Raw genomic sequence first — 144,179 nt, 5'->3', positions numbered from 1 at the left:
CTCACATGCATATATACACATGCATGGTCTCTACTAGCCCTCTATACGCACATATATGTGCCTACGTGTCTCCCGCACACACATTATCTTTAGGCCTCTCTCGCACACATTGCCCCCCGACACACCTCTCTCTTAGTAGTTGGCAGATATGATTTCATCATATCATTCGGTAGGATATCCCTGGCTGTTAGGCTGGATGGTAATATGAGGCAAAGTTTTACCCTAGTTCGGATCGGACCCTTGCAGTTGAAGAAAGAGCCTACTCCCGGTACTGTATATTAGTGATAGGGGTGTGTACAAAGTACACGTGAATACCAGGCATTGTGCGTGTGTGTATACTATCGACGAACTAGCCCCCAAGCTTGTATAACATACTAAGGGCCTAGGGTTACAAATCATATATAGTCGGCTTATCACCAGTGGGGATAGAGTCCTCCGCGACTCTGGTAGCTTCGTGTTGTACGCCGAGTCCTCCACATGGGTCTTCGTATAACACGTCCCGGTCCAACCTATATGTGGCGCAGGATGGAACCGACCCATGAGTCTTCATGTTGACCCACCACAACTAGAAATGATGTGCCCACCACACCACACACGCAATCGGCCACTAAGAAAATAAGCATATACAATAGTACAACGATATCTAGCTCACGATACGTCTCCATATTTTGTTGATGACACTGATGGACTTTGTATTTGATGCGTGCTCCGTATTTTGTTGACGACACTTACGGTCATTGTATTTGAAGCGAAAGCACGATATGGTTACTGGACTTCAGAATAAGCTCATCACGGTCACCACATACATTTTGTCGTGCTAACCAACATGTGGTTGGATGGGTAGAGGACAGTGGTTTCTCGAGCCCACCAAGGTTAAAGTCCCGATGCTCGCATTTATCTAGTGTTAATTTTAGTATTTTCCGGCGATGTACGTTAAGTGGGAGGAGACGTTCCACTCGACTACGAGGCACCTATGGTGACTTTGTAAAATCTCAAGATCATATATGCTAGCCCACTCTCTCGAAGGTGCTCATAGGGGTAGGGTTCGCGTGTGTGCGCTTATAGCGGTGAGTGCTTGTGCGTATATATGAGCCCTTGCATCTATACCGTGTTAAAAAACTACATATCATGATTATACGGTCACTGGCTCACCCGTACAACTCCGTATTTTGTTGATGACACAATCAATTGACTAGTGAAACGTTCCACGCGGCACAACTAGTGTTGCACCATCAGGGCGCGTAACCGTGGGGCCCACCTGCCAGCCCGTATATGAAAGAAAGAAATGGTAGTTTGAGTATGTATTGTGTTAATAAAATAGGAGTACATTTTAGGGTGATCATACGGTCACTGGCTCACCATACAGCTCTGTAATTTGTTGATAACAGGATCAATTGACCAGTCAAATGGTCCACATTCAGCAGCGCACATTACCATAGGGCCCACCCGTCAGCGCATATATGAAGGACAGAAATGGTAATAAATTAGTGGTCGGTGGGTATTCGGAGTCGTGAGACCTGTGGTTGGCAGTCAGCGGCGGTTGGGGGGCGTTCATTGGGCGGTGGGGTGGGGATCCTCGGAGAAAAAGCTCGGCGGGGGGGGGGGGCTAGAGGGATGGCCGGTGCGGCGGCGGACCGGCGGTGGGGAGTGGTTTCAGGGAGGGCGGGCCAGCCGCGGGCGACGGGGGCTGGCGGTTCGGCCGGTGGTGGCTGGCGGCTCAGGGGGGTGGAGTTTGATGATAAACTGGAGGCCCTTGATTTCATATCCAACAGCTGGAAAATCTAATGACCAGAGATGAAAAAGTCAGTCGACTGACGTGTAGCCTCACCTCACACGTACACATGCACGCACGCAAGACACGCACGCATGTAGGCGTGCAACACTGACACATACACATGCATGCATGCTGGCGTGCAACACTAACACGTACACATGCACTCACGAACACACGCACGTACGCACTCATGCATGCAACACTGAAACGTACCCTTGCACGCATGCAACACTCGCACACCTGCATGCACACAGCACACGACGCAAGACACACGCTCAACCTATATGTGCATGCACCCTTTGTTAAGGACATGGATTGTTATGGGTATTAATCAATCTTATCTGTGATAAGCAGAACATTGATGTTTGCAGCGGTCTTTATGAATCACAACCTAACGAACGGGCTATCAACATAGTAGGCTTATCTACATGAAAAAGATGACATCACACTCAATGAACAATCATCGGTTTATGAAATGTCCGCTTCTGACCGCCCTGGCCCACCAAAGGTTCCTCTACTATGCGTTGCCTGCGTTGGGTCACTGACATGCAGGCCATGCACCCAAAGAGCCCACACGCCAGTGGAAGAACGGCGCGGTGTCTTAGGTAAGAGTCGAGGGCGCCACTCGCGGCACGCCGGCTGAACACGCCTCTGTGTCGCATTCAAACGCCTCCATGAAACCCGCCCGTGTGGAAGCCGAGAAACCCACTCTGGACACACGTCCGTTCATGACCGGGCCGGCGTTAAACGCAACGCCGGCCGAGATCCTCCCGTCCGACATCTACTTAATCTCCTATTTAAACGAGGCCAAACGCCGGCCAAGAATCGCACACCTCCGCCGCTTCCTTACCTCCTCCACCATTTTGTCCACTCTTACAATCGCTTATGAAGAGTAGTTATTCTGCATCCAAGCCGGCTGGGTAGCCCGCCGGATACGAGCTATGCAGCTCGCTGATCCACCCCCCTCCCCTCGCCCGACAGAGCCAGTTGCCGCCCCAAGCCGGCGTGCGGTTCAGCAACTCGCCGCTCCAGGCCAGCTCGACGAGGAGCGGCGCACGGGCGTCGTTGCTGCCGTCCACGCCGCCGCCTCGTACCGCGTCTCCCGTTTCTATGGCCGAGACTCCCATGCCGACAACCGCGCCATGCAAGCAGCGACAGAAGTCGGGTGCGCGGAGAGCGACGAGTCGGTGGCCAGCGCCTTAGCGTCCGCCGCCATCATCGAGGAGAAGTAGAACACGGGAGGCCGCCGCCGCTTGGGTCCCATGAAGGCCACCGCAGAGGCGACGCCGGCGTACACAGCAGGTGTCTTGCCGGATCCTTTTGTTGCGAGGACCTTCGTCGACCCAGCATGGGCTCCACAGAAGAGGGGGATGTTAGGATGAACTCGAGCCGGTGCCGGCCATGGCGAAGTAGTGGCCGGTGATGAACTCGAACCGGTGCCGTCCACCATCATCTTCGGCACCAGCCAATGATATCAGTTGGGCAGTGGGTAAGCGAGCCGTCCTTTGCGCTGAAGCAGATACCTCCGGGGCTCCCGGCAGTCTAGTGATTGTGTTGCCGGACATGAGGAACACAAATCGATCGACGGGCGACCATTTAGGCCAGGTATTATATACCTGTGCTGTCCAGAACTAGCACCGCGTAGTTCATTTGAATGCAATGAAATCCGTCATGTTTGCATGAAAATCCGGTATTTTATATGATTTCCGTCGTTGTTTATATGAAATATCAGTTTGTCTACGTGTTTGCGTGAATTTCGTCCGGTTGGTTGAGTTGTTGTCATAATGTGTGCGGCTACGGTTGGATGGCGTAATTTGCGGGTCGCCGATCGGTCTGCGGCAGCTCGGGCGGCGTTATGGGACAAAAAAACACAGCTCGTGCGAGCTTGTCTCCAACGTGCGCGCTTGAGGATGCATGACAGCATGAGCGCCTAAGGCATTCCTCGTTCATCGGTGGCAAAGGCACCGGTGGACAAAAGGGTCGCCAATATTTTGGCTACCCCAGGCAAGATCCAAACAGCCCCTCCCAACAGATTCAAATCCCTTGTTCGCCGTGGAATTTTGCCCTATGTTGTTTTCATGGACTAGCAAGATGCCCGTGCATTGCACGGAACATCAAGATGCATTTTTTTACAAACTCCCGCATGCATGCAAGTGATAATTAATGTCCTCCTTTGCTAGTACCATGAGGCAAACACCATTAATATTGCATCGATTAGTGTTAGTGGCCTTGTATATCTGCAAATTGTAATTTTGATAGTGGCCCCTTGTATATAAAAATGGAGGGAGAAAGATGAGAGATAAGGTGAGGAGGAGTGGGGCGTGGTGGTGACTGGTGGTCGTACTGGGCGGAGGCATGGGGATGGACGGCGCATTATGTCTCGGTTTGTATCTCTCTCTCACACACACACGTAGGTGGGGGACGTGCACGAAGAGAAGAGGTGCACGCACGGCGCACGTACTCCCGTCTCTTTCCCAACCACACCCGCGCGGGTACACGGTGGAGCTCATTTCTATACGACAAAAGGCAGCCCACGTGGTAATTTGGCACGTGTATTGGTTGTCCACTTGGTGGAGAGAGGATCGTCTACCACGGGTGAACAAACAAATTGCGACTTGATGCGTTATGTTAAATTAAAAAAAAGAGGCAAACCATGTGGGGCCTACCTTAGAGGCAAGGCTCTATACACTGGAGTACTTTTGATGTGTCCCGTCAACTCGCAGAATGAGGAGAAGCTTGCTTAGTACGCCGTCTCCCCCGCCCACGGGCGTGGTGGCTCGCAGGATGAGGTGAAGCTTGCTTACGAGTAGTAGTACTACTACTACTACTTTACGCCTTTACGCCCGCTCCCTCGCCCACGCGCGCGGTGGCTCGCAGCACGAGGAGAAATTTTTACTACTCCCTCCGTTTACTCCTCGTCCCTACTACGTACTTTGGTTAGTACTCCCTCCATTTACTTATACAAGGCCACTATAAAAAAATATTTTGCATCTATACAAGGCCACAAATAGTAATCGGGACAAAAGTTACTACTCCCTCCTTTCCAGTTTATGGCTCAATTTCAAAATCTCTCCAACCAAGGTAGACGGTGAGTGGTCGAATTAATTTCGTAGTTTGCACAAGTAATTAGTACGCTCGTTTTTCTCAAGAAGTTATGTTTACCGAGGCATTAATTAGAACAAATGCATGAATGACCACTAAATTTCCATGAACTTGTACATGCATTGGTTAGTTCCCTCTTGACACTGCTTGCGTCGGGTGATCTAACGCACCTCGAAATCCAACATGTAATGGTACTACTACTAGTATAGTAGAATTGAGACTTATCAAACGGAAAAACAAATGTTTTTTAGATGAGCCCTATAAACCCTAGTGGGTACGTACTCCGTAAAAACAGATTTTTCCAAAACTAAGTCGCTCCCTTTCATGAATTCTGTAGTATACTCCTCTGTCGACGCTCCTTTTCATGAATTCTGTATTTCCTGTCGCCGACATGTGCGACATATAGCAATCGGGTCGACGTGTCAAGCACCAAATAATAGTGCAGAACAGCAGGGGGGACGCACCCCACTTGTACCGGCCCAGTAGTAGTAATGAGCAATGAGACGTCAAATCACAATGCCGCACCTTCCCAGATGGACGAAGCAACCATTATTTCACACTTCGGTTCGCCATCATCTCAAACCACGTAGTATTGCTTCTGCCTCAAGAGGGACACGTGCATCGCCTTGGTACATCATGACACGTGGGACCGCATGACAGGCCATGCTCCCCCGCCGATCGCTCAGTAAAATCACCTCATTTTTACTATACTTCCTCCGTATCGGTTTACTACATGGCATGCACATCGTTCTAGGTCAAGAATTTAATGGGCTATATATGTGATGAACAGTACTCTAGCCTTTTAAAAATGTATACTTTTGTACAGTAGTACTATCGATGGATTGCGCCATGGAGCAAAAATTGAAATTAAAAAAAGGTGGTACATATAGAGAGCGCTCGTCGCCAAATTATGCATATAGTACTATTAAAAAAGCTAGTACGTGCTTAATTGGGGTGCTAAATTCTATTAAAGAAATACTAGTAGTATGTACATACTAAAGAGTTAAAGTAACAAGAAGAAACATAACATAGTTCTGCTGGGGGCTCAGCACAACACACCCCTCAAATTAAACTAAGCACACCTGAAATTAAACTATGCAACTAATACGGTAGGCACTGCATTAGAAGTTTAGAACCACCATGAGCAATGACACTGCCACCTTACTCGGAGTCCTCGTCCACGTCCTCGACTTCGTCCTTGTCCCTCTCCCTCTTGGCCGATACTTCTTTGCTTGAACCGCACACTTGGTTGTTGCTCTTCATCCAACCCTTGTAGATATTGAAACAAAGGTAGCCATCCATTGTAGCATAGTGAATGTGGTCTATATCAAGTACATTCCACTGCCATGCATGACGATGAAACGTGTAATGAGGTTTCTCCAGTTTACGGTACGAAGGATGAACCATGGCTCCTGCCAGGGTCAGCATTGAAGGTTGAGAGGAGGACACCAGGCTTGCCTTCTGGAGATCGAAGGGCTGGCCTACAACGAGACCTATCCGACGCAGGACATCCCTGTCGTTCCTAAAGCCTATAGTAACGAATTTCACTCTTTTGTCCTTGAGGAAGTTCTTAAAATCATGGCACTCAATGTCGGCATGGCATATGTGGTAGACCAAGCAAACGTTATGTACGCAAACCTGGATCACGGCGGGCTTCTTCCTCTCTTCGTCCTTTAGATCCTTCTCTCGTCCCAGGACTGTCGTGTACTCAACATCTAGCCCAGCGACCGACTCATCATCTGAGTTTTCGAACATGCGTCTGAAGCAAGAAAGGCATCCTTTCACCGTCGCGGAAGAACGGGTGTAGATGACATCGAACTCATCGCCGGTGATGGTTCTAACCTTGTACTCACCACCGATCGTGGAGATTTGGGATGCCATGGATTTGGGAGGAGGGTTAGGATTAGTGGAACTGCCGTAATGTGAAACGGGACGACTAGGAGCGAACCGCCGTAGTATTGAAGGACGTGCGGGGACGAGTATGAGCGAACTGCCAGCGTGCAAACGGCAGGGTAGTGGCTTTCCATTCTCCCATGATACGGGCTTCCGAGAGCCCTTGGATCTGAGATCAAACGGTTGCATGGCATGATTCTAGACCTATGGGTGAATATCCTATCCTGGAGGGTTATTATGCAAATTTTCAGCAACTTAGCATGCGACTGTTTGATCTTAGATCCAAGGGCTGCCAGCAGCCCGTATCATGGTCGCGCCTACCACGACCGTCGCGTCGCTCCCGCGGTCGCGCCCTTGGAGATTTAACACGGTGCGTTAGGCTATCTGATGTTGGCATGTCATACATAGTCATCACTTAGTCGCTCATACTACAACAAGGTTGGCTATAAGGTTGGCTATAAGTGTATTTTTTACTCCTCTCTATCTCTTTCTTCGTACTCCCTCCATCCCATAATATAAGAACGTTTTTGGCACTACACTAGTGCCAAAAACGTTCTTATATTATGGGACACAGGGAGTACTAGTATTTATTGCATTTGCCAAGGAGTGACCTTTTCCAATGAAATGGTGTTGCTAAGTTTGCTTCATTTAATTAGCTATAGACTCAAAATTGTCTTTTAACCTAGGTACATGCGCTTAGCACCATTTCTTCCTTGGGTCACCAAACTAGTCTCTCCCTTCTTGATTAACTTGCAACATCAGACTTTATGCCTATGTGGCAAGCTTAAGCACCTGTAGGAGCAAGTAAAAGTAAGTACAATAGTGCGCTTTACATGGCATTTTGGCATATGTGGAGGAAAGGGAGGCAAGGAAAAAGTGGAGAAGTGGGCTCTCATGCAAGAGCCAACCTCTACTACATGGTGGAGCATTGGGAGAGGCACCTGTATGGAGGTGGTTAGGAATCGGGAGACTCATGTCGGTCGTAGCGCCGCAGTTAAAATGATAATGGCAAGTCAAATCACGGGGCCCCACCTATCCAGCAGTAACTCGCTGTCAAATCACACAGCCCTACGTTTGCAGCAGCCTACTCCCTCGTCTTCTCGCGTCTTTGTCGAACCGACTAGGCGGAACTGCCCCACCTACCGCGCAGGAAAAGCCCCGCCCTCGACTTTTAAATACAACTACATCCGCTTAAGAATCCAATGATATACTTTTTGTGACATAGTAACTCATATTTAGTTAGTCAAATGGATGACCTAGAACTACGTGAAGGCCCTATAAACCGAGACGCCTAAAAATAAAAAAACCAAGATGGAGAGGGTAGTTCAGCATGTATCTTTTTAGATCAATATAGTCGGGATTCACCAAGGAGCAAAACCAAGTGGTAGGCTGCTCCTGTCGTGTTGGCGTGGCAACTCAAGCAGGGTCAGTCTGCACACGAAATGGCGACACACTTAACAGGACCCCTTTGGCCGACATGTGGCTCATCCACCGTCTTGTTCCACGTGCGATGCACCAAATTACAGTTTGGAACAGCAGTTGGAATTGGAGGCACCCCGGTCGTAGCGCCGTAGTAGTAGAAAATGAGCGATGAGGGGTCAAATCACAAAGCCCCACCTTTCCTGCATTAAGCTGGACGGACGAAGAAACCATCAGTTCACTCTAGGGCGCAAGAGAATAAAGAAAAGAGAAAACAATGATGCGTGTGGCAGCTACCTAGGACACCCTCGGGTAGGGGCCTCCACTACAGATCCTTTTTTTAAGCGCCTCCACTACAAATCGGCTTCTCCCTCGTCCTCTTGAAGGAAACTGATGATGAGTGTGGCTGTAGGGTTTGTAGGAGTACTATGGCGTGCGGGGCCACGTCGTAGTAAACGGGTTCGAGTTGACGCCTTAAATATATGTGGGCCGCTTGGTTTTACGGGAACGAGGCAGCATTTTGGGTTCGGGGACCAGTGGAGATATAGTACGTACAAAAAATTGTGGACGTAGGTTCGACCGAAAGGCAATGATGCATGGGCCCTGCATTTTGATATACCTGGGGCCGTGTGAAATTTGCTACTCTACTCAAAACTAGTAAGGTACACATGTATTGAACGCATGAGATTTTGAAACCAAATTATGAATAAATACACACTATAGCATGTAAAGCTTTGAGTCATATATGCATGATGTAGATGTTCGTTTAGTTCTTATAGTTCATCTCATTCAAAATCAATTAGTTTTATAAAAATGTTAAGATTCATGGGGCTGTGCATTGTAAATCATAAAGTAAAAAACAAATAATGGCAATTCATTTAGAAAAAAAATCAATTATGATACATAAGATTCTAGAACAAAGGAGAAGTGCTTGTGTTTTGAGGTTTGTGCATTATGCTTAAGTTCAACCATGGAGTCTTCTAAATTGTACATGTGGCAGATCTGGTGGAATGTTGATGATATCCAACGGCCAGTAGTGCTCGGTTTTGCCTATCTCTGCACTGTCGGGTTAGCTTCATCCAGCGACCATCTTTCAAAGTTATTGGCACACTATATAGTTCTTGTGCCATAGTTGCATGTTTTGGAAAAAAGCTACTAGTGCGTTGTACTATCTATTTAGGAACAGAAGATGTATACATGGAAGTTGTAGGGAAAGAGATGACATGGAGCATCTCAATTCCTATGAGTAGGGATTGGAAAAGAGATGTCATTTGGTTCACATCATAGGAACTTTTCTATTGAATCTAGAGATGACATGTATCTCAATTCCTATGAGGAGGGATTAGAGAAGAGATGTAATTTGGTTCATATCATAGGAACTTTTCTATTGAATATACGCTAATGTTTATTTTCCTTTGAAATTAAGGGAGTATAGGAATCCATTCATATGAACCAAGTGGCTCTAAAGCTATAGAAATGATATCATGTTTATTTCCTTTGAAATGTGGAGTATATGAATCTATTCCTATGAACCAATTGGCTCTAAAGGAAAAAATCCTATAAAAATCATATCATATAGAGTTCCTATGATATTCCTAGACACTAAAGGATGCTTGAAATTGCTGCGGGTGATATGATGGTCTTTCTTTGTAGACTCCTCACCCATCTTTATAGTTACCTCTCGAAGATGAATGAAATGATATATACATGGTATTCTACATGTGCAATTTGGTACACGAAAACTCGGTAAAAGTTTGGGAGGTTCGAATTTTCAATAAAGCTATATGCACTGCATTTCGGAACGGAGGGAGCATACGACAGTTGCTAACACTCACGTGGAAGATTTGTGTGTAGGAGGAGTGGCTGTTCTGTTAAATGACATGGCAAAACTGACACTGTCAGATGCCGCTCTAACGGTTCTTACGGCGTTCGTCAGGAAAAGGCTTGTGGTGAACATTTGTCGGATAATGATTTATGGACACATGCATTGCATTGATATGTGCCCCCCTCTCTCTCATGCACACGCACCCTCACGAGTCACGACTCTCCCGAGTCCTCTCGCAGACTCGCACGTCGCACCCACCATCTATCTGCAGGTAGACGTCATGCACATATGTGCTCTTCACACCCTACTCTCAGAACTTCTAAAAACAAAAGACGGCGCGCACATTTTATTTTAGCTCACACGTCACACACTTATACCATTAGTCTTGCGGCGAACGTTCTTTGGGCATAGTATATTGTACTCTCACGGAGAGAAGCGGTGCACGCACGCACTAGTTCTCTCACACCCACTCGCGGGTACACGTAGGAGCGCATTTTTTTGAAGCTGGTACAACAAAATCACTCCACTATATATAAAAGCAGGAGCCTTAGCACTTTCTTTACTAGGGTTCCCCTCGTTCACTCTCTCATGCTCTCCAGATATAAGCAACACATAGGTGGCCACACTCTCTCTCAGCTCACGGCAGGTCACAAATCCGGCCGGACAACCTCGACCGGGGCAGGGGTGTAGGTGCATCGTTCACGCTGTCGTCGGCGGTGAGGGAGGAGACCAACGGCTGCCTGCGCGTCCTGATCGGCGGCCGTGCCGTTCTCTCTGAGAGAGCGCCGGCTCGGGAGGGCCTCCGACCCCTTCTTCCTCCCTGTGGTATTGTGGCCAAGATGCGGCCTCCCGACGCCATCTTTGCCACATGCCGACGACCCTCAGGTATATATTCCTTCGAAACCTGCCTTGCTCTACTACCCCAGCTCCCTTCGTGTGGATCCTTTTCTACTTCCGTCTGCTGTTCCAAAGCCACCTAGACTTCTACTATTATTAGAAGTAAAGCTAGTTCATACAGTCGACTCAAAGCATTGGTTCAAACAGGGAAGAAAGTGGGAAAGCTATAGCATGAATCTAGGACTTGGTTCTAAGAGGAAACGGGGGAAAGTAGTAATATCTATCACTGTTTAAATAACCGTATTTCGTATTTGTCTCCATATTGTTTTGGGATGTCTGTCTCCATATCATTTCTATCCGCGCAATCAAAAGCACACACCTCGGCTTTAGTACAACTGCGCAAAATGAGATGGCTATCCCTCGTTGCCGTTGTCTAACCTCCCGTCTTCAAGGTATCCCTACATTGGTAGTAACTAAGGTAGAATGACCAACACAATTAAAAGAAGCTGATTCGTACGTTTTACTTCCTAATTGCAGTGCAGGTACGAGCGAAAACAACTGCATCCTAGTCCGGAATGCACTTTCTACCAGTTCATCCATGGACCGAGGACTAGCTGGCACGGCTGCACGGCGGTTTTTTGGACAGGTGCGCGGACAAGAGGCATTGTGGTCTGCTTATTTCTGCAAATAGCGGTGCTTAAATTTAGTGGAATGCACAAGCATTTCAGCTGGTCAGTACACTGCATGGTTCAGTTCAGCATTCCAGCTGAGACTACAATTATAATTGGTTATTCTGGAATGAGAGAACCTAACCCTGGATGGTGGCAACAAGAAAAAACAAGAGTGAACTCCAGGAAATTTAAGCCTGCCGGGAGGCCCTTTGCTCAAAGAAGCCTTGCTTGTTTTTTCCTGATTTGTAAACCTTCTCACAACTTTGTCTTTTGGTGTGAACTAGTATATGTTTGTTATGTTCTATGAATCATTGAGATGTATAAAATTGCTTAACTTATGCTTTTCAAGATTTTTATGAAGACGAGTTTAATGTGAGTGTTCCACATGAGCGCTGGACTAGCGTGTGAATATTTGGAATTTATTACATTGTGGCCTCAATTAACTGCATGAACCACTGTAACAAGATACATAGTTGCTTATATGTCAGACAGCAGATTGTTGATTGTTAGCTGGTCGATAGCCTAGTGTTGAAGCGAGCTGAGCCAATGTGCCGTGTTTTGCACAACTGCTTACAAGTGGGGTAGCACCAATAGTGTTTACAAGTACTTATGTATTCGTCGGCGCACGGTTCTCGAACGAGTGCTCTATTTCATCAAAACACACACTGCTCGTATGATAAACCGTGACAACTTATGTCTTACCATGCCATATTCATGAAAAAACTAGTGAGGACGCATCTGTTTCGGCAACAATTACGATGGTTCTCACATGATTCACGGGCACACAAAAGTAGCAGCAGTTCCCATAGACGGATTCAAACAGAGTACTAGCCCCAGAGGGGTCGATAACAGGAAAGGTTCGGATAATTAGACACAATACAAACTACTATTAAACACTAGCTGGGGCAACTATTTCATGCCTCGGTCTAATTTGGGCTGGAGACAAGACGAACCTTGCCATGAACATCATCGAGGACGTCCCGCAGCAGCTCAATCCTGTGAACCTTCATGAAGACAACCTTGTGGCCTTGCCACTGATAAACTTGTTTGTGGAGGCATGCCATGTCATCTTCCTGCGTAAGCTTGACAAGAACAGTATGCCTCACAAACGAAGGAGTAGCTTTGAACTTCTTGTGCTTCAGTACACCCTGGACGACACGCCTGACAACAGTGAGGCTAGAATACAACTCTTCATTGGTATAACCACAAATGGCTTCCAGGATCCAACAGCCTAAGCACTCTGTTTTCCTAGTGTGTATATTCAGGTCGTCCGCCTCATAGCGAGTGACATGTACAACCACACAATCAGGGCTCTAATTGAAACAGAAACAAATTCTGAATTACTTTTCATTATAAGAAACACAAGTTATTTAAACCACTATGTATAGCATGGCATCGAAGCTAATAAAATTTTGTATTATTAATCACCACATACTTCCTTTTCTAAAAAAATCACCACATACTTAGATGAAAAACCACAATCGAGATCGGCAAAGAAGGAAATCACCTTGGGCAGCTCAGCGGGGGGGACACATCCTCGATGGGGGGAAACTGCTCCTACAGTGCCACGGGGGTTGTAACCTCAAACAGGGCGTTGACCATCTCAGTAGTGGCCGTGAGCGTATCTGGGGTCGGCTCGGTGGTTACCTCCATCTTCTTGGAGCTCTCTGTCTCGTGGGGATCAGCCTCCCGCGTCTGCTCCAATATCGGCAGATCTTTGCCTGGTTCTCCTTGGTCCATCATGAAACTGCTGAATACTAGGAGACCACTGAAAGGAAAACACAATCGCAATGACAATGAAACAAAAAAGAGAGTGAGGATCGGTTACTGCTTTGCAAAAGTTCTTTTTTTTCTCTGAACGAAAATATACCAACATCACGGATCCGCTTACCTTCCCTTCGTTCAGAGAGAAGAACAGTGGCAGATGCGAGTGTTGCCTTTCTTGAAGACGGTGAGGGAGAAGGGGATTCAGCTAAGAGTGAAATGATCGTTGCTTCGTCCGTCAAACTTAGACTGCGGGGAGGTGGGGTTTTGTGATACGATGGCTCGTTACTGCCGCGCTACGACCGGGGTGACTCTTCGCCTGCATACTGCCTTCTAATTTGGTGGATGGCATTTGGGCCCGCGCGCTGCATGGCCCGCATGTTGGTGAACAAAAGTATAACGGCATTCAGTAGAGGGAGATGTTTCAATGACCTAGGAGGAGCCAGAAGCGGTAGAGTGTCTCCACTGTACTAGTAGTAATTGTTTTTCTGGGTAGCTGTAGAGTGTCTCCGCTGTACTAGTAGTAATTGTTTCTCTGGGCCCAAGACAAAACAGCCCATCCACACTAGTAAATACTAAAATCAATTCAAAAGCCCATATATTTACCGAATTGACGGATGGGTATGTCGAAGAGCAAAAAAAAGGAGTTTCAAGTGGGCAAAAGAGCTTCTAAACGTGACGGGCTTCTATTTACAACATATTGTGGTCATAATCCAGTAAATTTTACGACCCAGGATGTTCATTCTATGGACCTGACCGATCCATTTGACTGTGACTGCCGAAAACAGTGTTGGAGTTAGATGTTGTTGCCCTTTTCAATCTGGTTTTTTTGTAAACCTGATGAACAATTAACCCTCGTGCTTTTGTACAGTTTGTAAGCTAGAGTTAGATGTTCCTGCCCTTTTCAACTCGGCTGTGGCTGTCATATTTTCTTTGAAACAAGGCAAATGGCTTGCCATTCATTTAATTTAGAGTGAAATATTGCAACAATTCCCAACCAAGGGAAATAACATCACTCTCGCCGGCTGCTTGAGCTCACTGTGCATTGCAGAAGCCAAGTGATTAGCCCCCACCAGCACCCACAAACTTATTTCGAATTAGCACATCAAATGGGCTATAAATTTTCATAGGAAAGGCTACATGACCGTGACAGATTTGGATTCTGACATTTGGGACCCGCGAGGAAATAGCCTATCCAAGGTGGTGTCAACTTACTAGCTCTCCGAACCAGTCAACCCTTGTACTCCTCTCCGCCTACGACTAGACCGGCGCATCTTCAATGGCTCCTGTTCGTTTCGTCTGAGGCCTCGCCGCCGTCCTCCGCCTTGCGGCCTTGGTTCGCTCGCCGTGCGAGGTGCGCCGCCCTCTTGTGTTGTCAACGTCGTCAACAACCGAGAGGAACAATGAGATGACTATACGTGGAGAGGATGACAGTAGGGACCCACCAGCGTCATGGCAGTACGCAAGCAAGTGCCTCTATAGTACAAGCCCAAAAATATGGTTCCTCCTAATGGTTGGACATCTGGGGCTCACGCCATTGTCAACATAGTCAATAAACGAGAGAATTACACTACGAGCGGCTGACACCAGGGACCCAGCAAGTCGCACAGTTTTTTTTTGAGGAACAAGCAGTTGTTATTTATACTAGTTTTAGCGATCGATTAGGGTAAGAACGGGGATGTGCGGGGGCTGTGGCCCGTCTAGCCAGGGTTTTATTTATGTTTACCACATCATGAGCCCAGTTGTGTTTTTTTCTTCCTGAAAATGGCTAGCCCAGTTCTATTTTTTAAAAGAAATACCCAAACAAGGCCTACTTGCTTTATCGGCCCTGCTGGGCTGCAAATCTTTCAAGACGAGGAGAGTTTCATTCGGTTTGCCCAGAAATGGGCTGTACATTTTTAAAACACATCAAACCGGGAATTATTTTCAATTTTTTTCATTACAAGATCTTAAATTCCATTGATTTTTATGCGTGGACAATTATTTGGATTTTATATTTATATAAATTATTTTTCAAAATAGTTTGAATGTGAATCGATATTTCTGGATTAAAAATAGTTGACGGCACCGAAATATGCAAAATTCTGTATACTTTTTAACCGTGGCCACAATACGGGGTGTAATGCTAACAAAAAGAAGATGGGATCCAAAAAAATTCTTAAGAATTAGCAAATGGGTTGTACATTATTAGAAATAATGGCAGATGGGATGTATGTTGTTTTCCACAGATTTGAGGCTGACTTGTGCGCCTACTACTGGTTGACGCGTATGCTTTCATAAAAAAAGGTTGACGCACACGCAACGCCCTGTCAACTTAGTCAACACACGAGAGAAGTGACTGTTGGATGTCCATCCAATGGTTGTCGTGCTTCTACAATCTCTGATCTTCATGCTTCAGCCGCTCAAACAAGCGTCGGCGAGACTGCCTGCTCCCTCCTCCCGCGGCCGGCTATGCTGCTGCACAGGCCTCACAGCCCCACTGTACTCCCATCGCTGGCCCAGCCATCCCTCTACTCACCCACACATGTTGTTATTCTCCGGCGACGGCAGACGAACCGGTAAACCCTCGTACTCCTCCGCGTGGGAAACAACTGTCGAGTATTCCCTGGCTCCGTGTCGTTCCCTTCCTAGGCCTCGCCGTCGTCCACCGCTCTGGTGCTCTCGGGGCGGCCTGGTCAACGTGGTCAATGAACGACATCCATCAGAAGTGGACTGTACGTGGAGAGGCTGACAGCTGGGTCCACAGCCGCACGTAAGGAAATGCCTCCTTATTACGCGCAAAATAATGATTCCTCCACCTGATAGCTAGGACCCATAGGAAGGGCCTCTGTATTTCGTGAAAAAAACGTTCCCCCCGCTGACAGGTCGGACCCACCAGCTATATCTTCACACGCAAGGAAGTGCCTCCTTATTACGCCCAAAAAATGAATACCCCCTGCTAGCTGGGACCCACCATATTGTTGGGCTGACTTGTGGGCCTACTAAGTTGAGGGGACGGAGGGCTTTGTCAACTTAGTCAATACTCCAGTGACCGTATGATGTCCATCCAACGGCCATAGTGCATCTTCAACCTCTGGTCTTCTTGCTCCAGCCGCCCAAAGAAGCACCGGTCGTGCCGCCTGCTCCTGCCTCCCGTGGTCGGCTATGCTACCGCGGAGGCCTCACCGCCCCCATACTACTCCCACCACTGGCCAGGCCATCCCTCCACTCACCCACACCCCCTGTTATTATGCGGCGACGGCAGCCTCACACCGCAGCCGGACCAGTGAACGCTCGTACTCCTCTCCGTGTGGGCATCCACTGCCACGTCTTGCCCGGCTCCGCGTCGTCCCCTTCCTAGGCCTCGCCGTCGTCCACCGCCGTGGTGCTCTCGGCACGGCGTGGTCAATGTGGTCAACGACCGACTTCCATCGGAAGAGTACTGTACATGGAGAGGCTGACGGCTGGGTCCACGGCAGCCGCAAGGAAGTGCCACCTTATTACACGGAAAATAATTATTCCTCCACCTAACAGCGGGGACCCACCGGATGGGCCACCAGTATTTTGCGAAAAAAATTGTTTCCCCCTGACTGCTGGGACCCACCGGACGGGCCACCGTATTTCGCGAAAAAAACGTTCCCCCCGCTATCAGCTCGGACCCACCGGAAGTGCCTCCTTATTACACATAAAAAAATGAATACTCCCCCGGCTAGCTAGGACCCACCTTGGTGGGATGCTGACTTGTGGGCCCACTAAGTTGACGGGGACGAAGGGCTTTGTCAACTTAGTCAATATGAACGATTCTAGCTCCAGTGACCGTACGATGTCCATCCGACGGCCGTAGTGCTTCTTCAACCTCAGGTCTTCTTGCTCCAGCCGCCCAAAGCAGCACCGGTCGTGCCGCATGCTCCTGCCTCCCGTGGTCGGCTGTGCTTCCGCGGAGGCCTCACCGCCCCCCACCGCTGGCCAGGCCCTGCAGTGACGGCAGCCTCACACCGTAGCCGAACCAGTGAACCCTCGTACTCCTCTCCGCATGGGCTTCCACCGCCGTAGTGCTCTCCGTGCGGCGTGGTCAAGGAACGACTTCCATCGGAAGAGTACTGTACGTGGAGAGGCTGACAGCTGGGTCCACGGCCACAGCCCAGTTTTTTTGTGATTTGCCAAGTAAGTCGCTTTGTCAGGCCTGTTGGGCTGCAAATCTTTCAAGACGAGGAGAGCTTTCATTCGGCTGGCCGAGAAAATGGCCCATCAGTAATGAGAAATGGGATGTACATTTTTAAAACACATCAAACCGGCATTTAGTTCCAAATATCTTTTTTTTCATTTCAAGATTTTAAATTACATTAATTTTTATGCGTGGAGAATTTGTTGTATTTTATATTGATATACATTTATTTTTAAAATCGGTTTGAATGTGAGTCGAAATTTCGGGATTAAAAACAGTTCGGACCGCACCGAAATATGCAAAATTTCGTATAATTTTTTAACCGTGGCCACAATATGGGCTGTAATGCTAACAAAAAGAATATGGGCTCCAAAAAAACCTTAAGAATTAGCAAATGGGCTATAAATTATTAGAAATAATGGCAGATGGGATGTATGCTGTTTTTCCACAGATTTGAGGCTTTCCTAAAAAAGGTTGACGCACAAGCATTGACTGTTGGATGTCCATCCAACGGCCATCGTGCTTCTTCAATCTCTGCTCTTCCTGCTCCAGCCGCTCAAACATGCGCCGGCAGTGTCGTGGTTCTAAGACTGACAGTAGAATAGGGGGGTAGGAATGTAGAGGCAAGATCCTAGCTATGGAGGAGTTGTACACACGAGTTTTACGAGTTCAGGCCCTTCTCGGAGGAAGTAACAGTCCTATGTCTCGGAGCCCGGAGGCGGTCGACTGAATATATGTGTGTGAATTACAGAAAGTGCGAACCCCTATCCCAGAGGAGGGGGTGGCTTATATAGAGTACGCCAGGACCCCAGCTCCCATCCGTTACACAAGGTTCAATGTTCATAAAGGAGGGGCGTTACTAGTAACCTCTACAGTAAAGTGTTGTAAATGCCCATAAAGTTATGGTTTAAATCCTGACCGTTGCAGAGTGGAGGGTTTCTCATCTTCTGGTGGTCGAGTGTCTTCAAGGTGGTCGAGTGAGCACATCTTCATGGTCGAGTGGATGATGGTTTCTCTTCGACTACTTCTGATTCTTTGTAGAGATGTCCTTGGGGAGGGTATGTTGGACAGATCCATGACCCTACCCTAGGTACATAGCTTCATCATTAGCCCCCGAATGGATCAGGATTTGAGTGAGGAAGGAGTTGGGAACACTTCTGAAAGTGCGTTATATCGACTAGAGGGGCGGTGAATAGGCGATTTTTATGAAAGTCTTCAAAACTTGGGAGTTATGAAGACAAACAGTGAAGATTATGCCTATTACTATGCAGCGGAAGTTAGATTACACTAGGCCAGCCATGGTCATGTATTCAATAGAGTGAAAGCACAGTGAAAAACAGCTTCAGTGTAATAAGGATCAAGTAGGAAGAAGTTATGAAGCCAAACAGATCATGCATTCACGTTGTGAAGACAAATGATAAAGCAAGCACGCAATGACTTCACAATGAGTAACGGCAAGAGAAGGAAGTGAAGATGAAACCAGTGAATCATTGAAGACAATGATATGTTGGACCAGTTCCAGTTGCTGTGACAACTGTACGTCTGGTTGGAGCGGCTAGGTATTTAAACCTTAGGACACACAGTCCCGGACACCCAGTCCTGAACACACAGTTCAGGACACCAAGTCCTCACCGTAATCTCCTTGAGCTAAGGTCACTTAGTCCTCGCCCAATCACTCTGGTAAGTCTTCAAGGTAGACTCCCAAACCTTCACAGACTTCGTTCACTGGCAATCCACAATGTCTCTTGGATGCTCTGAACGCGACGCCTAACCGTCTGGAGGATTCACAGTCCTCAAGTGTAATAAGTCTTCAGATCACACAGACAAGAAGACTTAAGTGATGCCCAATTTACTCTGGCTCTGGGTGGTTAGGGCTTTTCTCCTCGCTAGGAATTTTCTCTCAAAGGCTTCGAGGTGGGTTGCTCTCAAACGACAAAAGCCGTGCACTGAAATCTGAGCAGCCCCCGTTTATGGTTGTGGGGGTGGGCTATTTATAGCCACTTGGCAACCCGACCTGATTTGTCCGAAATGACCCTGGGTCACTAAGGAACTGACACGTGTCTCAACGGTCAGATTTCGAACTCTCATGGCAACTTTACTTGGGCTACAAGCAAAGCTGACTTGTCCGGCTCTGGACAAGATTTGCTCTCATTGTCTTCACTCGAAGACATAGGTTTTTGATTTAGGCATCACTTAAGTCATTCTGACTTGTTCTCCTGGACCCCACTTAACAGTACGGTGGTTCCTATGACTCAACAAAAATAAAAAGAACTACGAAAGATCTAAGTCTTCGAGTTCCATAGGCTTCATAACGTGTTTTCTGTTGTCATAGTCTTCAATGTGAATATCTTCATATACCACCTTTGACTTCAATGTCTTCATTCATTTTTAGGGGTCATCTCTGGTAGTAAACCGAATCTATGAGGGACTTCTACCTGTGTTTTCCTGCAATTCTCATAAACACATTAGTCCCTCAACTAGGTTTGTCGTCAATACTCCAAAACCAACTAGGGGTGGCACTAGATGCACTTACAACTTCTGACCAATTCTTTGCGCTATGAGTATATCTTGTTCTGGAACAATGAGTTGAGGTGACAACGTCGACTCCTTTCTCAGTCGCCTTGGTCTATTCTTGGTTTTTGTCGAGTGAATTTTCATGGTAGAATTCCAAATGATAATGTAGAGGATGTTTGTCTTCAGTCTGACAGATTGCTCTGCTCTCCGCGGATTTCATGGGATTCGAATTTTGGGAAGTGCGCCAGATGGGCGGAACCGAGGTTATCGGGACAGATTAGGAAGTCTCCTTGATCCCCGCGCCACCTTTTTTGCCACGTACTGCGCACGCGACTGTTGCGGGATTTGTTTAGATCGTCTGGGTCCGCCAGTCAGTCACTCGGGGGACGGCCTTATAAAAGGCCCCGGACCAGGCCTCTGCCCCGTGCGCTCCCATTCTCTCTTCTTCTTCTCCCGATCTCTCCGCCACGCTCGCTTCCGCTCTCGTCGCCGGACCTTCGCTCGAACTCGACCCGTCGCCATGGGGAAAGAGAAGACGATGGCGCTGGAGCGCGCGAAGAAGGCGATAGCGAAGGCGAAGGGCAAGCGGACCAGCCGGGGTGGATCCTCATCGAGATCCGGCCTACCGCCGGGCTGGATCCAGGGCGACTAGATCCGCTCGAAAATCACCCAGGACGACCTCGACGACCTGGTGGAGGGGGGACTGATCCCCCACAAGTCGACACGGCTCCCGGGGAACGAGACCGAGCCGCAGCCAAGGGAGGGTGAGTGTGTTCTCCTCGCCACCCACATAGATCGCGGATTCTCACTGCCTCCCCATCCTTTCTTCTGGGTTTTTTTGAACTTCTTTGGGGCTCAGCTTCACCATTTCACTCCAAACACCATAGTCTATCTGGCTGCTTTCGTGTCGATGTGTGAAAATTTCTTGGGTTGTCGACCGCACTGGGGTCTTTTCAAACACATCTTCACCTACCACTCCCAGTCGGTCAAAAAGGCCAATCCGAGTGACGAGAGGACACAAGTGATCCAGATGTGCGGGGGTCTGGGGATCCATATGAGGAGCAAGAGTACTTTCCCAGCCATGATCCTTCCCGACTCGGTCCGGGGCTGGCAGACGACTTGGTTCTACTGCAAGGATCAGCCAACCCCGGGTCAGTCGACTAGACTTCCTCCCTTTTCCTTGGCTCGAGTGGAGAAGCCCGGCCCCCCTAAAGGTAGTTCCAGAGGAGAAGGCGCAGGTCAAGGTGTTGGTCGAGCGGGTCGTCCAACTCGTCCGCGACGGGGTGACCGGGATGGACCTACTGGAGGTCTTTCTCGGTCGACGCATCCAACCGCTTCAAGCGCGCGATCATCCGATGTGGATGTACTCTGGGCTCGAGGATTCCACTCGGATCCACCCGGAGGATGTCAGCGAGGATACCTTGGAGAAGTGGCTGATGGGGATCACCAGCAACAAAGACAACCCTCGAGGGTCTAGTAGGGTGATTCCATTCGACCACTCGCACCAGCCGGAGCAGGTATAATTCTGTTTTATCAAGTATCTTTCCAATTCACAGTGTGACATCTTCTTTATGGTCGACTGAATTTCCTTTGATCGTTGTCTTTTTAGGCCCTCATTGACATGTACTCAATGCCCAACGGGGTGCAGGAGCAGGACGTCAAGGAAGGAGCAAGCGGGGGCGAAAGTGGCGAAGGGAACTCGGATGCCGAGGAGGACGAGGAGAGCGACGAATCGACTGATGATGAAGAAGTCGACTTGCCTCCTCGCAGGGAGAGGAGATCCAAACACGCTCACGACCCGGCGAGCGCTCCGGACCTGGTGACCGCGCCGATTGGACAGTCTTCGAAGCGTCCCAGGACGTCTTCCCCAACACCGACTGAGAAGGCTCCCAAGCAGTCCAAAGTCGTGCCGCCTCCAACGCCAAAAGCACCAAAAGCCACCTCCTCCAAACTGCCGAAGGCTCTGCCCAGGATCAAAGTGACCATCCCTACTATCTCCGGGTAATCATCTGACTTGTCCTTTTCGTCGACTCGATTAATAGGATGTAACCGACTGAATGCGGATCTTTGCAGTGCTGCTACGTCAGGAACCTCTTCTCTCCAATACCAGGACGAGGAGATGGAAGATGCAGTTACCTCTAACCCAGGTAGAAACTCTTATGATTTTGTTCTTAATTCCTCGGTCGATTGCATTCTAGTGGTTCACTTGGGGTCGGATGACCTATCTTGCAGCTCCACCCAACGTCATCGATATTCCAGATGACGATGAAGATGTGGCTCTTAAGCCTAGGAAGAGCAAGAAGGTAGCAGCTGGCAGGATGTCTCAGCAAGAACCAACAACAACACCAACCGTCCGTCAACCTGAAGACGCGGGTAGGGCCTCTATGACCTTCGCTGCACCCTTGTCGAGTAAGCACTCCGCACCGCCGACTGCACCTGTGATTCCTTCAGTCGTCCAACTCCACGCCACGGAGCTCCAAGCTGCCGCACCTGGGTCGTCTGCTCACTTCTTCACCAGCTACCCCGTCCTAGACAACCAGTCGGAAGCGGCTGCGAAAGCCATCCGACAGGCTGACATGATGATGGAGCGGGTGAAGATGGTGCATGAGAACAGCCAGGCTGCCTACGACGCTAGCGCTGCTCTTCGGGCCAATGTCCAGGTGAGTAGACTTTCCGACTGCTCTTGCTTTATGAGGATATGCTACCCAAAAAATCTTCTTCTACACAATCTCCTGTTGTTTGCATCGAATTAGAGCACCCACTAGGTGTTTTGTTGTCTTTGTTAGTTGCATTCTTCCACTCGATCTGGGCGAGTGGGATCTGAACCGGTGGGGGCACGCTAAGTGCACCCACTGGGTGTAGTCCCCGAGACCGCGGTCGACTGCTAGTAGTCGACTGGGGTCTGAGTTCTGCTTTCCTTTCTTTTTCTTTTCTTACACTCAACTTGGGCAAACCGGTCGAGTAGGATCTGAACCGGTGGGGGCACGCCAAGTGCACCCACTGGGTGTAGTCCCCGAGACCGCAGTCGACTGCTGGCAGTCGACTATAGTCTGAACAGCTCTCTTTTTTGACTTGGTCCGGGCGGACCGGTCGAGTTGGGTCTTAATCAGCGGGGGCACGCCAAGTGCGCCCGCTGGGTGTAGCCCCTGAGACCGCAATCAAGTGTGTGCAGTCGGCTGGGGTCTAAGCAAACTTCTTTATGTTTTATTCACTCAGAAGTAAACAACCTTTGATCTTATCGACTGACCCGTCTTTTGCCTTCTGCAGAAGTCTTTTACTCTTATTTCCAAGTTTGCTAAACTTGAGGAGAAGCAGAGGCAACTCAGCCTCGAGTTGGAATTGGCCCAGCAGAATCTGAAGAAAGCTCAAGGCGAAGCCGCTGGTATGGAAGGTAACTAGCTGTCGACTGACTTTCAATATATTTCTTTGATCTCTTGTTTAATTCGATTGCTTCTTTGGCAGAGAAAATGAAGTTGGCTCTGGAGAAGAAGGACTCGGACCTCGCCGCCGTGCAAAAAGCAGCCCAAGATAAAACTGCTCTCGCAGACCAGAAGCTTGCTTCAATCGGAACGCTGGAAGGGGAGGTGAACAAACTGAAATCTTGCCTCAATGAAGCTAACCGTGAAGTTACTAGTCTGAAGAAGGATAAGGTTGCCCTGAATGAAAAGCTGGAGTCTGCGATCCGCAAGAGGAATGACACCGAAGCTTATCTGAGGACTCTTGCCAAGAAGCTCTATCTCACGCTGGAAGGTATTTCTTTTAAACCGACTGTGTTGATACTTGCGATCAGACCTTGCTTGGTCGATTCACTAATTTTTGGCTGCAGAATTCTGCCAAGACTTCGACGAGGAAACTGGAAGGGTCGAGACGGGTCTGGACCCTATCGCTTCTCCAGTCTGCGATGAAACTGCAATGAACGTGCTCCGATTGGAGTCCCGTATCGCCAGCGCCACAAGCTACCTCGTGCGCCTGAAGGAGGTAGTCTCCCAAATCGACTCATCACTTTGGCCGAGGGCGACGCTTCAAAATGACCTAGAATCCCTGATGGCTCGACTGAACGAGATCCCTGACCGAGTGTAAGAATGGAAGAAATCCTCCGCCCGGTGTGGTGCTGACATGGCGCTGTCTTTGGTGCGAGTCCATTGCAAGGAGGCTCGTGGAGACAAGCTGGCCGCAATCAAAGTCGCCAACACCAAAAAGCATGACTTCCAGTCCTTCATGGAGACTTTCATTACTGCCGCCACTCGGATCGCTGATGGGATCGACCTGGACTCATTCGTGGAGCCTGCCAGCCCTCCTCCGGCCGAGTGAACAAACATATGAAACTTGAATCTACTTTAAATTTGCCTCAGAATGCCGAGTGATTGTTGTAACCATTGAACTCCTTCGGGCTTGATGCTCGAATACTTTTGATTTGCTGCTTGGAACTTTAGGATATATTCTAATTTGGTTTATCTCCGAGTGTGCTTGTGTTTGCCTTCGAATGGACATTGCTCACTGCTCGGAATAGCCTTCGTGCTGGAGATGCAGCTCTGAAGTGGTGTCTCCAGTCGACCTGCGCTTCCTCGTCTTTGCGGATAGGTATGGAGCGCACGTTGTACTTGTGCCGTAACTCCGAAGAAGAAGGTTGCAGTCGACCTGCACCTCGTCGTCCTTGCGGATAGGGATGGAGCGTACATTGTACTTGTGACGTAGCTCTTAAGGGGAGGGTTGCAGTCGACCTGCACCTCGTCGTCCCTACGGATAGGGATGTAGTGTACGTTGTACCTGTGCCGTAGCTCCTAAGGAGAAGGTTGCAGTCGACCTGCACCTCGTCGTCCTTGCGGATAGGGATGGAGCGTACGTTGTACTTGTGCTGTAGCTCCGAAGGAGAAGGTTGCAGTCGACCTGCACCTCGTCGTCCTTGTGGATAAGAATATGTTTCGAACTTAGGTGAGTCCTGGACTACAGCTAAGCCTCTTAGTGAGAGAACTTAGGCGAGTACTAGACTGCAGCTAAGCCCCGGAGTGGGAGGGTTGCTCTCCACTCAGTAGGATTTTTTCAAACTTAGGCGAGTTTTGGACTGCAGCTAAGCCTCTTAGTGAGAGAACTTAGGCGAGTACTGGACTGCAACTAAGCCCCCGAGTGGGAGGGTTGCTCTCCACTCGGTAGGATTTTTTTCAAACTTAGGCGAGTATTGGACTGCAGCTAAGCCTCTTAGTGAGAGAACATAGGCGAGTACTGGACTGCAGCTAAGCCCCCGAGTGGGAGGATTGCTCTCCGCTCGGTAGGATTTTTTCAATCTTAGGCGAGTGCTGGACTGTAGCTAAGCCTCCTGGTCAGAGAACTTAGGCGAGTACTAGACTGCAGCTAAGCCCCCGAGTGGGAGGATTGCTCTCCACTCGATAGGATTTCTTCAGACTTAGGCGAGTGCTGGACTGCAGCTAAGCCTCGCTCCGAAGGAGAATGTTGCAGTCGACCTGCACCTCTTCGTCCCTGCGGATAGGAGTATGTTTTGAACTTAGGCGAGTACTGGACTGCAGCTAAGCCCCCGAGTGGGAGGGTTGCTCTCCACTCGATAGGATTTTTTTAAACTTAGGCGAGTACTGGACTGCAGCTAAGCCTCCTAGTGAGAGAACTTAGGCGAGTACTGGACTGCAGCTAAGCCCCCGAGTGGGAGGGTTGCTCTCCACTCGGTAGGATTTTTTCAAACTTAGGCGAGTGCTGGACTGCAGCTAAGCCTCCTAGTGAGAGAACTTAGGCGAGTACTGGACTGCAGCTAAGCCCCCGAGTGGGGAGATTGCTCTCCACTCGGTAGGATTTTTTCAAACTTAGGCGAGTATTGTACTGCAGCTAAGCCTCCTAGTGAGAGAACTTAGGCGAGTAGTGGACTGCAGCTAAGCCCCTGAGTGGGAAGATTTCTCTCCACTCGGTAGGATTTTCTTTCGAACTTAGGCGAAATGGATTCGCGACTAAGCCCACCCACTGGGGGATTTCAGAAGTAAATAAGAACAACAACAATCGAATGAGAGGACCGTAAGCTCTTGTCTTTGATAAACAAATTACAAAGGTGTTTCTTATTACATTTTATTCGAACGAGTGTTTAAGTATAAAAGGGGCGGAGCAGCTCCGCGTTCCAAGCCCGTGGCTCGTCTTTCTGATGCTCAATACTGTAAAGAAGGTATGCTCCGTTGTGGAGAACTTTGGTGATGATGAAGGGGCCTTCCCAAGTCGGGGCAAGCTTGTGTGGTTTCTGTTGATCCACTCGAAGAACCAGGTCTCCTTCTTGAAAAGCTCGACCCCTCAAATTTCTGGCGTGGAATCAACGCAAGTCTTGCTGATAAATGGTCGACCGGATCAAGGCCATCTCGCTTTCCTCCTCTAAGAGATCGACTGAATCTTGTCGGTCCTGCTCTGCTTCCTCTTCGGAGAAGAGCTCGACTCGGGGTGCGTTGTGGAGCAGGTCACTTGGCATAACAGCTTCGGCTCCATAGACTAAGAAGAAAGGAGTACGTCCGGTCGACCGATTAGGAGTTGTCCTTAAACCCCACAGAACTGACGGAAGTTCATCAACCCAAGCGCCTGCTGCGTGTTTGAGATCACGCATCAGTCAGGGTTTCAGTCCTTTGAGAATTAGGCCATTGGCTCTTTCTGCTTGTCCGTTCGACTGCGGGTGAGCGACTGAAGCATAGTCGACTTGAGTGCCCTGAGAAGCGTAGAAAGCTCTGAACTCATCAGAATCGAAGTTCGACTCATTGTCCGTGATGATGTTGTGTGGAACTCCATATCTAAATGTCAATTCTCTGATAAAACTGACAGTGGTGCTGGCATCAAGGTTTTTGATAGGTTTAGCTTCGATCCATTTGGTAAACTTGTCGACTGCAACGAGCACATGAGTGAAGCCGCTCTTGCCAGTTCTCAGTGGTCCAACCATATCCAGTCCCCAAACAGCAAAGGACCAAATGAGGGGGGTGGTCTTCAGGGCTGACGCTGGCTTGTGAGACATGTCGGAGTAAAACTGGCAACCTTCACATCTATCGACTATATCTTTCGCCATTTCATTTGCTCATGGCCAATAGAATCCAGCTCGGTATGCTTTAGCCACGATGGCCTGAGAGGACGCATGGTGACCACAGGTCCCCGAGTGGATGTCATTGAGGATCATTCGACCTTCTTCTGGTGTTATGCATTTCTGACCGACTCCAGTCACGCTTTCCCTGAACAGTTGTCCTCTTATCACAGTAAAGGCCTTGGATCGACGGACGATCTGTCGAGCCTCTTCATCATCCTCTGGGAGTTCTTTCCTGAGGATGTAGGCAATGTAGGGCACCGTCCAATCGGGAGTAATGGCCAGGACCTCCATGATCAGGTCGACCACGGCTGGGACGACCTCGACTTCAGTCGGGTCTGTGGCGCTCTTAGGTTGTGGGGGCTCTTCAGTAAAAGGGTCTTCCTGAACGGTCGGCGTGTGAATATGCTCCAAGAACACATTGCTGGGAATGGCTTCTCTCTTGGAACCTATCTTTGCCAAGTCATCGGCTGCTTGATTTTTCAGTCGGGGTATGTGGTGGACCTCTAACCCCTCAAACTTCTTCTCAAGCTTCCTCACCGCGTTGCAGTAACCAATCATGGCTAGGCTTCTGACGTCCCACTCCTTCATCACTTGATTAACTACCAAATCTGAGTCGCCATAGACCATGAGGCGACGAACACCGAGTGAGATGGCCATGCGCAACCCATACAGGAGTGCTTCATATTCTGCTTCATTGTTGGAGGAATCAAAGTGAATCTGGAGGACATATCTGAGCTTGTCTCCTCGGGGGGATACCAGAACTACCCCAGCACGAGAACCATTCAGCATTTTGGATCCTTCAAAGAACATGGTCCAGTGCTCCGAGTGAACTTGGGTCGGTAGTTGCTGTTCGATCCACTCGGCGAGGAAATGTGCTATTGCTTGGGACTTGATAGCTTTCTCTGCCTCAAACTTGATATCCAAGGGAAGGAGTTCAATCGCCCATTTTGCCACTCAATCATTTGCATCTCTGTTGTGCAGAATCTCTGACAATGGAGCGTCACTGATGACTGTAATAGAGTGATTAGAGAAATAGTGTGCAACCTTCTTCATGGTCATGTAAATCCCATAGACAAGCTTCTGATAGTCCGGATATCTCTGCTTTGACAGGGTCAGGACTTCAGAAATATAATAAACTGGGCGTTGAACTTTATAAGCTTTTCCTTCTTCTTCCCGCTCGACCGTAAGTACTGTACTGATGACTTGTCCAATGGCTGCTATATACAGCAGTAGAGGCTCTTTGCCGATTGGAGCAGCAAGCACCAGCTAGGTGGAAAGCAGGGCTTTTAGCTCTGCAAATGCTGCATCAGCTTCTGGGGTCCACTCGAACTTATCTGATTTCTTCATCAGTCGGTAAAGAGGCAGCGCCTTTTCACCGAGGTGAGAAATGAATCGACTTAGGGCGGCCAAGCAACCAGTAAGCTTCTGGACATCATGCACACGTACAGGGCATTTCATTCGGAGTATAGCACCCACTTTCTCTGGGTTAGCATCGATTCCTCGTTCGGAAACAAGGAAACCGAGTAATTTTCCACCCGTAACTCCAAACGTGCACTTCAATGGATTGAGCTTGATATCATACCTTCTGAGGTTGGCAAAGGTTTCAGCAAGGTCAGTCAGTAGGTCAGAACCTTTACGTGACTTGACCATAATGTCATCCATGTATTCTTCCACATTCCGACTGATCTGAGTGAGCAGGCACTTCTGAATCATCCGCATGAATGTGGCTCCGGCGTTCTTCAAACCGAATGGCATCGTGACATAACAGAAGCACCCAAACGGGGTGATAAAAGCTGTCTTTATCTCGTCGGGTCCGTATAGACGGATCTGGTGGTACCCGGAGTAGGCGTCCAAAAAGGACAAACGTTCGCACCTTGCAGTCGAGTTGGCTATCTGGTCGATGCGAGGGATAGGAAAGTGATCTTTCGGGCAGGCCCGATTGATATGTTTGAAATCAATGCACATGTGAAGTGAGTCGTCCTTCTTTGGGACCATGACGACATTGGCTAACCACTCGGGGTGGTAAATCTCTCGGATAACTCAGCTGCCAAAAGCCGAGCCACCTCTTCACCGATTGCCTTTCTTTTCTATACGGCAGACCGTCGAAGATGCTCTTTGACTGGCTTCACCTTTGGGTCGACTCGCAAACGATGCTCAGCCAGTCCCCTGGGAACACCCGGCATGTCAGAAGGCTTCCATGCAAAGATGTCCCAGTTCTCACGGAGGAACTGGATGAGCGCTTCTTCCTATTTGGAGTCGAGTGTGGTTGAAATGTGAGTCGGAGCAGCATTGGGATCTGTCAGGTGAATGTGAGCCGACTTCGTTTCACCGGACGACTGGAATGCTGAATCTGTGGCTGGCTTCTTGGCTCGCAACAAATCACTCAGATCTGCATTTTTCTGGTATTCTTGCAATTCTACCACGGCCATCTGGGCATCGGCGATCTTTGAGCCCTTCTGGAAGCACTCTTCTGCCTTCTTCCGATTACCAGAGATAGTGATCACTCCTCTGGGACCAGGCATCTTCAGTTTGAGATACACGTAACATGGTCGAGCCATAAATCGTGCATAAGTTGGCCTGCCCAGAATTGCATGATAAGCACTCTGGAAATCCACAACTTCAAATGTCAACTTTTCTTTGTGGTAATTTTTGGAATCACCGAAAACCACGTCGAGCATAATCTGACCGAGGGATGCGGCCTTCTTGCCTGGAATGACCTCGTGGAAACTCATATTGCTTTCACTGAGTCTGGACATCGGAATGCCCATTCCCTTCAATGTCTTTGCATACAGTATGTTCAGGCCACTGCCACCATCCATCAGGACCTTTGTCCGTCGAGTGCCTTCGACCACTGAGTCAACCACCGGTGCTTGTCTCCCTGGGGTGGCTATGTGCGCCGGATGGTCAGACTGGTCAAATGTAATGGCAGTCTGTGACCACTTCAAGTAACTGCGTGTCACCGGAGCGACCATGTTCACTTCCCTGTTGATGACTTTCAATCGACTTTTGCTCTCAACGTCAGCAAAAATCATCAGAGTGGAATTCACGTGGGGATAACCATCATCATCCTCTTCCTCATCCTCGGCCTTTTCTGCTTCCTTCTCCTTTTCCTTGGGTTGTTTCTCTCAGAAGTGCTGGATTAGGGGCCGACACTGCCGAGTGGTGTGCTTCGGGTAAATGAAATTACCTGCTTCATCTTTTTTGCTGTGGATATGGCATGACAGATCCAACACGTCATTTCCATCTTGATCTTTTACTTTCTTGGGGTTGCACGGCCCTTTGGGCTTCCCCTTGAACTTTCCTTGAACCATAGCCAAGGCTTCACCCGGAGCAACTGGCTCGGCCTTGCGCTTCTGTTTCCGACCGGAGTTTCCTCCTCCGGCTTCGTGGGCGACTGCTTTGTGCTTGCCACTCCGTAGTCGCTCTTCTTCTTCACCATTGGCGTACTTGGTGGAAATCTCCATCATCCGAGTCAGAGTTATATTCCTTGTCCGACCGAATTTCAGATTCAACTCCGATACTTGACACCTTCCTTGAAGGCACAAATTGCCTGATGATCAGACGCATCCTCTACCGTGTGGTGTAGGGTGATCCATCTCTGGATATAATCCCTCAAAGTTTCATTCAGTTTCTAAACACAACACTATAATTCTATCAAACCTGCCGGCCATTTGCAAGTGCCCTCGAATGTTCTGACAAACACTCGGGCGAGATCTTCCCAAGTATAGATACTGCCAGGCGCCAACTGATTCGGCCATGCTCTAGCCGAGCCCTCCAACATCAGAGGAAGGTGTTTCATGGCCACTTCGTCATTGCCGCCACCAATTTGGACAGCCACTCGGTAGTCTTCAAGCCAAGTGTCAGGCTTGGACTCTCCAGTGAACTTACTGACTCCAGTCGCCAACCTGAAGTTGGGGGGAATCACCGCAGCTCTGATAGATCTGCTGAAGCACTCTGGACCTGAGACATGTACCATGTTGCTGGTTTGCGGATCCCTGTCATGGCCCCCTCGGTGAGCTCTGTTTCTGTCGACCAAGCCCTGAACGAGAATAGATCTCGCATCAAAGCCTGGCTCCCTGGGGTCGACAGGAATACCTCGCCCGACATTGTGAGGGCGTCTGTCTTCATGTTGCCGAGGCACGTATGACCCACTCCTTGGAGGAGGCGTGGGCACTCGACGGCGATCATCGCGATCGACTCGGTGATCATACTGCTCTCGGTTTCTGTACTGATCTCGTCGATCTCCATGTCCCTCACGCCTCGGGGGCGATCTCGGGCTATGGGCCAACTGAACTATGTCTGCAACCACGGATCTGCTATGGATCCTATTCTGCGACTGAGATACGACCGTATTATGCTCTCCCGCCGCCCGGAGCAAGGCTCTGATCTGCACCAAACCTCGGCCAGCTTCTGATTGGGAAGGTTGGATCGACTCCTCTATCCGGGCAGCAGCTGCAAGATTCTGGATCGGGGTTCGATATACCTGAGTCAGAGGTGGAAAAAGTTGGTGTCGACTGGACTCGGGAGCACGCTGCCGAGCGCGATCGTCGAGTGCGCGCTGGAGGTTCTCCAGTCGAGTGCGCTCAGCCAAGTTGGCCAAGCGCGCCTGCTCCAAGGCCTGGGCCTCAGGGGTTTCTCCAACTATAGGAGTATGCAGTGCATCCATGTTCCGATGGTGAAGTTCCTCCCTCTGCTGCAAGGAGAGGGGTTCGGGGCGGTACTCCTCGTGAACGCGCGACGGATCGCCGTTCCCGTCGCCTCCGTCTTCACGGTTGAAGCCAGGAGGGCTGCGTGGTCCATTGACCATCAGGACTTCCGCCGTTGGGTCGCTGCTGTCGCACTCGGATGCGGTCTCTATGGAGCCAGTCGACAGATCGAACAAGCCGTAGAAGGTTTCGTCGGGCTCGATCGCCGCGACTTGAGGGGTGGCCGACTGGTGGGCCACCGCATGCTTCACCCACCGCTGAAGCCTCAACCGACCGAAGCATTTGCTCCGGCGGGCCGCAGGGAGGGGGAAAGCTGCTGGAGTCGACTGATACGGGGTCGACGGCTGCCGCAGGAGGACACCGCGGACGCACGCGCGGAAGTGTGTCGCCCCGCGGGCGGGTAGCGCGTCGGCGTCGAGTGGAGCCTCCTGAAGCCAAGCGGAGTCGTCGACGACAAACACGAACGCGCCGAGACGGATCTCGCGGCCCTCGGTCAAACCTCCGCCTGTAACCATGATGAAGGGGATCGGAAAAATTGCAACTTCTCCAACAAATCGCTAAGACACCTGCCCCAAGGTGGGCGCAAACTGTCGTGGTTCTAAGACTGGTAGTAGAATAGGGGGTAGGAATGTAGAGGCAATATCCTAGCTATGGAGGAGTTGTACACACGAGTTTTACGAGTTCAGGCCCTTCTCAGAGGAAGTAACGCCCTACGTCTCGGAGCCCGGAGGCGGTCGACTAAATATATGTGTGTGAATTACAGAAAGTGCGAACCCCTGTCCCAGAGGAGGGGGTGGCTTATATAGAGTATGACAAGACCCCAGCTCCCCTCCATTACACAAGGTTCAATGTTCATAAAGGAGGGGCGTTACTGGTAACGTCTACAGTGAAGTGTTCTAAATGCCCATAAAGCTATGGTTTAAATCCTGACCGTTGCAGAGTGGAGGGTTTCTCATCTTCTGGTGGTCGAGTGTCTTCAAGGTGGTCGAGTGAGCACATCTTCATGGTCGAGTGGATGATGGTTTCTCTTCGACTGCTTCTGATTCTTTGTAGAGATGTCCTTGGGGAGGGTATGTTGGACAGATCCATGACCCTACCCTAGGTACATAGCTTCATCAGGCGGGACTGCCTGCTCCCTCCTCCCCGCTGCCGGCTGTGCTGCCGCGTAGGCCTCACCGCCGCACCGTACTCCCATCATTGGCCTAGCCATCCCTCTACTCACCTACACATGCTGTTATTCTCCAGCGATGGCAGACGAACCAATAAATCCTCATACAGTCGTACTCCCCTCCGTGTGGGAAACAACTGTCGGGTCTTCCCTGCCTCTGTGTCGTCCCCTTCCTAGGCCTCGTCGTCGTCCACCGCCGTGGTGCTCTCGGCGCGGCGTGGTCAATGTGGTCAATGACTGACTTACATCGGAAGAGTACTGTGCGTGGAGACGCTGACAGCTGGGTCCACGGCCGCAGCAAGGAAGTGCCTCCTTATTACACGCAAAATAATTATTCCTCCACCTGACAGCGGGGACCCACCAGACAGGCCACTGTATTTCGCGAAAAAAACATTTCTTCGCACGCAAGGAAGTGCGTCCGGGAAAAAAACGATTCGCCCCCTGACTGCTAGGACCCACCAGCTACATCTTCGCACGCAAGGAAGTGCATGACAGTCGGGACCCACCTGTCGAAGCGTACGTAGTGTTGTCATTCTGATCGCGAACGTGTACGTACATATATACTGGTGGATGTATAGGCGCGCACATGTCGTAGTAGAGGCGCGCACGTAGCATGTACACGTACGTACAGCGGCCAGGGTGCAAGAAAGAAAATACGGCCACGTATGTGTACATACGGGCGGGGTCTGGAACGCCTACTTGCGCATACGTACGACGAGGGCTCGTTGACATGGCTGGGTCGGAACGGAGAAACAGCGTCGTCGTCGTGTTCATGGGGAGGCAACGGAATGCGTCGTGTTCATCGGGAGACAACGGAACGCGTGGGAGCCAACCGGCTGGGTCGGAATGGAATGCGTGGTCATGTTCATCGGGAGGGCTTGGACGGAACAGCCGATGGAAACGAGGCATGGCGTACCGCAGAACGGAGGAAACGACCTTGTGTTCGACCGGCCATGTTCGAAAATGGGATCCTGTTCATCGGGAGGGGTCTGGCGTACCGCAAAACGGACGAAACGGACCTCCTGCAGTCGAAACGGGGGTCCTATTGATCGGGAGGGGTGTGGCGTACCGCAAAACGGAGGAAATGGACCTCCTACGGTCGAAACGGGGGTCCTGTTGATCGGGAGGGGTGTGGCGTACCACAAAACGGACGAAACGGACCTCCTACGATCGAAACGGGGTCCTGTTCATCGGGAGGGGTGTGGCGTACCGCAAAACGGGACTCCACGGGATACTGTTCATCTCTACCGTCGACCTCCTCCAGCTTCCACGGGCTACCGTCGACCTCCTCCAGCCTCAACGGGCTCTTGTTCATCCAGCCTCCACCGCGCGCTACTCCACCGGCTACTGTTCAACCACCCCTCCACGGGCACCCCTACACGGTCTATTGTTCATCCAGCCCTCCACACCACAGGGTCCTATTCAACCACCCCTCCACGGGAACCCCTCCATCGTCTACTGTTCATCCAGCCATCCACACCACGGGGTCATGTTCATCCAGAGGCAATGCCACCGCTCACTGTTCATCCAACCCCCCCCCCCCCGCAACGCTCACTGTTCATCCAATCGATCGGCTTCAGTTAGCAGCAGTAGCGAAGGAATCGCTCGATCGGGTTTAGTTAACAGCCATCGATTGACCGCTCGAGTTCAGTAACGCGTAGCCTGCAGTGCAATCGCTCGGGTTCAGTTAGAGCCCAACGCCTCGCTCGGGTTCAGTTAGAGCCAACGCCTCGCACACACGCGCGTACGTGTACGAGATAAACGTGCATCGCTCGGCCCCCGACCTCCCACCGTAACCGGGAACTCCCCGAAATTTTCCTCACCCTCGCTTCTACCACAGTTTTTTCCGTCATGGACGGCCCAAAGACTGTCATGCAGCTACGTCTCTGGCCCGCCCAGGACGAAAAGCCCATTTTCTGTCATGATTTTTTGTCATAGAAGTAGGAGCCCACCACATCTATGATGATACCGGGTTTTGTCACAATTATTGTCATAAAAGTGTCATATGTATGACAGAAAAAAATTTCGTTCAGCCCAAAATGTCATGGATGTGTCTTTTTTTGTAGTGTGGAGTGGATGTACAACCCAGCCACCCAGGTTCAAGTACTCACGGGCGAATTGTTGTTCTTATTATTTAAAAAAATACTCGCTATGGATTTCAAAAAAACCGTACATCAGATGTGTACAAAATGGATGCCAAGGGAAAATATGTTACAAAGTGATGGTACATGAACAACTAGCTAACTGTATAAGTACAGTGATAAAGGACAAAAGATACTTACAAGAACTATGTAGAGCTAAACTTCTTCATAAGCATTGGGTTTATTCTACATTAATGTAAGCATTAATATATATCTGATAATTAGGAGAGAATAGTGCATATGCAGGTTATCATGCACACTGATGTCACATAATCAACCAGGTATGAATGTAAGCATTAATATATAACTGATAATTAGGAGAGAATAGTGGATATGTAGATTATCAGGCACACTGATGTCACATAATCAACCAGGTATGAATGTAAGTACAACAATACAAGACAACAGGTACTAACAAGAGCAAAGCAGCGAGTAGCATAGTTGCGATATCCTAGGTTTGGTGGCGTTGGTTCTATCACAAATATAAGTGGGGTGTTGTCTGATTTCTATGGTACCACCTTTTTCAAGGACTTTGCTACTACTCCTTCAGGTTCTGCAATCACTCTCTTCCTTTTGGATGTCTGATACACAACAACAACATATGAATGAAAAAACATGGTATAATGACAAATGGAATGCATATTGATAATGGGTGGGCATGGCAACTTCACGTATATGATGAGTAAACTAAGCACATGCGGTGCAAAGAAGCAGAAGAAACGCAAGACAGCTTATGCAAGTTACGTGCAACCAACAAAACCTTGCCAAATTAGAACAGCCACCTTGTAGGGTGAACAGGATAGGCCATCTGCCTTTGACTCCTTGAGCTCAAAATATTCATTAGGATCATATTCTTAACACGAATCTGTAGGTGCGGAGTGTGTGGGCTTCATTCCATCTAGAATGGAACTCAATGCCTCGATGCCATGTTTATTAGTCATTGCACTATTCTGCGATACTCTTTTGATGTGCTCATTCTCATATTCATTGTAATTTTGTTCAATATCTGAGAAGCATGACAACATAAATAGTAGTGAAATTATCTTTGTAATGTAGAGGATATTCTAATATAATAGGGGGTCCTTGTAAACCCTTGTGTGCTATTACTGGATTTTGATGAGAGAGCCCTTGTGTGCTGTAATTTGGTGCATACAATAATATACGCTGGCACAACTACACACAAAAATAGGCTACCTGTTGGAAGATCTAGAAGTAAGGATAGTTGGCAGATGATAGATTCATAATATGTTGTACTGAAAGTTTATTGCGAAACCATGACAACGAGAGTGCACAGAGAAATAGTGTTCCAACATGTCTCTATAGGTGGCGCACATGCATTTCAAAACACACATAGTAGCATTAGCTGACCAATTAAATGTAAGCTTTGGAAATATGAGTCACTATTGCAGGATGCTGCTAATGCAACACTACGATCAAAGACCCTTCGACAAAACTGTGTGCGATGCAATAATCACAAACAGTGGTGTAAAAGAACCGTCAAAAGGGTGCAAAACATTTGCGATGGCGGAGCCATCAAACACGGTTCATATTTTAGTTGCGTGTGCGATGCAGGGCATACGGTTCAGTTCAATGAACTGTTTGCGATGAGGTGGAACAAAAGAAATGGGCAGCCAAATGAAGGCATGTGCGATATACAGGATATAGTTCAGTCGGATGAATTGTTTGTGATGAGGAGGAACAATAGAAATGGGCAGCAGATAAAGGTGTGTGCGATTGAGTGCATACGCTTCAGAAGGATTAACTGTTTGTGATTAGGCAACAGAACAGAAACGGGTCAGCTAGATCAAAGTGTCTGCGATTGATGGCATACACTTCACACAGATGAACTGTTTGCGATTAGCCACAACAAACTGAAACAGTTAGATAGATCAACGTGTGTGCGCTAGACGGGCACACACATTCTAATTAAAAGAAGCGTGCGCGATGGTAATAACGAGCGTGCACGGTTGTTGGAACAAGACGTGTGCTGACATTGCCTATTGCGGTGCACCCTATGGTGCAAATGCCACGTACGCGGCCGAGAAGGCGTACGTGCCCACGTTACGCCTTCCGGGAATAGTGCCGAACTTATAACCGTCAGTAAATTTTGAGCATATGTGCCGGCACATTCCAAATTGCAAACCTATTCACACCGATCAAAACCTAAATGGTTTCCCACTCAGGAGTGTATTAGTACTCGGTTATAAATACTACTACTCCAAGATGACTGCACATTCCTCCTCAACTCCTCATCCGCAAAAACAAACAAGTCATTCATCATCGTTCCCTTGCGTCAGCCATGGCCAACATGAGTTCTGGGTCGAGAGATTGCCACCAGGGAGATGCGAGCATGGAAGCGGAAGCACGAGAGATGTCCCGCCTCGCCGCGAACATAGACGGCATGTCCCGTCGCATGGCTGTAGCAGCACAGAGGTCCCTCCGCGCCGCCGAAGCAGCACGGAGGTCCCGTCACGCCGTCGATGCAGCAGACTGGTCCGGCTGCACCGTGAAAGCAAAAGAGATGTCCTGCCGCGCCGTGAATGCAGCAGAGCTATCCTCCCGCACCGCGGCAGCCTGGGAAAATGTCTCGTGAACAGGCGAGGACTCTTACAGGCGCATGCATGTGATCGTCCGTACCCAGATGGATCCGATCTCCGGCTAGGCGAGGTTGTAGGACGACATGAAAGCCTCTTTCGAACAGGCTACCAGTGTCATCCGGCAACTAAATGAGAGTAATGCGAAGCTCCGGGCCAAGCGCGGCCTGCTGAGGGCGAAGATCGTCGGAAGTGCTGAGCAGCAGGAGGAGACCACTGCCTTGTCGAAGAGGACAGGCGTCATCGTCGAGAAACTTATGGATGAGAATGCCATGCTGCGAATCGAGTGCAGAAGGCTGGTGGAGGAATCCGTGGATGCTCTCAAGCAGCATCTTGAGGTCAAGAAAGAGCTCATCGCCGCTCGCCACGGAGACTAGTTCCCGCAGCCTGCAGCAACGCATCAAGAAAGTAGAGATCAGCGAGCCAGATCGTTGTCTTCCTTCTTCTTTTGCCCTTGTAGGTCTGTCTAATCTTACATCAAGATCCGTGAAAAACTTTCTATTCATATTTTCATTTCTCTCTCTTAAATCTCAATCCAGTGAGACATATAGCCATGCCGTAGAACAGGGGCTCGGGCGCCATTAATGGAGACGTTAGGAGGGGTTGCGCGGTGGGTAGAGTTCAAAGGGCTCTCCTCCCGATGAGCACGCACAGGGGTCTGATCGCATGCCTCCCGTACTCAAATAGCTACCCCGCACGGTACCTCCTAGCCAATAAAGAAGGGGATGTGTGGCGGCACATAATTGGAAAGTAGAACACCCATGGTTTCAATAATACTTGTGTATCCCATTTGTAACGTGACAACACTTGTTCCAAAATGACTTTGTTGTTTGTTAATGTGTGCGCCTTCGCAAATCGAACAGAAAAATTACCACAACATGTTGGTGCCATGTCATGACACCATGCCAAGTTTCATTATTTTCAGGCGTATTTTGGATTTCCAAGAATTAAAAAACCAAGTTTCTCAATCTTTCCGGCTGAGCCACGACGCCTAGATGTTTGAATTTCATTCCCATTTCTTGCATGGGGCCTAGAAATTCACCCAAGGACACACATGTGATTTTTCAGCCAACTTTGGTGCACTGGAGCATGTGTTTGTAGTTCAAATTTGAATTATGCACATTAAATGCCCAAAAATCCAATTGATGTATAAAAAAGGCCAAACGAACCCGGAATAATTCCAAAATTTAGCACGATACTTCTATTTGGTCTACTCTGCCCGTGTAAAAAAATTAAGGCGGAAGAAGGTAGTGTACGTATGTCGTTTCGCACACGGAGGTGACATGTTCCCTCTCGGAACCACGAGCCTTCTTGAGGGAAGCTCCGGTTTGCAAGAAGCTTACACCAAAGCTTGTCTCAATTCAGGCAAAAAAATTACCACAACATGTTGGTGCCATGTCATGGCACCATGCCAAGTTTCATGATTTTCAGGCGTGTTTTGGATTTACGGGAATTAAAAAACCGAGTTTCTCAATCTTTCCGGCCAAGCCACGACACCCAGATGTTTGTAATTCATTCTCATTTCTTGCATGGGACCTAGAAATTCACCCAAGGACATGTGATTTTTCAACCAACTTTGGTGCACTGGAGCATGTGCTTGTAGTTCAAATTTGAATTATGCACAATAATGCCCAGAAACTCAATTAATGTATAAAAAGAGCCAAATGAACCTGGAATAATTCCAAAATTTAGCGTGATACTTCTACTTGGTCTAATCTGCATGTGTAAAAAAATTAAGGCGGGAGAAGGCAGTGTACGTATGTCGTTTCGCACACGGAGGTGACAGTTCCCTCTCAGAACCACGAGCCTTCTTGAGGGGAACTCCGATTCGGCCAAAAAAATTACTGTGGCATGTAGGTGCCATGTCATGACACCATGCTAAGTTTCATGATTTTCTGGCGTGTTTTGGATTTACGGGAATTAAAAAACCAAGTTTCTCAATCTTTCCGGCCGAGCCACGATGCCCAGATGTTTGAATTTCATTCTCATTTCTTGCATGGGACCTAGAAATTCACCTAAGGGCATACATGTGATTTTTCAACCAACTTTGGTGCATTGGAGCATGTGCTTGTAGTTCAAATTTGAACTATGCACATTAAATGCCCAGAAACTCAATTATTGTATAAAAAGGACAAACGAACCCGGAATAATTCCAAAATTTAGCATGATACTTCTATTTGGTCTAATCTGCCCGTGTAAAAAAATTAAGGCACGAGAAGGCAGTGTACGTATGTCGTTCCGCACACGGAGGTGACACGTTCCCTCTCGGAACCACGAGCCTTCTTCAGGGAAGCTCCGGTTGCAAGAATCTTAGACCAAAGCTTGTCCCAATTCGGCCAAAAAATTTACCGCAGCATGTTGGTGCCATGTCATGACACCATGCCAAGTTTCATGATTTTCAGGCGTGTTTTGGATTTATAGGAATTAAAAACCAAGTTTCTCAATCTTTCCGGCCAAGCCACGATGCCCACATGTTTGAATTCCATTCCCATTTCTTGCATGGGACCTATAAATTCACCCAAAGACACACATGTGATTTTTCAACCAACTTTGGTGCACTGGAGCATGTGCTTGTAGTACAAATTTCAATTATGCACATTAAATGCCCAGGAACTCAATTGATGTATAAAAAGACCAAACGAACCCGGAATAATTCCAAAATTTAGCATGATACTTCTATTTGGTCTAATCTACCTGTGTAAAATACTTAAGGCAGGAGAAGGCAGTGTACGTATGTCGTTTCACACACGGAGGTGACGCGCTCCCTCTCGGAACCACGAGTCTTCTTGAGGGAAGCTCTGGTTTGCAAAAAGCTTACACCAAAGCTTGTCCCAATTCGGCTAGAAAAATTACCGCAGCATGTTGGTGCCATGTCATGACACCATGCCAAATTTTATGATTTTCAGGCATGTTTTGGATTTACAAGAATTAAAAAAACAAGTTTCTCAATCTTTCCGGTCGAGCCACGACACCCACATGTTTGAATTTCATTCCCATTTCTTGCATGGGACCTATAAATTCACCCAAATACACACATGTGATTTTTCAACCAACTTAGGTGCACTGGAGCATGTGCTTGTAGTTCAAAATTGAATTATGCACATTAAATGCACAGAAACTCAATTAATGCATAAAAATGCCATACGAACCCGGAATAATTCCAAAATTTAGCATGATACTTCTATTTGGTCTAATCTACCTGTGTAAAAAAATTAAGGCAGGAGAAGGCAGTGTGCGTATGTTGTTTTGCACATGGAGGTGACACGTTCCCTCTCAGAACCACGAGCCTTCTTGAGGGAAGATCCGGTTTGAAAGAAGCTTACACCAAAACTTGTCCCAATTCGATCAAAAAAATACCGCAGCATGTTGGTGCCATGTCATGACACCATGCCAAGTTTCATGATTTTCAGGCTTCTTTTGGATTTACAGGAATTAAAAAACCAAGTTTCTCAATCTTTCCGGCCGAGCCACGGCGCCCACATGTTTGAATTTCATTCCCATTTCTTACATGGGACCTATAAATTCTTTCAAAGAGACACATGTGATTTTTCAACAAACTTTGGTGCACTGGAACATGTGCTTGTAGTTTAAATTTGAATTATGCACGTTAAATGCCCAGAAACTCAATTAATGCATAAAAATGCCAAACGAACTTGGAATAATTCCAAATTTAAACACGACACTCAGGTACTAGTTGCATGTTCACTGTACGTAAATGTTCTAGCAATTCAAACACCATCCTTTCCCTCCGTAACACCATTTTGTCTTTCAAAACATAATGAAAAAATCAGGTATACCACAAACAGTTTACTAGAAAGAATCATGTGGGATGCGATATAAAATATCTTGGTGCACTGCGGTTTACCATTGAGGTTTGTCCAAGCATGGTCCTTTGCTAATAGCACATTATTGTGCAGTTGTAGGAATCATTCTAATATTCAGATTTCTTACAATTTTGTGTTGCACATGTAGGTCCTGCTGTTAGAGGCTTAGACCCACTGTTCGATCCATTTTGCATATGGGGAAATGAGATGTCCATGAATATCAGTCAAGTCAAGAAACTCAGAAAGATTGTTAGGATGAAGAAACTTGCAATGAATAATAGAAAGTTCTTTGTTTGCACAATTAAGAAGACATCAGTCAACTCTAGGATGGTACTACCTCTTTTACCTTGTTTTTACCCCTTGCGCCATTTCAAAATTTATAACAGCGATTTATGCATATCTTTGTTTTCAGTACTTTTCAAAACAGTTCACTGATGATTACCTCTCAAACCACCTACACGGTCAAGAGGCGAGGAAGGTAGTCATTCAATACCCACGGTACAATATTGAAGTCTTGCTGAAGAGGACGAAGGTTGGGCGGGCAATTATCCATAGCCACTGGCCTAAAGTTGCAAGGACATTCAACATCACTGAAGGCTCAATATTTGCCTTCCGCTGCTGCAGTTTCCCAGATGAGATTCATCTATCTATTTACCGTGTATGATGCTACTTTCCAAAGGTTTTTGATGCTGCATGTGAAACTTGGTGTTGTTGTGTAATGGCGTAACTGAGTGCCGAAGCTATCTGATGTAATTCGATTATGAATCTTGGTTGCTGTTATACGGATATGAAATATCTGATGTGTTTTATAAGAAATATCAATTTGATTAGTACATGGATTATCAATAATAGGCTAATTACCCTGCTTATTAGGGGTTCTTTATTGCAAACGGTTACTCATACAGCACCCCGTGGGCGATGAACTCAAACTACCCGCACAGTTTCTAGAAAGTAGGCGTGTTCGATCAACTAACAATCACATACGGCTTCCATCAGCGAACTGTTTGCGTTAGGCCACCTTGCACAAACGTTTCCACACAAAGAACTGTGTGTGATATACATACGAACGGAAATGATTTTCTGGGATTCACCATGTGGGATGTACATACGAATGGAAATGATTGGGTTTCATTGCCTTGCCCGATCGCACATGAGCTCATTTGGCCCCAGCCTGTGTCCTATCCCCGACGGTTTCTGGGTCGTGTGGGAAGGACCCCCCTATCACCCAGACTCACTTGGCGACACTTCCAAATGTCATCGCGGAAAGGGGTTAAAAACTGTTTTTGTAGCACATCGTTGTACTAGTGAGTGGCATGTAGTTTCGCTTAAAGGGTGGAGTGCTGCTAATACGACACAAAGCCACTATGTAGATTGTATTGTCGATAAAAGGGGGACACCATAAGAATCATAAATAAATCAGGGAAGTGGAACTAGTTGGAAAATATGGGGTTGTATTGCCGCTACTAATTGAAAGCCTATCGATCACCTACAGGCCAGCTCTATTCACCTGAAGGCGCGCTACTATTACTACCAGTCTAGTCTCTCAAAGGCCGCACAACTCCCAACATTTCCTGGATATTATGGTAGACCAACTTGAATTGCTAGAAGCAACTTGTAGAAGCGGCCAAATAGACCTGTCGACTATAGATGTCCCTGCTTGCCTTCTTGACGAGGAACGTACTTTACTTATAAATAAGAACAGGAGAGGAACATTTTAAAGAATAGAAGAGGGAGAATATTATGGAGATTCCATTTCTTTTTATACAATGTTGGTTGCCCACACATGTTGAATCAGAGCATCCAAAGAAATGCAATTCCATACTGTCTCTCTCTATGTGGCCACAGGCATTTGGAAACTCAAGTGGGAGCATTACCTGACCAACTAAATGTATGTATGTTAACTAATATGAATATCATGTCACATTCGTATTGGAACAACTAAGCTTTGCAATTATGATTGGTGTATTGTTTAGCTTTAAAGGGTGGATTGGTGCTAGTAGGACACAAAGCACCTTCGCACATCATAGTGTAGATATAATGGGAAAACCCTAAGTGTCGTGGTGGAACATGATCACCTATGGGCCTAACAGCCCCCTGTGGTTCGGCAAGGGGGAAGGGCACATTGCGCAAAGAGCAGAAGTCATGGGACAGCACGACAAGGGTGACACTGGTGGTTTTTACCCAGGTTCGGGCTGCTGCGAAGCGTAAAACCTACTCCTGCTTTGGTGGATTGAAGTAAGGACCGCGATGGACACGCAGTGCTCAAGCCTAGCAAGGTTGCCTCGGGGAGAGCAGCTACGCGTGTGAATGTACAAGGGTCTGAATCCTCTTTTAGGTTGACATGGTCCTCCTTTTATAGGCTAAGGGGCTACCACAGTGGCAAATCAGTCATTATCTACTGATTAGATAGCCAACAGTGCTATCATACCTAACTCTGGCAGTTAGGACAAAGTGCATTAAATGCACTGCTATGTGGCATGCTGTGGGCGCGGCCTGGCAAGCCTGCTGTCGGGTGGTAGGTGCGACATATGCCAACGGGTGGCTTATGATTGTGGGAGCCAGTAAAACATCGCCGGTGCCTGGAAACGGGATGAGGCGAAGACATGCACGCCGGCGAATCTTACCCAGCTTCGGGGCTCTCCGTGGAGATAACACCCCTACTGCTACTCTGCGGGGTCTCCGCATGATCACTAGATGAACAAGTAGCTACACGGTGCTCCTTGAGCTGTTGGCGAGAGGAGGAAGAAGGGCACGGCTTGCTCTCTTCTCCTCCCTATGTGGTGTCTGAGACTAGCAGGGATTGATCTCTCTTTGCATGGATGCCCCGGGGGGTTTATATAGGCCTACCCCCCGCGGGTACAATGGTAATCCGGCTGGGCGCGGGGCCCAGCCGTATGTATCTACGCTCTCCGGCTTCTGCGCCAGCTGCTGGGGCCCGCCGGCTGCTGGGTCCCGTCGGCTACCGGCTCCTTGGTCGACAGGCAGGCCCCACTGCCCAGGGCCTTGTCGGTGGCTGGTTACTGTTGCTCAATCTTGGTGACGAGGGCTTCGCCGAGGTAAGCGTGGCTACAGTGCTGCCGTCCGGCAGGTGACCACTGTAGCCTCACCGCGTCTTGTCTCCTTAATGGGGCGTCTCCTTCGAGGGGGTGGCAAGCCGGCTGGAGAGAGCCGGCTCCGTCTTGGGCCGACTGGGGGAGGCCAGGCCGCCTTCGGGTGTCTCTCTGCCCGAAGGGGCCCACCACCCGTGGGCCGTACTGGTAGCCCGTCGTGGATGACATCAGGGTCAACGTGGCAACAGTGCTGCGCCGGACGGGTCATGGCCACCCGTACGGCGCACTGTGCCAGGCGCGCTCCGGGATTCGGGGGTGGCAGGCTTCACTGTAGCCACGCCCCGTCACATCGCCGTTATGTGGATGCAGACTTCGACGGTACGGTCTTGACCGCTTTATGGGAGCCGGCTCCTTGGAGTCGGCCTTCTCGCAGCCAGCTCCTCGGAGCCGACCCTCCCGCGGCTTTCTTCATGAGGGCTGAAGTCGGGCCGCCTTCCAATAGCCGGCCTGGGAGACAGCCGGCCAGGGGAAGGCGGCCCCTTGTCTTGGATTCTTGAGAGCCAGATCGGCTCGTAATTTTTTCAGAAAGGCCAGGGGGAGCCGGCTAGGCTACCCGTGGTCACTTACTCCGACAGTAGTCCCCGAAGCTGAGCGAGCTTCGAGGCTGATAAAGGGATGAGAAGCTTGGTCAGCTTCCTATCCTGAGGGGCCGGCTTTGCTTGTGCGCGCCGTCTTCAGAAAAGCTCTGTTTCTCGTAGGCAGGAATGCGGGCCACGTGGCGAGGAAATCCTGCCAACGCACGCGCGCGACGGGACGCCGCCGCAGGCCCGGGCCCACCACTCGCAGGCCTCGGTCTGAGCGCGGATCTTCCGTGGCCCACATGGACCGCTCGCCTTCCCGCGGCGGTTTTATTCTGCCATCAAGGCACAATAATCATGGGACATGGGGGAGTGGGCGCAGTTGATCCCCACGTTCCCCCACGCCGCGCCGCCTCGGCTCCGCCGCGCGGTCTATAAGTAGGAGGAGGGGGGAGCGGCAGAGGCTCGCGCGCTCTCCCTCACTCTGCCCCTTCTCGCCCTCCTTCTTCTTCTCTTCCCCGCAGCAGCTCTTTGCCGCGCCGTTCCGCCGTCGCTTCGTTCTGCCGCCGCATCGTCTTGCTTCTCGCCGCGCTGCCCCATGGCGCTGTCAAGCTCGTGGGATGGCTCCAACGTCCACGAGGACCACGTCAAGTTCCTCCGCCAGACGCGACGCCTGCCCGGCGAGAACTTCGTTCGGGTTCGTCTAGCGCCGGAGAAGGAGATTTCGCCGGCACCGGAGGAGGGCGAGCGGGTGATCTTCCGCTCGCACTGCCTGCGCGGCTTCGGCCTTCCGGCGAGCGGGTTCCTCCGAGCCTTCCTCGAATTCTACAACCTCCAGCCGCATCACCTCACGCCCAACGCGGTGATGCTGCTGTCGGCCTTCGTCACGCTGTGCGAAGGCTTCCTTGGGGTCCTCCCCACGCTCGAGCTCTGGGCGGAATTCTTCCAGAGCAAACTCGGCACCGTCGTCGCAGGCGTGCCTGCCCCCTGCGGAGCCTATATTGCCATGAGGCGGTCGGGCAAGAACAACCCGTTCCCGCCCATCCCGCTGATCCAGTCGGTGAAGCTCTGGAAGAAGTCATACTTTTACGTGAAGAATGTCGCGCAGCAAGGCGACTACGTTAACCTGCCGGCTTATGAAGCCGGCCCGCCGGCTGGGAGGCGACCTTCGTGGAGCTACCGGGCCAGGTCGTTGTCTCAGGCCGGGAACGCAGCCGTCTCCCGGCTTTGGGTGATGATCCAGTCGGAGGGCCTGACCGGAGCCGACTTGGTGGCAGCCTTCGTGGAGCGCCGGGTTCTTCCCCTCCAAAGCCGGCCTCACATGGTTTGTCAGATGAGCGGCCGCTTCGACCCAAGCCGGCTGAGCACCAGGGAGATGCCTCATGCGGAGGTCTCCTAGATGGTGAACTATATCTCCAACTGCAAGCTCGCTGAGGATTGGCGGTACGGCAAGGGGCCGTACTCTCGCGCCAACCCTCCGCCCATCGTAAGTTTTTTTTGGTAGCCGGCCTCATGATAGCCGGCCTCTGATCAGTCGGTTTGCCCCTAGCAGAACCCTCTCCTTCCACCGACGACCGGGGCCGCAGGGGTAGAGCGCCAGCTCGTCCCTGACCGCGCGGTGGACGACGCCGACGACCCGGACTTGGGAGCGGCCGCCATGGAAGACGCCATCGTGGGGGAAAGCGACAAGGTCGGAGGCGCGGGGCTCACAGCCAGCTTCGAGGACTGGCCGGATGATGCCGAGGTCGAAGTCGCCCCGCGCCGCCAGCCGGCGCCTGATCATCAAGGCGCGAGCTCGTCCACCGCGCCGGCTGCTGGCGGCGGCGCCCAGAAGCGCCGGGCCATGTCGATCCTCTTCGGCAGCCGGCCGAAGAAGTCCAAGGCTTCCACAGCGGCGACCAAGCGAGATGAGGCGGCCGCGAAGGCGGCCCGCTTCCGCAAGGCGGTGAAGCAGCCGCAGGCGATCTCAGCGTAAGTCGTCGAATGCTTGGATACATATTTTTTGTTGTTCTTCTTTTTGATTGAAAACTCTTCTAAACCTTTCTTTGCTCGCCGGACAGGGCGCCGCTTTCCCTTGAGCGGGGTCCGGGCGGCTCCGTAGTCGGGCCGACTGGAGGGTCTTCAGGCTCCCGCCGCGTGGATCCCCGCGCTGACCTCAGGGAGGCCACGGAGCGGAATGCGCGGGAGGCGCGGGAGGCGGCGGAGCGAAGGACCGCCCAGGCGACGAAGGAGCAGGCCGACGCAGCGGCCAAGGCCCGGGCGAAGGCGGCAGCCGCGGAGACGGAGGCGGAGGCTTCGCACAACCGTCCTCCGCTGATCGTTGTTCCCCTCCGCGCCGTGGCCCCCGACGTTCCCGTGCCCCCGTCGGAGGAGGTCGACCAAGGCCCGCCGGTGATGGAGAGGCGGGAGGATCCCGTGATCTTCGTGGAGGGGGCATCGCAGACGGCGCCGACTGGAGCGGGCCAAAGCGGCCAATCAGCTGCGGTGCCAGAGCAGCCGTCCAGGGGCGAGCCAGCGGCAGGGGCCGGCCTCGAGGTGTAGCCGGCATTGCGCCGGCGCGCAGGGGGTGGCGCCTCCACGCCGGAACCGCACCGAGCAGCGGGCACCAGCCAGACGGCGGAGGCCCTGGAGACGGCCAGCGTCAGCACGTCCGAGTGGACTCCCAGCGGGGGGACGGGCGAGCTGAACGCGGCGGCCCAGGAGGTCCGGAACCGGCTTCAAGCTCAGGCCGCCTCGCTGCAGCGATACACTCAAGAGTTTCTCTCGACGCAGGCCGTCATCCGGGTGAGTCTTCTGTCCTTGGTTATTTTTCTCTTTCGATTTCTTCCATGGGGGCGCGTCAGCGCACCCACTGGGTGTAGTCCCCGAGTTCCAAGCCGGCTGCTACGCAGGCAGTTTGGAACTTACTAGGTCCTGACAACTTAACTTATCCTTGCCTCCTGTATAATCTTCCAGGAGTATCATAACCTTCGCGCAGCCGCCTTCAACTCCCAGGCTCAGGAGCTGGGCCAAAGAACTGAGGACCTAACCAGCAGCCGGAGTGCGTGTTTGTCTCGTTCATCTCCTGTGGGGGCGCGTCAGCGCACCCACTGGGTGTAGTCCCCGAGATTCGGGCCGACTGCTGAGCAGCCGTGTCGGATCTTCCTTGACGACTTCCCCTTATTAATTTTTCCTTTGTCTTCATGCTCGCAGGAGCCAATGCCGACTTGAGGGGGCAGCTCAGCGAGGCGCAGGCCGCCCTTCGCGCCAAGGAGACTGAGTACGACGCCTTGGTCCTGGAGCGCGACCGCCTGGCCAAGAAGCTGGCTGACCAGGAGGAGAGCCATAAGGCGGCCCTGAAGAAGGCGCAGGATAACGAAGCCGCCCTGAAGGCCGAGTTCGAGACCGAAGCGGCGGGCTGGGCTGAGACCAGGCAAGCGCTGAATGAAGGCTTCGGCCGTATTGAGGATTTGATCGACGGTAAGCCGCCTTCCTCGCTCCTTGCATGCCCCTTGCCGCCTGATTTGTGTTCTGACTTGTGCTGCTTTTTATTCTCTATGCAGACTACTTTCCCGGCTACTCCGTCTTTGCTACCCAAACCATCGAGGCCCATCGCGAAGCGTGCCGTCGGGCGGGGGCCGACATCGCGCCAGACGCGAGTCGGACGCTTGAGGAGTAACTCTTGGCGGTCCAAGCGCGGCTGTAGCCGGCTCATCGTATGCTCCGCCGCCTCCAGCGCGCCGGGGCGCAGGTGTTGGCCGCCCTCTGGCCAAGCGAGATGATTCCCCGCACCCCGAGTCGGACTGCCGACTGGCTGGAAGTTGCGGTTGGCCGCTTCGAGGCTTGGAAAGCATCAGCAGCCCAGCTTGGAGCTGGGCGGACATTGGAGTTCGTCCGAGCTTGGTATCCGGGGCTGAACCTGGACCAGCTGCGCACCTGGCGGCTGGAGGCCGACGAAGAGCTGGAGGAGGTGCGGCCGGCTATCGCTCAGCGCGCTTCGACGATCGCCGAGTGTACTGACATCAGCGTCTTCACTCCTGAAATTAATGATGACAGCGCTGCCCAGCCGGAGGAGTGGTTCGGGCTGGACCCGGCAGCGGGTGAAGACTCGGCAGAGGAGATCGCCTCCAGCGATGAAGGCGAAGACGACGAAGGAGAGGAGGGCGAAGACGTTGAGCTGGCGTGAAGCGGCCAGCCAGCCTCAGCCTGATCGTGCCTCCAGCAACGAGGCGCCTACTAGCGCGCCCTCTGCGGGAGGCGGTGATCATGCCGAGGTTCGCCAGCCGGCCACTCCTCCAGCCGGCACTGCCGTCTCCACCGACCTGCCCGACTCGCCAGTCGCTCCCTTGGCTTAGTCTGTCGTCTTTGTTTTTTCCTGCTTGTTGTCTTTTGAACGATTTTATCAAACTTGAGCAGTTCCACCCACTGGGGGTGTATTCAAACTATGTTGAATGCTGGCCTTTTGAAGGTCTTTTATGTAAATATTATTGCGTGCTTGGTTTGCATTCATGTATGCTTTTTATCCTTAGGCTATTTCCTTTGCCGCCTTCCCCTTCTGGGAAGGCAAGTACTCAAGCTTTCTTAGATTGGAGCAAGGTGAATGGAAGCCGGCCGGCCGGCTACTCTGGTAGCCGGTCGGTGGTGGGAGAAAACCCGGCTTTTGTTATATTAGTCCGTTAGTCCCTAGCCGTTTTTCGTGTGGGCACCCGTTCCTGCCCTTAACTCTTGCCAACCGGACAGCCGGTTCTTCGAACTGCAACTTTTGGCAAGAGAGAGCTTGGGAGCCGACACACTACTTGTCTGACTGCGGGTAGGACTTCTAATATAACTCCAGGCGGCCAGTCCCCGGGCCGACTAGTCGAACCCGGTGCCAGACGGAAAAAAGTGAATGCAATGACAAGGCCATAAGCATGATACTTTTCATTTCATAGACAAAAGATGGCAGACCCCGAGCTCTCCTCGGGGGGCCTATTGTCTCGAACTTAGTACAAAAGTTAGTGTGATACATACTACATTTCAACTGTAAAACCTTCGGAGGAGGTTGGCGTTCCATGGTCGTTCTGACTCCTTGCCGGAGTCGTCTCTCTTTCGTGCCTTCGGCTTCTGCGCGTCGATCAGGTAGTAGGAGTCGTTGCCTAAGGCTCTGCTGATGACGAAGGGGCCCTCCCAAGGGGCCGAGAGCTTGTGCTGGCCGGCTGTTCGCTGGATCAGCCGGAGCACAAGATCGCCCTCTTGGAAGGATCTTGGCTTGACCTTCCGGCTGTGGTAGCGGCACAGGCCCTGCTGATAGATGGCAGACCGGCTGAGGGCTAACAGCCGGCCTTCTTCCAGCAGGTCGACGCCGTCTTCTCATGCTTCCTTGGCCTCGGCTTCCATGTACATGGTTACCCGAGGCGAGTCGAACTCGGTGTCAGTTGGGATGACCGCCTCGGCACCATATACGAGGAAGAAAGGAGTGAAGTCGGTTGACTTGTTTGGTGTAGTGCGCAGACTCCAGAGGACAGCCGGCAGCTCATCGAGCCAACAGCCGGTTGAACGCTCCAGTGGTACGATCAGTCGGGGCTTGATGCCGGAAAGGATGAGGCCGTTGGCTCGCTCGACCTGGCCGTTTGACTGCGGGTGGGCGACAGACGCTAGGTCCAACCGGATGCCTTGCATCGCGCAGAAACGTGCCAAGGCTCCCTTGGCGAAATTCGTGCCATTGTCGGTGATGATGTTGTGTGGTACGCCGTACCGAGTTGTTATATTTGTGATAAATGTCACGGCAGTCGGCCCATTCAGCTTCTTGATCGGCTTTGCCTCAATCCATTTGGTGAATTTATCCACGGCGACAAGCAGATGTGTCATGCCGCCGCGCGCCGTCTTGAATGGGCCCACCATGTCCAGTCCCCAAACGGCGAAGGGCCAAGTGAGGGGAATGGTCTTGAGTGCTGAAGCCGGCATGTGTTGCTTGGAGCTGAAGAGTTGGCACCCTTTCCAATGTTTAACTAACTTCTTGGCATCATCCAAAGCAGTCGGCCAAAAGAAGCCATGGCGGAAGGCTTTGGCGACGAGTGATCTTGAGGCCGCATGGTGGCCGCATTCTCCTTGGTGGATGTCCCTGAGGATTGCAATGCCCTTCTCTTGCTCAACGCATCGCTGGAGGACTCTAGTGACACTGCGCTTGACGAGTTCTCTGTTGACGATTGTGTATGCTCTGGCTCGGCGTTGGACTTGTCTTGCCTCTACTTCGTCAGCCGGCAGATCTTGGTTTATTAGGAAGTTGAGGATGGATTGAGCCCATGATGGAGCTGCGACTTCTTCTATTGCCAGAACGGCTACTACGACTAGGGCGGGCGGGCTGGGCGGTGAAATGCTGGAGTCGGCCGCCGCCTGTTGTGTTGGTGTATTCTCCAGGCCGACTACCGCAGTCCCCGAGCCGGGTGAGGCAGTCCCCGGGTCGGGCGTAACTACAGAAGTCCCCGAGCCGCCTGCTGATACCCCCTGGCCGACTATCGAAGTCCCCAGGTCACCTGCTTGGTTCTTCGAGCCGGCTGCGTCGGGGTCAGGCGGCACGAAGATGGAATCGGACTCTGGAGACGGCTTGATAGACGGCTTGAGGAGGCGTTGTAGAGAGACACCAGTTGGTATTGCTTGCCGAGTGGAGCCTATTCGAGCCAGGGCATCAGCTGGCTCGTTGTCGGCTCGTGGTACGTGGAGGAACTCGCATCCCTCAAAATACCCACTGATCTGCTGAACGAGGAAGCGGTAGCTTGCCATATTTGCATCCTTGGCATCCCAGTCGCCGGATGATTGCTGGACCACCAAGTCCGAGTCGCCATAACATAGGATCCGGCGAATGCCGAGTTCTTTGGCAAGCCGGAGCCCGTGTATGAGCGCCTCATACTCGGCCATGTTGTTGGAGGCAGCAAAGTGAATTTGCAGCGTGTATCTGAGCTTGTCGCCTTTGGGAGAGGTGAGGATGATGCCGGCTCCCAAGCCGGTGCGCATCTTGGACCCATCGAAGTGCATGCGCCAATGAGTGGAGTCGGGAGCCGGCGGTAGGTACTGGGTCTCAGCCCAGTCGACGAGGAAGTCGGCCAAAGCTTGGGACTTGATGGCGGTGCGAGGCTAGTAGAAGATTGTATAGGGGGGCAGCTCGATGGCCCATTTCGCCACCCGGCCGGATGCATCCCGGCTGCCTATGATCTCGGCCAGCGGGGCGGTGCATACAACCATGATGGGATGCTCTTGGAAGTAGGGCTTCAGCTTCTTGGCGGCGAAGTACACGCCGTAGCACATCTTCTAGTAGTGCGGGTAGTTCTGCTTCGAGGTAGACAGCACCTCGCTCAAATAGTACACCGGCCTCTGGACCGGCTGGGCTCGGCCTTCTTCTGGGCGTTGGACTACGATGACGGTGCTGACCACCCGACTGGTTGCGGCAATGTAGAGGAGCATGGGCTCTTTCTCAGTCGGCGCCGCCAGGACAGGCGGCATGGCCAGCATCTTCTTCAGCTCATGAAAAGCTTGATCGGCTTGGTCATTCCACTCGAAGTGGTTGGTCTTCTTCATGAGGCGGTAGAGGGGAAGAGATTTCCCTCCGAGCCGGCTGATGAAGCGGTTCAGGGAGGCCAAGCATCCGGTAAACTTCTGGACGTCTCGAAGTTTGGTGGGAATCGCCATTCTCTCAATGGCCTTGATCTTTACTGGGTTGCATTCGATGCCGCGTTCGGAGACCAGGAAGCCTAGGAGCTGGCCGGCTGGCACTCAGAACACGCATTTCTCGGGGTTAAGCTTGATTTGGAACTGGCGTAGGTTCTCAGATGTTTCCTTGAGGTCTTCCAGCAAGGTGCCACGCTTCTCCGTCTTCACTACAATGTCGTCTACGTAGACGTGGGCATTTCTGCCGAGTTGCTTGAGGAGGCACTTCTGCATGCAACGCTGAAAAGTGGCACCGGCATTTCTCAAGCCGAATGTCATAGTCAGGTAGCAGAAGGCTCCGAATGGCGTGATGAAGGCGGTCTTCAGGCGGTCTGCCGGATTTAACTTTATCTGGTGATACCCTGAGTAAGCATCCAAGAAACTCAACAGCTCGCATCCGGCCGTGGAGTCTATCACTTGGTCAATCCTTGGCAGGGCAAAGGGATCTTTGGGGCAGGCCTTGTTAAGGCTCGTGTAGTCTACACACATGCGCCACTTGTTGTTTTTCTTTAGCACGAGGACCGGGTTGGCGAGCCACTCTGGAAAGAAAACTTCCATAACAAGCCGGCTGCCAGAAGCCGGGCTATCTCCTCTCCCACAATCCTGTGTTTCTCCTCCGACAGTCGGCGGAGGGGTTGTTTGACCGGCTTTGCGTCTTCTCGGACGTGTAGTTTGTGCTCGGCGAATTCCTTCGGGACGCCCGGCATGTCCTTGGGGTACCATGCAAAGATGTCCCGATTCTCACAGAGGAAATCGGCGAGCTCGCCTTCCTATTTGCTGTTTAGGTTTGCCCCGATGACGGCAAACCTCTCTGGGTGCTCGGGGTCAAGAGGTATCTTCTTCGTCTCCTTGGCCGGCTGGAAAGATCCTTGAGCATCATGCTCCTTGGGATTGGGGGACAAGGCCGACTGTTTGCCGGCCATGGCCACGACTCGGTCCAACATCTTCTTTTCTTCAGCAATCACAAGGGACTCGGCCAGCCGACTGCTGGCTGTTGCGCACTCAGAGGACTTCTTGTAATCGCCGGCTATGGTGATGACGCCTTTGGTGCTCGGTATCTTCATCTTGAGGTATGCGTAGTGGGGAACTGCCATGAACTTGGCCAAGGCAGGTCGGCCAAGCAATACATGGTAAGGGCTCTCCAGGTCCACCACTTCAAACCAGATCGCTTCCCGGCGGAAATGCTCCTTGTCCCCAAAAAGTACATCAATCTTGATCTTGCCAATGGGGGTGCAGGACAGGCCGAGTACGATGCCATGGAACACTGTCCGAGTAGGCATGAGTTGCTTTGTCTTGACGTTCAGCTTCTCCAGGGTGTCGCGGTACAAGATGTTGATGCTGCTCCCGCCGTCTATCAACACACGGGAGAAGCGGGCGGCGCGTCTGTCCGTTGCAAGGGTGGCATCCAGAACCAACGCATAAGAGCCGGGAGATGGCATCACCTCTGGGTGGTCGGCCCGACTCCAGCTGATAGGTTTTTCTGACCAGTGCATGTGCTCGGCGGGGTTGGCAGCAACCATGCTGACTTCCTGGCTCTCTCGGCGTTTGCTGCGCCGGTCTTCGGGCTGGCTTGTAAAGACGATATAGGCAGCATGCTCGTCGGGGAACTCATCATGCATGGCTCCGACTGCGGGCCGAGCGGCCGGCGGCGGCGGAACCGGAGGCGGCGGGCCGGCAGGCAGAGGCGGCGCGAGCCCTTCGCCTTTGGAGATTCGGGTGAGCCAATGGCACTTCCGGGTTGTGTGGTTGGACGGCTTCGCGCCGCTGTGGAACTTGCACGGGGCGTCAAGAGTTTGCTCGTAGGAGAAGGCCGGCTGCCAAGCCGGCCTGCCGTCCTTGGGTTTCTTGGGCGCGGGCCGCCCTTCGGGCGGCACGTCTTCGACTGTGGCCACCTGCCGACTGGCGGGAGGCGGCGCGGGGCCCTTGCGCTTGTGGTCGTTCGAGTGTGGGCGTCGGCCGGAATCCCCAGCCGGCGTCTTGGGCGCCGGGTTGAGTACTTTTCCGGATGCGTCTACCCGGAGCTCGGTCTTCATTGAGGAGTCGGCGGTGGCGTACTTGTCCGCTATGTCCAGAAGCTCGTCGAGGGTAGTCGGCTCGTCGTAGAGAAGCTTGTGCTTGAGGAGGGTGCCTTCTCGGCACCCGGCTATGAAGTATTCTATGGCTTGCACCTCGTGCACCCCTTCGCAAGAGTTGCGGAGCTCGGCCCAACGCGTGAGGTAGTCGTGAGTTGACTCGGCGGGGCCTTGTACGCACAAGGAGAGCTGTCTGGGCTTGGGAGCCCGCTTGTAGGTTCTGGTGAAGTTGCGGACGAAAGATTCTATGAAATCTACCCAGCTGTTGATGCTGTGTGGTTTGAGGCTGTTGAGCCAGGTCCGCGCCGTGCCTTGCAGCATGAGGGGCACGTACTTCACGGCAACACGCCGGTTGCCGTTGGCTATGCTAACCGTCATGGAGTAGTCGATCAACCAATCTTCCGGCTTCACGGAGCCGTTGTACTTGGGTGTGTCTCTTGGGAGCGAGAACCCTTTGGGGAAGGGCTCGTCGCGGATGCGGGGGCCGAAGCAAGGCGGACCGACATCGTCTTCCTCTTCCAGCGCCAGGGATCGCGCCAGGCGGTCGATCCGATGGCGGGCGTCGTTTTTGCCGACTCCTTTGCAGCGACCTAGCCGGCCGCTGAGAGTCGGATGCGCAACAGGCGGCGGGGTGGGATATCTCTCTCCACGGGGCCGGGGTGGAGGCAGGTTGCCCCGCCACTCCACGACCCAGGGGTGGCCTTCTGCGTCTCGCTTGATGGAGATTCGGTTTCGGCTTCGGCTGGCAGCCGGCTCTTTCTCGCGCCGCGCGCGGTCTCTACCCGCAGTCGGCGTCCGGGACATCGTGCCGTGATCTCGGCGCGGGGGAGGGCTTTCCGCGCGGGCGTCGGCTTCGTGCCGCTGCACGGCTGCATCGATCAGCTGCTGGATGCGTCGGGTCATGTGGGGGAGCTCTTCGGCCCCCAGTCCATCTAGCTCGTCTACGGCCGCCTGGGCGGCGCGCAGGTTCTCGAGTGGAGTAGTGTAGACTGGGCGGTCGACTCCTAGAATATCGGCGACGACAGCGCCGCGCTGTCTGACAACGCCGGCCCGGCTAGGCCCGCCTGGGGGCGGCGTGCCAAAGGCGGCACGGTCGGCTTCGCGTCGGTGGGCCTCAGCGAGGCGTCTCATGGAAACCAACTTCTGGCCCTCCGCGAGGAGGGCGAGGCGGCGAGCCTCCAGTGCTTCGGCGTCAGCGTTGGCCGAGAGGGGGATGGACAAGTCGTGGACCGCCACGTGCGGGGCGTCGTGGGCGCTCTCGTCAGCAGCGCCGTCGTGGCCGATGACCATCACCTCGGTGGTGACAGCGTCGCAGCTATCGGCTCGGGGAAGCGGGTCGTTGTAGATCGTGACGTTGGTGGGGAAGGTGTCGAATGAGGCCGTGTCGGAGTCGATAGGCATCGGATCAGTGGAGCCAACCGACTCCAAGTCCACAGCAGGCTCGCCGGATACATGGAGCCGGCCGAGGAGGTTGACGAGGTGGTCGGTGCCCGTGTCGGAGGCGAGCTCGTCGGAGATGAGGGTCTTGTCGAGGAGATCAGCGAGGCTGCTCGCTGCGCAGGCGTTGGTGACGCCTTGCAGCGCGTCGTGGCAAGCGCCATCGGGCGTGCCGGGCTAGCTACGCTCGCGGGGGAGGAAGAGGGTTCCCGTCCAGAACAGGTCTCCGGACGACGGTGCACCTGGCCCCACGGTGGGCGCCAAATGTCAGGTGGTAGGTGCTACATATGCTAACGGGTGGCTTATCATTGTGGGAGCCAGTAAAATATCGCCGGTGCCTGGAAACGGGATGAGGCAAAGACATGCACGCCGGCGAATCTTACCCAGCTTCGGGGCTCTCCGTGGAGATAACACCCCTACTGCTGCTCTGCGGGGTCTCCGCATGATCACTAGATGAACAAGTAGCTACACGGTGCTCCTTGAGCTCTTGGCGAGAGGAGGAAGAAGGGCACGGCTTACTCTCTTCTCCTCCCTATGTGGTGTCTGAGACTAGCAGGGATTGATCTCTCTTTGCATGGATGCCCCGGGGGGTTTATATAGGCCTACCCCCCGGGGGTACAATGGTAATCCGGCTGGGCACGGGGCCCAGCCGTTTGTGTCTACGCTCTCCGGCTTCTGCGCCGGCTGCTGGGGCCGCCGGCTGGTGGGTCCCGCCGGCTACCGGCTCCTTGGTCGACAGGCAGGCCCCACTGTCCAGGGCCTTGTCGGTGGCTGGTTACTGTTGCTCAATCTTGGTGACGAGGGCTTCGCCGAGGTAAGCGTGGCTACAGTGCTGCCGTCCGGTGGGTGACCACTGTAGCCTCACCGCGTCTTGTCTCCTTAATGGGGCGTCTCCTTCAAGGGGGTGGCAAGCCGGCTGGAGAGAGCCGGCTCCGTCTTGGGCCGACTGGGGGAGGCCAGGCCGCCTCCGGGTGTCTCTCTGCCCGAAGGGGCCCACCGCCCGTGGGCCGTACTGGTAGCCCGTCGTGGATGACATCAGGGTCAATGTGGCAACAGTGCTGCGCCGGACGGGTCATGGCCACCCGTACGGTGCACTGTGCCAGGCGCGCTCCGGGATTCGGGGGTGGCAGGCTTCACTGTAGCCACGCCCCGTCACATCGCCGTTATGTGGATGCAGACTTCGAGGGTACGGTCTTGACCACTTTATGGGAGCCGGCTCCTTGGAGTCGGCCTTCTCGCAGCCGGCTCCTCAGAGCCGGCCCTCCCGCGGCTTTCTTCATGAGGGCTGAAGTCGGGCCGCCTTCCAATAGCCGTCCTGGGAGACAGCCGGCCAGGGGAAGGCGGCCCCTTGTCTTGGATTCTTGAGAGCCGGATCGGCTCGTAATTTTTTCAGAAAGGCCAGGGGGAGCCGGCTAGGCTACCCGTGGTCACTTACTCCGACACCTGCCGCATTGCTTAACCATCTTCTACCTGTCTGCATCACATGCCTCTGGAGGGTGTCATTTAGGGGGAATCTTCCTTCCAGATGGCTGCCACGTGCCAAATGTCAGCCACATAATCACTTGGGGGCTCGACACCACACTGATAACTGACTTGCGTCGCTGTGCGGTAGAGCGGTGGAGTCTTGGCGGGGTGAATCGCCCTTGGCGGCCCCGGCAAGCCTGCTGGGGAAATCTTAGGACATGTTCTTCATGAGGCTTCAACCTAACCAGGCTTGCCTGATACGTCTCCAACGTATCTATAATTTTTGATTGTTCCATGCTATTATATTATCTGTTGTGGATGTTTTATATGCATTAATATGCTGTATTATATGATTTTTGGGACTGACCTATTAACCTAGAGCCCAGTTCAGGTTTCTGTTTTTTCCCTTGTTTTAGAGTTTTGCAAAAAAGGAATACCAAATGGAGTCCAAACGGAATAAAACTTTCACGATGATTTTTCTTGGACCAGAAGGCACCCAGGAGACTTGGAGTGCAAGTCGGAAGAGCCACGAGACAGCCACAAGGGTGGAGGGTGCACCCAGGGGTAGGGCGCGCCCCCAACCTTGTAGGCCCCTCGATGACCCCCTAACCTAGATCTTCCTCCTATGTATGCACAGATACCCCAATAACTTCTAGGGGAGCCACGAAACCACTTTTCCAACGCTGCAACCTTCTGTACCTATGAGATCCCATCTTGGGGCCTTTTCGGCATCCTGCCGGAGGGGGATTCGATCACGGAGGGCTTCTACATCAGCACCATTGCCTCTTTGATGAAGCGTGAGTAGTTTACCTCAGACATACGGGTCCACAGCTAGTAGCTAGATGACTTCTTCTCTCTCTTTGATTCTCAATATGAAGTTCTCCTCGATGTTCTTAGAGATCTATTCGATGTAATACACTTTTGCGGTGTGTTTGCCGAGATCCAATGAATTGTGGATTTATGATCAGCTTATCTATGAATATTATTTGAATCTCCTCTGAATTCTTTTATGCATGATTTGATATCTTTGCAAGTCTCTTTGAACTATCGATTTTGTTTGGCCAACTAGATTGGTTTTTCTTGCAATGGGAGAAGTGCTTAGCTTTGGGTTCAATCTTGTCGTGCTCGATCCTAGTGACAGAAGGGGAACCGACACATATTGTATTGTTGCCATCGAGGATAAAAAGATGGGGTTTTAATCATATTGTTTCAGTTAATTCCTCTACATCATGTCATCTTGCTTAAGGCGTTACTCCATTTTTTATGAACTTAATACTCTAGATGCATGCTGGATAGTGGTCAATGTGTGGAGTAATAGTAGTAGATGCAGAATCGTTTCAATGTGTGGACGTGATGCCTATATTCATGATCATTGCCTTAGATATCGTCATAACTTTGTGCTTTTCTATCAATTGCTCGGCAGTAATTTGTTCACCCATCGTAATATCTTATTTCTTGAGAGAAGCCTCTAGTGAAACCTATGGTCCCCGGGTCTATTTTCCATCATATAAGTTTCCGATCTACAATTCTAGTTTCCTATTTACTTTCTTTTGCAATCTTTGACTTCCCATTCCATAAACCAAAAATACCAAAATATTACTTTACCGTTTATCCATCTCTATCAGATCTCATGTTGCAAATAACTGTGAAGGGATTGACAACCCCTTTATCGTGTTGGGTGCAAGGTTGGTGTTTGTTTGTGCGAGTATTCAGTGTTGGGGAACGCAATAATTTCAAAAAAAATCCTATGCACACGCAAGATCTATCATGGTGACACTACTAGGAAAAGGCCTGTTAGTGGCGCACATGTTTTGGCCATTAATGACGCACTACAGGTGCGCCACTATCATCACGCCATTAGTATACCAGATAGTAGTGGCGCACCAGCCAGTGCGCCATTAGTATGTCCCGTGGTGCGCCATTAGTATGCCTCCCAGGGGGCCATATTTACCTTGTGCTCTGGGTTACTAATGGCGCACTACTAGGCAGTGCGCCACTAGTGTTGTTATTGCAGTGCGCCACTAAAGTGTTGTGTGGTGCGCCACTAGTATGAATATTAGGAATTATTTTTTTATTTTCTGATATTTGCATAGGTTACAAAATATATTACTGGACAGAATATAGGCAGCACCACACAGCAACAGCAGATTTATCGAATACAATAGAAGATTAGTCCCCGAATACAATTCATCATATTAGTCTCCGAATTCAAAAGACCGAACAAAGTTAGAACATTACAAGTCTCGAGACCGTGAGTAGCGAGTTTGTATTCACATTACAAGTCGATATCGATCATCTAAACTACCATCACATAGAAGAGAGCTGCGGTCATCACGATTAGCATCATCGCGATGAAACTAGTCTTAATCCGGCTCCTCCTCTGCTCCCTCCTCTCTCCCGCTAGATAGCGCGCGTATCTAGCTTCCGCCTCCACCCTAGTGGTGTACCCTTCGTAACTGTTACTAATAAAACGGTGAACCTGTCTCCGACACTCCTCCCAGTCATCGTAGACTCGGGGAACCTTACCCTTGTACACGACATACGACGGCATCTCTATGCACTAGCCAAACAAAACGTTAGTAGCAATTCAGAGACAATATGTAAGCAATATATAAGTATGCAACAAAAGGATCAGAAGAGAAAAGCAAGACATTAATAGCATGATTCATGCTCCTACTAATAAATAGCATCGATTACATATAAGTTGAGCGACTGTCCAAACCAAAGAGACATACGAGTTCATTAAAGTTTAATTACAACATGAGCTAATCGATATTTCAGAACTACATAGCATCACTACTTTCGACTTGACTCAGGGACCGGAGCGTGGATGAAGCCGCCGTCTATCGTGATGGTCATGAAATCACGGGCGTTGTCAGCCTGCATTTCTAGCGTTGTTTCTATCTCACTGCTGGACGGTTGATATCTGAGGTAGAACTGCCCCGAGGTATGAAGGACATCTTTATGGATGATTTCCGCAAACTCCGATTGGATGCGAAAGAATTCTTGTCTGATGTCCGCGTCCTGGATTGCCAACAAGCTTGCAGCCCAATCTTTGAGATGATTTGGTAGCAGAAGGTGATTATGGTCCCGTGCGATCACTCGCATGTGATGGAGGGCGTAGTAGGCATCCTTCTGACCGCCAGGCGGCTGCTTGACGCAGGGGAACATCGTTTTGTGGGCGAACATGTGCTTGCCGTACCTACGAATTGGCCTGCTAAAGGTGCCTCCAGATGTGGCGTAGCCGGGGAGAACATCACCAAGAACTTTCTTGATATTTGTGTAGTCTTTCTTTGACTGACGGTCCGAGTCGAAATACGTGGCCATGGAATATTTCAGGCTTAAGAGGATGAGTGTGCAATGTGTGTCACTGCACAAAACACGGAATGTTAGAAAAAAAAAGAACGATCGAAATCTAAGAAATCATATGTTACGGGGCGGTGAGGGGATGACTTACTCGGGAAAGTAAGGCACGAGGAAGTTATCCTTATCTGGGTTTGCCAGAATGACGCCTTCGAGTTATGAACTCGCGACTTGCCGGTCCCCAGTGCTGCCCAAGATCTTGGCACGCATGTAGAAGGGGTCGACTATCACGATGTCCGGGGTCTTGTCTCTAATGATCCGCATCTCCATACTCAGCAAAAATAGACGAACGAAGGTGTAGTGCAGCGGATGAAGGTTAAACATAGCGAAGATGTCATCAAACCACAGGACGATCATACCCTCGAAGGCACTATCCACAAAGCCCTTGCCCTCTAGCACCTTGGCCACGAAAACCGGGTATGCCACATCATTCTCTTGGAGACGCCGCTTTTCCATAGAAAGAACACTGTCATGCAGACTCCGCATAGCATCGGTGGCAGCATTGAGCAGATTAGTCGGTAGCATCAGCCTACCCGCCACATGCACCCTTCTCGAGATATCCTTAGGTGAAGGTGGCCCGTCCTAAGCACGGATCGTACTCGATGTCGGCTGGCTCGCACCCTTGTTACTCTTTCTTTTCCGTCCCATCTTCTTCTGCTGTAACGGGATCGATTTCTGCTCACAGACAGCCTTCTTGAGTGTGTTGGAGCTGATAATATTTCGCACCTCGGCTATCTGAGGCTCGATGAAGGCGGCCGCTGGAGACGTCTCCTGAGAACCGAACGCCAGATGAAGCCTGTTGCAACTGGGTTTCTCAGCGGTACCAGCTAGATCGTCTTTTGCAGGGTTGGGTTCTTGAGAAGGAGGCCCCAAGAATTCGTCACTGTACCCATGTTCGTTGAAGTACTTATCGACATTGGTAAATGTACTGTCGTCGTCGGCGTCGTCTGGATCCTGTGCCATATGGATGTCCGGATCTTGTGCCATATCCATGTCTGGCATGTCCGGTAGCATTGCGGGGGTCTTGCCATGTCTTGGTGCCGGCACGACTGGCGGTGTTATCTGTGGGGTGGTGTCCCCCGCCCCCAAACGAATATGGCTCTTCGGCCAAAGCATGGGCCATCTTATGCAGGCGCTGAGGATCATCACATCATCTTCGTCGGCCCCATGGGGTCCATACAGAGGTAACATGTCATCGAAGCCCGGCAGCACCTGAACTAGTTGAACCCTATAAACGGTGGGTGGCATCTGATTACCGTGGAACACGCGGCTGCCCGGTTGAACGATTCTGCCCTTGGCGACATCGACCAACTCGTCATTCAAGAAGTGCAGGAGAGTGCACGGAATGTCGGCGGCGCCCTGCGAAAACATGTAGGGCGTCAGGGATGCCCAGTCAAAGGCAAGGAGATGAATTCATCGGCTAAGAGGCTTAATTAGTTACCGTGATGGCATCGAGCTCGGCTAATGTCGAGGCACCCCCAACGGCGGGCGTGCAAGTGACAGAGGGGCCGCTTGCTGCCGAGGTGCCGGTCGGTGTATTCTTCCCACACCCGGGTGTATTAAGCTGCAATGCCGGCGCCGCCGAGGGAGACACCAATGCCGCCTCCGCCGGAGACATCAATGGCGCCGCCAGCGCGTTGCGCGAGTTGCTGCCCGTGAAGCTGGGAATCGGGGGCGGCCCCTGTTGGCCGCCCGCAATCCACGCCTGCAGCCCAGAAACCAAGGTAGGCATAATGGCGGTGATCGTCGCTCCCAGTTGGTCTCGCACTTGCTCTTCGGTGATCTCCGGAATCCGCGCCACTTGTGCCTTGAGTTGTTGAACCTCGCGCTCCTGGCTTTCTAAGCTGGTCTTTCTCTCCTTTCGCCCAGTGGTATAGTACTCTGACCATTTCGTGGACAAGCCTTTGCCGGCCACACGACCAGCTGACGTCAGCTTACTGAGCTTATCCTTGTTTTTCATTACATTCAACGCCCTATTTAAAGGGGTGTCGAAAGGGGACCTCTGAGATGACCCCACGCTACTACTTTCAGTGTCCTGCGAAAGGAACATGAACCAATTAGAAATTTGGCTTCATTAATTAGAATGCAACCATATGGAGCTAATTACGCGGAGGTGTATTCCTTGCCAGAACACGCTCAAGCACCTTGGTCTTCGGATCCATGGTAAGCTCCTTGGTTACCGGGTCAATCTTGTACCGGGTTCTGACATAGTTCCTGGTCTGCTTGTCATGGTATTTCTCGAAGAGGGGCGGTAGGCCTTTCTTGGCACGCTCCACATCCTCCTTGTCCCATATAGGTTCCGCCACTCTATAACCGCCGGGACCGAGTTTGTGGACCCCTAAGTTCAAGTCCCGCATATCTTTCCCCCACTGACTTGATTCCGCAGATGCGTTGCTCTCGCACTTGATCTTGAACTCCCGGTAGTCATCTTCGCTGATCAAAGGATTTTCTCCTTGATATTCTCATAACTATCACCTTTTTCAATCATGCTCTACCAAGGCTCTCCAAGTAGCCAGGGCCATGCTCATCTTCATGAGGGCGGCACTGTTCACTTTATTCCCTGAGAGGCGTGTGTTTGCGAAGTCAACGGGGAACTTGTATCGTTCGTGCAGCTTCATGAAGAGGAGGTTGCGCAAATTCCCTCGGTCACGATGCCTTAGGTTCTCGGTTTTGATCGACATGGTGCTCCGGAGAATGCACCCGAGCTGTCCCGCGTACCCCTTGAGTATTTCTGGGGCGCCGTTGGATGCCCCTCGGAGGACACTTCAGTAAATTCCTCATTGACGGTGCCGAGCACGTTCGGGCGCCGGTCCTTCCGTTGCCTCTTCGGTTGGCTGCCATCTGTGCGTGCACTGCCATCATCAGTGGTGGCATCCTCGGCGGCACCATCAGTGGTGTCATCCCCGACACCACTAGGGGTTGTGTAGTCAGGATCGGTGTCTTCCGCGGCGTCCTCATAGCGGTGAGGTTCTTCCTCCATCTCCTGGGACAGCTCCCAGAATGCCTTGCCTGAACCGCCGACCTCATCGTTGTGGGCCATGTTTCCCTCTAAATAGGAAAAAAGTTTGGTCAAAAAGTTGGTTATTGTTAAGGAACAAGATCTCATCATTTAGGGTTTGTGAGGAATTATCATGGTCTCATCATTTAGGGTTTGTAGACACCGAGGCATCCTAAAAGCTAAGCTTTTATCATTTAGGGTTTGTCGACGCCGAGGCACCCTAAAATCCTAAGCTTTCAGCATTTAGGTTTTTATCGACACCGAGGCACCCTAAAAGCCAAGGTTTTATCATTTAGGGTTCGTCGACGCTGAGGCACCCTAAATGCTAAGTTAAGTTTTCATCATTTAGGGTCCATCAATGCCGAGGCACCCTAGGTTGAAAATATTTATGAATATGAAAAAATATCATCAAATTTGTTATTTGAAAATATCATCAAATTTGTTTTTTTTTGGATTTTTACTTGCATTCATTTGTGAATTGGTAAAACATTTATGAATATGAAAAAATATCATCAAATTTGAAAAAATATTCACGAATTCAAAATGTGCCCATGAAATTTAAAAATATTCATGAGTTCAAAAAATATTAACAAATTCAATACTTTTTGTGAGTTAGAAATTCAATACCATAATAAACATAAATAAATATTCATGAGGACTAGAACAGAAGAAATATCATTTCAATATGTCGAATTACAATCGAGAAATGAAGACTACGATTTAAATACAATCGATCTTAGCTAGCTATCTTTTCACAATCTTCTTGCCCTTCTTTTTCGCAAATGGAGTTCTTCTATGGAACGGACGTCCTTTAGGTAGGGTGGTCCTGCTTCTTCTTGTGGTGTATGGCACTTCATCGTCGTCGTCATGTTCCATCTTCGGGTCGCCGTACTTGTCGAAGTCTTGCTCATTGGCAACTCCATCCATTCCGATGATCTTCATTTTGCCTCTCCTCGCGACAACACGACTGGGCTTTGACGGGTCGGTAATGAAGAAGCATTTGTCCACTTGGGAAGCAAGTACCCATGGCTCATTTTTCGCGGTGATGTTTGCGCCCGCGGTCTTGGATTTGGCTTCGGGTATAACCATGGTGGTGAAATACCGGTCTTCTTTTATGATGCTCTTGGCCCATCTGACACGGAACATCGGGACCTTCTCTCCAGCGTAGCTCAGCTCCCAGATCTCCTTGATCCTTCCGTAGTATCTGTCCTTGTCGTTACCGATGTAGGATTCCATCATTACCCCGGAGTTCTGATAACCATCGCTCTTCATGTCCTTGTCCTCGGTGTAGAATGTGTAGCCGTTGATATCGTACGCCTCATAGGTCATCAGGTTGTGCTCGGCGCCCTGTGACAAGGCGAATATGAGTTTTTCTTCCGCGGAAGAATCCTCATGTAAAGGGTACGACAGAAGCTTCTCCTTGAACCAACGCGTGAAACATGAGTTGTGCTCTTTGATTATATCTCCGTCCGTCCTCTGTTGGCCTCGGTCATTGTACGTCTTCTCAATAAAGGTTTTGTGCTCTACCACCCAAGGATCGACCATGTCTATGTGTTGTAGGGCGACTAGGTTTGCTCTTTCAAAGTCGGCGAGTCGACCCTCGAAGTCGACATGCATTTGGCGGCGACCATCGCGGTGACCCCATCCAGCGAGCCTGCCGAGGTGCCTGTTGACGGGCAGACCAACGGGGTTCTCGATGCCTAGATAATTCATGCAGTAGGAGATGCACTCTTTAGTTAGAAAGCCCCTGGCTATGCTTCCCTCTGGACGTGACATGTTGCGAACGTATCCTTTGATGACACTACTCATCCTTTTGAATGGCATCATGCTGTGCAGGAACGTCGGCCCAAGTTGGATGATATCCTCCATGATATGGACCAGCAGATGCACCATAACATCGAAGAATGCGGGTGGGAAGTACATCTCAAGCTCGCATAGTATCACCACGATCTCTTCCTGTAGCCTTCTGAGTTGCCTCACGCCAACCGACTTCTGAGAGATGACGTCGAAAAAGTTGCATAGGCCAAATAGCATTTCACGGACGTGCGCGTCCATGATCCCACGGATTGCAACTGGAAGTATCTGCATCATCAGCATGTGACAGTCGTGAGACTTCATCCCGCTGAACTTCTGCTTCACTGAGTCTAGGTATTTGCTTATCTTCCCTGTGTAACCATAAGGAAGTTTTACTCCTACGAGGCAGGTGAAAAACTGCTCGATCTCCTCCTAACTTAGAGTGAAGCACGCGGGAGGGTAGTCATTTCTGGTCTTCTTGGCCTTTTTGCCTTTGCGACGACTTTCCGCGTCCTGCTTCGCCTCATCATCATCATCAGCAGCAACAACAGCAGCAGCGTGAAGCTCCTCCCTGATGCCCATTGATTTCAAGTCTGCCCTTGCTTTCGGCCCATCTTTGGTCCTCTCTGGCATGTCGAGCAGGGTACCAAGCAAACTCTCACACACGTTCTTCGTGATATGCATGACATCAAGGCTGTGAGGCACACGGTGGATCTTCCAGTACGGCAAGTCCCAGAAAACAGACCTTGTTTTCCATACCTTCAGCAACGGCTCTGGCGCCTTTCACTTCTTTCCCAGCTCTGGAGCCTTTTGCTTCTTTCCCGGGAGTGGGCAATCTTTCCAATTTTTCAACAGCTCGTCTATTTCCTCGCCGCTCCTCGTACGCGGGCGTCTTCGGGTTCGGTTTCACCATTGAACAGATCCTTGCGTTTTCTCCATGGGTCATCGTCGCGAAGCCACCTTCGATGTCCCATGAACATGGTTTTCGAAGACCCGGGATCTCTATCTAGCTGGCGATACGTTGTGTCATCCATGCACCTGACGCATCCAGAAAATCCATGGACCACCTGCCCTGTGACATATCCGTAACTGAGATAGTCGTGCACCGTCGTGAGTAGTGCGGCTCTCATAGGGAAATATTCTTTCTCTGCGGTGTCCCACGTATTGGCTGGCGTTTTCCACAGCGTGTCTAGCTCCTCTTTCAGCAGCCCCAGATACAGATTGATGTCGTTCCCTGGTTGTTTCGGCCCTTCAATTAGCACACTCATGTGAATGTACTTCCTCTTCATGCACAACCAGGGGGAAGGTTGTACATCCACACAAACACAGGCCAGGTGCTATGTGTGCTTCTCTGGCTGCCAAACGGATTGACTCCATTGGTGCTCGCGCCCAGCACGATGTTCCTTGGATCGTCCCCAAATTCTGGGTGTTCGAAGTTCAACGCTTGCCACTGGCTCGCATCCTTAGGGTGACTCAGCATCTTGTCTTTTTTATTTATCTCCGGATCATTTCTGTCATCTTCTCGCTTCTTCTCCTCCCTATCCGCGTGCCAACGCAGGAGCTTTGCTAGCTTAGGGTCCGCGAAATACCGTTGCAGACGAGGAGTGATCGGAAAGTACCACACCACTTTTCGAGGAGCTTTCTTCCTCTTCTTGTATCGAGTGACGTCGCACACCGGACATATGGTAGACTCCGCGTGCTCGTCCCGATAAATGATGCAATTGTTCATGCACACATGGTATTTCATGTGTGGTAAATCCATAGGACACACGATTTTCTTCGCCTCCTCGAAACTGGCCGGGCACTTGTTCCCCTTGGGAAGACGTTCGTGCCAGAATGACATGTTCTCGTCGAAGCATGCGTCGGTTATTTTGTGTTTTACCTTCATCTCCAGAGCCATGAGCGTTACTTTCAGGCGGGTATCCTCGAGCCTGCATCCTTCATACAATGGAGTAACCGCATCTATCTCTAGTTGATCCAGCTTGGCTTTCTCTCGGGCGACAGCTCTTGCGTTATCCGTCTGCTTGAGAAGCAGCTCTTGAATATGAGGGTCCTGCACCCAGCCCATCGATGGTCCATCATCATCTGCTCCCGCATCTTCATCTTCATGATCATGCCCTTCATCTTAATCTTCCTCATCATCATGTCCGACATCTTCTACATGATGACTGTGTACAGCATCACCGTCGTGATCATGTCTTGGAGATTCTTCGTCTTCTCGCCCGCCCTCGCCGCGGTGGATGTCTTGCTTCCCTTCCTCATTTCTTGCCCGGCCCCCATGGACGACTTCATAGTCATCTTCATCACCTTGCCACCGATAGCCATCCATGAAACCACGCAAGAGCAGGTGGTCCTGCACCTGTCCGGAATCCGGGTCCGCAATAAGGCTCTTCAGCTTGCATCTTCGACACGGACATCTTATCTCCATCTCATTCTTTTGAAGCATCTCGGCCCTCGCGGAGCTCATAAACCTATTCACGATGCCTTCGGTCATCGTGCGGACCATGGTCGCCTGTGGGGTAGAGCAAAACGATATTTTAGAACCAAGAAAAAATTTGGCATGACTTTGCCTAAAAATAGGACCAAAAAGAATGCATAGTGCCAAATTCTCGCCGAAACGGAAATGAATCAACATTCCGGCAAAATATTGGCAAATATTGCATTTCAAATACCGGTACCTGCAAACACAAACATATATGCAACACCACAAACATATGCAACACCACAAACATACGTAGATCTAGCTAGGCCATAAAAAGTGCATGTGCACATTGTTGGAGGGAGAAAAAAGTAGATCTACAACATAAAGAAAGCTTTCCCCTTACTTACCTATCAAAAAAAGGTAATTTAACCACTTAATTTGGGTGAATCTATGGTGCAAATGAGGTGAGGAGGAGGAGGAGGAGGCAGCCGAGACAAGCTTGAAGGAGGAGGTGGAGAGAATGAAGTGGGGAAAGTGAGTGTGGTAGGTGGCTGTCCAAAATATCTATTTGGTCTCAGGTTACTAATGGCGCACCACCTAAAAATGCGCCATTAGTAACCCTGGTTACTAATGGCGCACCAGTTAGGGGTGCGCCATTACTAGTTTTCAAAAAAAAATTGTTAGTAGTGGCGCACCGTGGTTGTGGTGCGCCATTACTAGTTTGAACTAGTAATGGCGCACTTCACCAAGGTGCGCCATTACTAGTTTTGAAAAAAAAAAGTAAAAAAATGTTAGTAGTGGCGCACAGAGCGTGTGGTGTGCCATTACTAGTTAAAACTAGTAATGGCGCAATGTGCCCTGGTGCGCCATTAATAGTTTTGGAAAAATAAAAAAATAAAATTTGCTAATAATGGCGCACCGTGTGTCTGGTGCGCCATTAGTAATGAGGACACTAATGGCGCACCTGTATCTGGTGCGCCACTGCTATATAGCAGTGCGCACCACATACATGGTGCGCCATTAATGTCCATATTAGCTATAGCCCTTTTCCTAGTAGTGTGATGCATAGCAACGAGAGGGGAAGAGTGTTGTCCACGTACCCTCGTAGACCGTAAGCGGAAGCGTTATGACAACGCGGTTGATGTAGTCGTACGTCTTCACGATCCGACCGATCCTAGCACCGAAGGTACGGCACCTCCACGATCTGCACACGTTCAGCTCGGTGACGTCCCGCGAACTCTAGATCCAGCTGAGTGTCGAGGAAGAGTTTCGTCAGCACGACGGCGTGATGACAGTGATGATCAAGCTACCGGCGCAGGGCTTCGCCTAAGCACTGCAATGATATGACCAAGGTGGATTATGGTGGAGGGGTCACCGCACACAGCTAAACAATGTCAACTTGTGTGTCTATGGGGTGCCCCCATCCCCCATATATAAAGGAGTGGATGAGGGAGAGGGGCCAGCCCTCTATGGCGCGCCCAAGGGAGTCCTACTCTCAACGGATGTAGGATGACCCCCCCTTTCCCTATTTGGATTAGGAGAGGAAGGAAGGGGGAGAGAGGGGAAAGGAAAGGGGGGGCGAACCCCCACCCAATTCAGATTGGGCTTGGGGGCGCGCCCCCTCCTAGGCTCCCTTCTCCTCTCTCCCACTATGGCCCAATAAGGCCCATATACTTCCCAGGGGGTTCCGGTAACCTCCCGGTACTCCGGTATATGCCCGAACTCACCCGTAACCATTCCGATGTCCAAACATAGTCATCCAATATATCGATCTTTATGTCTCAACCATTTTGAGATTCTTCGTCATGTCCGTGATCATATCCGGGACTCCGAACAATCTGCGGTACATCAAAACACATAAACTCATAATACCGATCGTCACCGAACATTAAGCGTGCGGACCCTACGGGTTTGAGAACTATGTAGACATGACCGAGACTCATCTCCGGTCAATAACCAATAGCGGAACCTAGATGCTCATATTGGTTTCTACATATTCTACGAAGATCTTTATCGGTCAAACCGCATAACAACATACATTGTTCCCATTGTCATCGGTATGTTACTTGCCCGAGATTCGATCGTCGGTATCATAATACCTAGTTCAATCTCGTTATCGGCAAGTCTCTTTACTCGTTCCGTAATGCTACATCCCGTAACTAACTCATTAGTCACATTTCTCGCAAGGCTTATAGTGATGTGCATTATCGCGAGGGCCCAGAGATACCTCTCCGATACACGGAGTAACAAATCCTAATCTCGATATATGCCAACTCAACAAACACCATCAGAGACACCTGTAGAGCATCTTTATCGTCACACAGTTACGTTGTGACGTTTGATAGCACACTAGGTGTTCCTCCAGTAGTCGGGAGTTGCATAACCTCATAGTCATAGGAACGTGTATAAGTTATGGAGAAAGCAATAGCAGTAACTAAACGATCATAGTGCTAAGCTAACAGATGGGCCAAGTCAGTCACATCATTCTCTAATGATGTGATCCTGTTCATCAAATGACAATGCATGTCTATGGCTAGGAAACTTAACCATCTTCGATTAACGAGCTAGTCAAGTAGAGGCATATTAGTGACACTCTGTTTGTCTATGTATTCACACATGTACTAAGTTTCCGTTTAATACAATTATAGCATGAATAATAAACATTTATCATGATATAAGAAAATATAAATAACAACTTTATTATTGCCTCTAGGGCATATTTCCTTCAGTCTCCCACTTCCACTAGAGTCAATAATCTAGATTACATTGTGATGATTCTAACACCCATGGAGTCTTGGTGTTGATCATGTTTTGCTCGTGAGAGAGGCTTAGTCAACGGGTCTGCAACATTCAGATCCGTATGTATCTTGCAAATCTCTATGTCTCCCTCCTTGACTTGATCACAGATGGAATTGAAGCGTCTCTTGATGTGCTTGGTTCTCTTGTGAAATCTGGATTCCTTTGCCAATGCAATTGCACCAGTATTGTCACAAAAGAATTTCATTGGACCCGATGCACTAGTTATGACACCTAGATCGGAAATGAACTCCTTCATCTAGACTCCTTCATTTGCTGCTTCCGAAGCAGCTATGTATTCCGCTTCACATGTAGATCCCGCCACGATGCTCTGCTTGGAACTGCACCAACTGACAGCTCCACCATTTAATAAAAATATGTATCCGGTTTGTGAGTTAGAGTCATTCGGATTAGTGTCAAAGCTTGCATCAACGTAACCGTTTATGACGAGCTCTTTGTCACCTCCATAAATGAGAAACATATCCTTCGTCCTTTTTAGGTATTTCAGAATGTTCTTGACCGCTATCCAGTGATCCACTCCTGGATTACTTTGGTACCTCCCTGCTAAACTAATAGCAAGTCACACATCAGGTGTGGTACACAGCATTGCATACATGATAGAACCTATGGTTGAAGCATAGGGAATGACTTTCATTTTGTCTCTATCTTCTGCAGTGGTCGGGCATTGAGTCTGACTCAACTTCACACCTTGTAACACAGGCAAGAACCCTTTCTTTGCTTGATCCATTTTGAACTTCTTCAAAACTTTATCAAGGTATGTGCATTGTGAAAGTCCAATTAAGCGTCTTGATCTATCTCTATAGATCTTGATGCCCAATATATAAGCAGCTTCACCGAGGTCTTTCATTGAAAAATTCTTATTCAAGTATCCTTTTATGCTATTCAAAAATTCAGTATCATTTCCTATCAAAAATATGTCATTCACATATAATATCAGAAATGCTACAGAGCTCCCACTCACTTTCTTGTAAATACAGGCTTCTCCAAAAGTCTGTATAAAACCATATGCTTTGATCACACTATCAAAGCGTATATTCCAACTCCGAGAGCCTTGCACCAGTCCATAAATGGATCGTTGGAGCTTGAACACTTTGTTAGAACCTTTTGGATCGACAAAACCTTCTGGTTGCATCATATACAACTCTTCTTTAAGATATCCATTAAGGAATGCAGTTTTGACATCCATTTGCCAAATTTCATAATCATAAAATGCGGCAATTGCTAACATGATTCAGACGGACTTAAGCATCGCTATGGGTGAGAAGGTCTCATCGTAGTCAACTCCTTGAACTTGTCGAAAACCTTTCGCGACAAGTCGAGCTTTGTAGACAGTAATATTACCGTCAGCGTCAGTCTTCTTCTTGAAGATCCATTTATTCTCTATGGCATGCCGATCATCGGGCAAGTCAACCAAAGTCCACACTTTGTTCTCATACATGGATCCCATCTTAGATTTCATGGCCTTAAGCCATTTGTGGAATCTGGGCTCATCATCGCTTCATCATAGTTTGTAGGTTCATCATGGTCAAGTAACATGACTTCCAGAACAGGATTAGCGTACCACTCTGGTGCGGATCTTACTTTGGTTGACCTACGAGGTTCGGTAGTAACTTGATCAGAAGTTTCATGATCATCATCATTAGCTTCCTCACTTACTGGTGTAGTAATCACTGGAACTAGTTTCTGTGATGAACTATTTTCCAATAAGGGAGTAGGTACAATTACCTCTTCAAGTTCTGCCTTACTCCCACTCACTTCTTTCGAGAGAAACTCCTTCTCAAGAAAGGATCCATTCTTAGCAACGAATATCTTGCCTTCGGATCTGTGATAGAAGGTGTACCCAACAGTCTCCTTTGGGTATCCTATGAAGACACATTTCTCCGATTTGGGTTCGAGCTTATCAGGTTGAAGCTTTTTCACATAAGCATCGCAGCCCCAAACTTTAAGAAATGACAACTTGGGTTTCTTGCCAAACCACAGTTCATAAGGTGTCATCTCAACGGATTTTGATGGTGCCCTATTTAATGTGAATGCAGCTATCTCTAAAGCATAACCCCAAAACGATAGCGGTAAATCAGTGCGAGACATCATAGATCGCATCATATCTAATAAAGTGCGGTTAGGACATTCGGACACTGTAGCGACCAGACCTCAAACGGTCCAATCTCTATGCTCCGGTGTCATCCCTGGATCAGTAATGCTGACACCGCACATTACTTGAAGGATTTATAACAGAGTAGCAATCACACACTTATTACATCGAGTGTCTCAAAAGAGAACTTATTACAACAAATATGGCTTAAGGCCATCTAATAACGATAACAGCGGAAGGCTTGGAAGATAAGTGAGTCCATCAACTCCAACAGCATCACTGAGTATAGAACCACGACCTAAAAGCACCTTACTCGTCGTCTGAAAAGTCTGCAACATGAACGTTGCAGCCCGAAAACGGGTCAGCACATGGAATATGCTGGCAATGTAACACATAGAGAGCAATAATGGAGTAAGGCTATACTACATGCATATTTGGCTGGTGGAAATCTCTATGGTTACAGTTTTGCGTAAAGCCAATTTTTCCCTACTACAAAGGAATAAATTTTATTTAACTATCATGGTGGTTGTTAAACATTGAGAGTGTAGACACCCTCTCAATCCCAATTAAGCATCATCATTAAAACCCAACAAAATTGATTTAGAGTAACATGATGAGATTCACATGATAATCCAGGTACTAGATACTCAAAACGTCCATAACCGGGGACGCGGCTAACCATGATTAGTTTATACACTCTGCAGAGGTTTGCGCACTTCTCCCCACAAGACTCGATCTCCTCCGTTGGGATTCTCGCACTACATGGTGTTTGAGAAACGGATGACCGAGACATAGTCTTTCAGAAGTGCTAGCACCTTACGAACGGGTAGACCATACCAACCTACATCCCCTACATCTGCTAGTCTACCACTGTAAGAGTTCGCATGACTTAGTCAACTATGCTAGAGCCCATAGTAGCTTGTGGCTGCACACGGAAGTTTCTAGTATGAATAATCTCATGATCCCTTTGAGCCTGGGTGGCAGTCCAAAAGAAAAATAGGCAATCGCTGGAATACCCAGGTGCCTCAATCCACCCAGATGTGTATTTAAGTTGCCACCTTAGATAAACCATTAATTTAACAAACTCACATCTGTCATGGATTTCACTCACCCAATCCACGTCTACTAGCATAGCATGGCATAATAAGCAAACGTAGAAGTAATTCCCAAAGGTTTGATAATAACAGGTAATAGGTACTACCTCATCTACTTCCCAAAACCCACAATTTAATTAGATCCTAATCATGCAATGTGTGAGGATTGTTCTAATGCAATAAAAACTGGGTAAAAGGAAGTATGATCAAAGTGTTACTTGCCTTGCTGAAGATCCGTGAAACCTAGCGATTCGAAGTAGCAAGCGGCGCACCCCGAGTACTCTATCGCAAACAAACAAGCATATAGTAAGTACTCAACTAATGCATAGGTAAAACTCAAATAAGAGAACTAACCAGAAAGTTCAACTTAAGAACTCCGGTTGGCAAAAAGAATCAAATCGAACGAAGCAACGAAAAACAAACGACAAAAGAAACAGGCTTCGCTTACTATTCTGGATCTAGGTCAAATTTTACAGAGGCAAAAACTTGTTTGAGTTGGTTAAACGGAAAGAGGGTTTCGAGATGAAACTCCAGGCGCTTGAATCGCCTGATTCCGATAAACGAGCGAAAAGTTATACTAGAACGAAAATCGGATCAGGAATCGCCATCAGAAAAATCGTAGATTTAATCCGAGAAAAAGAAAAACGACGAACAGATTAACGAACGAACGTTCGTTATCTGGAACTAAACAATGAACGCGTTCGTTAAAACAAACGAATGAGCGAACGCTCGCTAAATAAATAAACCGGAAAAAACCGATCTATTAAAAAAACGGAAACTAGGGTTTTCTAAAAAAACGAAGCGGTTTCTCTCAGAAAACCGGGCGGCGGCGGCTACCTCGGCTCGGACTCTGGCGGGGCTCCAGCGGGGTTCCGAGCGGCGGCGGGTGGTGCGGGGCGGCTGCGGCAGCAAGCGGCGGCAGGCGGCGTGCGGCGGCGCGGCTGCAGGCGGGGAGGCGGCGTCGGTGGCAAGGCGGCGGGGCGACGCGGGCGGCGTGGGGGGCGGCGGCGGTGGCTCGGGGCTCCATGGGGGGCCTTGTGGCTATTTAAAGGGGGAAGGGGGGCTGACTTGGGGAGGGGTCGGCGGCGGCGAGGCGGCTCCGGATCGGTCTCCCTCCCGAGTCTGGCGGCTGCACGGCGAGGAGGCGGCGGCTTGGGCCGGCCTGGCTCGGCTAGGCCCTTGGCCCAGTCGGGCGCGGGTTTTTTTAAAACAATTTCGCTGAAACTAAAAAATTCTAGAAAAATAAATAAAAATATAAAATTGCCAAAACAAATTTTCACCGTCTAAATAAAATATTTAGAACAGGATGAACATTTTCTTGGCCCTAAATGCAATTTTTGAAAACGTGCAATTTTCCTAAATTCAAATAAAACCACGAAAAACTCCAGCATAAACCTTATTTGATTTTTTTATTAAGTCCTCAATATTTCTTTATTTTGGGAAAGTCATTTTATTCCCTCTCTCATATTTTGATAATAGAAATGATCGAAGATAAAATAAATAAAATCAAATGATCCTATTTTCAAAATTTGAGAAAACTCAAATATGAAAATAACGAAATCCCCAACTCTCTCCGAGGGTCCTTGAGTTGCGTGAAATTTCTAGGATCAGCCAAAATGCAATAACATATGATATGCGATGATCTATTGTATAACATTCCCAATTGAAAATTTGGGATGTTACAAACCTACCCCCTTAAGATGAATCTCGCCCTCGAGATTTAGGTTGGCTAGAAAATAGGTGAGGGTGGTCCTTCAGCAATTCTTCCTCTCGCTCCCAGGTGGCTTCATCCTCCGTGTGGTGGCTCCACTAAACTTTGCAAAACTTGATAACCTTGCTGCGGGTGACTCGACTGGCATACTCTAGAATCTTAACTGGTTTCTCCTCGTAGGTCAAATCACTGTCCAACAAACTGCTACATATTCCGCAATATCCTTCTTCATTCCGGTCCACCAGAAAGTATCCTTCAAATCGAAATACATCTTGGTATTTCCTGGGTGAATCGAATATGGTGAATCAGGGGCCTCTTGCAGAATTAACTTCCTGATCTCCGAATCACTAGGCACATAAACACGGTCTTCAAACCATAAGGTATCGTGCTCATCCTCACGAAATCCTTTAGCTTTTCCCTTGCTCATTTTCTCCTTAATAGAAGCGATCTCCTTGTTAGTCCTTTGAGCTTCTCTGATCTTATCCATCAAAGTAGACTGAATCTCCAATGCGGCTACATAGCCTCTCGGAATTATCTCCAAACATAGCTCACGAAGATTCTCGGCTAACTCCCTTGGTAAATCTCCCGTCATTAAGGTGTTGACATGGCTTTTACGGCTCAACGCGTCAGCTACTATGTTAGCCTTTCCAGGGTGATAATGCAATCTCATATCATAATCCTTGATGAGCTCCAACCATCTCCTTTGCCTGAGATTCAACTCCTTCTGCGTGAAAATATACTTCAAACTCTTGTGATCCGTGTACACCTCACAATGGTTTCCAATGAGAAAATGTCTCCAAGTCTTCAATGCATGCACTACGACTGCTAACTCCAAATCATGTGTAGCATAATTCAACTCATGAGGCTTAAGCTGTCGTGAGGCATAGGAAACAACTCTTCCTTCCTGCATAAGCACTGCTCCAAGTCCTCGACGTGAAGCGTCACAATACACCTCATAATCCTTGGTCTGATCTGGCAAAATCAACATTGGTGATGTAACCAAACGTTTCTTCAACTCCTGGAAACTGGCCTCACATTCCTCGGTCCATATGAACTTGGTATCCTTCTTCAACAACTCCGTCATAGGTTTTGCAATCTTCGAGAAAATTTCAATGAATCTCCGGTAGTATCCTGCAAGTCCAAGAAAACTCCGGATCTCTCCAACTGTTGTTGGCGCTTCCCAATTTGTCACAGTGTCAACCTTGGTGGGATCTACTGCTATACCTTCTCCGGATATAACGTGTCCGAGAAATCCAACTTCCTTCAACCAAAACTCACATTTGCTAAACTTGGCATATAACTGATGTTCTCTGAGTTTACCAAGTACCAAACTCAAATGCTCCTTATGATCCTCTTCATTCTTCGAGTAAACCAGGATATCATCAATGAACACTACGACGAACTTATCCAAAAACTCCATAAACACTTTGTTCATCATGTTCATAAAATAGGCAGGTGCGTTAGTCAGACCAAATGACATAACGGTATACTCGTACAGCCCATACCTGGTGGTAAAAGCTGTCTTAGGTATATCATGTTCTCGAATCTTCAACTGATGGTATCCTGATCGCAGATCGATCTTGGAAAATACCTTAGCTCCTTGCAATCGATCAAACAGATCATTGATCATTGGTAGTGGGTACTTGTTCTTGATGGTTACTTCATTCAATCCTCGATAATCAACAACCATCCTTAACGATCAATCCTTCTTCTCCACTAGAAGTACTGGCGATCCCCAAGGTGAAGAACTTGGGCGAATATAACCTTTATCCAGTAACACCTTAATCTGCTTATTAATCTCCTCCAAATCCTTTGTGGGCATCCTATATGGTCTCTTAGATATTGGCCCTGTGCCTGTCAAAAGCTCAATCAAAAACTCAATGTCTCTATCCGGTGGCATGCCCGACAACTCTTCTGGAAATACATCAGGGAAATCCTTCACTACTGGTACTTCCTCCTACACAACTCCTGTTAAGCAATTTACTTGAGTCCTTTTTGGCACATGCCGGGATACATACTTGATCCTTCTCCCTTCTGGGGTGGTAAGAAAAATTGACTTACTGGCACATTCAATGTTCCCTTCATACTTCGATAACCAATCCATGCCTAATATCACATCCAATCCTTGAGATTCCAATACTATTAGGTCCGAGGGAAATACATAGTTACCAATCCTTAATGGTAACCGATCACACCATAGACTAGCCATATACTCTGCTCCAGGCAAGGTTACTAACATGGGTGACCTAAGGACTTGGGTTGGCAGTTTATACTTATCCACAAATCCCCTTGATATGTATGAATGCGATGCACCAGTATCAAAAAGAATGATTGCAGTAAAAGACTTAACCAAAAACTTACCTATTACTGCATCGGGCTGGGCTTCAACCTCCTCCACATTTACGTGGTTCACCTGTCCCCTGTTGAAAGGGTTCGGCTTCTTCCCAGAGCTTCCATTGCCATTTCCATTCTGGGATTCAGGACATTCATTGGCATAATGTCCGGTCTTCTGGCACTTAAAGCAAGTGACTTGGCTCAGGTCTCTCTTGGCTGGGGTTGATGGGTTGGTACGGTTCTGGTCGTTGCTTCCTCCATTCCCATTACCATTCTTGGTGCCATTATGATTGTGCGAGCTACCTCCTCCATGGGTATGCTGAAAATGTCCTCCCGGTCTACGGGTAAAACGTGTCTTCTGCTGAGCTCCAGAATTGTACTTCCCTTGTCCATACTTCCTCTTACGGTTCTCAATTTGCTATTGCTTCCCTTCAATCATAAGAGCATGATCTACCAACTCCTGGTAGTTGTTGAAGGTTGCTACCATCAACTGCATGCTCAACTCATCATTCAGTCTTTCCAGAAACTTCTCCTGCTTAGCTACATCCGTAGCAACGTCATCTGGGGCATAACGTGCTAGCTTACTGAAGTCCTCCACATACTGGCCAACTGTCTGTCCTCCTTGGCGCAAGTTGTGAAACTCACGCTTCTTCATGGCCATAGCTCCTGCTGAAACATGGGCAGTACGGAAAGCCTGCTGGAACTGGTCCCATGTGACAGTGTCGATAGGGAAAGTGGCGGTGAAATTCTCCCGCCATGATGATGCGGGTCCTTCAAGCTGATGTGCGGCAAACTTCACCTTTTCCGCATCTGGGCATCCTGTCGTGGTCAACTCGCTTGCTGTCTTGCGGAGCCAATCATCTGCTACTATCGGCTCGGTGCTACTGGAAAACACCGGCGGATTCAGCCTAAGAAAACGGGCTAAGTGATCAACAGGTGGTGGTGGTGGTGGGTTGTTGTTATTGTTCCCCTGATTCTGATTCTGGACTAGCAACTGCATCAATGTGTTCTGCTACTGGATCAACTGGGTGAGCTCCGGTGGGAAGGTAAATCCGGGGTCACGTCTCGGAGGCATCTGAGGGTTTAGAAAAGATGAGATTAAGAACAGAGAGGGGTCTAGAGAGAAAACACTACCCATATGCACATGAGGCAAAAGCAAACAATTCACTTCATTCAATCAAACAAGGGCATACAATCGATCTAACTATCACAAAAGTGTTCGGACTACTATATTTACATGGTGGACTACTACTACTGATGGGGTGGTCTACTAGAAATATTCTTCGATTGCAGACTCCATGATATCTGCTCCAACTTCATCAACATAGTCATCATCGCTATCATCTGGATCCGAGTCGGTGTCGTCGATGATGATGTAGTCTTCCGGGCGAATCTCCTTGGGTTCTTCGCCTTCCTCTACTGGTGTAGGGTCTCCCATAAATATTCCAATCTTCTTGATCAGATCGTCATTCTTCTCCACTAATACTTTGATTTCCTCTTCATAATCTTCACGTGTAGCCTTGAGTTCTTCCTCCAGTTCCTTGATTCTAGTCCTTGCCTTCTTCAGATCTATCATGTCGGCGCACATCTGGTTCTCCTGACGTCGAATGTGCTGGTTTAACTCCTGGATAAAAGCTGCAATTGATCTATCCTTCCTGGTGCTGATCATCTCCCAGTGCTCATCTCGGCGCCCACAAATCTGGTAGATAGTATCCTTGAGATCATTGCGGTAAACTTCTCCAATGCGTCCCATGGCGATGTGAGCTGCCATGCTCTTTCCTAGACTCCAGGTTGGTGCATCAAAGGAAAACTCTATGGGCTCAGTGACTGGCATGAACGTCCTTCCTAGAACTTGAACTTGAATCATCCAGCGCTCTTCTTCAGGTAAAGTGGCGTTGTAGGTTCCGGTGAAGCTTGGTACTCCTATGTTTAGATATCTAGTGACTTCCTCCAAGTGATGTCCAAAGGGTGTATCTTCATCCGGTTGCGTGAACTTGTTCCTTGCATCCACCATCCTAAAAGAGTAGAAAAGATGAGCAGTCAGAATAAGAAGAGTGAGTAGTGATCTAGGGCTTTAGCTTAGTGGTCGTGCCCTACAGTCAGCGTGTGCTCTGATACCATCTTGTAGCGACCAGACCTCAAACGGTCCAATCTCTGTGCTCCGGTGTCATCCCTGGATCAGTAATGCTGACACCACACAGTACTTGAAGGATTCATAACAGAGTAGCACTCACACACTTATTACATCGAGTGTCTCAAAAGAGAACTTATTACAATAAATATGGCTTAAGGCCATCTAATAACGATAACAGCGGAAGGCTTGGAAGATAAGTAAGTCCATTAACTCCAACGGCATCACTGAGTATAGAACCACGACCTAAAAGCACCTCACTCGTCGTCTGAAAAGTCTTCAACATGAATGTTGCAGCCCGAAAACGGGTGAGCACATGGAATATGCTGGCAATGTAACACATAGAGAGCAATAATGGAATAAGGCTATACTACATGCATATTTGGCTGGTGGAAAGCTCTATGGTTACAGCTTTGCGTAAAGCCAATTTTTCCCAACTACAAAGGAATAAATTTTATTTAACTATCATGGTGGTTGTTAAACATTGAGAGTGTAGACACCCTCTCAATCCCAATTAAGCATCATCATTAAAACCCAACAAAATTGATTTAGAGTAACATTATGAGATTCACATGATAATCCAGGTACTAGATACTCAAAACGTCCATAACTGGGGACGCGACTAACCATGATTAGTTTATACACTCTGCAGAGGTTTGCGCACTTTTCCCCACAAGACTCGATCTCCTCCATTGGGATTCTCGCACTACATGGTGTTTGAGAAACGGATGACCGAGACATAGTCTTTTAGAAGCGCTAGCACCTTAGGAACGGGTAGACCATACCAACCTACATCCCCTACATCTGCTAGTCTACCACTGTAAGAGTTCACACGACTTAGTCAACTATGCTAGAGCCCATAGTAGCTTATGGCTGCACACGGAAGTTTCTAGTATGAATAATCTCATGATCCCTTTGAGCCTGGGTGGCGGTCCAAAAGAAAAACAGGCAATCGCTGGAATACCCAGGTGCCTCAATCCACCCAGATGTGTATTTAAGTTGCCACCTTAGATAAACCATTAATTTAACAAACTCACATCTGTCATGGATTTCACTCACCCAATCCACGTCTACTAGCATAGCATGGCATAATAAGAAAACGTAGAAGTAACTCCCAAAGGTTTGATAATAACAGGTAATAGGTACTACCTCATCTACTTCCCAAAACCCACAATTTAATTAGATCCTAATCATGCAATGTGTGAGGATTGTTCTAATGCAATAAAAACTGGGTAAAAGGAAGTATGATCAAAGTGTTACTTGCCTTGCTGATGATTCGTGAAACCTAGCGATTTGAAGTAGCAACCGGCGCACCCCGGGTACTCTATCACAAAAAAACAAGCATACAATAAGTACTCAACTAATGCACAGGTAAAACTCAAATAAGATAACTAACCAGAAAGTTCAACTTAAGAACTCCGGTTGGCAAAAAGAATCAAATCGAACGAAGCAACGAAAAACAAACGGCAAAAGAAACAGGCTTCGCTTACTATTCTGGATCTAGGTCAAATTTTATAGAGGCAAAAACTTGTTTGAGTTGGTTAAACGGAAAGAGGGTTTCGAGACGAAACTCCAGTCGCTTGAATCGCCTGATTCCGATAAACGAGCGAAAAGTTATACTAGAACGAAAATCAGATCAGGAATCACGATCAGAAAATTCGCGGATTTAATCCGAGAAAAAGAAAAACGACGAACAGATTAACGAACGAACGTTCGTTATCTGGAACTAAACGATGAACACGTTCGTTAAAACGAACGAACGAGTGAAGGCTCGTTAAATAAATAAACCAGTAAAAAAACAATCTATTAAAAAAATGGAAACTAGGGTTTTCTAAAAAACGAAGCGGTTTCTCTCAGAAAACCGGGCGACGACGGCTACCTCGGCTCAGACTCCGGCGGGGCTCCGGACGGTGGCGGCAGCAAGCGGCGGCAGGCGGCGTGCGGCGGCGCGGCTGCAGGCGGCGTCGGTGGCAAGGCGGCGGGGCGACGCGGGCGGCGTTGGGGGCGGCGGCGGTGGCTCGGGGCTCTAGGGGGGCCCAGGGTGGCTATTTAAAGGGGGAAGGGGGCTGACTTGGGGAGGGGGTCGGCGTCGGTGAGGCGGCTCCGTCTCGGTCTCCCTCCCGAGTCCGGCGGCTGCACGGCGAGGAGGCGGCGGCTTGGGCCGGCCTGGCTTGGCTGGGCCCTTGGCCCAGTCGGGTGCGGGTTTTTTTTAAAAAAGCAATTTCTGTGAAACTAAAAAAATTCTAGAAAAATAAATAAAAATCGAAAATTGCCAAAACAAATTTCACCGTCTAAATAAAATATTTAGAACATGATGAACATTTTCTTGGCCCTAAATGCAATTTTTGAAAACGTGCAATATTCCTAAATTCAAATAAAACCACGAAAAACTCCAGAATAAACCTTATTTGATTTTTTATTAAGTCCTCAATATTTCTTTATTTTGGGAAAGTCATTTTATCCCCTCTCTCATATTTTGATAATAGAAATAATCGAAGATAAAATAAATAAAATCAAATGATCCTATTTTCAAAATTTGAGAAAACTCAAATATGAAAATAACGAAATCCCCAATTCTCTCCGAGGGTCCTTGAGTTGCGTGAATTTTCTAGGATCAGCCAAAATGCAATAAAATATGATATGCAATGATGATCTATTGTATAACATTCCAAATTGAAAATTTGGGATGTTACAGACACACCATTACGTTGTGGTGTTCCAAGTGGCGTGAGTTGCGAAACTATTCCGCATTGTTTCAAATGAAGACCAAACTCATAACTCAAATATTCACCTCCACGATCAAATCGTAGAAACTTAATTTTCTCGTTACGATGATTTTCCACTTCACTCTGAAATTCTTTGAACTTTTCAAATGTTTCAGACTTATGTTTCATCAAGTAGATATACCCATATGTGCTCAAATCATCTGTCAAGGTAAGAAAATAATAATACCCGCCGCGAGCATCAACACTCCTCGGACCGCATACATCAGTATGTATTATTTCCAACAAGTCTATTGCTCTCTCCATTGTTCTGGAGAACAGAGTCTTAGTCATCTTGCCCATGAGGCATGGTTCGCAAGCATCAAGTGATTCTAAAATCCCATCAGCATGGAGTTTCTTCATGCGCTTTACACCAATATGACCTAAACGGCAGTGCCACAAATAAGTTGCACTATCATTATTAAACGTATATCTTTTGGCTTCAATACTATGAATATGTGTATCACTACTATCAAGATTTAGTGAAGCAGACCATTCATCAAGGGTGCATGACCATAAAAGATATTATTCATATAAATAGAACAACCATTATTCTATGATTTAAATGAATAACCGTCTCGCATCAAACAAGATCCAGATATAATGGTCATGCTCAACGCTGGCACCAAATAACAATTATTTAGGTCTAAAACTAATCCCGATGGTTGATGTAGAGGTAGCGTGCCGACGGTGATCACATCGACTTTGGAACCATTTCCCACACGCATCGTCACCTCGTCCTTAGCCAATATTCGCTTAATCCATAGCCCCTGTTTCGAGTTGCAAATATTAGCAACAGAACCAGTATCAAATACCCAGGCGCTACTGCGAGCATTAGTAAGGTACACATCAATAACATGTATATCAAATATACCTTTCACTTTGCTATCCTTCTTCTCCGCCAAATACTTGGGGCAGTTCCGCTTCCATTGACCAATCCCTTTGCAATAGAAGCACTCAGTCTCAGGCTTAGGTCCAGACTTGGGCATCTTCACTTGAGCAGCAACTTGCTTGCTGTTCTTCTTGAAGTTCCCTTGCTTCCCTTTACCCTTTTTCTTGAAACTGGTGGTCTTGTTGACCATCAACACTTGATGCTCCTTCTTGATTTCTACCTCCGCAGCCTTTAGCATTGCGAAGAGCTCGGGAATCGTCTTATCCATCCCTTGCATATTATAGTTCATCATGAAGCTCTTGTATCTTGGTGGCAGTGATTGAAGAACTCTGTCAATGACACTATCATCAGGAAGATAAACTCCCAGTTGAGTCAAGTGGTTGTGGTACCCAGACATTCTGAGTATATGTTCACTGACAGAACTATTCTCCTCCATTTTGCAGCTGTAGAACTTATTGGAGACTTCATATCTCTCAATCCGGGCATTTGCTTGAAATATTAACTTCAACTCCTGGAACATCTCATATGCTCCATGACGTTCAAAACGTCGTTGAAGTCCCGGTTCTAAGCCGTAAAGCATGGCACACTGAACTATCGAGTAGTCATCAGCTTTGCTCTGCCGGGTGTTCACAACATGTGGCGTTGCTCATGCAGTGAGTTTGTCACCTAACGGTGCTTCCAGGACGTAATTCTTCTGTGCAGCAATGAAGATAATCCTCAAGTTACGGACCCAGTCCGTGTAGTTGCTACCATCATCTTTCAACTTAGCTTTCTCTAGGAACGCATTAAAATTCAACGGAACAACAACACGAGCCATCTATCTACAATTACATAGATATGCAAAATACTATCAGGTACTAAGTTCATGATAAATTAAAGTTCAATTAATCAAATTACTTAAGAACTCCCACTTAGATAGACATCCCTCTAATCATCTAAGTGATCACATGATCCATATCAACTAAACCACGTCCGGTCATCACGTGAGATGGAGTAGTTTTCAATGATGAACATCACTATGTTGATCATATCTATTATATGATTCACGCTCGACCTTTCGGTCTCAGTGTTCCGAGGCCATATCTGCATATACTAGGCTCGTCAAGTTTAACCTAAGTATTCCGCGTGTGCAAAACTGGCTTGCACCCGCTGTATGCGAACATAGAGCTTATCACACCCGATCATCACGTGGTGTCTCAGCACGACGAACTATAGCAACGGTGCATACTCAGGGAGAACACTTATACCTTGAAATTTAGTGAGAGATCATCTTATAATGCTACCGCCGAGCTAAGCAAAATAAGATGCATAAAGGATAAACATCACATGCAATCAATATAAGTGATATATGATATGGCCATCATCATCTTGTGCCTTTGATCTCCATATCCAAAGCACCGTCATGATCACCATCGTCACCAGCTTGACACCTTGATCTTCATCGAAGCATCGTTGCCGTCTCGCCAACTATTGCTTCTACGATTATTGCTGCCTCTTAGTGATAAATTAAAGCAATTACATGGTGATTGCATTTCATACAATAAAGCGACAACCATATGGCTCCTGCCAGTTGCCTATAACTCTGTTACAAAACATGATCATCTCATACAATAAAATTTAGCATCATGTCTCGACCATATCACATCACAACATGCCCTGCAAAAACTAGTTAGATGTCCTCTACTTTGTTGTTGCAAGTTTTACATGGCTGCTATGGGTTGAGCAAGAACCATTCTTATCTACGCATCAAAAACCACAACGCGGTATAGTGATTGCTTTTTGATCTTCAGAAAGAACCCTGATCATTGAATCCGATTCAACTAAAGTTGGAGAAACTGACACCCACCAGCCACCTGCGTGCGAAGCACGTCGGTAGAACCAGTCTCGTGTAAGCGTACGCGTAATGTCCGTCGGAGCCGCTTCATCCAACAATACCACTGAACCAAGGATCAACTAGTGACGGCAAGCAATATGTATATACCCACGCCCACAACTCCTTTGTGTTCTACTCGTGCATATAACATCTACGCATAGACCTAGCTCTGATGCCACTGTTGGGGAATGCAGTAATTTCAAAAAAAATCCTACGCACACGCAAGATCTATCATGGTGATGCGTAGCAACGAGAGGGGAAGAGTGTTGTCCATGTACCCTCGTAGACCATAAGTGGAAGCGTTATGACAACGTGGTTGATGTAGTCGTACGTCTTCAAGATCCGACCGATCCTAGCACCAAAGGTATGGCACCTCCGTGATCTGCACACGTTCAGCTGGTGACGTCCCACGAACTCTAGATCCAGCTGAGTGTCGAGGGAGAGTTTCGGCAGCACGACGGCGTGATGACGGTGATGATGAAGCTACCGGTGCAGGGCTTCGCCTAAGCACTGCAACGATATGACCGAGGTGGATTATGGTGGAGGGGGCACCGCACACGACTAAACAATGTCAACTTGTGTGTCTATGGGGTGCCCCCTCCCTCGTATATAAAGAGTGGAGGAGGGGAAGGGGCCGGCCCTCTATGGCGCGCCCAAGGGAGTCCTACTCCCACTGGGAGTAGGATTCCCCCTTTCCCTAGTTGGATTAGGAGAGGAAGGAAGGGGGAGAGAGGGGGGAGGAAAGGGGAGGCCGGCCCCCCACCCAATTCGAATTGGGCTTGGGGGGCGCGCCCCCTCCTAGGCTCCCTTCTACTCTCTCCCACTATGGCCCAATAAGGCCCATATACTTCCCGGGGGGTTCCGGTAACCCGTACTCCGGTATATGCCCGAACTCACCCAGAACCATTCCGATGTCCAAACATAGTCATCCAATATATCGACCTTTATGTCTCAACCATTTCGAGACTCCTCATCGTGTCCGTGATCATATCCGGGACTCCGAACAACCTTCGGTACATCAAAACACATAAACTCATAATATCGATCGTCACCGAACGTTAAGCGTGCGGACCCTACGGGTTCGAGAACTATGTAGACATGACCGAGACTCATCTTCGGTCAATAACCAATTGCAGAACCTAGATGCTCATATTGGTTCCTACATATTCTACGAAGATCTTTATCGGTCAAACCGCATAACAACATATGTTGTTCCCTTTGTCATCGGTATATTACTTGCCCGAGATTTGATCGTCGGTATCATCATACCTAGTTCAATCTCATTACCGGCAAGTCTCTTTACTCGTTCTGTAATGCTACATCCCGTAACTAACTCATTAGTCACATTGCTTGCAAGGCTTATAGTGATGTGCATTACCGAGAGGGCCCAGAGATACCTCTCCGATACACGGAGTGACAAATCCTAATCTCGATATATGCCAACTCAACAAACACCATCGGAGACACCTATAGAGCATCTTTATAGTCACCCAGTTACGTTGTGACATTTGATAGCACACTAAGAGTTCCTCCGGTATTCGGGAGTTGCATAACCTCATAGTCATAGGAACATGTATAAGTTATGGAGAAAGCAATAGCAGTAAACTAAACGATCGTAGTGCTAAGCTAATGAATGGGTCAAGTCAATCACATCATTCTCTAATGATGTGATCCCATTTATCAAATGACAACTCTTTGTCCATGGCTAGGAAACTTAACTATCTTTGATCAACGAGCTAGTCAAATAGAGGCATATTAGTGACACTCTATTTGTCTATGTATTCACACATGTACAAAGTTTCCGGTTAACACAATTCTAGAATGAATAATAAACATTTATCATGATATAAGGAAATATAAATAACAACTTTATTATTGCCTCTAGGGCATATTTCCTTCATTCGGTGGCTTGCGCGTTGTCTCCTACTGGATTGATACCTTGGTTCTCAAAACTGAGGGAAATACTTACGCTACTTTGATGCATCACCCTTTCCTCTTCAAGGGAAAAACCAATGCAAGCTCAAGAGGTAGCAAGAAGGATTTCTGGCGCCGTTGCCTGGGAGATTTACGCCAAGTCAAGTCAATATTTGTCTCCCGTCAACTTGCCAATTTCTGGCGCCGTTGCCGAGGAGATCTACGCCAAGCCAAGACATACCAAGTACCCATCATAAAATCTCATCCCTTGCATTACATTATTCGCCATTCGCATCTCGTTTTCCTCTCCCCCACTTCTAAAACTATTTTCAAAAAGATTTGCCTTTTCTTCGCCCCTCTTTCGTTCGATCTTATGTTGCTTGTGTTTCCATGTGCCTTCTATTTGCTTGCATATTTGCTTGCTAAAAAACTATTGATATGGACCCACTCAAAGTTTTCTACCTGGATCATCTTCTATCCATATGTGCTCATGCTAAAATCCGAACTAGTTTAGTTGAGGGAAGATCTTTAGATGAGCATGATCATTTTGTGCGTCATCGTTTGTCTGAAAAAGGGAAGCTTTTGTGGAATCATATAAATTGTTTGCTATGCTATGCTTGGAATCTTTGTGAAATTTATGATTTTACTTGTTGATCTAAGAACCCTAAAAAACACCTTCCCTACCTATGTGAGTTTAATGATAATGAAATCTTATCTTCTTATGAAAAGGGTGTTTATAGTTACTATGATATCGAACAAATTGAAGAATTTGTTGCTTTTAAGGGTGCTTATGAAGTTGCTTCTTTGGTTGAAAAGTATGATATTACTCTCTACAAATCTGAAAATTTTGACATACTTAAATATTGCTATGAAAACTATGCTCACAATGCCTATGTCAAAGAATTTATCGAGAGAATGACCGTTGCTTTGGAAGAAAACAATGATATGCATGAATCTATAGATAGTTACGATTCTGATGATTTGATTGAAATATCCCTTGAACATGATGCTTGCTACTCTTGTGGCCATGATGTCAATATTTATGGAGATGATTTTTTTATAGTTCCTTATGTTAACACGAGATTATTGCTATTGCACCCATACTTGATAGTTCCTTGAATCAAAAGCATGATTGCAATGATTTTACTATAAATTCTATTAAAGGAAATTGTGTTAATGATATGCAAAACCCCAAGCTTGGGGATGCTAGTTTTTCTATGTCTACTACTTATTGCAATGGTCATGATTGGGGTGATAATGCTTTTTATGATCTTGAAAATTTATTTAAACCTCATGATGAATTTGATATTGATAATAATATTTGCGATAATATTGAAAGTGGGTTTGGAAGAGTGTCAACTTTAGAAAATAATTATCCCACTACTTTGGAGATTGATAACTCTTATGCAATTTTTGATAAAAGTGGGTTTGGAGAGGTTATGACTTTATAATGATAATCCCAATATTTTGGAAGAATGTCAACTTTGCATGCATGTGGATCATGTAGAGAAAATTTTGTGTGATAGTTATATTATTGAATTTGAATATGATCCCACATGTAATTATTATGAGAGAGGAAAATATTGTTGTAGAAATTTTTATGTTACTAAATTATTGTTGTTGTTCCTTTCTTGTTCCTTGCATATGATAGTTTTTTCTTGCCTTGATAATTTGTTTGCTTATAAGATGGCTATGCATAGGAAGTATGTTAGACTTAGATGTGTTTTTCACATGTTACATGATCCTCTCGTGTGAGCATCATTAAATTTATCAATGCCTGGCTAAAAAGGCTTTAAAGAAAAGCGCTTGTTGGGAGGCAACCCAATTTTATTTTTGTTCTTGCTTTTTAGGTCCTGCTTTTAAATAAAATTTTCATCTAGCCTCTGGTTATATGTGGTTTTGTGTTTTAATTAGTGTTTGTGCCAAGTAAGACCTTTGGGATACTCCTGCTGAAAAACAGGAACTTTTGCGCCCATGAGGTTAGTTTTCATTTTTAATAGAAGCACGATATAATACTGATTCTTTTTAAAGAGGATTAATAAACAAATTTTCTAGGACTTCCTAATTTATCAGGATTTTTAAAGTTACATAAGTATTCAAAATCTCCAGATTGCTACAGACTGTTCTATTTTTGACAGATTCTGTTTTTCGCGTGTTGTTTGCTTATTTTATGCATCTATGGCTAGTATCGGGGGGTATGAACCATGGAAAAGTTGGAATACAGTAGATATTACACCAATATAAATAAAGAATGAGTTCACAATAGTACCAAAAGTGGTGGTTTATTTTCTTATACTAACGGAGCTTACGAGATTTTCTGTAGGAGTTTTGTGTTGTGAAGTTTTCAAGTTTTGGGTAAGGATTTGATGGACTATGGAATAAGGGGTGGCAAGAGCCTAAGCTTGTGGATGCCCAAGGCACCCCAAGATAATATTAAAGGATTTCAAAAAGCCTAAGCTTGGGGATGCCCTCGGAAGGCATCCCCTCTTTCGTCTTCGTCTATCGGTAATTTTACTTGAGGCTATATTTTTATTCAACACATGATATGTGTTTTGCTTGGAGCATCTTGTATGATTTGAGTCTTTGATTTTTAGTTTTCCACAATCATCCTTGATGTACACACCTTTTGGGAGAGACACACATGAATCGTGATTTATTATAATACTCTATGTGCTTCACTTATATCTTTTGAGCTAGGCAATTTTGCTCTAGTGCACGACAGTGGTTTTATTTTATAGAAATTGATGAACTCTCATACTTCACTAATATTATTTTGAGAGTATTTAGAACAGCATGGTAATTTGCTTTGGTTATAAAATTATTCCTAATATGATAGGCATCCAAGAGGGATATAATAAAAACGTTCATATAAAGTGCATTGAATACTATGAGAAGTTTGATTCCTTATGATTGTTTTGAGATATGAAGATGGTGATATTAGAGTCATGCTAGTAAGTAGTTGTGAATTTGATAAATACTTGTGTTGAGGTTTGTGAGTCCCGTAGCATGCACGTATGGTGAACCGTTACGTAACGAAGTTGGAGCATGAGATGTTTTTTGATTGTCTTCCTTATGAGTGGCGGTCAGGGACGAGCGATGGTCTTCACCTACCAATCTATACCCATAGGAGCATGCGCGTAGTACTTTGTTTCGATGACTAATAGATTTTTTCAATAAGTATGTGAGTTCTTTATGACTAATATTGAGTCCATGGATTATACGCACTCTCACCTTTCCGCCATTGCTAGCCTCTCTAGTACCACGCAACTTTCGCTGGTACCATAAACCCACCACATATCCTTCCTCAAAACAGCCATCATACCTACCTATTATGGCATTTCCATAGCCATTCCGAGATATATTGCCATGCAACTTTCCACCGTTCCGTTTATTATGACATACATCATCATTGTCATATTGCTTTGCATGATCATGTAGTTGACATCGTATTTGTGGCAAAGCCACCGTTCATCATTTTTTATACATGTCGCTCTTGATTCATTGCACATCCTGGTACACCGCCGGAGGCATTCACATAGAGTCATATTTTTGTTCTAGTATCGAGTCGTAATTCTTGAGTTGTAAGTAAATAGAAGTGTGATGATTTTCATTATTAGAGCATTGTGCCATGTGAGGAAAAAAGAGAAAGGCAAAAATAGAGAAGGACCAAAAAAGGAGAAAAAAGGGAGAAAGAAAAAATGAGAGAAAAAGAGAGAAGGGGTAATGTTATTATCCTTTTTGCCACACTTGTGCTTCAAAGTAGCACCATGATCTTCATGATAGAGAGTCTCCTATGTTATCACTTTAATATACTAGTGGGAAATTTTCATTGTAGACCTTGGCTTGTATATTCCAACGATGGGCTTCCTCAAACGCCCTAGGTCTTCATGAGCAAGCAAGTTGGATGCACACCCACTTAGTTTTCTTTTTGAGCTTTCATAAACTTATAGCTCTAGTGCATCCGTTGCATGGCAATACCTAATCACTCACATTGATATCTATTAATGGGCATCTCCATAGCCCGTTAATACCCCTAGTTGATGTGAGACTATCTCCTTTTTTGTCTTCTCCACAACCACCGTCTATTCCACCTATAGTGCTATGTCCATGGCTCACGCTCATGTATTGCGTGAAAGTTGAAGAAGGTTTGAGAACATCAAAAGTATGAAACAATTGCTTGGCTTGTCATCGGGATTGTGCATAATTTGAATATTTTGTGTGATGAAGATGGAGCATAGCCAGACTATATGATTTTGTAGGGATAAGCTTTCTTTGGCCATGTTATTTTGAGAAGACATAATTATTTTGTTAGTATGCTTGAAGTATTATTGTTTTTATGTCAGTATTAAACTTTTGTTTTGAATCTTATAGATCTAAACATTCATGCCACAATAAAGAGAATTACATGGATAAATATGTTAGCTAGCATTCCACATCAAAAATTCTGTTTTTTATCATTTACCTACTCGAGGACGAGTAGGAATTAAGCTTGGGGATGCTTGATACGTCTCCAACGTATCTATAATTGATTGTTCCATGCTATTATATTATCTGTTTTGGATGTTTTATAAGCATTAATATGCTATTTTATATGATTTTTGGGACTAACCTATTAACCTAGAGCCCAATGCCAATTTCTATTTTCCCCTTGTTTTAGAGTTTCGCAGAAAAGGAATACCAAACGGAGTCCAAACGGAATAAAACTTTCGCGGTGATTCTTCTTGGACTAGAAGACACCTAGGAGACTTGGAGTGCAAGTCGGAAGAGCCACGAGGCGGCCACAAGGGTGGAGGGCGCGCCCCCCAACCTTGTGGGCCCCTCGGTGACCCCCTGACCTAGATCTTCCTCCTATATACACATATACCCCGAAAAACTTCCAGGGGAGCCACGGAACCACTTTTCCACCGCCGCAACCTTCTATACCCATGATTCCATCTTGGGGCCTTTTCCGGCATCCTGCCAGAGGGGGATTTGATCATGGAAGGCTTCTACATCAACAACATTGCCTCTCCGATGAAGCGTGAGTAGTTTACCTCAGACCTACGGGTCCATAGCTAGTAGCTAGATGGCGTCTTCTCTCTCTTTGATTCTCAATACAAAGTTCTCATCGATGTTCTTGGAGATCTATTCGATGTAATACTCTTTTGCGGTGTGTTTGCCGAGATCCAATGAATTGTGGATTTATGATCATCTTATCGATGAATGTTATTTGAATCTCCTCTGAATTCTTTTATGCATGATTTGATATCTTTGCAAGTCTCTTTGAACTATCAATTTGGTTTGGCCAATTAGATTAGTTTTTCTTGCAATGGGAGAAGTGCTTAGCTTTGGGTTCAATCTTGTGGTGCTCGATCCTAGTGACAGAAGGGGAATCGACACATATTGTATTGTTGCCATCGAGGATAAAAAGATGGGGTTTTCATCATATTGTTTGAGTTAATTCCTCTACATCATGTCATCTTACTTAAGGCGTTACTCCGTTCTTTATGGACGTAATACTCTAGATGCATGTTGGATAGCGGTCGTTGTGTGGAGTAATAGTAGTAGATGCAGAATCGTTTCGGTCTACTTGACACGGATGTGATGCCTATATTCATGATCATTACCTTAGATATCGTCATAACTTTGCGCATTTCTATCAATTGCTCGGCAGTAATTTTTTCGCCCACCATAATATCTTCTTTCTTGAGAGAAGCCTCTAGTGAAACCTATGGCCCCCGGGTCTATTTTCCATCATATAAGTTTCTGATCTACAATTCTAGTTTCCTATTTACTTTCTTTTGCAATATTTTACTTTCTGTTCCATAAACCAAAAATACCAAAAATATTACTTTATCGTTTATCCATCTCTATCAGATCTCACGTTGCAAATAACCATGAAGGGATTGACAACCCCTTTATCGCGTTGGGTGCAAGGTTGGTGTTTGTTTGTGCAGGTATTCGGTGGCTTGCACATTGTCTCCTACTGGATTGATACCTTGGTTCTCAAAACTGAGAGAAATACTTATGCTACTTTGCTGCATCACCCTTTCCTCTTCAAGGGAAAAAACAACGCAAGCTCAATTGGTAGCATTGCCTGCCTGGTAAGGGAGGTTTTTCTTAGTGACATCTGGTTCCCTTGGCGTGTCTTGGTCTTCTTGATCCGCACTTTGATTCCTCAAAGAGCCATCTCTCTGGCTTGGCCTTGTCTTGGAAGCTTGTTGCTGCTGTACCCTCGCCATTGCTCCTCTGTACAGTCTGGGCAACATGCACGAAGGTTTGTTGCACCGACAGGAGCCCACGGGCCTGGCCCAAATGTGCTACCAAGAATCGTTGGGGTAGGCCCTACCAGGTACATAGGCGGGATGCTTGTGGTGGATCTCTTCTTGATATTTTCTTTGCTTCTTCATTAACCTGTGCTTGAGTCAGTTTCCAGTTTTCCCGCACGTTTTGCAAGATGTCGTGGGGGAGATTTATGCCACGATCTGTGGGGTGCCCACGCCCCACGATCACGGGGCGGTAACTGCCATTTTACCAGTTCTCCCGCCCCTGTCATTTCCGCCATGTATGCCGCATGCATTGCACGGGGGTGGTGGGGGACTCGGAGGGCACGGGAATGAGTGCCATGATAGAAAGCCAGGCGCTGCGGATAGGCGCAGGAGGTCGGTCTTGATTCTGTGCGCCGTTGATGAGGCAGACGAGTCAGATAGGTGGAGCGGGCGGTTGCCTCATGGGTGAGGAGCCAGCCCCGGCCCTATTCGCTTATAAAAAGGGACGTGGGCGGGGTGCTTTCTCACACCCATCTTCTCCTCCTTTCTTCCAACATCATCTCTCCATCATGGTAAGGGGGAGAAGGCGTGGCGGTGCTCCAGTGGTGGCGGCGAGAGTTTCCGCCTGACAACGCCTCCCTCCTCCCGCTGGGGACGTAGAGGCGGAGCCCAATGTGAGAGGAGGCGGTAGAGGGAGAGGAGGGAGGGGCGGTGCCCTGATCGCTCCTCCTCCGGTTTCCCTGGGCCCGAACAAAGGCCATGTCGGGGACCAACCACTGGAGTTCATCGTCAAACTACGCGGGCCGCCGCGTAGTCTTCTTCGGCTTCCATCTCCATTCGCGAGAGTGATGGAGGTAGAACAGCCGTCGGGGGTGAGGCTGCACATGAGGGGGTGCTACAATGGTAGTATGCGGGCAGATGTAGAGTTTCCTGCACCTCATGCCATGCTCCTTCGGCATGGCTGGAAGACCTTCGCTCGCGCCCATAGCTTGGCGGGGGGCATGTCCTTCACTTCAAGTTAATGGACACCACCCTGCTCTCCGTCAAGGTCTTTGGGCATTCGAGTGCTTGCTTAGGGTGCTGCGTGGAGAGCTCAATCAACGACGAAAGCTCCTCCTCGAGCGGCAGCGATGAGGAGGACAGTGACGGCGACGACGGCAGCACCGATGGCGAGGATAATAGCTTCGACTCCGGCTAAACACCAGCCGCACCATGACCGTCAGCGGGAGGCCGGCGGCACCACCATCTCAACCTGCATCTCCTCCCTGGCAAGGCGACTTGCCGGGTTGTTGGGTGTGGATGGTGTCTCCGCCTCCTCCAGCAGTCTTCCAGCTAGACCCCGACAGGCTTCCCCGTGGGCTCCGGCTTCATCTTTCCTGCCGGTGCCCACCCAACCTTGTTCTACTGGCCCTGGTGGCGGTGACCAGGGCATCGCCTAGTCTCTCTCCCCGCCCATCACCTTCGTCTGCGCCCTCTCGATCTTGCCAGGTTGCATCCCACGGGCTCTGACGAGGTCAGGCTAATAAAGGGATTACGGGGCACTTATCCTTTTTCTTAATCTAAACATGTAGGCATTTGCCAAATTTTAGCCTTAAATATGTAATCTCTTTTATCCATGTTTGTGTTCTGTAAGGTTTGTAATTGTTTACCAGCATAATGAAAAAAGACAAGCCTTGCTTATGCATGTATCTTATCCATGCAGAGGAGGAATGCCTCTATACTTTTAAGTAAACAAGTTTTCCCGACAAGCTATCTTGCGGGTGCCTTCCGTTGTTGCCGCGAGGCCTGGCCTGCGGGCTTAACACTATAGAAGGGGACCGACCCTTTGTCAATCCTTCTCCAGAAAATGGCACCACAACCATCCTTGACTGAAACGATGTTCGGATCAAAGGATGGGAGCACAAATGCATTGAAGGTGACAAGGTTTCTCTATGCACAAGTTTTCTTCTTACAGAGACATGTATGGACAAAGAGAAAACTTATCTGTTTGGCTTGTCGAGGACCGATTATGTAAGCTTGTTTTCCGTTCATTCTTCCCATGAGCAAGTCCACGGCAAGAACCCTGTAGTTAGTGTAGGGGAAAACATAGCAACATATGTCCTCATCTAAATGATCATGGCAAGTTTATGCTAAGCTAATCATGCATGCATGTTTTTAGGGTGCCAACGCTTCGTTTTATTATCTGTGCTCAGGGTATGCGCCTGGCTTTGTACGAAGGGTTACATGTGCATCGACAACGCTTGTACAAAAGGGTGGTTGTCGGGGCAGGGCCCGACAGTCGCGCCTTACGGGTAGAACTTACGAAGATGCTCAATATTCCATGAGTTTTGCATTTTGATGCCATCTTCGGTCTCCAGACAGACTGCACCAGGTATGGTGACTCGTACTACCCGATAAGGGCCTTCCCACTTTGGCGTCAACTTGTTGGAACCCTTAGCGGGCTGAACACGCCTAAGGACAAGGTCGCCTTCCTCAAGGTTCCAGGCATGGACCCTGTGGCTATGATAGCGGCGCAGGGCTTGCTGGTAGCTGATGACCCACAAGTATAGGGGATCAATCATAGTCCTTTTGATAAGTAATTGTGTTGAACCCAACGAGGAGCAGAAGGAAATGACAAGTGGTTTTCTGCAAGTTCTTGTCTGCAAGCACTGAAATTATAAGTAGCAAGTAGTTTGATAGCAAGATAATTTGTAACGAGCAAGTAACGATAATAGCAACAAAAGTGCAGCAAGGTAGCCCAATCCTTTTGAGACAAAGGACATGCCAAAACAATCTCTTATCATAAGCAAAGTGTTCTTGAGGGTACACGGGAATTTCATCTAGTCACTTTCATCATGTTGGTTTGATTTGTGTTTGCTACTTTTGATAATTTGATATGTGGGTGGACCGGTGCTTTGGTGTTGTTCTTACTTGAACAAACCTCCTACTTATGATTAACCCCCTCGCAAGCATCTACAACTATGAGAAAAGTATTAAGAATAAATCTAACCATAGCATTAAACTTTTAGATCCAAATCAGTCCCTTACGAAATAGAGCATAAAGTAGGGTCTAAGCTTATGTCACTCTCGTAACCCATCATCTAATAACTACTCCACAATGCATTCCCTTAGGCCCAAATATGGTGAAGTGTCATGTAGTCGACATTCACATGACCCACTAAGGGAATCACAACATACATACCATCAAAATATCGAACACATATCAAGTTCACATGATTACTTGCAACAAGATTTCTCCCGTGACCTCAAGAACAAAAGTAACTACTCACAAATGATAATCATGCTCAAGATCAGAGGGGTATTAAATAGAATAATGGATCTGAACATATAATCTTCCACCAAATAAACCATATACTAATCAACTACAAGATGTAATCAAACACTACTAGTCACCCACAAGTACCAATCTATAGTTCCGGTACAAGGATTGAACACAAGAGATGAACTAGGGTTTGAGAGGAGATGTTGCTGTTGAAGATGTTGATGGAGATAGCCCTTCCCAAGATGGGAGATTTGTTGGTGATGATGATGACGATGATTTCCCCCTCCGGGAGGGAGGTTCCCCTGGCGGAATCGCTCCACCGGAGAGCAAAAGTGCACCTGCCCAAGTTTCGCCTCGAGACGGAGGCGCTTTGTCCCGAAAGTCCTCTCCTTATTTTTTCTAGGTCAAAATGACTTATATACCAGAAGATGGGCACCATAGGTGGGCTGGGCTAAGCACAACCCACCAGGCGCGCCCTAGTGTCTTGTGCTCACCAGGTGGCCCCCCTCCGGTAGTTATTTGCTCCAGTATTTTTCATATATTTCATAAAAGTTCCCCGTGAACTTTTAGCTCATTTGGAATTGTGCAGAATAGGTAGCCTAACATAGCTTTTTCATGTCCAAATTTCCAGCTACCGGAATTCTCCTTCTTTGTGTGAACCTTGCATATTATGAGAGAAAAGGTATTAGAATTACTCCAAAAAGCATTAATATGCATAAAGACATTATAAATAGCAATAGGTAAACATGATGCAAAATTGACGTATCAACTCCCCCAAGCTTAGACCTCGCTTGTCCTCAAGCAAAAACCGAAATCGAAAAACATGACCACGTGCTTAGAGAGAGAGAGAGAGGTGTCGATAAAAACAAAACACGGACATAAAAGCATCATGTAGATTATTATAACAGCAACAAACTTTAACATAAAACTTTTATCATAGAACTTTTATCATAGACTTCTCATAAATAAGTAACAATTCATCACAACATTGAAGTATAAAGCATAAACTCTATTGGAAACCAACAAACATGTTCTCAGTCAAATTTGCAACTACAATTCATCATCTTTTCAGGAAGAGTCACATATCAGAGCCTTTAGGCAAGTCCACATACTCAACCATCATATAGCCTTCTGTGATTGCTAACACTCACCGCATACACATGAGCAAAACGTTTCAACCGGACACATAGAAAGATAGGGGCTTATAGTTTTGCCTCCCAGCGTATTCACCTTAAGGGTGGTGTCAACAATAGTAACTCATGCTACCCATATCCAATTGGATATATGTGCCTAGATATTTCATCACCACATGATGCTTGCCAAAAGAGAAAAATAAAAAAGAAATAGAGAGAAAAAATTTGACTCTTGCATGAAAATAAATACATTTTAACATATAAGGTGGCTGGGCGACCCGCTCACCCGAAGCTCCCCCAATTTTCATTCGATTATGCCCGTTCGATCTGCACTAGTAGGGTCGATGCTGTTCTGCAGACGTTCGATTTTTACTCTGTTTTTTGACCTGGTGTTCTTTCATGGCATACTATGACTGGTGAGCTCAGCGCAATCCTCCGTAGGCTGGGTTGAATTTCCTTGGGTGAGCCGCTCCTGCCGCGTCGCACGTTTTGTCGCGCGATGACCACGTCGTGCGCGTCCGTGGGAAGCCGCGGAGAGGTTGGCTGGCGTATGTGTACTCGGCTTGTGTGCCCGAGCTTGTGCTCACGCAATGACAGATGGGTCGTTGCTGGTCCTGGTCCCGCTCGTTGGCCGCACTGGGTTAGAATAAATCTAAATTCTAAACCTAAATTCTAAAAAGTGCAGCTGTGCTGTTTAGAGCTCCCGAGCACACACCCTTCTGCGTCGTCCGATCGAAATTGCCGCATCAGGTGCTGGGCGGTCGGGTCCGTGCCGCCCAAAGACCAATTCCTCTCTCTCGTCTCACAAGCTCACCCCCACCCCCCACTGTGCACACCTGACACCTTCCTCCATGCCCCGGCGAGATCCGATGCGCCCCGCCTCCGTCGACCTGGCCCTCGTGCTGGCCCGCCTCCATCGAGCCAACCCTGTGCCGGAGCTCTTCCTTCCCCAGCCTTCTTCTCCGCTGACGCACCCACACCCCGACCGGCAGCAAAGCATCCCACCCGAGCGGACGCGCTCCTTGCCCACAGACCGGCGCCGACGCGGCCCCGCGCCCAACTTCTCCCTCCCGTCGTCGTCCTACGTCCCGCCACGTCGATCCCTCGCCGGGTCGATGCATCCCGCGGCTGGGACCTTCGATCCCCGTCGGATCTGGGCCGAAGGCTGCGGCTGCTTTGGCTGGCCCCTGCAGATTCCAACCATCGACGACGCCCCTGCTCGTTGTGGACTCGTGGACCTATGAATCCACAAGTCAACATGCAGTGCCGGAGCATGGGCTGCGTCGGCAAGGTCGACAAGGCCATCAGGCCATGGCCTTCGTGAGAACCTTCACAGGTACACACATGCATAGCGTGGCCTTCCTGGTCTGACCCCTCTTTCTTGGTTTACTTGTTTTCTCCATGCACTCAGGGACATCCACTTCTCTTGATTTTTGGTTTGACAGAGGTGGAAATGGCGGTGGGAGATGTCGGCACTAGAGTCGTGGCCGTGGCGGGGAAGACGAAGCCGGCGGAGCTATGCCAGTGGCTCAAGAGGAAGACAAGGAAGGATGTGAAGATTTTTTGTCCTCGTCCACCGGCTGAGAATCTTGTTAAGCAGGTATGCATCCCTCTTGTCTACTTGTACTGCAGAATGAAGGCAATGTGTGTAATATCCAAATTAATGTACGTTTACTTTGCTATCCTCTGCAAATGGCGAAAAGAATCGTGTCTACTCTGTTCTTGCCAGAATGATGATACAAACACCAATTATATGAACCTACAGATGAATCTACAGGTCCAAGGAGTACCTGTCCCGATAGCCTACCTAGCCATTGTTGCTTTGTTCCATTTTCTCATGGACAAGATGGATATGTAATGTCTGGTAGTCTGTAGTTGCCCTTTCGTCAGACTCGTCGAGCAAAGGCGGCATTGTATCTCTGAATTTTGACAACAAGCAATTTTTGGGAGGGCTCGAGGTGGAAGTTGTTTGACGGTGGGGCATGAGTTGCCTTCTCATGTATATGTTATCTGAGAAACTGATAAGTAGAGTGCACAAGTTGGAGTGCCTCGGGAAAATGCCAAAAATTGCCCAACTTTGAGGAGACAGTTTCTACACATGCTGGTGCGAGTTGCCCAAAGTATTTTTTTTCTAGAAAATGATAGGCAATCCTTGCTTGTTTTTTCTTACACAAATGTGTCGCTAGATTTTACATGAACCTTGATCATGTGTTTTAAACTTGCCTAACCATTTTTGTGAGTGTATTATTTGCCTCAAAATGATGCAAAACTTTGTCCTCAAAATGTAGTCCCCTGATAATTCAGAAAACACACACATATTAGGGGCTAGGCAACTTCACACTGCTAGACGAAGGAATTGACACACACAGTTCAAGCAACATCAAAACTATTCTAGGCAAGTGGCAGACATCAGAGAGAAAGTCAGGTAAGTAACATGGTAGGCACACATTTAGGGGGGTAGGAAGGGTTTTGGGTGTCAGACATTTTACGCATGTGGAAACAGACAATTCATAATTTTTTGTGTGGCGCTTGCTTGATCACTGTGTGGCACTTGCTGTAGTTTTATGTGAGACTTGCCCCTTAAAATATTTGTGGACTAAAATAGATTTGCGAAAAAGTCTGTTTCCACAAATCTGATTGATCCCAAAAAATTTCCCCACAGCCTAAAAATGTGTGCCTAAAGATGTCATTTACTTGCCTTTCACTTCTCTAAAAAATGCTAGATACTTAACACAACCCCCAAAAAATAGCAGGACTTGCTTGACAACTACATGGGGCTTGCAAAACACTTTATATATGTGTGGCTTACAACTACAAAAAATTAAGATCTGCTTGCCAAAAACTGCATGGGGTTGCTGGAGTTTTATGTGTGACTTGCCTACTATTGTATGTGATTTGCCTAGACTTTTTAATATGTGGGGACAGGTGGGCATTGTGGATTTTGTTGGAGATTCCGGGAGGGCTGAGAGGGGGGATCTGTGGTGTTGCTGTTGAACTGACCAGTGGTAGTGGTGTCGAATCTCCTCCTGGCGACGCACGCCGTGACCGGCAGGGCCTGCTGCCCCGGTCCCCTACGTCAGCCCATTCTACCTCCCTTCGATGTCGGTTTCCTCCTCGATCGTGCTTCAGCGTGCTGGCAGTCCAGTGTGCCGATCGAGCTCACCCCTCCGAGCTTCGGCATAGAGGACTACCTAGGTCCCAGATCGAGCACGGCCGTAGCGAGTACGCACCACATCTGCCTTGTGTGTGGTTCCATGGTTGGCAGTCCCAGGAAGAGCAACAATGAATTGCCACCCAAAACAGACTTTTTTCTAGTGCAAGCGGGGCAAGTTGCAACCAGCACTTAGGCAAGTGGGGATGCTTGCTTACACAGTGGCAGTAAGTTGCCTAAAAGATTCCAAACAAGTTGTTTTAGGTCTATATACAAGGTTCCTTAGTTTTTATTTCTCCTCACGTCACAAAAATGACGCAACTTGCTTACACACTGGCAGTAAGTGCCTAAAAGATTCCAAACAAGTTGTTTTACGTCCGTATACAAGGTTCCTTAGTTTTTATTTCTCCCCACGTCACAAAAATGACGTAACTTGCTTACACACTGGCAATAAGTTGCCTAAAAGATTCCAAACAAGTTGTTTTAGGTTCATATACAAGGTTCCTTAGTTTTTATTTCTCTCCATGTCACAAAAATGACGCAACTTGCTTACACACTGGCAGTAAGTTGCCTAAAACATACCCATCAAGTTGCTCTTTGTCATCCATATACAAGTTGCTTTTCCACAACTTTATCTTTTTCATTTCTTAGTTTGCACCACAATAATTGACACAACGTTTTGTTTATGCAGTTGCAATGTGTTTCCTAAAGGATACCCATCAACACGAGTAGTCAGCCCTATAACACATCCATTTAAAAATGACCAAATTTGCTTACAGCGGTGCAGTAAGTTGCCTAAAAGACACCAACAAATTGCTTATGTATCCCATATATAAGTTCCTTTTAGTTAAACCATATCTTTTTTGCTTATTCGACGCCTTACACATATATAAGTTCCTGTTAACCATATCCCACAACATACATATATCTAGTAGCGGTTTATCTTTTTTGTACTTTTTATTTCTCTTGCATGATAGTACGCAAAAACACCCAACAAACACGTCATCCATATATCTACTAAGTTTTGAATTTTGATTTTTGTTTTGTATTTTTCGCAGGACCCCCAAACAAAACCTTTCCAAGCTATCAAAGTAATGCCCAAGTAAGGAAACCTCTACCAGCAATCACCTACTCTCCAGGTAATTTCTCACCCCCTGCTCCAGATAATCAAGTTTTTTCCAAAACAAATTCACTAAAACTTGCCTAAGGGATCCCCGGTACTTGACTATAGTTAGTTCCAGTGTGCCAGCAAACAACAAAAGTTTGCTTAATGGGTAACACTAGATTTTTGTTTAAACAAACTAACTACTTTTGCCTACAGTTTTCTTTTTATTGAGTCCAGCATGTCAGTACATGACAAAGAATCTAACCAAAATTTTGATTTTAAATCATAACACTGATTTTTCCTTGAACAAACCAACTACTTTTACCTACAGTTTTCTTGTTTAGAGCCCAGCAGGTCACTACATGTCAACAAAATCTACATAATTTTTGCTTAATGGTAGCACTGGATTTGCTAACAACCTCACTACTTGCCTACAGTTTTTTAGGGGGACACATGAGTAGCTCACTTCAGCCCAATTTCTTGCTTAAAAGTGCACAAGTAGTTGCTCACAAACTTTTTATTTCTGGACATAAAGTTTTCTAGCACCCACGAGCTTACTTGTAACACTTGTTTTCCCTAAATAACACCTATAAGTTGCTTCTTTTTTTATTTATTCTTAACACACTTCTTGTTCCAAAACAAATCTAAGGAAAAACAAGTGTCGTCCGGTAAGTACATGACAACAAATCTACAAAATTTTGCTTAATGGTAACACTGAATTTGCGTAAACAACCTCACGACCTTCCTACAGTTTATCAGGGGATACATGATTTTCTCACTTCAACCCACTTTTCTTTTGCTCAAAAGTGCTCAAGTAGTTGCTCACACTTTTTTTTGCACCCTGGAGAACATAGGAGTTGCTCGCTGGCAATACTGTTTTTGCTTAAACAAACCCTACAAGTTGCTGCTTTTCCATTCTAACATACTTCTGATTCCAAAGCAAATCTAAGGAAAACAAGAGGGGTTTCTCTAGATGTACAACAAAACCAGTAGTTGTCGGGATTTTTTATTCCTCCCTACAAAAACCACTATAGCTGCTCACTTTTCCCCCTCTCCCTGTGTTTTTGTTGCAACAGGACGCAGTACAAAACATTGCAGGATATTAGAGAAATGAGGGAAAACGCAATGGGAGAAAAGTTTGCACCCACGATGAACAAAGGTGAGAAGAGATCACACTTTTCTCTCTTGTTCTCTCTTTTGGCTGTAGATTTGTAGATCAATATGTTCAATTTTTAAGCTCTAATGGCATAACCATTGCAGGTCCTTTCGATGGGGTGGATTCACTGCCCCCGTCCTCCTTTTGCATGTGGGAGAAGAAAAGAAGAAGAGTGTGGGGACAGGTGGGGAGAGAAGAAGAAAGGAGGGAGGGGCCAATGGCGCAGGGGCAGTTGAGAGGAGAGAAGCTGGGTGGAAGGGGGGACATGGGAGACGGTCGTCCCTTTACTTTCCAAATTTGTATTGAGGGGGGACCGAAACATGCCTAATAGGGGAGGCTGCCAGGGGCACTAGCGGGCAAACGATTGCTCGCTAGACGCGTCCATCCGCGGAGAATTTTGTCGGCGCATGTGCACCCGGCTTGTGCGCACGTGCTTGTCCTCTCACGAGGACGGGTGGGGCAGTGTTGCTTCTAGTCCCGCACGTCGGTTGGATTGGGTTAGAGCATGGTATTTAGATTAGGTATTTCCTTGGTCAACCACTACTGCGGCATCGGTCCTTAGGGCATGTACAATGGTTGATAAGATAGTCTTATCTTAGGTCTTACATGTAATTAAGAGATGACAAAAAAAATTAGCTTTATCTTCATAACTAGTTATTCCTAAAAACGTGGTGACACATATTGTGCTAAGATATCATCTCTTGTCTTATCTTAAATAAGAGAAGACAAGCCTTTTTTTATGAGTTCTCTCTCCTCCATCTCATCATTTATCCTACATGACATGACACTGCGTCAGCTGCGGACGGGTGGGCCGACGCATGTGCACCCGGCTGGTGCGCACATTTTTCTGCCGACACGATGACGTGTGGCCCCGTGCTTCTCCTGGTCCCGATTGTCGGTTGCGGTGGCTGCGCTGCCTGGGGATATAGGAGAGAGAAGAGGAGACGGCATGGGCGGCTTGTCCCTTCCTTTCCGCTACTGAGAACGTGCGCGCAGAAAGGACCCAGCCGCGCCGTCCGCTCCTTCGCGCAAGCCCCCCTCCCCCCCACACAGCCGCCGCACCCTTCTTCCCGTCCTCCACCCCGCCTGGGCGCCGCCTCCTCCTCTCCCTCTTCCGCGGCTCGCCCAGCCACCGTTCCCAGCCCCGCTGCTTCGTCGTTTGCTCCTCCACTGACGGCAGTTTAGGTAAGACGAAGATGAGCGTCCGATCTACGCCCTCGCCAGGTTGCCTCCATTAGTGAGGAGCGGCCGATCCACGTGTGTGCCGTCGCTGCAGGGATAGCGAATGTCAGCGAGATAGGCCGTCGTTGGAGCACGCAGCCGTGTCCCTCTCCGCTTCTCCTGGCGGCACCTCTCTACGTGAGCTCCTTCCTTCAATCCCTTGCGTTGCCTCTCTTCCTGCTCCTTCCCCTCATCCTTCTCATCCCATATATTTCCATTTGTTTCTGCAATTATACTCCATGGTGCTTGCACGCCCATGGATCTGGAAGTAGACATTTTAGTGTTTGTACTATATTATCTGTTTTTTTTCAAAGGTTGATGTACTAACTACATATGTTTTGCTTTCATTTACCTCATCTTTTTCATAGGCTTCCGAAGTATTTCTATTGAAAGCTGGACAATTTCACTGTAGAAATAGTTTTATCTATACACTTCCACTATAACTTCATGTGTTCAGTGAGAAACCTGGTTCTGAAATTTGACCATGAAATTTTACATAATGCAGCGGAGTCCATTCTTCTTGGCTTTCAACGCTGCCTGTTCTTGCTGTGAACTATTGTTATATTACGCTCTGCAGTCGCTCTGCAGATGGGAGGAAACAATGTAAGATCAGAAGTTTACTACTGTTGCATTGGACTGAAGCTATCGATTGGTGACTGATGGTGTTCTACCTTTGTTAGGAGGACAGGGCAGTTTTTATGCAGATGTTGATGTTTTTGGCTGGAATCAACACCCTTCTAAAGAGTTTCTTTGGTTACCTAATTGCCTGCAGTGATTGGTGGATCACACACCTTTGTTCTACCTACCATTTTGATCATACTTGTGGGACGCTATGCAGACGAATCAGATCCACACGTATTATATGTTGAAAAGAAGGGTAATTCTACTTGCCTCCCAGTAATCTTTTCCTGCATGTAAACTGATGAGTCACCTGGATTTCGTTTTTGATGGAATTCCCCAAAATCTTGCATGGAGCAAAAGGTGCTTTGATCGTTGCTTCTGTACTTGGTGATCTTCTTTACTGTTTAATAGTTGCTTCATGTTTCTATAGGATACCCCCATGCTACATGGCAACCATAGTGAGCATGTCAAAAGTTTAGCATGATTATTATAATTCTCTTCTCTGTAAATTATTATATGAAGTTTGCGTTTTGCTTGGTTAACTCTTCTGAAGCTCACATGCTTTTCTTAAAGCTTGGTGCTGACACTCATAAATCTGTTGTAGGCTCACTATATAAGATAATGAATCTGTGTTCTATAGACTATCGTGGTAAAGAGGTTTTTATCAGGTTATTCATTCCCATGCATTGAACCTATGGTTCTAACTTTTGCCCATGATAAAGAAAATGGGGTTTACCGCTTTTAATCAACATCTAATTAAATCAACAAAACATCTACAGTTCCGCCAACATAACATTTTTTTTGCTGGTGGACATACCAAATTACTCATATGTATCATATTATGTTGCTTCCCATATTGTTTTCTCCCAGGAATGACGAGGCATTCAGGTTCTCTTTTTAGCTTTCCTACACAGGAACATATTGCAAAATTAATATACATAACGTTGTTCCACCTACAGGTCTATCTTATATCTACAGGTATATACATGCATTCTTTGTTCTTTTTCTTCAGTGATCTACTGATCTTCATGATTTAGTTTAGTGGTAGAGTTAGCAAAATCTGTCATGGAGCAGATTGTGCTTGACTTCACGTGTGTATGATGTAATATGAATTAATGGTTTCTTTGTGGTTGACTCGGTTGTGTGCCTTTTGTCTGAATCAATAGAGAAAAATCTGAATATATACCTGAATGTGGTGGTTTCACACATTCTGAACGAAGCTACCAATGAGTATACCTTGCTTCTGAAATCATGAGCTTTTTCCTTCTATGAAAAGTGATAAAGTTACAACATAGTTTGCTCAAAGGCGTGCATAACTGCAGATTGAGCAAGGCACAATCTGAGAAGAAAATAAAATAAAATTAGAAACAGTGTGTGCATCATGTGTATGTTTGCTCACGAGATGTGTATATGTTGGCTGAGCGACGCTGTTGGGAGTGCCGGTCGTGGCGCCTCGCCTCGGGAGCCCGTCGACGTGGTGTGCTCCTGCGTCCCCGCCTTGGCCGCCTCGCGTTGGACAGGAGGGGATAAGTCAATCCCTAATTAAGATATCCAATGAAACTGGCAACATCATTATGGAATGGAAATGATTGGATGACAAATTGTATAGATTTAGTATCGTATCATTTATTTGTGACTGCATGATCTTAATTGTGTGTCTCTGAATATTTTATGCCCTTGCTCTTGGAACATTAGACTGATGTGGTGTTGCTTTATAAATAAATGACATGCTTACTTACGGGTTTGATTTAGGTGTGTAGGCTAAGGCGAAAAAAGAATCATAATCTCAGGTTTGGGCATGCACATGGCCACTGATCACAAAATAAGTAGGCACAGGTGCAGTATTGTGATTTTTAAGCAAGAGAGTGATTTTCAGCAAGAGAAAGAGAAGTACAGTTAATTGTTCATATTTTAAGCTGCACTTGAACCTTGTCCTAATAAGTACTCCCTGTGTTTCTAAATATAAGTCTTTATAGAGATTTCAATAGAAACTACATATGGATGTATATAGACGTAGTTTGGAGTGTAGACTCACTCATTTTGCTCTGTGTGTAGTCCATATTGTAATATCTAAAAATACTTATATTTAGGAACGGTGGGAGTAGAACTGTTATGATGTTGCTCAATTATAAGTGCCTCACTTAAATGCTTGGTTAGGTCGAGTGTATAGCAATGAGAAGTCTAGCTGAACAATGCTAGAAATAACATTAATGTGTTATAAGCTTCAGATAAGCCAAATATTTTGTGACAAGCTTTGGAAATTACCTGGGCTGGGAAACAGCAATTACCTGGGCTGGGAAACAGCAATATGTAGCTATCACTAATAAGCCCCAGTTTTTATAACAATTAGAATTTGTGATTCTAATCTGATTCATTGTGTTACAGGATCCTTTGCATATTGGCCTCTCCTTACCGGCATCTGGTAAAAGTTGTGATCGAGGAGAAGATAATGACGGTCTTATAACTCTGGCAAGCCCGGCTGACAGTCCTTCTTGCTCTCCTCTTGGTATAACATTCAATGGTAGTGATAGCTTTGGGCGTGACTCTGCACCCTTTCATGTAATTGTGTTCCTTGAACGATATTTATAATTGTGATACTCAGTTTATGAGAGACAAATGGACCAATGGTTAATGATCCTGTGTTGAGAAAAAAAATGGAATGTGCATTGAGTGGCTTTAGTTTTCTTTGCCATCATACAACGTACCTTTACGTTTTCCTAAATTTCAATTATTAAAAGGGTCCTGAGTATTGCCAAATTGTGAAGCATTTATTCTCTGTTGTTTCTCTTCAGAAGTTTCTCCATGGCGACACTTTCTGGAAAAAGGCATAAGGCTGTCAGCCCATTTTTTGTTCCATTGGCATCCCTTTGTACGCACATTCTGTCAATTAAACTTAGCAATGAAGCTTTGGCAATTCTGTCATCGCCCTTTCAAAAACAATATAACATCTTCTGGTTCTTTAATCTTTGTTGTACAGCCTATAACTCTCCAAATTTTTCTTTGTAAAACCACTTCTGCTAAGATAATGTTGAAATATTTTTTTGGTTCTATGTTTTTGTGTACTGAAGTTTATGGAATCACCTATGCTGCCTAAAACTTGCCAGGCTATGTATGTGAGACACAATGATGCTCTTAATCACCCTAAGTGATTGCTAAAACCTAACTTTACCAACAAAGACCCTATGTTTTCCAAACACACCAGCTTGGGCGCAAATGGATCAAGGGTTACATTCATGCCCTATGTACTTGCTCAAACCTGAAGTTACTAAGATGCAAATATTGGAGCAACCTACTAATACATGAAATTTTTATACAAAGTTCCATATTAATGCAGGAAATGTGGTATACTCTGGGTTTGAATTTGGATCTTGTGCCATTCGGCTCTATGTTACCTGATTAAGATAATGAAATATATATACTCAAGTATATAATCTCAAAGATAAATTATCCTTCATTTTTCACCTTGAAGGGTTTGGATCAGTATCCTAAGTGGTTGCTAAAGCCTACTTCTACTAACAAAGTCAAATAATTTCAAAACACCTTGGGTTTGACATGCAACTGTTGATGCTTCAGTGTTGAACTATTGATTAATCCCTCCTTTTGTTTAATCTATGTGATGATGTCCCTTACCATAAATACATGTTATGTGGATCCAATAGAAATGATGTTTTAGGCATGTTTGATTGTTATAAAACAAATGTCATAGACGATAGCTATTGCTATAATGGGGACATTTAGAACTATTGTTTATCTGCTATTCAATGTTTGATGCTCCTTCATTATTTTTATATAGATGGGCTAAAGCTCCAATCATACATGTTTGCTCAAATCTAAAGCTCTTAACTAATGATTTTTTTTGAAAGCACTCATGATTTTAAAGGTACATATTTTTTAAACAAAAGCCTATGTAATTTTTTTGCTCAAACACAAAGACACTGAAAAATTGAAATGTTTTCAATGCAAACATGATTTCAAATGGGTCTTTGAGAACATGGTATCAAGTATTTTATGCTATCAAATTAAAGTGTGTATATTCATCTCATTTTAGATAAAAATCCGTCATGTTTTCTATTAAAGGGGATTAAACCATGGATATTTGTTTCATCGTGCACATGGATTTAGCGTGCCTCTGCGCCATTTGGCGCAACAGGTCCACTAGTAAAAGTAAAAGATAGGCCCTTCACAGAGGGAAGCAGAGGTTGCCATGCGCTTTTTGTTTGTATGCTCAATCCCTTGGTGCAAAAGAACGTCACATTATATCGCCCCTTATTATAGCAATCTTTATTATGCAGTCTGTCGCTTTTATTCTTTGCCATCACAAGTTCTTACAACGCTCGATTTTCTCTTACACTAAATATATAACACTTTTAGAAGCAATTTTTATCGCCTTATTGCACCGATGACAACTTACTTGAAGGATCTTACTCAATCCTTAGGTGGGTATGGTGGACTCTTGAAAATAATATTTGCGTTTAAGGGTTTTTGGATGCACAAGTAGTATCTCTACTTGGTGCGGAATTTTTGGCTAGCACAAAAGGGGGCAAGCACCACATGTCGAAGGATCTATGACAATATAACTTCTATGTGAATATGAACAAACATAAATCATTGCGTTGTCTTCCTTGTCCAACGTCAACAATTTTGGCATATAATATTTTGATGGGGGCTCACAATCACAAAAGATTTCCAAGATAGTGTCTTTGCATGTGAATCTTATCTTCCCTTATTAATTCTTTCATGAATTGCATCATTGACCAATGCTATGTTTGTCAATCTCTAATAAAATTTTCCACTTATACTTTTCCTTATGTGGTGTCATTACTTACCATAAGATTAGCATATGATCTTTTTCATTTATTTCCTTTCTTTTTTTATTGAACATAAAAGTAAAGAAAACAAAACTTCAACTAAACTTTATTATATATCTCGCACACGATTACAAAGATAGATCACTAAGCAAACTCCCGAAAAGAAAAGATCGAACTAAACTTTTATTCATCTAAAGCAAAAGATAACTATGGATCAAACTAAGGTAAATAAAGCCAAAAGATAGTGGAGGTGATACGATACCGAGGCACCTCTCCCAAGCTTGGAGCAAGCCAAGGGGAGTGCCCATACCCGATTGTCGCGGGATATCTGCGGCCACCTATGGGACCGGGTGGCCCCTTACTAGTTCGGCAGGGGGAGGGCGCGTTGGACAAAGAGCAGACCAGCGTACAACAGCGCGACAGGGAGCACACAAGCAATTTATCCAGGTTCGGGCAGCCGCGAGGCGTAAGACCCTACTCCTGCTATGGTGGATTGATGGTGGAATGAACGTGGTGGTGCGTAGTACACTTGCCCGCTAGGGTTTGCCTTGGGGCCGCAGCGACTATGCGCGTATGGTGGCTTGGGTTCATCAACTTTCCAACCCTTTCTATGAGTGCCATGGGCCTCCTTTTATATATTAAGGGGCCACCACAATGGAAAAGTAGTCATTATCCACTTATATGATAGCAAACAGTGCTATCATACCTAACTCTGTGGGCTGACAGGATGCATTGAATGCACCGCTTAGTGTCACATCACTGGTCACCCGGCAAGGCTTGTCGGGCTATCTTGCCAGCTCCGCGCCTGTTCCCTTGACACGTTGCAGGACGTGTGTCATCTATAGGCTTCTTTTGTAGGAAATGGCTGCCGTGTGGCGAATGGCTGCCACTTAGTCATCTCGCGGCTTGACACCGCAGTGATTGACGACGTGGGTCGTGCTTGAGTGGTTGGTGGGGTGGTTCTGCTCCCGCAAACCCCGGCAGACCTTGCCGTGCCTCGGTTGCCTGCTTCCTGTGGTGGCCTTGCCCCTTGTCGGGCTCGCCTGCCCGGCAAGGGAGGCCCTTCTCTTGCTGGTATTTTGCTCTTGGCTCAATCTTGGTCTCTCTGGGCTGCGAGTTGGTTCTTCAAATCCCTTGGTCCTTCAATCCCTGTTTTGGGTTGGTGTTTTAATCTGGATCTTGTGCTTGTTCACATTCTGGGCAACAGACCTAGGGTTTGTTGCACCGACAGAAGCCCCCGGGCCTGCCCCGAACGCGAGCGTCCTCGGGGTAGGGCCTAATAAGTGCACATGCAAGGTTGCTGAAGGGGTTGGACCCTTGAGTTTTCCGTTGCTGCTTCATCATCCTTGATTGTGGGCCAGTTTCCGGTTTCCCCGTGCGTGGTGTAACACCAATAATGGTGGGGTCGCTCCAGTGATGGCTCGTGAATGACTTTAACGCACGAGGTAGAAACTGCCAATTTACTCTTCCCATAACGCGCTCTTATCCTTAGCCACGTATGCAGCATGCATCGCACGGGGTAGGTAACGGGGGCGCGTGGTGCGGGAGAGTACCTTGGAAAGGGGTCGCCCGCCTTGAATTGGCGGAGGAGGGCGGTGATCACCCATGGGTGGAGCAGTTGCCCTTCCCGCTCGGCCTATAAAAGGGAGGGGTGGAGGAGGGCAGACCCATCCATCTTTGCTTTCTCCTTCTTCTTCCCTTGATCATTGCTGGTCATGTTGAAGAAGGAATCCTGGGGCCAGCCCCCGGGCTCTGGTTCGGGGCATTTGTTGCCTCATGCCAGTGCTGATGCTTGGGGAGTGAGCCTGGTCCTTGGCATGGTGAGTCTTTTGGTATCGTCGAAGCTCGTCCAGGAGGACGGGCTGGAGATCATTGGCAATCCCAGCTCCATATCTCCCGGAGGCCTTGGGGCTGATGTCAACGGGAGGCGCGTCTTCCTGCCCGTCAAGGTGGGACGCGGCACGCTTCGAGCCCCCTAGCCATTCCAGCTGCCTGCTGTTTCTCCGCTGGAGGTGTCGGACCGGAGCCTTGGCGCTTCCCGGGAGCAGCGGTGGTAAGGAGAAAGTGAGGGAAGACGGAGAAGGCGGGTGGCAGGGGGTCAGGTCGGAGTACGATGGCGTGGATGCCTTCGCCTCCGACTGTCATCCTGCCGCCTCATCTTCCCGCTCTTCCCCTCCCTCCCCGGTACCGTCATCACCAGCCTCTTCGGGTGATAGCCAGGGAGGGATGTTCTCTTGGTGCCTTCTCCCCACCTCCAGCAGTCTTCCGGCTGAGCTTTGGTGGATGACTCCACCGGCGCTCAAGCCGGGGCTTCTTGCTGGCTCTGGAGCTGGTGACCAGAAGGCGCCGCCCTGTCTCTCGCACTCCTCCTTCGCAGCCTTGCCACTCCTGGTCTTGTCAAGCCGTGCCTGATGGACCCTGACAGGACCAGGGCGGGCTGCTGCTTGGGTGCTTATTTTCTCATATTTTCCTCCTTCCGCCGCAGTGCCTGAAGGAGGGAAAACGAAAAGAGGGGATCACGGGGCACTTATATTTTTTCAATCTTAAACTTGTAGGAAATCGCCAAATTTTAATTCAAATAATGTAGTCTCTCGATTCCATCTTCGTGTTCTGTAATGCTTGTACTTGTATCTGCATGTCAATGAAAGAGATAAACCTTGCCCGGAACCCGTGCATGTATATGTCCATGCAGAGGTGGAGTGCCTCTTTACTGTAATTAAACGAGTTTTCCCCGAAAGGATATCCTGCCGGCACCCTTTTTGTCTGCCAGGGAACAGACTGAGGTGCCAGGCCCCCGCCCACTCCCTTTTTATCAAGGTCCACTGCGACCATCCAGGCCGAAGTAGCATTCGAGCCAAGGATGGGAGCACCCTGGTTTCAAGAGAGTGGTGAGGTTTCTCTATGCACAAGTTATAGCTTACAGAATACTAATGGACAAGAGGTAAACTTATCTGTTTGGCTTGCCGGGGATCACTGTGCCGTGCAATCTTCTTGCCCCTTGTCGAAGTCAAGTTCATGGCAAGAACCTGCAACTCCATGTAGATGAGAATGAATGCAGGATGCAATCCTATCTATATGCAAATGCAAATGCTCATGAAATGCTTATGCGGTGATTCAGGTGTGCTTGTGCATGCATGCGATCTCGATCGGGCCCCCCCACAACACTTCTATATTTTATCTTGCACGGGCTCATCGTCCCGGCTTTGTACAAGGGGTTACATGCAACTGAGGCAAGGCCTGTACAAAAGGGTGGCTACCGGGCAGTACAAGTGGGAAGGCCTGGCAGCCTCGCACCTTATGGGTAGTACTTACGGAGATGCTCAATAATCCATGAGTTTTGGAATTGCGTGCCATCCCTGGTCTCCAGACGGACCGCGTCAGGTCTGGTGACTCGTACCACCCGATAAGGGCCTTCCCACTTCTGTGACAGCTTGTTTGTACCCTTGGCAGACTGAACACGCCTAAGGACAAGGTCACCTTCCTCAAAACACCGGGCATGAACCATGTGGCTATGATTGCGATGCAGGGCTTGCTGGTAGCGTGCAACACGCGTAGCAGCCCAGAGACGGTTCTCCTCGAGTAGCACAGCTTCGTCAAGCCAATGCTGATCTTGTGCTACTTCATCGTAGGCAAGCACTCGAGGGGACCCATAAATGAGTTCCGTGGGGATAACTGCTTCCGCCCCGTAGACCAGGGAGAAGGGAGTCTGCCCGGTAGCTCGGTTAGGTGTCGTTCTAAGGGACTAGAGAACTACCGGCAGCTCCTTGATCCACCGCCTGCCTTGCTTCTGCAGCGTATCAAAAGTTTGTGTCTTGAGTCCACGGAGCACTTCAACGTTCGCCCTCTCAGCTTGTCCATTGCTCCGGGGGTGTGCCACAGAAGTGAATGAGATTTTGCATCCGAGGGTATGAACGTATTGCATGAAGGCGTGGCTCGTGAACTGGGTGCCGTTGTCAGTGATGATCCTTGCCGGAACTCCGAAACGACACACAAATCCATTCAAGAACTTGATAGTTGACTGAGGAGTCACCTTTCTCACGGTAGTCACTTCCGGCCACTTTGTAAACTTGTTAATGGCAACGAACAAGAATTCAAAGCCCCCGATTTCTCGGGGGAAGGGGCCAAGGATATCGAGCCCCCAGACCGAAAATGGCCATGATAGAGGGATTGTGTGAAGAGCTTGGGTAGGCATGTGTATTTTCTTGGAATGGAACTGACAGGCTTCACATTCCGTGACTAACTGAACCGCATCTTGAAGGGCTGTGGGCCAATAGAATCCTTGCCGGAATGCTTTCCCAACTAATGCTCTTGATCCAATGTGGGAGCTGCACATTCCTCTGTGAATCTCAGCCAACAGTTCCTTTCCATCCTCCCGGCAAACACACTTCAATTTCACACCGTTGGCCCCCTTCTGTATAGAGTGTCATCGACAAACTGATACATACTGACCCTCCGGGCTACTCTTTCAGCTTCATCTTGGTTGCCAGGGAGTTCTCCAGTTTGGAGGAAGTGGAAAATGTGCCTTGCCCAAGTTGGAGCCTGAGGCTCGGCAACGAGGACTAGCGGCACCTCCAATTTCTTGATCTCTTTGGCAATGAATTGCTGCCTCTCCAAGGCCTGCTTCCGTACTTTCTGCTTGACGGGTCGGGCATGTGGGCAGACAACAAGGTGGTGCTCAATTACCTCCCTGGGAACACCGGGGATATGAGATGGTTGCCAAGCAAACACATCGATATTCGCCCGCAGGAAGGCAACGAGCATGCTTTCCTATTTGTCATCGAGGGTGGCGCTGATAGTGAAAGTACCATCAATGCCAGCCAGCCCTGTCGGGACCTTCTTCACTTGGGGTGCAGTAACCTTGGATCTCTTGCTGTTGGAACACTCCGGCACGTCGTCAACGGGTGTCGTGCACTCGAAGGGGGCACGCTTCCCGGACTCCTTGCGGGAGGTCCTACAATCCCCTTCTTTCCTTTGCTTTCCTTGGCGGGAACTGTCATTGCTGCGGCTTCCACTGCAACTGCATCCCGATACATCTTGTCCACACAGATAATTGCGTTCTTCTCATCAGATGGGATAGTGAGGACTCCCAGTGGCCCAGGTATTTTCATAGTGTTGTAAGCATAGTGGGATGCTGCCATGAACTTGGCCAGGGCTGGTCATCCAAGAATCCCATTGTACGGCAGCGGGAGATCAACCACATCAAACACAATCTTCTCAGTCCAATAGTTCAGTTCTCCCCCAAATGTCACCGGCAAAGTAATATTCCCCTTAGGATGACTCCTGCCGGGATTAACTCCTCGAAATGTGCCAGTGATCTCTAGCTCTTCTTATCCTATCTGAAGCTTGCTGATAACTGCTGGGGCAATCAGATTCAACCCGGCCCTTCCGTCCACTAGCATCTTTGTGACCTTGAGGTTGCGAATTGTTGGGGACACCAACAACGGCAAACACCCGACCGCAGTGGTGCGATTAGGGTGATCCTCTTCATCAAATATGATGGGTATGCGGGACCATTTGAGCGGTTTCCAAGCCTCTGGCGCTGGTTCCACTGCATTGACCTCTCGTGCCCATAGCTTGAGTTGACGATGAGAGGCATGTAAAGATGCATCCCCATCAATGCATAGGGCGTCAGTGGCCTTCTAAAATTCCTGCTCACTAGTTTCCTCTTCATCCCCTCCATCACTGGCATCATCACAGGTTTCCTTCTCTTGGCCCCTGTCGGGCTTTCCTTGGTTCCAAAAGGGTCTACCGGGGCGATTTGCTTCACCACACCGTCCCTTACCGCCAACAGCATTCTAACCTTTCTCCTTATCACGCTTATCATACTCTGCCCTCTGCTTCTTGACGAGCTGCTCAACCTGATAACACTCCTAAAGTTTGTGGCCTTTGGTCTGGTGGATCTTGCAGTACGGCCCATCGCCTTTCCCAACGTTTTCGGCGGCAGCAGCTTCCCGGCAGGCAGTGCACACGGCAGCTTACTTGCCGGGGGGGCCTCAACCTTGGCCTTCTTGCCGGTACTAGGCGTGCCCTATCCTTCCACAGTGATTACTACCTTATCCCTCAACTTCTTATTACGCTTCTTGCCCTTCTTTTGACTAGTTGATTCATCCTCATCTTCTTAATCAACATTAATGCAATCTTCTTCTCCGGGCAACTTCCTTCCTTCTTCCATCCGAGCACATTTATCCACCAGCGTATATAGTTCTTTCACAGTCTTGGGCAACCGCACGTTGATTTTGGAACGAATGCGGTGGTTGCGCACATTGGACTGGAGAGCTGCTATAATGGCTGCCGTATGGATATTTGGAATATTTCTATGAACTTTACTGAATCTCTGCAAGTACATACGGAGGGTTTCTCCTTCCTTCTACTGGAGAAGCTGTAGGTCGTTGGGCCTGTCAGGCTCTTGGTGGCTACCGGTGAAGGCACCGATGAACTCGTGGCACATGTCCTCCCATGACGAAATGGAGTTCTGCGGCATGTGCGTCAGCCAAGATCTCACATTGGACTTGAGGGCCAAAGGGAAGTAGTTGGTGAACACATTCTCATCTCTTCCCCCGGCAGCCTGAACAGCAATGGTGTAGATGCTCAGGAACTCTGCCGGGTTCAGCCTCCCATCATACTTCTCAGGTATCTCTAGCTTGAACGTGCGAACGGACGGCCAATAGACTTGCCGCAGCTCTCGTGTAAAGGCAGGGCAGCCGACCTCGAAAGGTAGGCACCCGCCAACACTGAGCGCAGGCTCGTCGACATCGAGGCCGTCGCACACGTCGGTCTGGCGGGGGTCGTTGCGGCGTCATTCGACGATGACGTGCGTGTATCCCCGCCGCCTGTCTTCCGGGGTTCGACGTTGGCCCGGACGCGCTCGAGGGTCAGAAGAGTCCATCGAGATGTCGTCGGGGTCCTGATTCTGCTGTGCCCTCGCCGGCTACCGTGGTGGGGACTGAACCGTGGGGACGGCCCCCTCCGTATGGCCAGCAGTGCGGGCGGTGGCTATCGCTTGGGGAGGTTGCGGTGGGCAAGCTCGTCGTGAGCCCCCAGCTTCGGCAAAACCGAGCATGCTTTGGATGGTGGCACGCCACTCATCCATCTGCTCGGCTGCTTGCGGGAACCTCAGTAGTAGCTGAGCTCGCGCCATGGCCTCCGTGGTTGTGCTTGGCATGGACATCGATGACGTCGACTGCACCGTCATCTGGCTCTGGATGGTGCGAGCGGCGGCAGCGGCGGCGCGCCCACACTGCTGTGGGACGACCACTGGGGCAGTGAGGTCACACAGCAGTGGTGCTCGAAGATCAGCGGCTCCGTTGAGCGTAGTGGCCTGATTGGCTCGTCCAGGAGGAGGCGCATGCACCGCAGCTGCTTCCGTGGCGGGGGTGACCGGAGGGCGATGGCTCGCCCCGAATCGAGCGCCATTGTTGCAGTTGTGCTCGTCGGCGAGAGGAGGGGGCACGGACAGAGTGACCCCCTCGCCCGCACCTTGTGGAGCTTGACCGTAGAGACGCTGCTGATGTTGTTGTCCTCTAGTAGCTCCGGCCCCCGTGTCGTCCGCGGGGGAGGTGGTAATGGCGCCACCTGCTCCAACAACATCCCTGACAGCATCCACGTCCTCATGCGCCCCCGTGTCCCCCATGGCGTTAGAGGCCGCGGGCGGTGGAGCTTTTGAGGTGGATGGATGGGTCGAGGTGCCAGACTTCTTCTTGGGCACCATGGTCGATGGCGCTGTTGAGGATGAAGATGGCGATGAAGATGACGCGCTGCGTGCACTTTCAGGTTCACGCAAGCGCTCCCCCTACCCGGCGCGTCGAAGATGTCGCAGGATATCCGCGGCCACCTATGGGACCGACTGGCCCCTTGCTAGTTCGGCAGGGGGAGGGCACGTTGCACAAAGAGCAGACCAGCATGCGGCAGTACGGCAGAGAGCACACAAGCAATTTACCCAGGTTCAGGCCGCTGTGAGGCGTAAGACCCTACTCCTGCTTTGGTGGATTGATGGTGGAATGAACGTGGTGGTGCATAGTACACTTGCCCGACTGGGTTGGCCTCGGGGCCGCAATGACTACGCGCGTATGGTGGCTTGGGTTCATCAACTTTCCAACCCTTCCTACGAGTGCCATGGGCCTCCTTTTATAGATTAAGGGGCCACCACAATGTCAAAGTAGTCATTATCCACTGATATGATAGAAAACAGTGCTATCATACTTAACTCTACGGGCTGACAGGGTGCATTAAATGCATCGCTTAGTGTCACATCACGGGTTGCCTGGTAGGGCTTGCCGGGCTATCTTGCCAGCTCCGTGCCTGTTCCCTTGACACGTCGTAGGACGGGTGTCATCTGTAGGCTTCTTCTGTAGGAAATGGCTGCCATGTGGCGAATGGCTACCACTTGGTCATCTCGCGGCTTGACACCACATTGATTGACGACGTGGGTCATGCTTGAGTGGTTGGTGGGGTGGTTCTGCCCCCGCGATCCCCGGCAGTCCTTGCCGGGGTGCCTCGGTTGCCTGCTTCCTGTGGTGGCATTCCCCTTGCCGGGCTCTCCTGCCTGGCAAGGGAGGCCCTTCTCTTGCCGGTATTTTGCTCTTCTGGCTCAATCTTGGTCTCTCCGGGCTGCGAGTTGGTTCTTCAAATCCCTTGGTCCTTCAATCCCTATCTTGGGTTGGTGTTTCAATCTTGATCTTGTGCCTGTGCACAGTCTGGGCAACAGACCCAGGGTTTGTTGCACCGACACCGATACTCAATTTTCTTTTGGTGATGAAGAAGGTGGTGGTGAGGATGAAGTGGTAGCGATCTTGTCCTCGGGTTTCCATGGAAGAGGCTCACCATCATAAGAGGAGGATTGAGTCTCTCAGGTCCTGCAACTGGCAGCCAAACTCATACCTTTAAACCTTGCCACATATTCAAAGACTTGGTTCTGAATGTCGTAGATCAGGTTCTAGAGGAAATTGATTTGCTCATTGAAGGAGAAAATGATGTCCTTCATGGACTTGCCATCCACCTTGAGATCACGGGTGTAGTCCGCGATCATGAGTAGATTGGCATTGAGTCCATGTTCCACCATACCCTTGCACCAGAAGACTTCCTACTCCATAGCTTCAAGCCTAGCCTCCATGGATCCAGTCCCCTTGGGGCCTTGCACATCGCGGATGTGGAGCACCCCCTCACGCATCTAGATAGCTTGAGGGTGCTGCATCACCTCCCGCAAATATGGGTTGATGACATTCTCGAAGAACTTGTCCTTGGAGGAGCTTGAAGCGGCCATGGTGGATTAGATATGTCAAAAAACAGCAAGGAAAAGAAAACAAGAGATTTCTCTGCGATACGATGGTCAATGGGCTCGGGGGGTATATAAAGATTTTTTTATCTTGGGAAACAAGCAAATGGAAGATAAAATGGTGTCCAGAAGGTACCCGAGGTGGGCACAACCCACCTGGGTGCGCCTGGCATGCCAGGCGTGCCCTGGTGTCTTGTGTCCACTAGGGTCACCTTCCTGGTAGTTTCTTATTTTCCTATTTTTTGTTATATTCCAAAATGGACAGAAAATATTTTTGCGGATTTTTTGAACTCCGTTTACTTACTGTATCACGTACCTCCTTTTCTTCATGATTCTGGAGTGTTCCAGAAGGTTTCTTTTATATGTTCTTCCAGTGTCATAGTTTGGATAATATTACTTTCAACATTAATGGGTGTACCTGAGATATAATGTTTTGTTCGTTGCCCATTAACAACCTTCGGGTTAGTACCTTCGGCATTATTTATTTTGATAGCTCCAGATCGATAAACCTCCTCGATAACATAGGGTCCTTCCCATTTGGAGAGGACTTTTCCTGTAAAGAATCTGAAACAAGAGTTGTACAAAATAACATATTCTCCAACCTTGAACTCACGCTTTTGGATTCTTTTATCATGCCATCTTTTAACTTTTTCTTTAAATAACTTGGCATTTTCATAAGCTTGGGTTCTCCATTCATCTAATGAGCTGATATCAAATAACCTCTTCTCACCAGCATGTTTTAAATCATAGTTGAGTTCTTTAATTTCCCAATAAGCTTTATGTTCTAACTCAAGAGGCAATTGACAAGCTTTTCCATAAACCATTTTTTAAGGAGAGATACCCATAGGATTTGTATATACTGTTCTATAAGCACAAAGTGCATCATCTAATTTCTTAGACCAATTCTTCCGGGACCTATTGACAGTATTTTGTAAAATTAATTTTATTTCTTTATTGCTAAGTTCAACTTGACCACTAGACTGAGATGATAGGGTGATGCAATTCTATGGTTAATTAACATCATACTTGGCAAGCATTTTACGGAAAGCACCATGAGTAAAATGTGAACCACCATCAGTCATTAAATATCTAGGGACTCCAAACCTTGGGAAAATAACTTCTTTAAGCATTTTAATAGATGTGCTGTGATCAGCACTACTAGTTGGAATAGCTTCTACCCATTTAGTAACATAATCAACAGTGACCAAAATATGAGTATACCCATTAGAGGAAGGAAAAGGTCCCATGTAATCAAATCCCCAAACATCAAATGGATCAACAACAAGTGAATAATTCATAGGCATTTCTTGACGCTTACCAATATTACCTATTCTTTGACATTCATCACACGATAAGACGAACTTACGAGCATCCTTGAAGAGAGTAGGCCAATAAAACCCAGATTGCAATACCTTGTGAGCAGTTCTGTCTCTCGCATGATGTCCTCCATAAGCTTCGGAGTGACATTTTCGTAGGATTTGTTCATGTTCATGCTCAGGTACACAACATCTAATAATACCATCTACTCCTTCTTTATAAAGATGTGGGTCATCCCAAAATTAATGTCTTAAATCATAGAAGAACTTTTTCTTTTGTTGGTATGTGAAGCTAGGTGGTAGGTATTTGGCAACAATATAATTAACACAGTCAACATACCAAGGTGTACTATTAGAAACATTTATTGTAGCTAATTTCTCATCAAGAAAACTATCATCAATAGGTAGTGGGTCATCAAGAACATTCTCTAACCTAGACAGGTTATCAGCTATGGGGTTCTCCACTCCTTTTCTATCAGTGATATGCAAATCAAATTCTTGTAGCAAGAGAACCCATCAAATAAGCCTAGGTTTGGCATCTTTCTTTTCCATAAGATGCTTTATTGCAGCATGATCAGTGTGAACAATTACTCTTGAATCTACAATATAGGATCTAAATTTATCACAAGCAAACAACACTGCTAGAAATTCTTTTTTAGTAGTAGCATAATTTCTTTGTGCACCTATAGAGTTTTACTTGCATAGTGAATAACATTCAGTTTTTTATCAACTCTATGTCCTAGAATAGCACCAACAACATAATCACTAGAATCACACATAATTTCAAAAGGCAAGTTCCAATCAGGTGGTTGAACAATAGGTGCAGAAATTAAGGCTTTCTTGAGTGTTTGGAAAGCTTCTAAACAATCATCATCAAAAACAAAAGGAATTTCCTTTTGCAAAATATTTGTAAGAGGCCTAGAAATTTTAGAAAAGTCTCTGATAAATCTCCTATAGAAACCAGCATGACCAAGGAAACTACGAATACCTTCGATATCTTTAGGACATGGCATTTTCTCAATTGCATCAACCTTAGCTTTGTCCACCTGGATACCTCTTTCAGAAATTTTATGGCCCAAAGCAATACCTTCGTTAACCATAAAGTGGCACTTCTCCCAATTCAAGACAAGATTGGTTTGCTCACATCTCTGCAAAACTCGATCAAGATTGCTTAAACAATCATCAAAAGACTTCCCATAGACAGAAAAGTCATCCATGAAAACCTCAACAATCTTTTCACAGAAGTAAGAGAATATAGCAATCATACATCTTAGAAAGGTATCAGGTGCATTGCATAAACCAAAAGGAATACGTCTATAAGCATAAGTTCCAAAAGGACAAGAAAAAGTGGTCTTTTCTTGATCAGGTTGAGAAACAGATATTTGTGAAAAAACAGAATATCCATCAAGGAAGCAAAATGTGTGTGCTTAGATAATATTTCTAGCATTTGATCAATAAAACGCAGAGGGTAATGATCTTTTCTAGTTTCTTTGTTTTATTTTATAAAACCAATTACCATTCTTTAGCATGTAACAATTCTTTGTGGTAAGTTCATTCTTATCATTAGGGATAATAGTAATACCTCCTTTCTTAGGGACACAATGAACATGACTTACCCATCTAGTATCAGCTATAGGATAGATTATACCTGCTTCCAGAAGTTTTAATATTTCCGTTCTTACCACTTCTTTCATGTTCGGATTTAACGGACGTTGGTGATCAACAATGGGTTTAGCATTAGGTTCCATATTAATCTTGTGCTAACATAGAGTGGGACTGGTGCCCTTAAGATCATCAAGAGTATATCCAATAGCAGCTCGGTGCTTCCTTAGAACTTCCAATAATCTTTCTTCTTCATGTTCTAAAAGGTTAGCACTAATAATAACAGGATAATTTTTTTGTCATCGAGATAAGCATATTTTAAAGATTCTGGCAATTGTTTTAATTCAAACACAAGATCACCTTTAGGTGGAGGTGGACCTCCTAGAGTTTCAATAGGCAAATTGTGTTTAAGCAGAGGACGTTGTTCAAAGAAAATCTTATCTATTTCATCTTTCATGCATATGCATATCATTCTCATGGTCTAGTAAATATTGTTCTAAATGATAAGTGGGAGGTACAACAATAGAAGCAAGACCAATAATTTCATCCTTACTAGACAATTGTTTTTTACGAGGTTTTCTACTAAACTTGGAAAAATTGAACTCATGAGACTCATCACCAAAGCTAACACTGACAGTTTGTTTCTCACAATCGATTTTAGCATTAACGGTGTTCAAGAAAGGTCTACCAAAGATAATGGGACAAAATTCATCCTGTGGGGAACCAAGAACAAGAAAATCAGTAGGGTATTTTATTTTCCCACACAAGACTTCAACATCTCTAACAATCCCAAGTGGTGTGATGGTGTCTCTGTTATCAAGTTTAATAGTAACATCTATGTCTTCTATTTCAGCGGGTGCTATGTCATTCATAATTTCTTGATATAAGGTAAAAGGAATAGCACTCACGCTAGCACCTATGTCACATAAACCATGTTAACAGGGATCTCCTACTTTAACTGAGACAACGGGCATGCCAACAACGGGTTTATGTTTATCTTTCCCATCGGGTTTGGCAATTCTAGCAGCTTCACCAACGAAGTAAATAACATGCCCATCAATATTATCGACCAAGAGATCTTTAACCATAGCAACACTAGGTTCTACCTTGATTTGTTCAGCTGGTTTAGGTACTCTAATATTACTTTTACTGACCACAGTTGAAACTTCAGCAAGTTCCTTTGTTCTAACAAGGAAAGGTGGGTTTTCAATATAAGCAGTAGGAACAACCGGATCAACATTATAGATAATATTTTCATCTTTAGCTACTATCAGTTCTTTAATTTCTTCTTTAATAGGTGGGTTATATTTAAACCACTTCTCTTTAGGGAGATCAACATGAGTAGCAAAAGATTCACAAAAGGAGGTTACTATCTCATAGTCAAGTCCATATTTAGTGCTAAACTTTTGGAAAGCATCGGTATTCATAAAAGATTTTACACAATCATAATTAAGCTTAATACCTGACTCTTTACCTTCATCGAGTTCCCAATCTTCAGATTTTCATTTAATTCTTTCTAGAAGATCCCACCGGAATTCAATAGTCTTCTTCATAAAGGAACTAGTACAAGAAGTATCAAGCATGGATCGATCATCATGAGAAAGCCGAGCATAAAAATTCTGAATGATAATTTCTCTTGAGAGCTCATGATTGAGGCATGAATATAACATTGACTTAAGCCTCCCCCAAGCTAGAGCGATACTTTCTTCTTCATGAGGCCAAAAATTATATATATAATTCTGATCACGATGAACTAGATGCATAGGATAATTTTTTTGATGGAATTCCAATTTCAACCGATTCCAATTCCAAGATCCAATATCATCGCATAGCCTATACCATGTGTCGCGGGAAACCATGGCCACCTATGGGACTAGGAGGCCCCTTGCTGGTTCGGCAGGGGGGCATCGCGTTACACAAAGAGCAGACGAGTGTGGGGCAGCACGGCAGAGATCACGCAGGCAATTTTACCCAGGTTCGGGCCGCCATGAGGCGTAAAACCCTACTCGTGCTTTGGTGGATCGATGTTGGAAAGGTGGTGGTGGAGCGTAGTAAACTTGCCCGGCAGGGGTTGCCTCAGGGCGGCAGTGGCTATGCGCGTATGGGGGTGTGAGTTATCCAATCTTCTAACTGTGTCTACGGTTTCCATGGGCCTCCTTTTATAGATCAAGGGGTTACCACAATTGCAAAGTAGTCATTGTGCACTGATAAGATAGCAAACAATGCTATCATACCTAACTCTGCGGGCTGACAGGGTGCATTAAATGCACCGCTCAATGTCACATCGTTGGTTGCCCGACAAGGCTTGCCGGGCCATCTTGCCATCTTCACGCCTGCTTGTTTGACACGTGACAGGACGGGTGTCATCTGTGGGTTTTTCCTATAGAGAGAGGTTGCCATGTGGCGAATGGCTGCCACTTAGTCACTCCGCGGCTTGACACCGCACTGATCAATGATGTGGGTCCTGGTGGAGTGGTTGGTGAGGTGGTCTCGTCTCCGCGAGTCCCGGCAGGCCCTGCCATGGGTCCTTGGTTGTCTCCTTTTGTGTGTGGCCTCGCCCTTTGCCGGGCTCGCCTGCCCGGCAAGGGGGGCCTTCTCCTGGTGGTGTCTTACTTCTCCGGCTCGATCCTGGCCCCTCTGATCTGTATGTCGGTCCTTCGACTCCCTTAGTCCCTTGAAATCTGATTTGGGCTGGTGCTTTAATCTTGTTCCTCTGCCTGTGCACAGTCTGGGCAACAGACCCAGGGTTTGTTGCACTGGCAAAAGCCCCCAGGCCTGCCCCGAGTGCACTGCCGAGTGTCGCCGGGGTAGTGCCTAATAAGTGCACAGGTAGGGTTGCTGAAGAGGTTGGTCTCTTGAGGTTTTCGTCGTTTCTTCAGTAACCTTGGGTTTGAGTCAGTTTCTGATTTCTTCGCGCGTCATGCGCAAAGCTGTGGAACTTCAATCGTGGCCTGCGGATTTTCCTCTCCATGATCACAGGGCGGAAACTGCCATCCCACTCGCCGCCCATTTCGCGCACACACCTACCACGTGCTCCGCGTGCATTGGGTGTGGTAGGTAGTGGATGCGGAGGACATGGCGAGGAGTGCCATGGCTGAAAACAGAGTGCTGATGGTTGGAGCAGAGGGTCGGCCTTGATCCTCAGAGTCACAGAGGGTGTAGAGAGGCCACATTGGAGGAGCGGGGCGGTCATTTCCCGAATGAGGAGCCAACCCCCTGCCTCGCCCCCCTATAAAAAGGGATAGGGCGGTGCTTCTCTGCACACACTTCTTCTCCTTCTTCTTCTCTGCAACCCTTCCCTTCCAGCCATGGTGAGAGGGCGAGGGCGCGACGGTGTCCCAATGGCGGCGACGAGGGCTTCTACTCGGCAGCGCCCCGTACGTCGGCTCCCCCCTCGATGGAAGGCCACATCAGGGACCAACCTCGGGAGTTCATCATGAGGCTGTACAAGCCCCTATGTGGTCATCTTCGCCTTCCAACTCCCTTTGCACGGGAGATGGAGTTCTAACAACTGCGTGCTCTGAGGTTGCACATGAGGGGCTGTGGGAATGGAGGCATGTGGGTCGATGTTGATTTCCCGGCCCCTCACGTGATGTACCTCCGCCGTGGTTGGAAGACCTTCGCCTGTACCCATGGCTTCTCGGAGTGGCACGTTCTCCATTTCAAATTAATGGAGAGCGGGCTGCTCTCCATCAAGATCTTCGGGCGCTCGGGAGGTCGCTTAGGGTGCTGCGTGGAGAGCTCGATGAGGGAGTCCTGGACTAAGGGGTCCTCAGGCGTCTGGCCTATTATCCATGGGCCGGACTGATGGGCTGTGAAGACACGAAGACCGAAGACTACCCGTGTCCGGATTGGACTCTACTTGGCGTGGAAGGCAATCTAGGCGACTAATTATGAAGATTCCCTCCTATGTAACTGACTCCATGTAACCCTAGATCTCTCCAGCGTCTATATAAACCGGAGGGCATAGTCCGGATAGGATAGATTCATTACCATATACTCATAGGCTAGACTTTTAGGGTTTAGCCATTACGATCTCGTGGTAGATCAACTCTTGTAATACTCATATTCATCAAGATCAATCAAGAAGGAAGTAGGGTATTACCTCCATAGAGAGGGCCCGAACCTGGGTAAACATCGTGTCCCCCGTCTCCTGTTACCATCGATCCTAGATGCACAGTTCGAGACCCCCTACCCAAGATCCGCCGGTTTTGACACCGACATTGGTGCTTTCATTGAGAGTTCCACTATGCCGTCGACGAAAGGATTCGATGGCCCCTTCGATCGTCAGTAATGATGCCATCCAGGGAGAAACCTTCCTCCCCGGACAAATCTTTGTGTTCGGCGGATTCGTACTGCGGGCCAACTCTTTTGGCCGTCTGGAGCAGGGCGTTATCTACGCCCCTGGCCATTAGGTCAGGTTAGGAAGCTTGAACTACGTCACGGATATCCGTGGAGACTTGATCTTCGATGGATTTGAGTCCGCGGCGATCGCTCCCCTTCTCTCCGATGAACATGACTTAAATCTGTCATCGAAGCACAACCAACAGATGGATCCTGCTACTGCAACGGCCTTAGTACCGAAGCAGATTATCCCCTCCGAGGCCATAAAGTCTGCGGTGTTGGAGCCGCACACGGACTCGACATCCTACAGTGCTTGCGTCGACGGAACTCTGGACTCGTATCCGGCCATACGTTCCGGACCAGATGCATCTGCGGACATCGAGCTGGATTGGTTATCGATTTTCAAATTTAGCGCCACAGACATCTTCCAGCATTTGCCTTTGGGTGACGTACTAAATTCTTTGAAGAACTTGTCCTTGGAGGAAGACTCACAGCCAAACTATGTCCGGTTCGAGCTAAAGACGGACGATGAGGAATTTTGCTTCCCACCCGCCACCCACTTCACAACCATTGTCGATGACTTAACCAACGTACTTGACTATGGCTCCGAAGACATCGACGGTATGGACGATGATGCCGATAGGGAGCAAGGCCAAGACCCGCCATTCACTGGACATTGGACGGCCACCTCTTCGTACGACGTGTACATGGTTGATACACCTAAAGGATCTGGCGACGATAAAGAAGAGCCAGATAAGAATAAAACTTCCGAGACGCAGTCCAAGCGCCGGCACCTCAAACGCCGTTCTAAGCCTCGTCGCTCAAAGGATGGCAACACTGGCACCGGAGAGAATAGTACTCTGGGCGACGCCAAAAACAATGAAGACCCTGTTGGCGCTGCATCCGAACAGGAGGAACATGACAACACACAAAAGAACCCCGATGAACAATCCATAGAAGATAACTCAGAGGACGATAGTTACCATCCACCCTCCGAAGAAGAGATAAGCCTCGGCAAAAAAGATTTCATCGTGATGGAGGACCCTCTGGAGCAGGAACGTTTTAAACTCCAACTCATAGCCACAACAAGGAGCCTGAAAAAGAAACAACATCAGCTTCAAGCTGAACAAGACCTGCTCGTCGACAGATGGACCGACATCATGACAGCCGAAGAATACAGCCTCAAGCGCCCAGCCAAGAGCTACCCGAAACACAGACTGCTACCTCAATTTGATGAGGAGGCACCGGAACACACATCTCCCTCGCGTAATGCGAAACGACCACCGCGTGGTCGAGACAAGATGGCTATAACACCCACGATGCGGCTATATCTCCCACGTGTCGGAGCACGACTTAGAGGCATAACCGCATTGTAGGCATGTCGCAAGAGGGGTAATCTTTACACATCCCATGTACTGAATAAGAAAGAGGTACAGAGTTGGCTTACAATCGCCACTTCACACAATACAAGAATATATCATTACATCATCCAGATACAAACAAGGTCCGACTACGGAACCAAAATAAAAGAGGACTACCCCTAATGCAAAAGATCCCCGATCGCCCCGACTGGGCTCCTCTACTGATCAACTGAAATGAAACAACACAATGAACGGGATCTTCATCGAGCTCCTCCTTGAGCTCGGTTGCATCACCTGCACAGTTTCATCGGCGCCTGCAAACTGGTTTTGGAAGTAAACTGTGAGTCACGGGGACTCAGCAATCTCACACCCTCGCGATCAAGGCTATTTAAGCTTATGGGTAGGAAAAGGTATGAGGTGGAGCTGCAGCAAGCACTAGCATATATGGTGGCTATCTTACGCAAATGAGAGCGAGAAGAGAAGGCAAAGTACGTCCGCGAACTAGAAGTGATCAAGAAGTGATCCTGAAACCACTTACGTTCAAGCATAACTCCAACACCGTGTTCACTTCCCGGACTCCGCCGGAAAGAGACCATCACGACTACACACGCGGTTGATGCATTTTAATTAAGTTAAGTGTCAAGTTCTCTACAACCGGACATTAACAAATTCCCATATTCCCATAACCGCGGGCACGGCTTTCGAAAGTTCAAAACCCTGCAGGGGTGTCCCAACTTAGCCCATCACAAGCTCTCACGGTCAACGAAGGATATTCCTTCTCCCAGGAAGACCCAATCAGGCTCGGAATCCCGGTTAAAAGACATTTCGACAATGGTAAAACAAGACCAGCAAAGCCACCTGAATGTGCCGACAAATCCCGATAGGAGCTGCACATATCTCGTTCTCAGGGCACACCGGATTGTCCAAGGTTCCGGTAGGCCAGCCCAGAGTTGCCCCTGGTGGCCACCGGCAGCTGACAGGTTGGACCAACACTCAGAGGAGCACTGGCCCGGGGGTTTAAATAAAGATGACCCTTGAGTCTGCAGAACCCAAAGGAAAAAGGCTAGGTGGCAAATGATAAAACCAATGTTGGGCCTTGCTGGAGGAGTTTTATTCAAGGCGAACTGTCAAGGGGTTCCCATTATAACCCAATCACGTAAGGAACACAAAATCAAGGAACATAACACCGGTATGACGGAAACTAGGGCGGCAAGAGTGGAACAAAACACCAGGCATAAGGCCGAGCCTTCCACCCTTTACCAAGTATGTAGATGCATTAATTAAATAAGAGATATTGTGATATCCCAACAAAATAACCATGTTCCAACAAGGAATAAACTCCATCCATCTTCACCTGCAACTAGCAACGCTATAAGAGGGGCTGAGTAAAGCGGTAACATAGCCAAACAAAGATTTGCTAGGAGAAGGTGGGTTAGATGCTTGGCTTAGCAATATGGGAGGCATGATATAGCAAGTGGTAGGTATCGCAGCATAGGCATAGCAATAGAGCGAGCAACTAGCAAGCAAAGATATAAGTGATTTCGAGGGTATGGTCATCTTGCCTCCAAAGTTCTCCGAGTTGACGAAAGCTTGATCCTCGTAAGCGTACTCAACGGGTGCCTCGAACACGAACTCATCTCCCGGCTCTACCCAAGGCAAGAACACAAGCAAAGGAAACAACAATCAACCACGGTGCAATGCGCAAGCAACATGATGCAAAACATGACATGATATGCGGGATGTGATATGCAATGCATATGCATGCTCCGGAAGGAAAAGATTCAACCAGGCCTCAACTTGGCAAACCAAGAGTGCCGCTGGAAAGATGAGTTGATTTTGGTCGAAATCGATATAAAGATCACCGGAATCGGATGCACGGTTTGCAAATGGCAAGCAAAACAATAATGGCACTATTCTGCGATTAACAACACGATGCCATCTAGAATGCAACAAGAAACTAAGCTACCGCACTCCAACATAGCAAGAAAGCACATGGCAGTGGTCCCCTCAAGATGCTTGACAAAACATAAACACTGAGCTACGGCTAAATCACACAATAGAAGGTTCAAACAAGCATGGCAAAAGTGCAAATGATATCAGGTTCACAGACTTAGTGAAAATAACAACATGACAGGATTTAACATCAGGAAGCAATGTTTAGAGCAAGATAACAACATGCTACAGGAACATATCATGGCAAAGCAAGGCATGTCATGAAACTACTCAAAGCATATAACAAAAGTCCCTTACTGACCATAAGCCAAAAGGGATCAGAAGATACAATGGCAACCATGTAAACATAGCAAGTTCCGTTAACAGATTCAGACTTGGCAAAAAACTGAACATGACAGAAACAGAGTTTGCGAGCTCGATGTTTGCGAGCTCGATGCACTCACCACAAGGCATTTCATGATAAACTAAGCATACACCCAGCAAGAAGACATGATCAAGAAGCTAAACATGGCAAGAACAATCTCATAGCAAGCATGGATCAACCACAACAACCTCGGCAAAATTGATTAACACGTAAACAATCTGCCAGGAACAGTTTATAGCAAAAGTAGAGCAAGATTGAGTCATGCTAGGGCACTCCATAATTGCAAACAAAGACATGGATGGATAGAGCATAACAATATCTCAAAATCATCCTTACTGAACATGCTCAAAAGAGGCATGGATCACTCTGTAGCAACATAAATACATGGCATAAAATAACATCAGGGAAATGACTTAGAAGAATTCTAAGTCCCTGAAAACAGCAACATCACGAGAGCTACTTTGCATGCTTGTTCTAGTCACCACATTGATCACAAAAATACATGGCATACACCCCTGTAAAGATGGCATGGCATATAACAAAATACATGTAGAGCTCAAGTTAATAGGAGGCACACATTAAACATGGCAAAAATGACAAAAGCTCATAAACTATGGTGCGGGCACGCGCCCGTGGGCGTGCGGCGGCGGTGACCGGGCCCGTGCGGGCCCGCGATGGGCTCCGCGGGCCGGCGCGGTGGTGGAACGGTGGCGGGGTGAGGTGGCGCACTGTGAGTGGTTGAGGGCGGCGGCGTGATGACGTGGCATGCCGCCATTGGTTGGAGTGATGTGGCGGTGGGGTGGACGTGTCTGGCGCGTACGGACATGTCCGGCGGCGCGGAGGGAGTTGGATCTAGGGTTTGTACCACGAATTTCGGAGGGAGCCACATATATATATATATATAGGTAGAGGTAGCTAGGAGAGTCCAAGTGAGGTGCGGTTTTCGGCCACGCGATCGTGATCGAACGACCGAGAGGATGGAGGGGGTTTAGGTGGGTTTTGGGCCACTTTGTAGAGGTGTTTGGCTACAACACACACGAGGCCTTTACGGTTCCTCAGTTAACCGTTGGAGTATCAAACGAAGACCAAATGGCACGAAACTTGACAGGCGGTCTACCGGTAGTAAACCAAGGCCGCTTGGCAAATCTCGGTCCAGTCCGAGAACTTTTAGCACCCGCACACGAAAAGAGGCAAAAGGAGACACCGGATGACATAGGAGCGTCGGATTGCAAAACAGACAACGGGGAAAATGCTCGGATGCATGAGACGAACACGTATGCAAATGCGAGGCACATGATGACATGATATGAAATGCATGACACGCCAACCCATGACAAGGCAACAACAACGAATAACTGGAAGACACCTGGCGCAATGGTCTCGGGGCGTTACAACGGTCGACCGGCCACCCCGCGGCCGGGACAAAGAGGCAACTCTGGCCGAAAAGCAGCCTGCCCCACCGCCTCGCAAAAATAGAGACGGAAGAGTTCGGGGTCACACATACGACCTCCGTCAAATCCTGGATGATAGAACAGGACACGCAAGATCGATCTACGGATCACAAGGACGTGCCTCGAGGCACGAGAAGGGCTACTTATACGGACGTGATAAATCTAACCACGCCCGGGCCGAACACCGCAGACGGACTCCATCCGAACTATGCCACGACGCAGCCCGATATAGAGGTGCCGCACACCCTCTCTGCTTTACAGATGAAGTACTGGACCACGAATTCCTCGAGGGGTTCAAGCCCATCAATATGGAATCATACGACGGCACAACCGATCCCGCAGTATGGATCGAGGACTTTATCCTCCACATCCACATGGCTAGAGGAGATGATCTCCACGCCGTTAAATACCTCCCACTAAAGCTCAAAGGCCAGATCGGCACTGGCTTAACAGCCTGCCTGAAAATTCTATCGGCAGCTGGGAGGACTTGGAGGAAGCTTTCCTAGACAACTTCCAAGGAACCTATGTCCGGCCACCAGACGTCGATGACTTAAGCCATATAGTTCAACAAACCTGGAGAATCAGCCCGAAAATTCTGGACTAGATTACTAACCAAAAAGAACTAGATAGTTGACTGTCCGGACGCCGAGGCCTTAGCATCCTTCAATCACAGCATCCGTGACGAATGGCTAGCACGCCACCTCGGCCAAGAAAAGCTGAAGTCCATGGCAGCCATCACGACACTCATGACCCGCTTTTGCGTGGGAGAGGACAATTGGCTGGCCCGTAGTAACAACACCGCCAGCGAGACATGCCCCTCTGAGGCCAAAAATAGCACTGGCAAACTCCGGCGCAATAGGCACAAATGCCGAAGCAATAATAACAACACCGATGACACCACAGTTAAAGCCGGATTCAGTGGCTCCAAGTCCGGCCAACGGAAGAAGCCCTACAAAAGAAACAATGAAGGACCTTCCAGCCTAGACTGCATACTCGACCGTCCGTGCCAAATACATGGCACCCGGAATAAGCAAGCAAATCATACCAACAGGGATTGTTGGGTTTTCAAGCAGGCTGGCAAGTTGAATGTCGAAAACAAAGAAAAGAGATCACAAAGTGAGGACGAGGACGAAGAGCCCCGGCAGCCAAACACTGGAGGGCAGAAGAAATTTCCCCCTCAGGTTAAAACGGTGAACATGATATACGCTACACACATCCCCAAAAGGGAGCGCAAGCGAGCACTCAGGGACGTCTACGCAGTAGAGCCAGTCGCCCCAAAGTTTAATCCGTGGTCGTCATTCCCGATCACCTTCGATCGACGGGACCACCCAACTAGCATCCGCCACGGCGGTTCAGCCGCACTAGTCCTGGACCCAATTATTGACGGGTTCCACCTAACACGAGTCCTGGTGGACGGTGGTAGCAGCCTTAACTTGCTCTATCAAGACACGGTGCAGAAGATGGGCATTGACCCCTCACGAATCAAACCAACAAAGACTACCTTCAAAGGAGTCATTCCAGGCGCCGAGGCCCGCTGTACGGGCTCAATCACGCTGGAAGTGGTCTTCGGCTCTCCGGACAATTTCTGAAGTGAGGAGTTAATCTTCGACATCGTCCCATTCCGCAGCGGCTACCACGCACTGCTCGGACGAACAGCGTTGGCTAGATTCAACGCAGTGCCGCACTACACTTATCTCAAGCTCAAGATGCCCGGCCCACACGGCGTCATAACAGTCAATGGCAACACGAAATGCTCCCTCCGAACAGAGGAGCACACCGCCGCCCTAGCAGAAGAGGTACAGAGCGGCCTTCTCAAGCAGCACCATAGTGCGGCTGCTGAGCCCCCGGACGCCATCAAGAAGTTCCGAACTACACTGCAGCAAGACAGCAAGGCTCGTCAAGAGCTCGACTAGCAATTTGGCCTCCGTCCCAGGCCCAATAAAGTAGTGGCATTCGTACCATGCGTACATAATTACGCACTTGAAATTCCATGGATATCGGCGGAGGCACAAGCTAACCCGGGATATACAGTTCGGCTAGACCGACCCCGGACACACCTTTTTTTCTATTTCTGTTTCAGGTTCCTTTTCCCGCGAGCCTGATCACCAGCCCCTTCGAAGGATTGGCATACAAAGGGGGCATGCAGCATAGGTGCGTAGGGTAACCTCCATACGTTCTTCTTGATGGTATTTTCACTTATTTCCCAGGACCCGCACGCTGCTCCTTCTCGATCCCGGCATGTTAAATAGTCCGGGTGCTTATCACACTATTTGTATACGATACGCCTTGGCGTATCCATTTAGTTATAATAAAAATGATCTGTGGCCCAGTTTTTGTGGTTTTCGCTTCTTACTTCATTTTATTTTGATCTGCTTATCAGCCGCATCGGTACTCTTTTGTACGTCTCATATTCGCCAGGGGCTGCTTATCACCCCGCAATACGACAACAAAGTCCGAACACTTCTTATATGTAAGTTCGGCACCCCGAATTTAGCATTATATGCATTGGCTCCGAATCATGTCTTTGGTGAATAGTTGGGTTGCCCTGCTCCTGTGCTTGCTATCCTACGTTCCGCTCTATCGGCTAGGATAGTAAAGGGAGAACTACTGCGATTGTGCCTTGGCTTCGACCGGATGAGCACCTCAGTAGAGAAAGCTGAAAACTGACTGTCATGATACGGTGAGAGCCAGTCAGCTGTTCGAGGGTTATAAAATCGTTGGAGATTTTTTCCGCATGACGCGAAGGATCGGCACTTCCCGGTCAGATGCTGACAGCACCCTGGCTTGGACCAGGGGCTGCACACTTGCTTAATTAAAAAACTCCTATGGCTAAGTGAGGGCGTTTAAGCCGTATAGTCTGATTGCCTTGTTCGCTGCGCTAAACAACTCCTTCAAGGACCATATAATTGGATCAAGATTGTTTATATCCCATCCCGAAGACCTCCGTACTCATTACGTGGGGGCAGAAGCCGACGACTAGCCAACCCTCAGATTGCATGTAACACGGCCGCACAGGAGGAAACAATTTAAAGCATAACGAAATTACATTACAAAACAAAGCTTTGTCTTTATAATACAAGGCAAAGGACAACACAAATGTATTCATTCGAAAATAACGTCCTGCGAACATCGAGCTGCCACAAGTCGAGACCCTTCTGTGACATCCGCAAAATATTTCTCGGGTGTGCGGTGCTCCTTGCCCTCCGGCGGCCCGCTGGCCACTTCAACAACATTCATCTTCGCCCACCACATCTTGCAGCAAGCGAAGGCCATACGTACAGGCACCTTCAATACATACAGAGTGCTTGATGACGTCCAGCCGCGGACATGCTTCCACGAGCCGCCTCACAAGTCCGAAGATGCTGTCGGGCATAGCTTCGGCTGGCCATAGCTGGATTGTTAAATCCTTCATGGCTAGTTCGGCCACCCTGTGCAGCTCCACCAGCTGCTTCAGCTGATCGGTGAAGGACACGAGATGCGCTGGCGTCGTATATTGTGTCCAGAATAACTTCTCCGTCGAACCTCCTCCTTTGGCTTGATAGAACACTGCAGTGTCTGATACGCTACGTGGAAAATCTGCAAAAGCCCCTAGGGAACTCCAAACCCGGGTTAGTAAAAGGTATTGCTTCTCCGCATACTTGCTTTGCATCTTAAAAGCCTTACCCGCCGTGATCTTCCTAGCCTCCTGGATCTCCTGGAGGGCGGACCGGGCCTCATTCCGTGCGGTCTCCGCGTTCCGACGAGCCTTGGAGAGTTCGGCCTTTTGAGCCGACGCATCATTCTCCAGAATCTCACATTTTTTACTGCGTCTTGGAGCTCCTGTTGGACCTCCTTGACTCGGGCCTCGAGCTTTTTTCGAGCGGCTTGCTGCTCAACGGCCTTCCCCTCGGCTTCGGCCAGAGCCTTTTTCAGGGCCTCCACCTCGGTTGCGGCTCCTGTACACATTTCAACATTACGGTCAGTATGCAACGCTTGTTCTTTCCAAACACACAGCAAGACGATACCTACATTGCTTCTCCTGAAGCCGCATTGTAACCTCGCTGAGCTCGTTCTCGGTCCGCTCCAGCCTCTACTTCAGTTCAGAGACTTCGGCAGCATGTGAGGTCGCGGCCAACAGCGATGCCTGCTCATGCAAACATATTACGTTAGTCTCCTACACTAGAGGATTGATCCTCTGTCCGGTTCCTCTTGCCGAGCACCGGATAGTGTCTTAGGGGCTATTGACTACATGGGGTTTTTTCTATTTGTATGTCACTTACCTCAAAACCTGTAAACAGGCTGCCGCAGGCCTCATTCAGTCTGCTCTTGGCAGATTGAACTTTCTCGATCACCGCACCCATAAGGACACGGTGCTTGTCCACGATGGAGGCGCTTCGCAGTGCCCCCATCAGGTCATCCGACGCTCCTGGATGGACAAGAGCCACTGGTGGAGGCGGCACTTACCCCTTCAAAGGGAGCTGCTCGCCCGACTCCGGAGCCATAGGGGGCTCCGGAGCCGTATTTGGCTGAGGACCGACCTGGATACGGCCCTCTTTGTTAGTCTCCACGGGGATTGGATCCCCCACGTGTTTGGCAGTGGAGGTCTCGCCTTGTGGCACCTCCTGAACATCGTCCTGGGCTCCTCCCTTCGAAGAGGTCCTTCGGGACAGCACTTCGGTATCGTCCCCGGCCCTGGGGGAGTAAGTAGGCGGTGGCGATCTGCTCGCCATCTCCGATGAAGCCAATGAACCTCTAGAGGAGGATTGCTGGATAAGATCACGGGCCGGACTGCAATAGTACAGCTAACTATATCAAGATAATGGAGAGAAAGGGCTGGATGTGTGCATAAATAAGCCATGTCACGTACGATGCGGCCTGGGGCTTTGGGCGAGGGTGTCATTCCGGACTACTGTCCACGTCCCACGCGGTGTTGGCCGCCGGAGCGCCCCTCCCCTTTTGGGCGCCTCCGCTTCCAGATGCGCCGGAGCCGCCCTCTTCTTCTTCCTCTCCTCAGGGGGAGGATTGTTTTCTTCCTCCTCCTCCTCCTCTTCCCCGTCAGTGTCCTCAGGGACAGAGGAATGAGTTTTGTCATCTTCGGACGCCGCGTCCGAAGTACCCTTACGACGGAGGCCACTCTTGGCCTTCCCTTTGACCTTCTTCTCCGTCGCCTTATACGGCGCCCGCACCAGCATCTTCGCTAGGCGCGGGATGACTGGTTCTTCGGGCAGCGGAGCCGAACACTGGATCCGCTTTGCCCTCACCATCCAGTCCTACAATAGCAATAATAAAAGCTCAGGCGTCGCCCTAGCAACACACAAGCAGGGAATACATTAAAAGAGACATACTGATACGTCTCCAATGTATCTATAATTTTTGATTGCTCCATGCTATATTATCTACTGTTTTGGACATTATTGGGCTTTATTATCCACTTTTATATTATTTTTGGGACTAATCTATTAACCAGAGGCCCAGCATAGAATTGCAGTTTTTTTTTCCTGTTTTAGGGTTTCGAAGAAAAGGAATATCAAACGGAGTCCAAACGGAATGAAACCTTTGGGAACGTGATTTTCTCAATGAACAAGACCTAGGAGACTTGGACCCTACGTCAAGACACAAAAGAGGAGGCCACGAGGTAGGGGGCGCGCCTACCCCCCCCCCCAAGCGCACCTTCCACCCTCGTGGGCCCCCTGTTGCTCCACCGACGTACTCCTTCCTCCTATATATACCTACGCACCCCCAAACGATCAGATACGAAGCCAAAAACCTAATTCCACTGCCGCAACTTTCTGTATCCACGAGATCCCATCTTGGGGCCTGTTCCGGAGCTCCGCCAGAGGGGGCATCGATCACGGAGGGCTTCTACATCAACACCATAGCCCCTCCGATGAAGTGTGAGTAGTTTACCTCAGACCTATGGGTCCATAGTTATTAGCTAGATGGCTTCTTCTCTATTTTTGGATCTCAATACAATGTTCTCCCCCTCTCTTGTGGAGAACTATTCGATGTAATCTTCTTTTTGCGGTGTGTTTGTTGAGACCGATGAATTGTGGGTTTATGATCAAGTCTATCTATGAACAATATTTGAATCTTCTCTGAATTCTTTTATGTATGATTGGTTATCTTTGCAAGTCTCTTCGAATTATCAGTTTGGTTTGGTCTACTAGATTGATCTTTCTTGCATTGGGAGAAGTGCTTAGCTTTGGGTTTAATCTTGCGGTGTCCTTTCCTAGTGACAGTAGGGGCAGCAAGGCACGTATTGTATTGTTGCCATCGAGGATAACAAGATGGGGTTTTCATCATATTGCATGAGTTTATCCCTCTACATCATGTCATCTTGCTTAAGGCGTTACTCTATTTTTAACTTAATACTCCGGATGCATGCTGGATAGCGGTCGATGAGTGGAGTAATAGTAGTAGATGCAGGCAGGAGTCGGTCTACTTGTCTCGGACGTGATGCCTATATACATGATCATACCTAGATATTCTCATAACTATGCTCAATTCTGTCAATTGCTCAACAGTAATTTGTTCACCCACCGTAGAATACTTATGCTCTCAAGAGAAGCCACTAGTGAAACCTATGGCCCCCGGGTCTATCTTCATCATATTAATCTCCTACTACTTAGTTATTTCCTTTGCTCTTTACTTTGCCTTTATTTTACTTTGCATCTTCATCACAAAAATACCAAAAATATTATCTTATCATATCTATCAGATCTCACTCTCATAAGTGGCCGTGTAGGGATTGACAACCCCTATTCGCGTTGGTTGCGAGGATTTATTTTTTTTGTGCAGGTACGAGGGACTCGCGCGTAGCCTCCTACTGGATTGATACCTTGGTTCTCAAAAACTGAGGGAAATACTTATGCTACTTTGCTGCATCATCCCTTCCTCTTCGGGGAAAACCAACGCAGTGCTCAAGAGGCAGCAAGAAGGATTTCTGGCGCCGTTGCCGAGGAGGTCTACGCAAAAGTCAACATACCAAGTACCCATCACATACCCTTATCTCCCGCATTACATTATTTGCCATTTGCCTCTCATTTGCCTCTCCCCCACTTCACCCTTGCCGTTTTATTCGCCCCCCCTCTCTCTATCCTCCCTCTCTTTCCCATTTGCCTCTTTTTGCCCACTTGCTTTTTGTTTGCTTGTGTGTTAGTCTGCTTGCTTGTCACGATGGCTCAAGATAATACTAAATTGTGTGACTTCACCAATACCAACAACAATGATTTCATTAGCACTCTGACTGCTCCTCTTACCGATGTTGAATCTTGTGAAATTAATACTGCTTTGCTAAATCTTGTCATGAAAGATCCGTTTTCTGGCCTTCCTAGTGAAGATGCCGCTACCCATCTAAATAGCTTCGTTGATTTGTGTGATATGCAAAAGAAGAAAGATGTGGATAATGATATTGTTAAATTGAAGCTATTTCCTATTTCACTTAGAGATCGTGCTAAAGCTTGGTTTTCGTCTTTGCCTAAAAATAGTATTAATTCATGGAACAAGTGCAAAGATGCTTTTATCTCTAAGTATTTTCCTCCCGCTAAGATCATCTCTCTTAGAAACGATATTATGAATTTTAAGCAACTTGATCATGAACATGTTGCACAAGCTTGGGAGAGAATGAAACTAATGATACATAATTGCCCTACTCATGGTTTGAATTTGTGGATGATTATACAATTTTTTTATGCCGGATTGAATTTTGCTTCCAGAAATCTTTTAGATTCGGCCGCGGGAGGCACTTTTATGGAAATCACTTTAGGATAAGCTACTAAACTCCTAGATAACATTATGGTTAATTATTCTCAATGGCATACTGAAAGATCTACTAATAAAAAGGTGCATGCAATAGAAGAAATTAATGTTTTGAGTGGAAAGATGGATGAACTTATGAAATTATTTGCTAATAAGAGTGTTTCTTCTGATCCTAATGATATGCCCTTGTCTACTTTGATTGAGAATAATAATTAATCTATGGATGTGAATTTTGTTGGTAGGAACAATTTTGGTAACAACGCGTATAGAGGAAATTTCAACCCTAGGCTTTATCCTAGTAATCCCTCTAATAATTATGGTAATTCCTACAAAAATTCTTATGGAAATTATAATAAGATTCCCTCTGATTTTGAATCTAATATTAAAGAATTTATTACTTTGCAAAAGAATTTTAACGCTTTGATTGAAGAAAAATTGCTTAAGATTGATGAGTTGGCTAGGGACGTTGATAGAATTTCTCTTGATGTCGATTCTTTGAAACTTAGATCTATTCCACCTAAGCATGATATCAATGAGTCTCTCAAAGCCATGAGAATTTCCATTGATGAGTGCAAAGAAAGAACCGCTAGGATGCGTGCTAAGAAAGATGCCTTTATAAGAGCGTGTTCTTCTAGTTGCTTTGAAAATAAAGATGAAGATCTAAAAGTTATTGATGTGTCCCCTATTAAATTTTCGTTTTGCAATATGAATCTTGATAATGATGGAACCGAATATGATCCACCTTTACCTAGAAGGCGTTCCAAGAATTTGGAATTTTTTGATCTTGATGCTAAAATTGATAAAAGTAGGATTGAAGAAATTAAAGCCCTAGATGTTGCTAAACCCACTATTATGGATTTCAAGGAATTTAACTATGAAAATTGCTCTTTAATTGATTGTATTTCCTTGTTACAATCCATGCTAAATTCTCCTCATGCTTATAGTCAAAATTAAAGCGTTTACTAAACATATTGTTGATGCCTTGATGCAATCTTATGAAGAAAAACTTGAATTGGAAGTTTCTATCCCTAGAAAGCTTTATGATGAGTGGGAACCAACTATTAAAATTAAAATTAAAGATCATGAATGCTATGATTTATGTGATTTGGGTGCTAGTGTTTCCACGATTCCAAAGACTTTGTGTGATTTGTTAGGTTTCCGTGATTTTGATGATTGCTCTTTAAACTTGCACCTTGCGGGTTCCACTATTAAGAAACCTATGGGAGAATTAATGATGTTCTTATTGTTGCAAATAGGAATTATGTGCCCGTAGATTTTATTGTTCTTGACATAGATTGCAATCCTTCATGTCCTATTATTCTTGGTAGACCTTTCCTTGGAACGATCGGTGCAATTATTGATATGAAGGAAGGAAATATTAGATTCCAATTTCCATTAAGGAAAGGCATGGAACACTTTCCTAGAAATAAAATTAAATTACCTTATGAATCTATTATGAGAGCCACTTATGGATTGCCTACCAAAGATGGCAATACCTAGATCTATCCTTGCTTGTTATGCCTAGCTAGGGGCGTTAAACGATAGCGCTTGTTGGGAGGCAACCCAATTTTATTTTTATTCCCTGCTTTTTGTTCCTATTTAGTAATAAATAATTTATATAGCCTCTGTTATGATTGTGTTTTTTGTGTTTAATTAGTGTTTGTGCCAAGTAGAACCATTGGGAACACTTGGGGAAAGTCTCGTTACACTTGCTGGAAAAAACAGAAACTTTAGCGCTCACGAGAACTACTGCCATTTTTATTTGGGAAGTTCTATTTAGTTAATTCTTTTTGAAGATGATTAATAGATAAATTCCTCACGTCCAGCAATTTATTTTAGAATTTTTTAGGTTCCAGATCTTGCTCTAGCTACAGATTACTACATACTGTTTTGTTTTTGACGGATTCTGTTTTTCGTGTGTTGTTCGCTTATTTTGATAAATCTATGGCTAGTAAAATAGTTTATAAACCATAGAGAAGTTGGAATACAGTAGGTATAACACCAATATAAATAATTAATGAGTTCATTACAGTACCTTGAAGTGGTATTTTGTTTTCTTTCGCTAACAGAGCTCACGAGATTTTCTATTTTGAGTTTTGTGTTGTGAAGTTTTCAAGTTTTGGGTAAAGATTTGATGGATTATGGAACAAGGAGTAGCAAGACCCTAAGATTGGGGATGCCCATGGAACCCCCAAGATAATCTAAGGACACCTAAAAGCCAAAGCTTGAGGATGCCCCGGAAGGCATCCCCTCTTTCGTCTACTTCTATCGGTAACTTTACTTGGAGCTATATTTTTATTCGCCACATGATATGTGTTTTGCTTGGAGCGCCTTGTATGATTTGAGTCTTTACTTTTTAGTTTACCACAATCATCCTTGCTGTACACATCTTTTGAGAGAGCCATACATGATTTGGAATTTGTTAGAATACTCTATGTGCTTGACTTATATCTTTTGAGTTATATAGTTTTGCTCTAGTACTTCACTTATATCTTTTAGGGCACGGTGGTGGATTTGTTTTATAGAAAATATTAATCTCTCATGCTTCACTTAGATTATTTTGAGAGTCTTAGATAGCATGGTAATTTGCTTAAAATCCTAATATGCTAGGTATTCAAGATTAGTAAAATTTTCTTATGAGTGTTTTGAATACTAAGAGAAGTTTGATGCTTGATGATTGTTTTGAGATATGGAGGTAATAATATCAAAGTCGTGCTAGTTGAGTAGTTGTGAATTTGAGAAATACTTGTGTTGAAGTTTGCAAGTCCCGTAGCATGCACATATGGTAAACGTTATGTAACAAATTTGAAACATGAGGTGTTATTTGATTGTCCTCCTTATGAGTGGCGGTCGGGGACGAGCGATGGTTTTTTCCTACCAATCTATCCCCCTAGGAGCATGCGTGTAGTGCCGAGGTTTTTGATGACTTGTAGATTTTTGCAATAAGTATGTGAGTTCTTTATGACTAATGTTGAGTCCATGGATTATACGCACTCTCACCCTTCCATCCTTGCTAGCCTCTTCGGTACCGTGCATTGCCCTTTTCTCACATTGAGAGTTGGCGCATACTTCACCGGTGCATCCAAACCCCGTGATATGATACGCTCTTTCACACATAAACTTCCTTATATCTTCTTCAAAACAGCCACCATACCTACCTATTATGGCATTTCCATAGCCATTCCGAGATATATTGCCAAGCAACTTTCCACCATTCCGTTTATCATGACACATTCATCATTGTCATATTGCTTAGCATGATCATGTAGTTGACATAGTATTTGTGGCCAAGCCACCGTTCATAATTCTTTCATACATGTCACTCCTGGTCCATCGCATATCCCGGTACACCGCCGGAGGCATTCATATAGAGTCATCTTTCGTTCTAGTATCGAGTTGTAATCACTGAGTTGTAAATAAATAGAAGTGTGATGATCATCATTTTCTAGAGCATTGTCCCAAGTGAGGAATGTAAGTGCATCTAGTGCCCCTTAGTGATTTTGGTGTATTGAAGACTTATAGTTTAAGGGACTAATGCGTGTGTGAGTGTACATAGGTCTATAAGTCTATGAGGAGTTTGATATTTACAGGAAAAGTCGACCCCTAAAAATGAATATCTTCGACTGAAGATTTTGGTATTTCTGAAGACTTTCATGAAGACTTTGAAAGTGAATAAATTGGTGTGTCCGTGAAGACTTGATATTCATGCGAGAAATATGAAGCTTGAAGACTTTCGTTTTCATAGTTTTGTTTTTCTCTTTCTTGAGTCATAGGAAACACCGTACTGTTAAAGGGGGTCGAGGAAATACTAAGGAAAAATTTCCATGTGATGCTCAACTCAAATCCTACACCTACCAATCCCTTTGAGTGAAGCCATTGGAAATCTCATACAGTTCAGTCAATTTCTTCAGTGACAGAGACGAAGTTCTTCTGGTCTCTGAGGAATTTGTCCTGACTGAGGAGTTAGGAATTCGCCAGTGCGGATTGCCTACACAGTGAGGAACATGATAGCCCTGAGGATTTTGCTACTCAAAATTCCGACCGTTGCTGTGCTATGCGCCAGCTGTCCCAAAATATCTATCCACCTAACGGTCATATCATTGAAGGGCATTTATGCCTTATCATGCCGGGCTGCTCCCCAGGCTATAACTAGCCGCCCCCTACAACCACTAGCTGGTTGGCTACTCCGAG

The 144,179-nt window shown here is 47.8% G+C and overlaps 1 long non-coding RNA gene across 4 annotated transcripts; it reads left to right on the top strand.

Moving 5' to 3' along the window:
* The first annotated feature begins 104,896 nt into the window (after positions 1 to 104,896).
* Positions 104,897 to 108,460, top strand: LOC125506464. 4 transcript variants are annotated; one of them, XR_007282670.1, is made up of 5 exons: positions 104,897 to 105,298; positions 105,666 to 105,763; positions 105,841 to 106,037; positions 106,652 to 106,759; positions 108,167 to 108,460. It is a non-coding gene; the product is annotated as an uncharacterized LOC125506464 (long non-coding RNA). The 4 variants fall into 4 exon arrangements; XR_007282668.1 differs by having other exon boundaries at positions 106,652 to 108,460; XR_007282667.1 differs by having other exon boundaries at positions 105,841 to 106,759.
* The last annotated feature ends 35,719 nt before the right edge of the window (positions 108,461 to 144,179 follow it).

Source organism: Triticum urartu, chromosome 1 (genome assembly GCF_003073215.2).
Source record: "Triticum urartu cultivar G1812 chromosome 1, Tu2.1, whole genome shotgun sequence".
Taxonomy (NCBI): Eukaryota; Viridiplantae; Streptophyta; class Magnoliopsida; order Poales; family Poaceae; genus Triticum; species Triticum urartu.
This window is presented reverse-complemented; position numbering and strand designations above follow the sequence as displayed.